Source organism: Triturus cristatus, chromosome 6, assembly GCF_964204655.1.
Source record: "Triturus cristatus chromosome 6, aTriCri1.1, whole genome shotgun sequence".
Lineage (NCBI taxonomy): Eukaryota > Metazoa > Chordata > Amphibia > Caudata > Salamandridae > Triturus > Triturus cristatus.
In genome coordinates, this window is record NC_140589.1 from 327,623,966 (window position 1) to 327,768,144 (window position 144,179).

A 144,179-nucleotide genomic window follows, 5' to 3' on the forward strand; every position below is an offset into this window, starting at 1 on the left:
TTCTTGCCCATATTTGGGATTGATACTTCTGTTATCAGGGTTTGGTGGTCTGATAGGCAGCTATCCTGTAGTTCAGAGTATATACATTGAATGTTCTCTGAGGTTAAAATAAGGTCTATTCTAGAGACTGTATTGCCATCGTCAGATATCCAAGTGTAGCCTGTAGTGTTTGGGTTGCAGAGGGTGAAAGAGTCTTGTAGGTTTAAGTTGGTTATTATCTCCAGTAGTTTCTTGGAGGACTTATCCAAGGTGTACGTTTGGGATAGGCCTACTCTATCAGCTGTGTGTAGTATACAGTTGAAATCTCCTAGTATTATTGTAGGGGTACTGCCTACTAGGAAGTGTTGTAGGTTTTCAAAAAGTTCATACCTCTCATTTTTTGTCGTTTGAGCGTATATATTACAGATGCGGGAAGTTTGTCCCTGGTAATTTACGTGGAGCATAACTGCCCTCCCATGTTCTATGTTCTCCTGTTTTATAATGGAGAAATGGTTGTTTTTAAACAGTAAAACTAAACCTGCATTTTTATTTCCGCCCCCTGACCATATGGATGGGCCCAGGTCCCATTCTTCCTGTAGGAAGGAGTAGTTGTAGTTAAATGGTAGGTGGCATTCTTGCAGACAAATGATGTCAGCCTTTATTAATTTGCAGTACTCTAGGACCGATGCTCTTTTGTTTGTTTGCTTTAGACCTCTAACATTTAGGGTGGCTATTACGATAGCCATTAGTATGTGTAGGGTGTGAGCCATATTCTGCCTTATTTGTTGTTTTCCTTTCTGTTTCCTTTCAAATGTGTGTTTTGCATTTCCTCCCCTTTTGGGTTGGAGTTGCTTATCTCCTCTTCACTCCCTAGAAAGGGGTCTAGTACTACTATGTCTTCAGTATCCATCTCACTACTTGGAGATGATAGGGTTTGTTTGAGTGCTTCAGTCAGGCCTGATAGGTTGATGCCTTCTGCATCATTAAGACTTGCCAGGCTGCTGAATCTATTTGATGTGCTGTCAAAAGCGATTAGGCCTTCTAGTCCCTCAAAAGGGTTGTCTTTTATTTGTGTGGAGCTTTTTCTTTTGTTCCTAATCTGTATGGCCTCCTCGGTGTGTTGTAGTGTTTTGTTGGTTTTTCTTTTTAGGATTCTCTGGTGGTGCCTGTCGTTTTGTTCGCATATCTTGGTGTATTTTTCTCTGCTGCTATTTGGTCGTTGGTAGGTGTCTCTTCTATCATTTTGTATTCCCCCTCTTCCTGTTCTTTTTGTTCTATTTCCATATCTATTTGTTTTTTGAGCCTTTGTGATTTCCTCTGTTTGACAGAGATTTTTCCCATTCCTCCTCTATGTTGCTTGTTTCTTCTGTTCCCTTTGGCGTAGGTGGTGTTATGTGTGTGCTTGCCTTGCTGTCCTGTGTGTCGTGTTGTGATGGTAGTGTTTGTGAAATGATAATCACTTCTGGCTGCTGGCTTTCTTGTGTCTCTGGTACCGTACATGTTGTGGCGCCACTTTGGGTTAGGTCAGTGTCGCTCGTATCAGTCTCTGTTTGTGTGGGTGTGGCTTCTTTGTCGTTGCTCTGTGTTGTGTGTGCCCCTTTACTCTGTGTTTGGTTGTCTACCTCTCTTTCTGTTTGTGTGTTTGAGTGTGGGCTGACCTCATCTGTTTTATTTGTGTTCTCCTTCTCTTTTTCCACTTCGTTTTTGTTTGGCTTGTCAGAGGATGTATGTGCGCTATGCTGTCTTTTTAAAGGGCATTGCTTATAGAGGTGGTCTTTGGTACCACATAGGTTGCAGTTTTTGGCGGTCTCACATTGTTGTGCTTTGTGGCCTTTTATTCCACAATTTCTACAAATGTCCCCTGTGCACATTTCTTTGGTATGTCCAAACTGGAGGCATTGCCTACAGAAGATAGGCTGCCCTGGGTAGTATAGAAAACCCCTATTTGGGCCAATAGAGAAGTTCAGGGGTGGGTGTTTTGTCCCCCCTACACCTGTACTGTCCGGAGCTAGTACCACCATATATCTCCTCTTTCCGTTCCAGGCCCCCCATTCATTTCGTAGTTCATTTCCTCCCCTGACTTTACTGCAGTATCTGTGCAAAAACATCTCTATTTCGCTTGCTGGTACGAAGGGATAATACATGTGGACCGTGAGTGGTATTTCCCTGGGCACTGTTATTTCTGTGACTATATAACCTTTCATTTCCGGGTGGTTTCTGTTGGTGTTAAGATTGTACAAAAAGCTTTGGTAATCAGTTTCTGATCCTAACGTTATGTCGAAGATCCCTTTTTTCCTAAAATCCTGAATGTACTTAGTTTGTGCGGGTTCTTTTTTAAAAATCTGTCTCAGCACTACTTCCATTAATTGTTTAATGCTGCGTCTTTTCTTTGCGCTATCATCAATTTCGAATCTGACGGTAAACCTAATGTTTGACATTGGTGTGTTACCTTTGAGTCTTGTGTCGTCTGGGTTGGCGTAGTAGATGTTGTCACTGGCCGCCGCCGCGTATGATCTTGGTGCTGCCGTCGCCATGTCGCCGTGTGCCCCCTGGCCGAGCACCAGCCGGTGCGCCTGGGGGCTCACTCTCTTGTGGATGCCAAAGGTTGTTTGTTCCCTCCGATTGCGTGCCCCCTGGCCGAGCACCGGTGTGGTGCGCCTGGGGGCTCGCTTCTTGTGGACCAATAGGTTACTCTCCCTGGTTAGCTGTGTGCCCCCTGGCCGAGCACCAGCCGGTGCGCCTGGGGGCTCACTCTTTTGTGGATGACCAAGTTTGTTTGTTCCCTCCGATCGCGTGCCCCCTGGCCTTGCACCGGTGTGGTGCGCCTGGGGGCTCGCTTCTTGTGGACCAAAAGGTTACTCTCCCTGGTTAGCTGTGTGCCCCCTGGCCGAGCACCAGCCGGTGCGCTTGGGGGCTCACTCTCTTTTGGATGACAGAGGTTTTTTTCCTTCCGATCGCGTGCCCCCTGGTCGAGCACCCGTGTGGTGCGCCTGGGGGCTCGCTGTTTCGTTGCCGTGCGGGGATTATGCAAATTTTTTCCAATCGCGGCAGCACCTCGATCTGTGCTTTTTGTGGCGTGCCCCCTGGCCGTGCACGTCCGGTGCGCCTGGGGGCTCGCGGTTGTAAAGATCGGGTCTGCCTTGTTGTCCTCTCGATATTTGTGTGGCAAGATTTCCTCCGTAGATAGAGTTTTCTTTCGTTTTGCTCGCGCCCCCCGGCCGACGGCCGTCCGGTGTGCCTGGGGGCTCCTTCTTCATGCTCAGTGTCGCGATGCGGATCTAGGGAAGCTTTGCCTTTTTCCGCCATAATGCGATGCGTAAAATAACCAAATCTGGTACTTGGAGTGTCCCCGGGCCGAGCACCTGCCTGGTGCACCCGGGGTGTCTCCAAGGTCCGAATCGAGAAAGAAAGCCGTCCGACCGCTGTTCCCTTTCTGATGGTGGCTCACCTGGGTCAGCCCGTTTGAGTGACCCTGGGTCGAGCACTATGCTAGTGCACCCGGGGTCTCTCCGTTTTTAAAATCTCCAAATGCACCACTACGAGTCCGACCGGACCTGGTGTACAAAGTCCAGAGGGCCCAGGGCGCACAACTCACGCAGATCCCCACCTCACAGAGGGAAAAGGAGAGCATTCCGAGGGCTTCCCTGTACCGGCTTTTGTTGCACTGACAGGCTTTCACTGCTGCCTGTCAGTGTTAGGGCAGTGTCTTCAGTGAGTTTTGTTCTTTTGGGCCTCCGGGCCTTCATACATTGTATTTTTGTGTATTAATTGTTAAGCATACTTTTTTTCTTCATTTAAAGGCCAGGGGCATTCTTTTCTTTTTCTACCCAGAATGCCTTTCCTACTCATTTGCATACGGTTTCTCTTGTCTTTGTGACGGCTTTTTGCGCGCCGCTTTCTCTTTTTTTCTCTGTTTCTTTTTCACCCCCCAGGGGTTGGCCAGTGTCTCTCTCCTTGTTGACCCTCCGCCCCCCCCTCTCTTTTTTTCTGTTTTTTTGCAATTTTTCTCTGGTTTTTCAGGGTGCAACCATGGCATCCTCTTCCCGCATGGGGGGAACATTTGGCAAATTTGATTATGTTCCTAATACTGTCCATGTAGCAGTTAGTGATGCTTTTAGGAAGGAAAAAAAATGTGGTCTTTTTAGTTGATACTATTATAAAGAAAGAATGTAAACTTACTGAACCTGCCATTGAATGTATTCAGGATTTCTCTAACAGGGACATTTTTGATGTGACCTTTTCCAGTACTTCTATTTGCAAAGATTTTATGCAAAGTGTCTTGTATCGTCAGGATACTCCTCCTTTTCAGGGCCTCAGTGCTACCTCACTGTCTACCCCTAAGGAAGTTATTTTAGTGGTCCATATGTATAACCCCTACACAGATCCCAGACTCATTGACGTCTTTCTCTCTCGCTATTGTGTTTCCATTAAGGGTGGTCAGAAAATTAAAAATGTGTGTGGGATCTGGAATGGTAAAAGAAAATATATTGTTACGTTTAAGGAGGATCCCGCTGGTGTAGGGGGCCTTTTCCCTCCACAAACTTTTTCACTAGGGACGAACAAAGGTTTTTTAGTGTACTCTGGCCAGCCCACTTTCTGCCGGCTCTGCCAGCACTTTGGCCATCAGTGCTCTGGCATGATTTGCCGAAATTGTGGGGGCGCCGATCACAATACGCAGGATTGCGTGGTTCCCAAAAAATGTAATCTTTGTGGCAGTGCTGACCATTTGTTTAAATCTTGTCCCAAAGGTAAATTTTCTTACGCTTCTGCTGCCAGTATGCAGGGCCCTCAGCCTCTTTCCTCTACCCCACAGGTGGCGGCACCCTCTGCTGCAGCAACGCCCAGTTGTCACTGACTCCGAGATCCTGGGAGTCATCGATGGTGTGGAGATTCGGCGCTGTGCTGTGGCTCCCGACCCGGATGAGGAGGAGAACGATGAGGCCTATGGGGTCAATCCTTCCCCCGAGGGCGATGACCTCCAGTCTCTCCAGACAGAGGATGCTGCAAAAGAGCATGCTGAGACCTTGCGCCTTAAAGAAGAGGCTTTCGCACGAAGGGCACTGCGCACAGGTTCCTCCCCGGTGGCCTCGGTGGTGCCCCCTGCTTCTGATCTTGCATCAGCTTCCTCCGCGCCGGACACCACACCTACTGAGGTACCGGAAACAATCCCTTCTGTGATTTCCCCTACCCTTCCTCCTCCCCGCAAACCACGGCGTTCAACAAAATTAAGCAAAAAACTTGTTCAGTCCCCTGTAGTGGTTGACTCTCCGTCCTCGGACATGGATCATAGCGGATGGTCCACTTAATCTTCAAATAAGCGCAAGTCCCGCTCCTCCCAACCAGCCACGGACTCTACCCCCACTGGGCGCTCTAAGCGCCGTGGTTCCTCTTTAGACCGTTTTTCCGGAGGGGGGCGATATGACCCCCTCCTCTGCCTCTCTGATTCAGAGGAGGCTTACCACGAAATTGCTCAGGTGGTGGACGTTACAACGCTTCCAGTTCTGGATTTGGAGGATACCCCGGATCTGGAGGCTCTCTTCTCGGCCTCCACCCTCCAGAGTCTTGATGGCGGTTCCCCCACTTCAGGTGATGAGTCGGAGAAGCCTGTTCCCACTTAAGTACGGTGCCATGGACATCTTTTTTCCTTTTTAGGTCTCGTGAGCCAAAGGCTCGAAGAGACATTTTATATCTGGGCTTTTTCAAAGTGCTGCCGTGGCCTAAAGCTACAGTGCACGTGAACGTGCACGCGCGCAGCGCCATGTGTCTTTTAGCGATCGTAATCACGATCACTTTCACTTTTTCTTTCTTGAGGCTATTGAAACACTTCGACTGCTATTACGCATGGTAACCACTAGATGGCATTCGTCCAGTAACATGGTCCACCGGCTGCTCACTGCAAATTGTCAACAGCTTTCAGCCAGAGTTACAGATGCTGAGGGGCTCCTTTAAGCTGTCATTCATTTCTGTAGCGGAAAATGAATGATAGATCTCGTGGCATTCCTAAAAGTGGCGGGGCACGCACCGAGCAGAGAAATTCTGTGTCCCCGTTGTTTTTTTACATTGAGTTTCAAACGTGTCATTTGTCAGCCTAAAAATCGTAAAGGCACAAACACAGGCCCTCTCTCAGTCAGATGGTGTCAAAGCCGTGAATCTGTTTTGAACAATGACAATTTCAATGCAAAATAAAGCGAACGTGTGCAAACTCGTGCACCCACTAGTATTCACAATCAGTTTGTAGGTGGCGGCTCACCCTGGAAACGAACGTACATATATTACTGCCAAATGTAAGATCAAGCGTCTTTTCAAAGTGGCAAATGATAGGAGTGGCACGTTGTGTTTAGGCCTGCAATGTTTGTAAAGTTTCGATATATCCCAAGTCTGCAGCTGGGTTTACCATCATCAGCTGTGCAAGGTTTGTTTGTGCACCACGAGAAAGTCTCACGGTCGAATCAATCCCCCCACAGTGGAAAAGGTAAAAACGTATTCTCTGCGAGTTTACATGTTACAAACTGCGTTGCACCCCCCGCACACACACACACCTCTAGTAATGACCTGAACTTTGCATCAGTGCACAGGGCTCTCACTAGACAAGAAGCAAGCTTCGCCTTCCTCCGGGTCACCCGTAGACGCTGAGAGTGAAAGCAACCGTCACGCGCCCTGTGTCTGGCCCAGAAAATGTATATTCCGTCCAGACTATCGCCCTCCTGGGATTTGGAAAGTCGCGGAAAAGCTGCACGTTTAAAAAGATCCACTCAGTGAGAAGATATGTTAATTGCAAACTGTGCTCTATGCGCCCATTGAAGCCCCGCTTCTACCTGCTACATCCTGGATGTCATGCAGTTGTATTGAGCGGTGTGTTGCTGTCCACAGTAGAGCGCTATTTCATTGCTAGTTTAACCCACGCCCTGAAACCAATGACAGAAAATGAAACACACCCGTATTCCAGGGGTGCCGGAAAGAAAAAAGTCTCTGTAAAGGGATGAAAACTATTCTGATCCACAGGTGTGCTGGAAAGTTTCTCACTCGTTTACTCGGGGAGATCTGCACCAGGGGGAAAACTGGCATGAGTAAAGTTTGCAAAGTTGGAGTAAACCTTGATATCTACAGTTTTCAATTAGCCCTCTTTACTGCTGTGATTAGGCGCCCGGTGCGGACAAAGATTATACCATTCGCGGCGTGGACTGTCAATACAAAGCTAATGACTTCACGCGCAGCCGAGAAGTGAGATATTCTGCGCAGTCTCCGTCTCGCACGTCTCTCACTGACTCCCTGCCCCAAAATGTCTTTTAATTCACCCTTCATTGCCCACCTCTCGTTCCTTCCATTTCCTCTGTCTCCCCATGTTCTCCTCATGCTTTATATTAATTCCCTTCCCTCCAGTGGCGCTCTCCCCCATACTCCTTTCCTCTCATTCACAGCATCTCTCCCTCTTCAGCCTGCCCTCCTTCCTGTCAGTGGCGTCCTGTCCCCTCCTTACCACATATCCGTCTCTTCACCTCTCTTTTGCCTTAGCCCGCTCCCTGACCTCAGTAGAATCCTTTCTTCCTCCTCATGACAACTTCTTCCCTCCTACTCTTCGTCTCTCTCCCTCTTCATCCCGCCCCTTCCCTCCAGTTACTCCTCTCTCCCCCTCTGTCACATCTTCCCTCCCAGACCAGGCTACCTCTCCCCCTCCTGATCGCACGCCCCTTCACTCCATGTCTCAGTGCACTACGATAAAAAACAAGCATTGGCATAGACAATAGGTCTCGCATTTGGGAACTTATAAGTATTTAGTTATGCATCACAATATCCTTGGTGCAACACCATGAACTGTTGCATGGTTAAACACTTATAAGGTCCCAAAGGCGAGACCTATTGGCTATGCCAATGCTTGTTTCATCATGGCACTTTCCCTGGCCTCTTGCCACGTGATGGGTTTGGGGACAGACTTACGTAGGCACATGGTGTTGGATTAATTTCGGAACACCCCTTACGATGTTATTTGCCTACAGGAATGCTATCTCCCGTATCACCCTAAGTATTTTTCTTTTCAACAACTTTGGCACGGTGGGCCCTAGGCATGGTCTGGGGGCGCCAATAAAAATGATGGGGTGGTGATTCCCTTTCAACACAAACATTAGCAGGTATTGGAGGAGAAGGTACTGTGGCCGGGGAGGGCTCTCCTGTTGTCCCTTTTAATGGATGGTCTTCCCTTACGATTATGTGTTGTCTATGCTCCTGCCACTAAGCCAGAAAGGGCACAATTATTAAACACCATCAAACCTTTTCTTACAGGTGCCACGCCAACGCTCCTTGTGGGGGATTTTAACTGTATTTTACATGTGAAAGATCGCCAGGGCACACAGAGTGCTTACACTTTGGATGTCACTTCAAAACTGTTATTGTCTTTACTTCATGATCTGGACTTTTATGATACCTATCGTAAGCACCATCCCCCCGGTACAGGCTTCACGTGGCAGGCGGACCATGGGCATGCCCGCTCCCGTTTGGATTTTGTATTTGCCTCCAAAACTCTTCATGCAGACCAATGTGGCCTTATTTTTGTACCTTTTTCCGATCATGCTATTTTGAACGTTGTGTTCACCCTACCGGGCCGCCCTCTCCGGGCTCAATAACGACCTCCTCAAAGATGAGACCATTTGTAACCAGTATGCCCACCACTACCGAGTTTGGGTGACACACCAACATACGTTTCCCAACAAGTATCAATGGTGGGTTTGGGTAAAACGTCACACTAAGCTTTTCTTTCAGGCCCAAGGCCGCTTTAAACGTCGGACAGAATGGGCCGCCTTCCAAAAACTGCACAGGCTCCTTCTCCTCCTTCAGCAGTTGGGGGAAGCTGGAAAGGACGTTAAGGAAGAACTCCGTTTGGTCTCTATAGCCATGACTGATTGGTTGGCACAGAAAAACGAGGCTACTATCTTTCATTTCCCGTGTTCAGAGTTATCAGGAAAATGAGAAATGTACCTCTTCTTCAAAAAAGCTAAATCCTCCCACCATTTACTCACTAAGTTACGAAATGTTGCAGGGGATATCGAGCATGGCGTTGATGCTTGTCACCAAATTGCCTTAGACTTTTATTCCCAGTTATATGCTGCCCCCACTAATCCTTCTCCTTTCCAGGATCTCGACGCTTACTGTTCCCACCTGGAGGGGGGTCTGGATGCCTCCCGGATTGCCCTTTTGGAACAACCTTTCGATGGGGAGGACTTCTTGTTGGCACTTCGAGCCTCTCCGAGAGGGTCTAGCCCAGGCCTGGATGGGCTCACATGGGAGTTTCATCGACAGTTTTGGCCTTTATTATGTATTGACTTCATGGCAATGATCACTGATAGTTTCTCTAATGACCTTTTTTCTTCCGATTTCTCAGCTGGGGTTCTCTCCCTCTTGTATAAAAAGGGGGATGAAACCTCTCTCACCAATTGGCGCCCCATCACTTTACTCAATGTCGATTACAAGTTGGTCCTAGCACGCCGCCTGCGTCGGTCATGCAGGTTTGTGTCCAACCGGATCAGGCTTGCGCTATCCGGAGCCGCACTATTGTGGACAGTCTGGTCACATTGCGGGACACGCTCTGGTACAATCAGGACCGGGCTCTCCCACTGGGGATTCTCAGTCTCAGTCGATTTCCACAAAGCATTTGATAGTGTTTCTCATGATTTTCTTTTTCTGGTTTTGCGCAAAATGAATGTTCCGATGTCCTTTATTGCCATGATTCAGACCCTTTATCGAAATGCTAGCAGTCAGGTCAATATTAACGTTTTTTTTCTCCTCTGCCTTTCCTATCTGTTCTGGTGTCCGACAAGGTTGTCCTATGTCTCCCATGCTGTTTGTCTGTGCTCTGGAACCCTTTCTGTGTCACATCCGTCAGGATCAGCTCATCAAAGGGGTTTTTGTCCCGGGAGGAACAGGGGTACAGCATAAAGTTATTGCCTATATGGACGATGTCACTGTCTTATGCACCTCTCCCACCTCGGTGCGCAGGGCTCTTTTGCAGGCATCTGCTTTTCAGGAGGTTTCTGGTTTAAGTTTAAATACGGACAAGTGTGTTTTCTTGACCACAGGCCCATGTGACTGGCTTGCACAATTACCATTCACACTTACCACAGCACCCATAAAAATTTTGGGAGTCTTCTTTGGGGGACAAGACGCTGGGGAGAAAAACTGGAAGGAGCTCCAGGCTCGCATGTTGAAAAAGCTTTCACTTTGGTCCTTGCGCAAACTCACCTTAAAGGGGAAGGTTCTGGTTCTAAAAACTGTGTTATTCCCATTATTGTTGTACCTTGCTATGGTGTTCCCTCTTCAGCGCCGCACTTTGCAAAAAATCCAGAAACTGCTGTTTACCTTCTTATGGACCTCTCGTATGGAGAAGCTTAGCAGGGACAAAGTGTGCAGACACTAGACTAATGGAGGCAAATGTTTACCAGACCTCACATCCTTTTTGTTTTCTAAATTATTGTGTTATGTTGTTTCCCGCACTGATGTTAAAAATCATTCTGTACCTGCTTTGTTTACCCGTTATTTTCTGGGAGCTACTCTGCGACGTTTTGGACTTTATACCCCTTCCAACCTTTCTCCTTTGGCCCATGAACCACCTTTATACTAGGGGCTTTGTTCCTTTTTTGGGACTTTAGACACTGAAACCTTTGATCGGGACATCTGCATCCATCCTACTTTATTGAAAAATGAACTCAGGAAACAAGAGCAGCCGCTTCGTTTGGGCATCCTATCCGAACCTCAATCCATGCGCGTATGGAAGATGGTCGGCCACAGAGACATTACCCACAGTCAACGGGACTTGGCCTGGATGGCTGCGCATGGATGCCTCCCTGTAAAGGTTTTTCAACATCGGAGAGGTTTGGCTCCCACAGCTGTTTGCCCACGCCCCCGCTGTGGCAATGACAAGACTATTTACCATTTGCTCTGGGGTTGCTTGTATGCCAAGGCCTTCTGGACCTTACTACAGCCTTTTCTTTCCCACGTTGCAGGCATTTCCACTTTGACCTTCCATGCCCTTCTCTTTGGACAAAGCATTTCTGCCCAACATCCACCCACGGCATGGAGACTTTTGAACTGTGCAAAAGAGGCCTTATGGGATGCCCGGAACTTGTTTCTGTTTCTCCATAAAGACATGGATGCCACCACTTGCCGCAATCTTTTTCTGGACAAAATTATGACTTATGTTCATGTCGATCGTGCCACCTTGGGACTTGAGGATGCTAACTCCTTGTGGCAAATTAAAAACTGGGAAGGTTGGGTCACTTGAACACCTTTGTATATATTGTATAGTCTGTATTTTTTTGCTTTTGCTTTGCCACCAGGCTCTCAGGATTGTCATTTATATCACAGCTGTATTTACATTTTTTATCTTTTTGTACATATTGACCTGTTCCTCATTTATGTATTTATCCCTTGCCACTTTTTGTATATTCTGTACATATCCTTGTCGTATTGATTTCTTTTTGTAAATTTGGATTTCATATTTGTACATCAGTGTACCTGTTTTGAAACTCTGTCTATATGCCTTTACCTCTTCAATAAAGGTTTTCAAAACAAAATCTGTTCTTATCAGGATCGCTTCTCGGCCTTTTGGCTCTGATCAAGTGTAGTTCACTTGGTGGTCCCTAGAGGGAGATCGGTCAGCTGGGATGTAATCATTGCACTTTGTGTGGCAATGAGACTCTCGAACACGATGAAGGAAAGGTGACGGTAACGTCAACGTTTTTTAGTAGCTGGACTGCTGGGCGGCTCACTGTGAAGTGGGTTGACTGTCAGACTGGCTGGATGGTGATTTTTTACGTAGGTCGGTGGGTTTGGCTGGACTTCTGTGCAGGTCAGTCAGGACTCACGGCCAGGCTGACTACCTCGGTGGAACGGCGGGCCCGAACGGCATGGCTGGAAGGCTAAGTCGACCCCCTGTCTGGCAAACCCCTCCTAGGTCCGACCAGCGCAAGGCTGAACGGCTAATGGCTGACTGCGGATTGGTTCCCCGCAGTTCGGCTGGGCTGGTTGGCTGCTGGAGGGAGGGCAGAGCTGGACAGACCGGGGAGGCTGAAAAGATAAGCCATGCCTAGTACCCCCTGGGCTAGTACGCCGAGTGAGTTGGACGGGAGGCTAGGCTGGCCGGTGTGGCAGACTGGCTTGACCGGCCGACTGAGGGCTAGACAGGTAGATCCGGAAAAAAAAAAAATCTGTTATCAGTTTAATATCTGATACGTCCTCTATCTGGGGACCATATATTAAATTGATTTTTGGAACAGGGAGATGGAATAGGAGCTTGCTCTGTCCACTCCACGCATCACCCTGGTATTGCAGTACCTTCAGGAATTGTGCACTTCCCCACCCGGGGAAAACAATGCTGTTGAAAGATAGATAGAAAACGAAAGTAGCGCTTCACTACCAAACCCTGTAAAGTGGCGCTACTGTGTTTGCGCGAGAATAAAACCACCCTCGTCACCGCGTCTTGCTTTATTTATTTATTTATTTCATTGATCTGCCGCAAACGCGCTTTATTTGTTTATATATTTTTCACGTTTTCTGGAACTTTTTTTGATTTTTATTTCCTTCTCCATCCAGACGCTGCACTTTGGAAGAGAAAAATGTCAGAAGGAGACTGCTTTTCCAGCAACAGTGTTTCATTCATTTTTGGATCCATTTCACTGGGGAACGAATGGAGGAAGTTTTCCAGCAAGTCAGTAGGATCGAGGTAGAGACAGAAAGAGGCGAGGAGAGCGAGGGAGAGGGGGGGAGGCAGGCAGGCAGAGAAGTGGACACTGCCCTTGGCTTCTCTGAGCAAAGAAGGAAAATACAGAGTCCTTTTCCTTCTTTGCCCTCCCCGCCCGTCCCCGAATGGCCACGAACGGCCAAGCCTTATCTACAGGCCTTTGGCTACAGGGGAGTAGTGTCCTGGGCAGGCGAGGGCGAGGCACCGGCCACTTCCTGTCGGGGAGCTGTCCAGGACATCCTGGCCTGATTCCCAGCATCCCCCGGCTGCCAGGCTTTCCGGCCAGCCAGCTGGAAGCAGTGGACAGGAAGGGGCGGGGCATGCAAATACTAGAAAGAGGACAACGAGGGTATGCTAAATGACGGCTAACGAGGCGAGAGCCGAGGAGGACTCTGGGAGCCGGGAGAAGGCCCGAGGCCAGGGCCTCCTTTCTATGGGCACATGCTGAGCTCTCGCTAGGAGTCAGAAAAAGAGGCGAAAGAGCCTCAAGCGACGGTGCAAGGGAAGACTCCGGTCCGGGTCAGCCAGGTAGATTGCTTTGGGAGGTGTGAATTCTGGCACCATTCTGGTTATCGCTTCTCGGCCTTTTGGCTAAGATCAAGTGTAAAAATACACTTGGATTTGGCTAGAGGGCGCCTGAAACTTGGAAACCTGGTAATTGCTGGGCCTTCGCACCACGGCTTGTCCGTGGCAAGGCTGCGTGGTTTAGGGTAAAAAAGTCAAGGCTGAGTGTGAGACGCTCGAGGGACACCTGGGGAAAACTAAGCCTTCGCTCCACGGCTTGTCCGTGGCAAGGCTGCGTGAATCCCGGTTTTGTTCCGAAGGGGCCCACATCTGCACCAAGAGAGATACCTGCTGCACCCAGGACGGAGGGTGCAGACTCCTGGCTTGCCCGGGACCCAGCTGATGCCCAAAACCCGGGGGGCAGTGGGAAAGCCTCTTCACACCGAAAAAAACACCCGCACATAGCTGTGCTGTTTTTTGGAGATCTTTTGACGGAGAGACCCCGAGCGCACTGGCATAGTGCGTGGCTCGGGGTCACTCATTGGAGCCCGCAAATACCCCGATCGGAATCCCTGACCACCCGGTCAGGACAGAGGTGAGCCAGTAGGCACACTTAGAAGGGGGGGGGGGAGAGGGAGCACAGAGAAGGCCAAAAGGAGGGGGAAACCTTGGGCGCACCAGCGGTGCTCGGCCCGGGGACACCCCCCCCCTTTTCTTCAAGCCCAGGAGAATCTTTGGAATTTACCGCGAGCCCCCAGGCGCACAGGACTGTGCACGGCCAGGGGGCACATCTGCCTCGCAACACCATCCCTGACGAGATTCCTGAAAAGTTACCTCGAGCCCCCGGGCGCACAGGGCTGTGCTCGGCCGGGGGGCACGCCCACCCGCAGCTCCAGCCCAGACAGGATTTTCGGCAGTATTTGGCGAGCCCCCAGGCGCACTTGCCGGTGCTCGGCCAGGGGGCACGCACCCCCCCCCCCCACACAACACAGAGATGGCCCCCACACAAGTACTACAGCAGAGGGAGACCAAAACAAGATTCGAGCCCAAAAACTTTTGATAAAGTAAAGTGAGCCCCCAGGCGCACACAGCGCTCGGCCAGAGGGCGCACACACACAAAGCAACATGGCGACGGCAGCACCCAAATCATATGCGGCAGTGGCCGGAGAACACAGAGACTACGCAAACCAAGAGGACACGAGAGCAAAAGGTAACACGCCAATGTCGACCATTAGGTTCACCGTTAGGTTTGAAATTGACGAAGGTGCTAAAGAAAAACGCAGCATAAAACACCTCATGGAAATAGTGCTGCAACAGATTTTTAAGAAAGAACCCGCACAAAACAAATGCATCCAGTATTTTAGAAAGAAAGGGATCTTTGATATAACACTAACATCTGAAACAGAATATCAAAGTTTCCTGTATAACCTAAACACTAACAGAAATCACCCAGAGATGAAAGGATACATTGCCACAGCAATAACTGTGCCCAGGGAAATCCCACTTACAGTTCACATGTACAACCCCTTCGCACCAGCAAGTGAGATAGAAATGTTTTTAAACAGATACTGCAGCAAAGTCAGGGGAGGGAATGAACTACGAAACGAATGGGGAGCATGGAATGGAAAGCGAAGATATATGGTGGTACTAGCCCCAGACAGTACAGGTGTGGGGGGGACAAGACACCCACCCCTGAACTTCTCTATTGGCCCAAATAGGGGTTTCCTGTACTACCCAGGGCAACCAATTTTCGGTAGGCAATGCCTCCAGTTTGGACACACAAAAGAAGTGTGCACTGGAGACATTTGCAGAAACTGTGGAACAAAAGGCCACAAAGCGCAACAATGCGAGACAGCAAAGAACTGCAACCTGTGTGGTACAAAGGACCACCTTTACAAGCAATGCCCTTTAAAGACACAACATAGTACACATGCACCCTCTGACAAGCAAAACGCACCAACCAAAAGAGAAGGGGAAGGAGACAAAGAGGAGACAAAAACAACAAAGCCAGACGGGGTCAGCCCAGACGCAAACACCCAAACAGAAAGCAAAGAAAAATTCTAACACAGAGCAAAGACAATGAGGTCACACACAAAACGGGACGGACTCAAACGACACTGATCTAACTCAAAGTGCCGCCACAACATACACAGTACCAGAGACACAGGAAAGCCAGCAACCAGAGCTGATTATTATCTCACAGCCACTAGAAACACAACACAGCACCACACAAGACAGCGAGGCAAGTCAAGACAAGAGAATTTGTATCGCGCACACATCACTCAGCATGAGTCTCATGGCGCTTGCAGGTTACTCGAGTGGACCCATCTGGCTAATTGACATAGAGCCAGGTTTTCAGCTCCTTACGGAATTTACCGTGTTCTCGAATGCTAAGGAGATGAAAAGGCATTTTGTTCCAGAGCGATGGTGCCAGAAAGGAAAACGAACGGCCTCCTTGTCTGACTGTGTTTATTCTCAGAAAAGTTAACAATGCCGCATCACTGGAACGTAGCGTTCTGGACGGGTGATACCACTGCAGCGTCTTACGCCAATATTTTGGACCGATTCCATGCATAGACTTATGCATAAGACACAGCACTTTAAAGCGGACTCACTTTTCAATCGGGAGCCAGTGGAGAGTATTAAGGCATGCTGCGGAAGGTGATCTGTATGGACGGTTGAAAACCAGTCTTGCAGCTGTGTTCTGTAAAACCTGGACTTTGCCTATAAGATCTTCATTTATTGACAGCAGTAGTGCGTTTCCATAGTCCATTCTGTTTGTTACCAGACCTTGTGTCAAAGGTTTACATGCCTCCATAGGGAGCCATCGAAAGACCTTTCTAAGACTGCGCATGACACCAAAACAGGTGCCGATAATGTGTTTAACATGGCTACGCATGGATAGACAGTCATCCAAGTGAAAACCCAAATTGCGGACTGTGTTTTTTGGAGCAGGACAGAGTCCAAGTCCAGGAGGCCACCAGTCATGAGACCAATGGTTGCTGGCTTTACCAAAGAGCATAATCTCCGATTTGGCCCCGTTTAGCTGGAGATGATTGAGACTCATCCATTTGTCAACATTATAAGACCGTCTTTAAAACGCTTTTTAGTATTGCTTAGGTCGGGACCTAGGGTGATCAGAATCTGCGTGTCATCAGCGTAGGATATGACATCGAAACCATGCGATCTGATCACTCCAGCCAAAGGGGTCATATATAGGTTAAAAAGCGTGGGGCTCAGAATGGAGTCTTGTGGAACTCCCATTTTTACTGGTCTCGCACAGGAAACATCATTTCCCATCTGGACAGTGGTGGTGCGTTCAGACAGGTAGCTGCTGAACCATTTCAGGGCACTTCCCCTGACACCAACCTCCCACAACCTTTGTTCAAGGATTTTATGGGAGATGGTGTCAAAGGCAGCAGACAGGTCGAACAGGACAAGAATGGCCGATTAGTGTTTATCTAGGGTCAATCTGATATTATCCGTAACCTCAACCAGTGCCGTTTCTGTGCTGTGTGCTGCCCTGAAGCCAGATTGAGAGGGGTCTAGGAGATCATGCCTCTCCAAATGGCCCACCAGTTGCTGGTTTATAATAGATTCTAGTATTTTGCCAAAATAGGGAAGCAGTGAAATTGGACGATAGTTCAAAAGCACCTTAGGATCAGCAGTTGGCTTCTTTAAAATTGGTCTAACACTGGCTACCTTCCAAGCACACACACAACGCTACCTACACCTAAAAGAACGGAAGAAACACGCACCGCAGAGGAGGAAGGGGAAAAGACCCTGTCAAACAAGCAGAGAAAATCACAAAGGCTTAAAAAACACATAGACATGGAAATAGAACACAACGATCAGGAAGAGGAAGAAAACACAATGATAGAAGAAACACCTAGTAACGACAAATTAGCAGCAGAAAAAGAATAAGCAAAAATCTGTGAGCAAAACGACAGACACCATCAGAGAATCCTAAAAAAGAAAACAAACAAAACCCTACAATACACAGAGGAAGCCTTACAGATCAGGAACAAAAGGGAAAACTCTACACAAAAAAATGACAATCCCTTTGAGGGACTAGAGGGCCTCATTTCCTTTGACAGCACAACAAATAGGTTCAGCAGCCTGGCAAGTCTCACCGATGCAGAAGGCATCAACCTATCAGGCCTGACTGAAGCGCTACAACAAACTTTATCATCTTCCACTAGTGAGATGGATACAGAGGCTATGTTAGTTCTAGACCCCTTTTTAGGAAGTGAGGAAGAGATCTGCAACTCCAACCAAAAAGGGGAAGAAATGCAAAGTGGAAACTGGAAAGGAAATGGAAAAGAAAAAACAAACTAAGACAGAATTAGGCTCACACCCTCTACGTACTCATGGCTATCGTAATAGCCACCCTAAATGTTAGAGGTCTAAAGCAAACCAACAAAAGAGCATCTGTACTAGAATATTGCAAATTACTAAACGCTGGCATTATTTCCCTACAAGAATGCCATCTACCATTTAATTATAATTACTCCTTCTTACAGGAGGAATGGGACCTGGGCCCATCCATATGGTCAGGGGGCGGAAACAAAAACGCAGGGTTATGTTTTCTGTTCAAAAGCCACCAGTTCTCCATTGTAAAGCAAGAAAACATAGAACATGGGAGGGCAGTTATGCTACACGTTAACTACCAGGGACAACATTTACATTTACATCAAACATATACCTTAGATAAGTCCTTAAAGAAACTCCTTGAGATAATCACTAACCTTAACCTGCAAGATTCATTTACACTTTGTAACCCAAACACTACAGGCTACACTTGGATCTCTGACGATGGAAACACAGTCTCTAGAATAGACCTTTTCCTAACCTCAGAAAACATCAAATGTATTACCTCTGAACTACAAGATAGCTGCCTATCAGACCACCAAACCCTGCTAACAGAAGTGTCAATCCCTAATATGGGCAGGAAAACTAGTACCTATTGGAAACTGAACACTTCCCTCCTACAAACCCAAGATATTCAGGAGGCCTTCATAGAACAATATGAAATGTGGAAAGCAAAAAAGAGAAAGTTCCCATCACTACAAGAATGGTGGGAATATGTAAAAATACAAACAAAAACCTTCTTTTCAAGAAAAGGTAAAGAAATAGCGAAGGAGAGAAGACTAGAATATAACGAACTACAAGACACCCTCACAAACCTCATAGAATTGCAGGACACAGGGATACAGGTCTCAGAGGACATTAAAAAGACTAAGGCAGATATTAGAAATTGGTTCACCAAAAAGGGAAAGGAAACCATGTTTAACTCACGCATCCTCAAGTATGAAGAGGACAAAAAGTGTAACTCCTTCTTTAAAAAAGCTAAAACAAACCACACACCCATAGAAGAGCTTCTGGATGTACAAGGCACAACGTCAAAAGGCCAAAAAGACATAGAACGGATTGTTCACGAATTCTTCTCCGGCCTCTTCTCACAGAAAAATTCAGATGAAACTGCAGGTGATGAATTACTAGAATGCTATGATAAAGGTTTATCCCTCGAAGAAAAAGAATTCCTACAAAGGCCCTTTACAGGAGAGGAATTCCTAAATATAACACAGAAAGCACCAAAAAACTCTGCCCCAGGTCAAGACGGCCTACCCTGGGAGTTTTACAAAACTTTCTGGAAGGTCATAGCAAGAGACCTTATTGAAATGATCTCTCAATGTGTGGAAAGGAAATCCTTTCTACACACATTTACACGGGGAACAGTAAGACTAATCCACAAAAAGGGAGACGTCAACAACATAAAAAATTGGAGACCAATAACTTTACTCAATGTGGATAGCAAAATATATAGCAAATGCATAACAAATAGAATAAAAAGGGTTTTAAAAACTGTGATCGAACCAGATCAGACCTGTGCCGTGCCAGGCAGGAAGATCTGGGACAGCCTCATTACCATCCGGAACGCTATCAACAGAGCTTTAGAAGAAGGTAACCCGCTAGGGGTTTTATCACTAGACCTACAAAAAGCCTTCGATAGTGTTTCACATGCCTACCTATTCAAAGTCTTACACAAAATGGGATTCCCTACAGTGTTTACTGAAATGATCCAAATGTTGTATGCAAACGCAACTAGCAACATAATTGTCAATGGGACACTTACTACAGAAGTGCACATAAAATCAGGAGTACGCCAAGGCTGCCCCCCTCTCTCCAGCTCTTTTTGTGTGTGCCTTGGAACCACTACTCTGCAGATTAAGGAAAGACAAAGAAATCAAGGGCATCTTCGTACAAGGAGCAGATGGAAAACAAGCCAAATGCATCGCATACATGGATGACGTAACTTTGCTATGCCCTGACACCCCCCCCTCGGTCAGACGTGTGCTCCTGCATACACACTTCTTTGCACAAGCATCAGGTTTGGTTCTTAACATGGAAAAAAGCACATGCCTCACGATAGGAAACTGGAACAACTTGGCAAAACTAGAGGTAAAAGTTACAAAACAACCCACAAAAATCCTGGGAATAACCTTCTCACAAGACCCAGAAGGGAAAGAAAATTGGCCCCCCGTCCAGCGCAAGATCAACCAGAAGCTGGGGTTATGGAAGACAAGAACCCTATCTATGACAGGGAAAACTATGGTCATAAAAGCTGTCATCCTGCCACTCATCCTTTTTTTTGCAGTAGTATATCCACCGGACAAAACAACGCTCAGAAAACTACAAAAATGCCTGTTTACCTTCTTTTGGAACTCCAAAATGGAGAAGATGAAAAGAACTATGGTATTCAAACACCCAAGAAACGGGGGGGAAAATATGCCAAACTTGTACCTGTACATTTTTACAAACTATTTTTGCCTCTGCCTCAAAGCAATACGAGAAAACAGAAACATAGCAGCCAATTATGTACGTTATGGTGCTGGTGACAGTTTCAATAAATTTAAAATACTACAAAGAGACAATACTATACCGGTTGCTTTTTTTCCCAACAAGCTCTACGCCTGCCTGGAACTCTTCATAAGGATGCTACAGCTTCTGTAGATTGGACAAACACTGCTTCGAGACAAGAACCCTGCTGAAGAAAGAGCTAGAGCAATTGGAGAAAATGGAGATGGTTAACAACCTACCAGAAAAACTCTCCAAACTGGTTTGGGAAAAAACAAGCCACGTAGACATTGCCAACCATGAAATGTCTTTTTGCGAGTTTGTAGTCTCCAATGCCTTACCAGTGAAAGCCTCCCAACACAGGCGGGGACTAGCAAAATCTGCGAAATGCCTGAGACCAGATTGCCCAGGAGAAGAAACAACAATGCATTTCTTATGTTACTGTCATTTTGCCAAAGATTTTTGGGACAAACTAAAAATGTTTATTAAACAAATAACCACGCTAGAAACCTTGAATTATGAACCTGTACTATATGGCATAGGAGGCCCACTGTCAAAAAATAAAGACAGAGCCCTATGGAAAATACTCAGTTGTGCAAAAGAAAGTCAATGGATAGCTAGAAACCTACTATTATTTAAACATAAAAAACTTGAAGTAAAAGACATCACTCACATGTGCCTAGACAAGATTATGCTGTTTTACTATGTTGATATAAAACGCCAGGGTAAAGAAATAGCAGAGAAAAAAATGGAAACAGGAGAAATGGGCAGAATGGGTTACGTAAACACAGCTTCTTTTCAATATAAAAGTGAGAGCCTTATGAGTCAAATCTTGATGGAAAACCGGTAGGCCGGTGCCTGCGTGCACCCCCCTACACAGGTTATACTGCAAAACCACCCTATGTGACTGGTTAAATTGTATATGTGCTCTACAAAATTTTAAATAAAGTATTTTTTCACCCAAAAAAAATCTGTTCTTATCAGTTTAATATCTGATACGTCCTCTATCTGGGGACCATATATTAAATAGATTTTTGGAGCAGGGAAATGGAATAGGAGCTTGCTCTGTCCACTCCACGCATCAACTTGGTATTGCAGTACCTCCAGGAATGGTGCACTTCCCCACCCGGGGAAAACAATGCTGTTGAAAGATAGATGAGAAAACGAAAGTAGCGCTTCACTGCCAAACCCTGTAAAGTGGCGCTACTGTTTGCGCGAGAATAAAACCACCCTGGTCACCGCATCTTGCTTTATTTATTTATTTCATTGAGCTGCCGCAAACGCGCTTTATTTGTTTATATATTTTTCACGTTTTCTGGAACTTTTTTTGATTTTTATTTCCTTCTCCATCCAGACGCTGCACTTTGGAAGAGAAAAATGTCAGAAGGAGACTGCTTTTCAAGCAACAGAGTTTCATTCGTTTTTGGATCCATTTCACTGGGGAACGAATGGAGGAAGTTTTCCAGCAAGTCAGTAGGATCGAGGTAGAGACAGAAAGAGGAGAGCGAGGGAGAGGGAGAGGAAGGGCGGCAGGCAGAGAAGTGGACACTGCCCTTGGCTTCTCTGAGCAATGAAGGAAAATACAGAGTCCTTTTCCTTCTTTGCCCGCCCCGCCCGTCCCTGAACGGCCACGAACGGCCAAGCCTTATCTATAGGCCTTTGGCTACAGGGGAGCAGTGTCCCGGGCAGGTGAGGGCGAGGCGCCGGCCACTTCCTGTCGGGGAGCTGTCCAGGGCATCCTGGCCTGATTCCCAGCATCCCCGGGCTGCCAGGCTTTCCGGCCAGCCGGCTGGAAGCAGAGGACAGGAAGGGGCGGGGCATGCAAATGCTAGAAAGAGGACAACGTGGGTATGCTAAGTGACGCCTAACGAGGCGAGAGCCGTGGAGGACTCTGGGAGCCGGGAGAAGGCCCGAGGCCAGGGCCTCCTTTCTATGGGCACATGCTGAGCTCCCACTAGGAGTCAGAAAAAGAGGCGAAAGGGCCTCAAGCGACGGTGCGAGGGAAGACCCCGGTCCGGGTCAGCCAGGGAGATTGCTCCGGGAGGTGCGAATTCTGGCACCATTCTGGTTATCGCTTCTCGGCCTTTTGGCTAAGATCAAGTGTAATACACTTGGATCTGGCTAGGGGGTGGCTGAAACTCGGAAACCTAGAGACTGCTGGGCCTTCGCTCCACGGCTTGACCGTGGCAAGGCTGCGCGGTCTTAGGGCGGAAAAGTAAAGGCTGGTGTGCGACTCTCGAGGGACACCTGGGGAGACTGGGCCTTCGCTCCACGGCTTGTCCGTGGCAAGGCTGCGTCAAACCCAGTTTTGTCCTTAAGGGGCCCACACCTACATCGGAGGAAGCACCCGCACATAGCTGCGTGGTGCATTTGGAGATTTTGAAAAACGGAGAGACCCCGGGTGCACTAGCATAGTGCTCGACCCAGGGTCACTCAAACGGACAGACCCGCTGACCCAGGTGAGCCACCTGCAGAAAGGGAACAGCGGTCGGACGATTTCCATTTTCGATCGAACCTTGGAGACACCCCGGGCGCACCAGGCAGGTGCTCGGCTCGGGGACACTCCAAGGACCAGATTCGGCTATTTTACGCATCGCACTAGAGCCACCAGCAGAAAGGGAATAGCGGGCGGACGGCTTCCTTTTTTCGACTCAGACCTTGGAGACACCCCGGGCGCACCAGGCAGGTGCCCGGCCCGGGGACACTCCAAGGACCAGATTTGGTTATTTTACGCATCGCAGAAAGGGAATAGCGGGCGGACGGCTTCCCTTTTTTTTCGACTCAGACCTTGGAGACACCCCGGGCGCACCAGGCAGGGGACACTCCAAGTACCGGAATTGTGTATTTTACGAAGCGCAATATGGCGGAAAAAGGGCACAGCTTCCCTAGACCCGCACCGAGACACTAAGCACGAAGAAGGGGCCCCCAGGCACACCGAACGGCCGTCGGCCGGGGGGGCGCGTGAAATACAAAAGAAAACCCTCCTCCTTCCACGGAGGTAATCTTGCCACACAAATATCGAGAAGACAACAAGGCAGACCCGATCCTTGCAACCGCGAGCCCCCAGGCGCACCGGACGGTGCTCGGCCAGGGGGCACGCCATTGGAAAGGGAAACGACCCCTCGGATCCGAGGAACAAGAGCTTCACGCACCACACAGGCACCCAACCAAGAACATCGGCGACCAACCAGAGGCGCGAGGGCAAAGTGAAGCTACAGCCCCGGACGGAAGAAATTTCACTAAGGAACCCCCAAGTGCACCGCGCGGTGCCCAACCAGGGGGGAGACACACCATCAAAAATGGCAGCACCCAGATCCTACGCGGTAGCAGCCGGAGCTGGATAAGCCACCCACGAGTCAGCAGACACGAAAGGTAATTTACCAATGACAAACATTAGATTCACTGTGAGAATAGAAATTTTAGAGAATGCTAGGGACAAACGTAGCATTAAGCATCTTATGGAAATAGTAATGAAGGAAGTTTTCAGAAGCGACCCCGCACATACCAAATGTATCCAAGATTTCAGGAAGAAGGGCATTTTTGATATTACCCTAGCATCAGAAACGGACTACCAGAGTTTTCTGTATAATTATAATAACAACAAGTCCCACCCAGAACTGAGCGGATATAAAGTAACCCCAATCGCTGTGCCCAGAGAGATCCCCATGACGGTGCACATGTACAATCCTTTCGCGCCAGCCAGTGAGATTGAATTGTTCCTACAAAGGTATTGTGACAAGGTTAGAGGAGGGACCGAACTTAAAAACGAATGGGGGGCATGGAACGGTAAGAGGAGGTACATGGTGACCCTAACACCAGATAAGGATAATATAGGGGGAACCAAACACCCACCCCAAAACTTTTCCATAGGCCCAAACAGGGGGTTCCTCTATTACCCGGGCCAACCAATTTTTTGCAGACAGTGCCTGCAGTTTGGCCACTCAAAAGAGAGCTGCCCAGGAGACATGTGTAGAAATTGCGGATGCAAGGGCCACAGAGCACAATACTGCACTATCGCAAAAACATGCAACCTCTGTGGTACCAAAGACCACCTGTATAAAGAATGCCACCTTAAACAGAGCAATGCCACGTGGAAAAATAAGAACACAAAGGAGACCATAGTCACCCCAGAGCAGAGCAAAGGGGAGGGAAAGGAGGAACTGGATAAGGGAGCACCACTCCCAGAATCACAGGACCTCTTTGAAACAAACCTAGAAGGGACCCAAAACCGGAACAGAGAACAAATAGGGACCCCAACTACCACAAACCAGACCAACCCAAGCAACGTTTCACAACAGGTAGTGACAGAAACACCCGAAAGTCAGAGAACGACAGAAAACCAACTACAAGAGCAGGACGATAACATCCACCCTAGCGACGCAAGCACACACATCACAGGGATAATAGGAGGGGAAGAGGTCACAAAGGATACAGAAGGGGAATGGGAGTTAGCACAATCAAAAAGACAGAAAAAAACGCACAAACTACAAGAAGAGCAGGGAATGGAACTAGGGACAAGGGAGGAAGGGGAAAACCAAGAACAGGAGCAAGACTCTGAACCAGAAGAGGAAGCCAAAACAAATGACAGCATTGCAGCAGACAAAGAATACATGAAGATACACCAGAGACTAGAGAAAGCACATATAAAATCCGCGAATACAAAACTGAACCAAACCATGAAACATACCCAAAACGCCATCCACACCCGCCAAAAAAGGAAATCAGCCAGCCAGATGGCTGATCTAAATTTAGAGGGGGTTGACCGCCTTTTTAAAGCAGAAGACAACAGCACCATTTTTTCTAAACTCCCAACTATCGCAGGGAAAAAGAAAAAGAGCACAAGCACGTCAGGGCCCACAGCAGCCACAAAGGAAGGTACCACAACACCAACACCAGAACAGGGAATTGAAAGCCACAACCAATTCAACCTCTTTCTGGGGAACGAAGAAGAGATCACAGAGACAGACATGCCAGAGCACATAGACGTAGATGTAGACACCCTATAAAACATTAATGATGATGATACACATATATATCCTCATGTCTATCACAATAGCCACACTAAACGCTAGGGGACTTAAACAAACACAGAAAAGAATGGCAATATACGAATATTGCAAACTCCTAGAAGCAGACATAATCTGCCTACAGGAATGCCATCTCCCCTTTAACTATGACTACTCATCCCTACAGGAGGAATGGGATCTAGGACCGTCAGTATGGTCAGGGGGTGGCAACAAAAATGCCGGCCTATGCTTCCTTTTTAAAAGCCACAACTTTAACATCGTGAGGCAAGAAACCATAGAACACGGGAGAGAGCTAACAGTACACGTTAATTTCCAAGGATTCCAATTCCGCATTTGCAACGTATATGCTCCCACCACAAAAAATGAGAGACACGAACTCTTTGAGAATCTCCAACACTTCCTAGTAGGGTGTACCCCCACCATACTCCTAGGAGATTTCAACTGCATCACACGTACCTCAGATAGGATAGGCCTCAGTAAAGCATATACCTTGGATAAAACATCCAAACAACTAAATGAAGTCATATCCAACTTTAACCTGCAAGACTCCTTTTTAAAATGCAACCCGAATACCACCGGATATACTTGGGCCTCCAGCGACGGGAACACAGTCTCCAGGATAGACTTAATCCTAGTCTCTGAGAACATAGTATGCAATGCCTCAGAGCTACAAGACAGTTGTCTCTCAGATCACCAAACACTGATCACTAAAATTAACATAGCCACCAGGCAGAAAAAAGGGAGCAACTATTGGAAACTAAACACCACCCTCCTAGAACAACAGGACATAAAGGATGCCTACCTAGAAAAGTATAGAGTCTGGAAGACAAAAAAAGAAAAGTTCCAATCCCTACAGGAATGGTGGGAATACATTAAAAAAGAATCCAAGTACTTCTTTTCCAAAAAAGGGAAAGAAATAGCAGCCAGGAAAAGGAAAGAGTACAACGACCTGCAAGACTCCCTCACATCCCTAACAGAACTACAGGACGCAGGAGTAAACGTGACCCAAGAATTAAACAGAGTCAAGGGAGACATTAGGAACTGGTTTACCAAAAAAGGAAAGGAAACCATTTCAACTCAAGAGTACAAAAATACGAGGAAGACGAAAAGTGCAACTCCTTCTTTTTCAAAAAAACCAAAACAACACACACCCCCATAGATGGTCTTCTGGACAACCAAAATACCCTACAAAAAGAGCAAAAAGATATGGAAAAAATAGTACAGGACTTCTTCACAAACCTTTTTTCATCCAAGAAATCGGATGAAACAGCATGCAAAGATCTCCTAGAAAACTACACCGGAGGGCTCTCCACAGAAGAAAAAGATTTTCTTAAAAACCCCTTTCAAGGACAGGATTTCCTTGACATCATTAACAGAGCTCCAAAAAAATCGGCACCAGGGCAGGACGGCCTACCCTGGGAGTTCTATACTACCTTTTGGAAGGAAATAGCACAAGACTTCATAGACATGATTGCACAATGTTTGGAAACCCAGACATTCGTGCACTCCTTTACACAAGGGTCAGTAAAGCTAATCCACAAGAAAGGAGATGAAAAGAACCTCAAAAACTGGAGACCAATAACCCTCCTTAATGTAGACAGCAAAATATTCAGTAAATGTATTACAAACAGGATGAAAAAAGTTCTAAAAACCTTGATAGAACCCGACCAGACATGCGCGGTACCAGGAAGGAAAATCTGGGATAGCCTAATAACCATCCGCGATGCAATCAGCAGAGCCCTAGAAGAGGGAAACCCCTTGGGAGTGCTATCCCTTGACTTACAAAAAGCTTTTGATAGCGTATCCCACGAATACTTGTTTAAAGTTTTAGCCAAAATGGGGTTTCCAACAACTTTCATACAAATGATTAAAATGCTATACACAAATGCAACAAGTAGAATCATGGTGAATGATGCACTCACAGCAAAAGTGCACATTAAATCAGGAGTAAGACAGGGGTGCCCTCTCTCACCCGCACTCTTCATATGTGCACTAGAACCCCTACTATGCACGCTGAGAAAGGACAAGATCATCAAAGGCATTTTCGTGCCAGGAGCAGAAGGGAAAAAAGCAAAATGCATCGCCTATATGGACGATGTCACAGTATTGTGCCCAGACCCTGTAGCGGTCAGAAGAGTGCTCCTACATACAAAATTCTTTGCACAGGCATCAGGGCTGACACTAAACACAGACAAAAGCACATGCCTCACCATCGGAAATTGGAACCACCTAGCCAAAATGGAGGTTAAAACAACAAAGCAAGCCACAAAAATTCTGGGAATAACTTTCTCACAGGACCCGGAAGGGAAAGGAAACTGGCCACCCATCCAACAAAAGATCAACCAAAAACTGGGTCTATGGAAAACTAGATCCCTGACCATGACCGGGAAAGTCATGGTGATAAAAGCTGTCATTCTGCCACTAATCCTTTTTTCTGCAGTTATCTACCCCCCAGACAAAAAAATACTCAGGATCTTGCAAAAATCTTTTTTCACATTTTTCTGGAACTCGAAAATGGAAAAACTCAAAAGGACCATCGTTTTCAAACACCCAAGGAATGGGGACAAAAGCATGCCCAACCTATACATGTACATTTTCACAAATTACCTTTGCCTATGCCTCAAAGCAATAAGAGAAGGAAGGAATGTGGCAGCAAACTTTGTGCGATATGGGGTTGGGGACATATTCCACAAATTTAAAATCCTGAAAAGGAACAACGCAATACCGGTTGCCTTTTTTCCCCACAAACTCTATGCCTGCCTAGAACCGTTCATTGCGATGCTACAACAACTGGAAGTGGAAAAAGACTGCTTTGAAACAAGAGCACTGCTCAAAGCAGAACTGGAACATTTGGAAAAAATGGAAATGGTGAACAATCTTCCTGAAAAACTCGCCAAAACAGTTTGGGAAAAAACTAACCACATGGACATAGACAACACCCAAAAAGACATTGCATGGCTGGCGGTCACGAATGCACTACCAGTCAAGACATTCCAACATCGACGAGGCCTGGCTAACTCAGCCAAATGCCCAAGACCAGACTGCCCAGCGGAAGAATCAACAAAACATTTCTTATGGAACTAATTTTGCAAAAAGCTTTTGGGGGAAACTAAATGTTTTGATTAAAGGCATAACTCAACTAGAAACACTAAATTACGAAATGGTATTGTACGGCATAGGGAGCACACTGTCAAAAAATAAAGACAGAACCCTATGGAGGATAATCTGCTGTGCCAAAGAAAGCTTATGGGGAGCCAGAAACCTGCTCCTATTTAAACACAAAGAACTAGAACCACAAGATGTCATACACATATGCCTAGACAAACTCATGACTTTCTACTATGTCGACATTAAAAGACAAGGGGAGGAAAAAGCAGAAAATAAATGGAAGCAAAGAGAATGGGCAGGATGGGTTACTTAGACACAACATCACTTCAGCATAAAAGTGAGCATATTATAAAGACTATCTCGATGGAAAACCGGTAGAGAGCTGCCTGCGTGCACCCTCTACTCAGGTTAAAATGTACACCACCCTTTGGGATTGGTTAGCTTGTATATCTGAACATTTTTACAAATAAATATATTTAAAAAAAAAAATTAAAAAAAATCTGTTCTTATCAGTTTAATATCTGAGACGTCCTCTATCTGGGGACCATATATTAAATTGATTTTTGGAACAGGGAGATGGAATAGGAGCTTGCTCTGTCCACTCCACTTATCAACCTGGTATTGCAGTACCTCCAGGAATGGTGCACTTCCCCACCCGGGGAAAACAATGCTGTTGAAAGATAGATGAGGAAACGAAAGTAGCGCTTCACTACCAAACCCTGTAAAGTGGCGCTACTGTGTTTGCGCGAGAATAAAACCACCCTGGTCACCGCGTCTTGCTTTATTTATTTATTTATGTATTTATGACATTGATCTGCCGCAAAGGCGCTTTATTTATTTATTTGTATATTTTTCACGTTTTCTGGAACTTTTTTTTAATTTTTATTTCCTTCTCCATCCAGACGCTGCACTTTGGAAGAGAAAAATGTCAGAAGGAGACTGCTTTTCCAGCATCAGAGTTTCCTTCGTTTTTGGATCCATTTCACTGGGGAACGAATTGAGGAAGTTTTCCAGCAAGTCAGTAGGATCGAGGTAGAGACGGAAAGAGACGAGGAAAGAGAGGGAGGGAGGGAGGGAGGGAGCGAGGGAGGGAGGGAGGGACGGAGGCAGAGAAGTGAACACTGCCCTTGGCTTCTCTGAGCAATGAAGGAAAATACAGAGTCCTTTTCCTTCTTTGCCCGCCCCGCCCGTCCCCGAACAGCCACGAACGGCCAAGCCTTATCTATAGGCCTTTGGCTACAGGGGAGCAGTGTCCCGGGCAGGCGAGGCGCCGGCAACTTCCTGTTGGGGAGCTGTCCAGGGCATCCTGGCCTGATTCCCAGCATCCCCCGGTATGTGCTCCCCCTACGTCATAGGGGAGCTGACAATTATAGCATCAATCTATCGAGCTGTGCTTCCCCTATCGGTATGTGCTCCCCCTACGTCTCATGCTTGTTGGTGCCTGGCCATAAGTCTATGTCTCCCCTAAAGCGTTGCAGCTATTTTACCTACCAGACCGTAAAGTGTTATGGAATGGGTAGAGTAGTCAAACCTTTATATTTTTAAGCAATACTTTTTAATATATTTTCATATGTAGCATATGCATCAGGCATTTGAACTTTTTTTTTTCCCCGAAATTTTTGTAATTTAAAGTATTTTTAGATTTTGAAAAAAGGAGTTTATTCGTGTTTGAATAATGCCATAATTTTTGCCAAAAATATGTATATATTTATACATAAATATAATAGGGCCTTTCCCCACCCCCCTGTGCTCATCCTTTAAGGTATCAATGTTAATTTTTTCCCCTTTTTCCCAACAACCGCAGTATTTGAAAGGTACGCAGGGTTTTTTTATTTCCCCTGGAAGGTACCCATACATTTTCTAAATATTTAAATTTTTTGCCTTTTTAAATAAAAAACTTCTACATTCGAAAGCGTCTGGTGTGTTTCCTTTAAATGGCATCAAAAATGTGCTTGTGGTCATAAAATCCTCATCATCTCTGATTTCTGGGGCAATTAAACTTTTGACAGTAATTTACAATTTCTTTGCAGTTTTTAAATTTTACTGTGGTAGGATTTGTTTTTCATAACAAAAATTGAGCCCCGAAAACTAGACATTTCTGAAAAGTAGACAAAATTATGAATTAAGTAATGGGGACATTTGTCTAAATCGTTTAATGATTTCATATACAAATTTACATTTGATAATAGAAAATATTGCACTAATGTCGAAAAAAAAATAGCCATTTGTGTCAATGTTTTCACCTGTAATGTAAAGTATACCAAATAATATAATATTTTAATCCGCCTAACCCTTCTTTTTTAGGGATATGTAGGACTTATAGGTTCACCAACAACCCGCGGAACACAGATCCAAAAACTGAGCTGCATCTTCTACTTGTTTCATTGTGTACAGTGTTTATCGCAATTCATTTGGTAAATATAAACACATAAATATAGGTACAAAAGAAAGCCTATTATTTCTTAAACAAAATATAGATTTTAGAAGCAGTGTGTTTTGCACATCTCCTGTAAGCAGCACCCGTCTCAAAGTCAAAGTGGCATGTCTTGCATTGCCATGCACAACTTAGCATGCACCTCTTTGTGCCTGCCACCTTGTAGTTGACAATGAGGGTGGTACCATAGGTAGCCCCCAAGTGCAGACCCCACCCCTCAAACCCCTAGACCCCCAAAGCAATTCCCGCCAGCCTTTTCATGGCGTTGAAGCCGCCGTGGATTGGTCTTCTAATTACACAATCCTAATATGCATGGTGGTGCCTTCTAGTCACCTCCACCATATTAGGGGCCAATTCTGCCCAGTTGGCATTTGGAATGATTGCCTGATGGCGCAAAAGTGGCAGACGCACTTTGCATCCGCAGGGAACCCCCGCCATTGTAATATGACGGTTGGTTTAACCCCTTGAGTGCCCATGACGAGATGGTCTCGTCATGGGCCGCGGTTGCGCTGTGCCCATGACGAGACTATCTCGTCATGAACCCCGCCCGCTTATTCAACGCCCGGCACAGGGCGGGGAAAGGGCGGGGCACACAAGGGGTTAAGTCGTTACGATGTGGTGGTGGTCGCCACTGCAGGCTCGGCGGTGTCTAACGTTACGACATACTAATGAGCCCCCAAGTGAAATCCAGTATGGGGTCACTTCTGTGTCTCTCTTCATGTTCTATGTCCCAGAATCCCTTGCAAACCATAAACTTTAAAAAAAATTAAACATATTTTCCTCTTATTACTGGAATGTAAAGTTATTGAATCTGCCTTGGCCCACAAAATTTTACCCACCCTGTATTCCACAATTCTCCTGATAAAAACGGTAGCTGACGTGCGTGTGTAGGCCTAGTGCCTGCAGCAGGAAATGTCCCAAAATGCAATGTAGACACACCACATTTTCAAAGTGAAAACTGATCCTTAGTTTTCCAAGTGCCAAGCTTTGGATTTTGAAACCTAGCTCTGTCTGCACCTAGCGAAACCTAGCAAATTTATACATTTATTAAAAGTAAACATGTCTCAAAACTAGACATCTGGGCGAATACAGGGAGGTATGGCTTGCGTGTATCCCCCAAAAATTTTTCCTGACCTTAATTCTGTGCAAACCTCAATTTTAGTTTTAAAAATCACATTTTCCACATATTTTGTGTGTGATCACCATGCTGGCACAAATGTCTTGCCACACAGCGTCCTCTCAGTCTTCCGAGTAAAATGATACCTCACTTTCTCGGGTGTCCAATACAGAATTAGCATAATTTTTTTTTTTTTACGCCTCTAAGTTAGCCTGAATGACCGTTTGAATTCCATTACGACTGCTATCATGAAAATGAGCCACTCGTAAAGTAATCTTTCAGGCATATTACGATGCATCTTTAAAGGCTCTGATGAAGGGTCGGAGTCTTTTACAGCTGCATGATAATCATCCCTTAAATTATGTTATATTTTTAAATAATATATTTTTTAATTTATATCTTGAACCTGAAATACAGTTTTATACATTATAATTTTTTTTTTCAGAAATTTTATTTTATATATATATTTTTTTAATTACTTTTGCAACATTTGGGTATAATTTTTGTTACAAATAATCAACAACCAATTAATCAAACCTTTTTGTTCTGAATCAGCATTACATGCACGGACATGGTGAAAAGTCTCCTTTGGGTAAGGGATGCAGCACAGCTTTTTTTGGTGTGGTATTTGTTTACAATGATTGTGCACTGCTCCTGTGCTTGTTTTGTTACTATGCATACATGTCGACTCAGCATGGGGCACATGCATGTCGCAGGATTCACATGAATTGATAGTCACACTTGGTGATAGTCATCTGTAATGGTACTGTGGATTTTGATGAAGGCATCAATGTGTTTCACACTGCCCTCGTAAACATACGGGATGCACCGGGTTGACATAGTGTGGGACATCCCCATTAGAGGCTCAATGGTGAATAGCAGCCTCTCCGTGAGCAGCAGGGGGTGTTTGGCTCAACCCCGTCACTTGTGTACAAGTTCAATGGATTTCCTGCATCTGAGGTGCAAAGGCGGGTGCCAGTGTAGGCCCCACATGTTCATCCACCTTACTTGTGGGTCTGTTCATATTGATGCATTTGCCTTCATGCGAGCATGAATAATAAAGGTGTCCCTCAGGCTCCAAGGTGCCACATCTCTGTCAATGCAGGTCTCTTGCCACTGTGCATGCTGCATCTCTGGCATCATTATCAGAGATTGTGCATATGAGTCTATGTGTAGAGTAGCAAGATGCAGGCTGTTTGTCAGGGATTAGAATCTGTATAGTGCATGAAGTCCATGGCTGTGTAGGTATTTTTGCATCTCTGTCCCCACAACGGTCACTCAACACCTGCTGAGTGGTTTTTTTTCTGTGCGCAGCTCGCCCTTCAATTTCCTGATCCAGTGTCCGTCATCTTTGCTGATTGTGCATCCATTGTCTCTGTGTGTGCCATGTTGAACCAGACACTCCTTCCTTAACATACACCTTTCGCAGTAGTCCTTTCTGACACCCTTGTCTTTGTGTGAAACTTGTGGCATGGTTTCAGAACATGCCGGCTGCTGCTGCAGGCCCTGCAGCAAGGGTACACAGAGTTTCTATATTTTGCCTCACACACACGCCTCTAATATGCTCCTCCCTTCCTCCCTCCACCCATTCATTTGGGTGTAATCAGCTTGTGTGTCACACAGTTGTGGCCACGCGGTGCAAAAGGCTGGACCGTCTGCACATGCTACATGCACATTGCACGAGCCTCATGTCCTTGCATTAGCCACATCACGCTACAGTATGATGTTGCAGCCACCCTCCAAGCAATGTCCATCCAAAACATCTGTCGCCTGCACTCAGGCATGCACTAAGCGCTCACACGACACCTTTGCATAATGAGTGTGCAACTCCAACTGCCTACACAGCACTGGCACGCCTTCCAGGCCCTGTCACACCAACCATGTCATGTCCCTCCTACTACCCACTGGCTATGTACCCCAACAATGCCATGGGAGTGGTACTCCAGGCCTCTGCATGTAGTATGGTGTCGTTGTCAGACACATGGCAGAGGTATCATGTCTCAGCTTGTCAGTCTACAATGTGTCCAGGATCACCCTCTACACCATCACGTGCGCACAGCACCTCATCATCATTTTGTGTGCCATTGACAGCCAGGTGCTCCTCACCCTCCCCAAAGACGCTGACCTTGCCAGTTCTTGCTCACATGTGCTATGCTGATCACCAGCATCTGTACCTCAGGCTGCAGCGCACTCTGCATTATTCACATGATCCCCAGTTTGATCCACCTCAAGGCAAGACAGACCATCCCCCAGGTCCACTACAACATCCGTGCCAAATCCTACCCTGCCCTCTACTGAGCAAGTACATTACAACTACTATTATACTTGTACACATCCAGGGTGCATCTGCATAGCTGTTCTTCAACATCCGGCGACCCAGCCACATCACCGTCCAGCAGAGATAGCTGCAATGGATCACTGTTTGCTGCAGGATGACCTTCACAATCCACACCCACACTCAGGAGGCAGGCCACGACCACGATCCCAAAACAACCTTCTGGCACTGTCATCCAAGACCCCATTGTGCCATCTCCATGCTTCCAGCCTTCGTCTGGCCACCATTCTCCACATCCACCTTACTCCAGCATGCAGGACACAGTTCTCCCACCTGGCTACCCATACCTGGGACTCCCACCCCAGGACACTCCACATGAGCCCTGACCTCTGTGCATGAGTGATGCTCTTCAAAATACATCTGTCCGCACAGTTGTGCAAGCCCCCCCTCAGCAGGTTGAGCCCATCACGGGTGAGTATAGTGCTCCATGTCTGTATTGAATTATACATTGTAACCCATGTGTGTCCTGTGCCAGACTCAGATCCCAGGGTATGGATGGTTGTAGTTACTTCAACATTCATGCATTGTTTGACATTACAACACACACATGTAATGGAATAATGCAAAATGACGGCATCATCTCATTATTGTGAGGATTTTTATTTGTGGTGTGTTACGTGTTTTGGTGGATGAAAAGAGGTGCTCGCCGGGTGTCTAGAATCCAAAGTTCACAGGGGGTGTTGGTATCCTTGGCATTGGAAGTCATCAGAGTCCATGGCACAGTCTTGGTCATCATTGGTCAGACTGTGACCAGCAAGTCCATGTGGCAGAGAATGTCATTGGATGAGGTGCTGCTGTTGCGCCAGAGGTCCAGGTAACAGGCCAGGTGACCTGGGAGATGTTGATGGTCCTCTGACTCTCACGGTCTTTTCCGTGGACGACCCACCTTCCTCTGGGGGCCCTCACATGCAGGCCGTGACTATGTTTGTGATGCTCCATCGGACAAATCCTCCTCCTCCTCATCCCTCCCTGTGGCACAGGGAGGGTTGCCCATGTTGTCGGCAATCCGACGGAGTGAACGGCTCATGTCCGTTTGCACCGCCACGAGCTAAGCCACTCTTGCCTCCATCCGTCCTTGGTGTTGTCGTTGACTGGCATGTTGCTCGGCCTGCTGGGTCTTCATCTCCTCGAGGGTCCCCTTGATCTCTGTGAGGGTCGACACAACCTGGCTGATGCCCCTGGTGTCACGCCGGTATGTGTCGAGGATGTGGCGTATGTGTGCCATACCGGTTCCCTCAGCTGGCTGGTCAGGTTCTCGCCTCTGCCGTCCTCCACTCTTACCACCCCTGCCCACACGAGCCTGGACTGCCATTGTGGGCACATCAGGTCTACGGGACCCCTGAGGGATGGCATTTGCGGGGTCGCCTGCCTCCTCCTGGGTGCCCGGAGAACCTTGTCCCTCCTGGTCAGACTGGCTGTGTTGTCCAGTGCGAGCAGGGCTCCTTGGTGTATCCTGGGGTGTGGCATGAATGGTGGTGGTGGTTGGCACAGTTGTACCCGAAGCAGGTGCCGCAGGGGCTTGGGCTCCAGAGGGGTCATCCACGGAGTGGTGAGAGTCGTCGCTGCTGGTGGGGTCTTCTTCACGCCGAGCCTGTTCCTGTGATTCTTTCCCCCCAGTGTCTGGTGGAGATCCATGACGTTGCCCTGTCTGTGAGAGAGAGACAATGTTAATGGTGTTTCATGTGACATCCATGTTTCATACATATTCATGTTGGCACAGTTCCTCTAGGTAGTTGGATATGGCTAGCATTCCTCTCAAATCACACTTGTGCATGAGTATGTTGCGGGGGACAGATTGATATGTACTCCTGAGTCTTTGGCCTGTCTAATGAGTGCTTATTTGGCTATGTATTGGTCTGGTTGTGTCACATGTCCATTGTGGTAGTGTCAAAATCCGTTGCCTGCCACGGGGGTGTGTGCTTGTGTAAGGGGTTGGGGGGGGGTGACCGGGCATGCAGTTGGGTTTGGTGTGATTTGTCATTGGGTCTACCAGGTCATGTGTCTATCCCCTCATGGTGCATGCTGGCATGACAGTGAATGTGAGTTCCTGTGGTAGGTAGGAGGCATGTGGAGTTGGTGTTTGAGTGTACAGTGGTCACATGAGTGCCTTCTGTTGTCTACAGCAGGGCCAAGTGTCATCTACTTTGTCTGTACTTGGCAAGTCCCTGTGCATTGATCATGGTGCATGGGTAGGTCCCTAGGCCACTGCTTTCCACACTTTTCCTGTTGGTGACACACTTTTTGTAGATGCATCATTTTGGGACGCAGTAAGGCAGTCTAGTCAGCGAGCGTAGCGAGCGAGGGAGTACCGCCTGACGGTTTGCACTGTAAGTGGGCAAATGGTGCATTTTCAAGTCAATTAGAGAAAGCAGGAAGGTTACTAAAGCATTTATGAATCAGTTCTAACAAACACATTGAGTGGCAAAACTGGGTGTAAGGTTAGGTTTATGCCTGAAGCAAGGATCTACTCATGCACAGATTGACACATGCCCCAGTGATTTACAACACAAGAAGGGCTGGTTCACGCACTGCCAAACCTTGTAACCATGCACACAGTCCACCTGCTGACGAGCGAGCAAGCCCAAACCACCCAAGGGGGATTTGGTATCCCTCTGTCTCCCTCTCTCCCTCCCTCTGTCACCCTCCTCCCTCTGTCTGTCTCCCTCTGTCTTCCTCGGTTTCCCTCACTCTCACTCTCTTTCCCTCTCCCTCCGTCTGTCTGTCACCCTCTGTCACCTCAGCCCAGCTTCCTGGGCACACACACTTTGCAGGTCTTTCACAGGCCATTTGCTTGTTCATGAGGCTTAGTTTTTAATCTCCTGGCCCCCATAGAGCAGAATGTCTCTGAGTCTGTGCTGCTGCTGCGGCGGTGTGTGCTGACACTCTTTCAAAGGGATGCCTCTTCATTAGCTGCCGTTATGTGCTAAATGGCCGTTCAAACCAATGTCATCCTGCGACGCGCCCACCATTTGCAGGCGACACAGTACTGTGTCGGGACACACTGTTTGGAAAGCTCTGCCCTAGGCCATATGGGCTGAGGGCATTGGTGTCTGCTTCTGAGTTGCACAATGTATTTTGTGAGGCCCACCCTCCGGGCAATGTGGACATCCAGTCTTGTGTTGGTATTTTGTGTGGCCTGTGACTTTGCATGGCCTTGCTTGGTGAATGGGGCATGGACCCGTTAGTGGCATGTGCGTGTTTTTTGAGTGTGGTTGTGTCCGGTGTGTGCTTTGGGGTAGTTGCGTGCATTATTTGGAGTTGGCTTGTGGATGCGGTTCCCCCCATGTAACTTGAGTTGGTTGTGTACTCACCAGGCTCTGCGACTCCTTCAAGTCCATGTACTCCCACCGGCGGAAGCGTGCCCATCACCTTCTCCTCCCAGGGATGGTAATGTACTGGTCTGCGGGGGGGACCGCCTCCAGTGATTTTTGTCTGGCCGTGCTCTTCATTCAGTTTTCTATTGACCACCCTCCTCAGATCGTACCACCTGGCTTGGCATTCATGCCTGGTCCTTCTGATGGGCGCAACAGCATTCACCCGATCGACGATCCTCTGCCAAATGGCTCATTTCACCACTATGCTGGTCTGTCTGACCAATGTTACAAAGAGCTGTGTCTCGACTCTGATGACTTCGTTGACAAGGATGTCCAGCTCCTCCCTTGTGAACTTTGGATTCTTGTCTGTGGGCATGGTGTGTGGTGTGGGTGTGGATGGTTGTGGGTGTGTGGGTGTGGATTTGACGGTGTGTGTGAATGTGATTAGGGGGTGTTTGTGAAGGTGGTTGTGTGAAGGTGTGCAAGTGTAAGGTGTAGTCAGGATTCAGGTATGGTGCAGTGGTTTGTATGTGGGGTCTGTCAACAGTGGGTCTGTTGCAAAGGCTCATGGTTTGTGTGTGCGGGCCCTTTTTATTGGTCCATTTGTGGGTGTGGCTGTGTTTGAACTTTGGGTCTGTGTGTTAGAAGATGTGGTTGCGGTTTGGGCCTCTGTTTACCTGTTTTGATGTTGCAGGTCAGTGTATTCCATGTATTTGGGCTTGAAGGACGTGTTTTGTGGTGTTCTGCGATTCTAACTGACCCTCCTTGTGGTGTTTAGCAGTGTCCTGGTTCAGTATGAGTGGTTTTTGGGTCTTCGGCCATGTTGTTGTACAGTGCTCACATTTGCAATGGTTTGGTACGATTCGTAAATCTGCGATGCTGGGTGAGGGTGCTGTTGTAGGGGCCTGGGGTAGGGTGTCTACAGGCACGGGGATGGGGTACGGTGTTGGTGTACAGTGCGTACAGGCACGGGCATGGTGTAGGGGCCTGGGGGTACAGGCCGTAAATACGGGGTGCTGGGGGTACGATGCGTACATACGGGGGACTGGGGGTACAGCGCGTATATACGGGGGCTGGGGGTACGGCACGTACATACAGGGGGGCTGGGGGTACGGCGCGTAAATACGGGGGTGGGCTAGGGGTACGGCGCATACACCCGGGGGGGTGTTCGGCGCGTATGCGGGCACATGTTTAGACGTCAAGATGGTTGCTATTGGAGTTCGCTCCATACGGTGTTTTTTCCATACGTTTGTACATTTGGACGGACGGGACGTATCTTACTTGCGCGCTTTGGCTTCAATTTTACGAATTGTACGTAAAAATGTACGTGGACGTGTCGTGGACTAGTTCCGATCTGACGACGTGTCGAGCAATTTTCCCAATGCGATTCGTATGTAGTTTTTCACATACAAATCGTACTTGCCAGTTTGTACGTGACTTGTACGAATTGTACTTAAAAAAATACGGATCCGATTTGTATGGGGAATATTTTTAACGGATTGGAATCGGCACCTAAATGTATTAGGTAAGTACTATTTTTTTTAAATTTAGAGGTGGCTTTTCAATTTTGTAGTGTTATCGGGGAGGTAATAAAAATAAGTACGTTTAAGTAAAAATTAATATTTTTCTTTCTTTTTTTTTGTGTCAAGCCAATTTCTTAAGTTTTTTTAATTCAATATAATATTTATATTCATGTGTTATATGCATTTATCCTTAGTATATGTTTTGCTCAATATGTAATATTAAATATATTTTAAATTGACTTTTGTATCAGATTTATATATATATATTTTTTGTGAATAAGTTTGCTGTTTTTTGATATTTTTATTCTTTTTAATTTGATACTGACTGTAGTGATAATATTAATTCTATTTATTGATTGCAGTGTTAATATTAACATTTAGCTTGCTACTATCCAACACTATCCCTACTGTTGCACTCATTGCATTTCTAATTGTAAATTTCTACCCCTCCGCTATCCAACACATTCACTACTGTTACACTCATTTTATTGTGAAGCTTAATTTTTACCCCTCTGCTTTCCAACACTTACACTACTGTTTAAATTATTGTAGTGGGAATACTAAAGGTTATCCCTCGAAAATTCATCTTTTTCTCTACTGTTGCACTTATTTTGTTGGCAACAGTACATTTTACCCCGCCACTATCCAACACTTTCACCACTGTTGCACCCACTTGGACTGGAAATATTAGTTTGTACACCTCCGATATCCAGCACTTTGCCAATTTTTGCACTCATTGTATAGTGAATATTTATTTTTTCGCCGTACGCTATCCAAGCCTTTCCTTATTGTTACACTGAAGGCCAGCTTCTGACGCTGTTATTAAAGCATTCCCAACCAGGGCCTGATTCTGATGCGGTTAGGAATGCCTCCTAATGGCATTTGCTCCTTCCAAATCGTATTGGGAACGTTTTTTCCTGACCGAGGGTCCAATTATGATGCAGTTAGGAACATATCTCCCATTTAAGTCAAGGGGAGTCCAACCATATTGTATCTGGATGCATCCGGATGCATCGTACTCTGCTGGTTGGACTCTCCCGATCCGAGTGGGTAGTAAACTATTTCCAAAACGATTTGTTTGGGAAACTTTTCCAACCCGCATAAGAATCGCGCCTTTACTGGAGTGTGAACAGTAATTTCTACCCCTCCCCTATGTAACACTTTCACATTCTGATACACTTACTCGAGTGTGAAACGTATTTTTAACACCTCCGCTATCCAACACTTTTACTATTGTTGCAGTCACTTGAGTGTGAATAGTATTTTGAACTCCATTGTTATTCAACATTTTCCTCACTGTTGCACTGACTTTAGTACTATATAAAAGTTAAAAGACTTTTATATTTATTGTTTAATGTTTTATATTATTAATATGTCTATATTACCTACTGGCGGTCGCCAGTAGGTAGTTATAGTTAGGACCACGTTTCCATAGGAAATCCGCAACATTCTATTTTGAATAACTTTGGCGCCGGTTGACGAATCCTCGTGAATTTTTCAAAATAGGTGGGGCGCTACGCTACGCTCCTACCCTGAAAGTCTCGGGGGGATTCGTCAAGCGGGGGCTGAGATAAAAGGGGGGTCCCAAAACGCGTTTTTCCCATGCATTTTTCGATAGGACCTTTAGACACAGCTACAGCCCGAACGGCTGAACAGAATTACTAGAAATTTGGCAGAGAGGTAGTCCTCAGGTCAAGGAAGTGCCTTTTGTAGGTTTGGTGTAAATCTGTTCAGTAGATTCTGAGAAAATAGCCTTTAAATCAATATATATATCTGAGCCAGCTTACGGTGCGCTTACCGTACGCGTACGGTGGCGTGCGCGAGCGCGATTCTGATTGGCTCTTAGATCTTAGTAAACATTCGAATCGGTCGAAACCAGGAAGCGGCGGCCGCCATTTCGTGTGTTTCACTCAGAAAAAAAAGAGTGATATCTTGAAAAGGGGGCAAGGAGGAGAGTTACAGACCCCCTAACATTTGTAAGGGGGTCAAAGAAGGACAGAAAAGTACAAAGAAAACATTTATTGATTTTAAAAAAAATTGCGGGGTACGCGTACGGTAAGCTCAACGTACGCGTACGGTAGAAAAAAAATAAAATAAAAGAAATGAAATGCAGATTTAAGAGTTTAGATATTAGGGGGCTCTAAAAAGAGCCGTTGTGTTTATGAAGTGATTTTTTAGTGGTACCTACAAGTAAGTACCGATGCAGAGTCTAAGGTTCAAGAGGAAGACTCTGTTCCCTTCATCATTGAAGTGCACACCATCTCCTCTATAAATGTCTAGCATGTCGTAACGCAAGTTGTTGTGGTAAATGGAACCCATACCATAGTCACGGAGGAAAGCAGAAACAGATTTGTTGACGTGCTTTCTTGCTTTGTCAATCTGCGGACAGAAATGATTGGACCAGTTCCATTTTTGCCTTTGGCATATGTTAGAAAACACAAAGGCAGTTTTAGGGAAAAGTGAAAACAGTTGTGCAAAGGTGTCCTTCATAAGCATTTCCAGACCTACCCCAGTCAAAGTGCCTAGGTCATTGCCACCACAGTGCACTATTATGAGGTCATGGTGTTGGATTTGCATGAAGGATTTCACCAATGGCATCAATTGGTGCCACTTTAACACTCTCTGACCAATCCATTTAATGTCTACATTTGGCAAAGCAAGGTCTCTCACCATATCTGTTTTCTCTGCATACTTTTCACTCCAGAAGACATAGCTGTGCCCTACAATCCACACTGTGAACATCTTCAAAGGAGAACTGGATGCACTCAGGAGGTGTAATTCAGTAGAATGGTAAAAAGAAATGAAAGACAGTTTGGAAATGGAGGCATACATATTTTTTTCATAAAAAAAGAACTGATTGGCTGTTTCATACCATTCTAGAATAAAAACTAGGCTGTATGTGTAAATAATAGAAGCATGTTTTGTATTGGTACAGAAAAATGTGTTACCAAAGAACAGTACTATGGATTTGCTGTTAGGTTTGAAAAGTCAAGCACTCTTGCTCTGTGGAATTGAAACATTGTTTGGTGAACTTCTGACCTAACTCCACACAGCAGTGTTCCATGAGCTGTTGCTATGGTAGCAGGCAGAAGTCAAGTTGGGGGAAGGGTACTAGGCAGAAGTCAAGTTGGGGGAAGGGTACTTTTGGAAAAGGGTTGGTTTTCAACCAATAGAAATGTGTGATTACATTTGAAAAAAAGGGGGAAGCACTGAGATTTGAAATTAACATGTATATGTGTGGAAAAAGAGAGGGAAAGTTTGCCATTATCTGGTTCTGCTGAGAGGAGAGAGGTGTAAAGAACAGAGATCCTGGCTCTGATAATCTGCTGTTTGAGTGCCACATTTCTTTCACAGCTAACTAATTTTAAAGGTGAGTTTAGAGTTTGAGAGGGGATGTATATGGTAAATTAAGAAATGAATAATAGAAATGGAATTCCTTTTGTTGAAGTTGTGTTTATTATTTTCTGTTTTGGGAGAAATTTAAATGTGAGGAACATGTAAAATAATATGGACTATGTTTTCACGATAAATTGAGGTGTACTGGTAAAAATAAAGAATTGAGGTTGGACTCAGTAATGCAAATACATACAGCATCAGTAAGGCTGGTTGCCCTTGCTGGAGTGTAGGCAGTCACCCAGGTTATACATGGTGCTGGTCTGAAAAAGCAGTTTGGACATGTGCTTTGTAAAAAATCTGAAAAGTGGATTCATAATGTGTCAGTCTGTAAAAGTGTTTATCACTTGCCAAAAAAAAGAGTAGTTATTGTGCTTTCAAATTGGCAAAGAAATTTCGTTTTGTGACTAATGTGAAAACATGACTCTGTGTGCAAATAGGAATTACAGGCAGAGATTTATTGCGTATTGCTCTGGTGATTTCACAGTTGCATTAGATGGAAAGGGGGAGACATTTTTTGGTGCAGAAGCAGACTCTTAGCACACACCCAGCTGCTTACCCTGTGGAATCATGCACAGTATTCACAAGCGAGTGGGGTTTGAGGTTTCAGTCAGTAATGCAAATACATTCAGCATCACTAAGGCTGGTTGCCCTTGCTGGAGTGTAGGCAGTCACCCAGGTTACACATGGTGCTGGTCTGAAAAAGCAGTTTGGACATGTGCTTTTTTAAGAATCTGAAAAGTGGATTCATAATGTGTCAGTCTGTAAAAGTGTTTATCACTCGCCAAAAAAAAGAGTAGTAAGTGTGCTTTCAAATTGGCAAAGAAATTTCGTTTTGTGACTAATGTGAAAACATGACTCTGTGTGCAAATAGGAATTACAGGCAGAGATTTATTGCGTATTGCTCTGGTGATTTCACAGTTGCATTAGATGGAAAGGGGGAGCCATTTTTTGGTGCAGAAGCAGACTCTTAGCACACACCCAGCTGCTTACCCTGTGGAATCATGCACAGTATTCACAAGCGAGTGGGGTTTGAGGTTTCAGTCAGTAATGCAAATACATTCAGCATCACTAAGGCTGGTTGCCCTTGCTGGAGTGTAGTCAGTCACCCAGGTTACACATGGTGCTGGTCTGAAAAAGCAGTTTGGACATGTGCTTTTTTAAGAATCTGAAAAGTGGATTCAAAATGTGACAGACTGTAAAAGTGTTTATCACTTGCCAAAAAAAAGAGTAGTAAGTGTGCTTTCAAAATGGCAAAGAAATTTCGTTTTGTGACTAATGTGAAAACATGACTCTGTGTGCATATAGGAATTACAGGCAGAGATTTATTGCGTATTGCTCTGGTGATTTCACAGTTGCATTAGATGGAAAGGGGGAGCCATTTTTTGGTGCAGAAGCAGACTCTTAGCACACACCCAGCTGCTTACCCTGTGGAATCATGCACAGTATTCACAAGCGAGTGGGGTTTGAGGTTTCAGTCAGTAATGCAAATACATTCAGCATCACTAAGGCTGGTTGCCCTTGCTGGAGTGTAGTCAGTTACCCAGGTTACACATGGTGCTGGTCTGAAAAAGCAGTTTGGACATGTGCTTTTTTAAGAATCTGAAAAGTGGATTCAAAATGTGACAGACTGTAAAAGTGTTTATCACTTGCCAAAAAAAAGAGTAGTAAGTGTGCTTTCAAAATGGCAAAGAAATTTCGTTTTGTGACTAATGTGAAAACATGACTCTGTGTGCATATAGGAATTACAGGCAGAGATTTATTGCGTATTGCTCTGGTGATTTCACAGTTGCATTAGATGGAAAGGGGGAGCCATTTTTTGGTGCAGAAGCAGACTCTTAGCACACACCCATCTGCTTACCCTGTGGAATCATGCACAGTATTCACAAGCGAGTGGGGTTTGAGGTTTCAGTCAGTAATGCAAATACATTCAGCATCACTAAGGCTGGTTGCCCTTGCTGGAGTGTAGTCAGTCACCCAGGTTACACATGGTGCTGGTCTGAAAAAGCAGTTTGGACATGTGCTTTTTTAAGAATCTGAAAAGTGGATTCAAAATGTGACAGACTGTAAAAGTGTTTATCACTTGCCAAAAAAAAGAGTAGTAAGTGTGCTTTCAAAATGGCAAAGAAATTTCGTTTTGTGACTAATGTGAAAACATGACTCTGTGTGCATATAGGAATAACAGGCAGAGATTTATTGCGTATTGCTCTGGTGATTTCACAGTTGCATTAGATGGAAAGGGGGAGCCATTTTTTGGTGCAGAAGCAGACTCTTAGCACACACCCAGCTGCTTACCCTGTGGAATCATGCACAGTATTCACAAGCGAGTGGGGTTTGAGGTTTCTGTCAGTAATGCAAATACATTCAGCATCACTAAGGCTGGTTGCCCTTGCTGGAGTGTAGGCAGTCACCCAGGTTACACATGGTGCTGGTCTGAAAAAGCAGTTTGGACATGTGCTTTTTTGAGAATCTGAACAGTGGATTCAAAATGTGACAGACTGTAAAAGTGTTTATCACTTGCCAAAAAAAAGAGTAGTAAGTGTGCTTTCAAAATGGCAAAGAAATTTCGTTTTGTGACTAATGTGAAAACATGACTCTGTATGCATATAGGAATTACAGGCAGAGATTTATTGCGTATTGCTCTGGTGATTTCACAGTTGCATTAGAAGGAAAGGGGGAGCCTTTTTTTGGTGCAGAAGCTGACTCTTAGCACACAGGTAGCTGCTTACCATGTGGAATCATGCACAGTATTCACAAGCGAGTGGGGTTTGAGGTTTCAGTCAGTAATGCAAATACATTCAGCATCACTAAGGCTGGTTGCCCTTGCTGGAGTGTAGGCAGACACCCAGGTTACAAATGATGCTGGTCTGAAAAAGCAGTTTGGACATGTGCTTTTTAAAAAATCTGAAAAGTGGATTCATAATGTGTCAGTCTGTAAAAGTGTTTATCACTTGCCAAAAAAAAGAGCAGTAAGTGTGCTTTCAAATTGGCAAAGAAATTTCGTTTTGTGACTAATGTGAAAACATGACTCTGTGTGCAAATAGGAATTACAGGCAGAGATTTATTGCGTATTGCTCTGGTGATTTCACAGTTGCATTAGATGGAAAGGGGGAGCCATTTTTTGGTGCAGAAGCAGACTCTTAGCACACAGGTAGCTGCTTACCATAAATGTATGTGTCTTGTAAAGCGCACTGCTGCCCTGAGGCGTCGTGGCGCTGTAGACCGCTGGGGAACCCGTCCTGGCTATCCCTGTGAGATGGTCCCTCCTGGGTATCTCCAAGGTGAAACCAGGCATCCCCGGCGAATGTGGGGGGCCGTTGTGGAGATGAGGCAAGCTAATGCCCAGAGTTGCCGAGTGTGTTCCTGGTTAGAGTAGGTACCGAGGCGAGAATTATCGAGTCCGTTTTGACCCTGGTCCACAACCCTGCCGCGTCGGGAATTGAACCCTGGTCCCTGGCCGATTCTCTGCTTGCGGATCTGCCACCTCTAACCAGTGAGCCACACCTCTCCACCATGTGGAATCATGCACAGTATTCACAAGCGAGTGGGGTTTGAGGTTTCAGTCAGTAATGCAAATACATTCAGCATCACTAAGGCTGGTTGCCCTTGCTGGAGTGTAGGCAGACACCCAGGTTACAAATGATGCTGGTCTGAAAAAGCAGTTTGGACATGTGCTTTGTAAAAAATCTGAAAAGTGGATTCATAATGTGTCAGTCTGTAAAAGTGTTTATCACTTGCCAAAAAAAAGAGCAGTAAGTGTGCTTTCAAATTGGCAAAGAAATTTCGTTTTGTGACTAATGTGAAAACATGACTCTGTGTGCAAATAGGAATTACAGGCAGAGATTTATTGCGTATTGCTCTGGTGATTTCACAGTTGCATTAGATGGAAAGGGGGAGCCTTTTTTTGGTGCAGAAGCTGACTCTTAGCACACAGGTAGCTGCTTACCATGTGGAATCATGCACAGTATTCACAAGCGAGTGGGATTTGAGATTTCAGTCAGTAATGCAAATACATTCAGCATCACTAAGGCTGGTTGCCCTTGCTGGAGTGTAGGCAGTCACCCAGGTTACAAATGGTGATGGTCTGAAAAAGCAGTTTGGACATGTGCTTTTTAAAAAATCTGAAAAGTGGATTCATAATGTGTCAGTCTGTAAAAGTGTTTATCACTTGCCAAAAAAAAGAGCAGTAAGTGTGCTTTCAAATTGGCAAAGAAATTTCGTTTTGTGACTAATGTGAAAACATGACTCTGTGTGCATATAGGAATTACAGGCAGAGATTTATTGCGTATTGCTCTGGTGATTTCACAGTTGCATTAGATGGAAAGGGGGAGCCATTTTTTGGTGCAGAAGCAGACTCTTAGCACACACCCAGCTGCTTACCCTGTGGAATCATGCACAGTATTCACAAGCGAGTGGGGTTTGAGGTTTCAGTCAGTAATGCAAATACATTCAGCATCACTAAGGCTGGTTGCCCTTGCTGGAGTGTAGTCAGTCACCCAGGTTACACATGGTGCTGGTCTGAAAAAGCAGTTTTGACATGTGCTTTTTTAAGAATCTGAAAAGTGGATTCAAAATGTGACAGACTGTAAAAGTGTTTATCACTTGCCAAAAAAAAGAGTAGTAAGTGTGCTTTCAAAATGGCAAAGAAATTTCGTTTTGTGACTAATGTGAAAACATAACTCTGTGTGCAAATAGGAATTACAGGCAGAGATTTATTGCGTATTGCTCTGGTGATTTCACAGTTGCATTAGATGGAAAGGGGGAGCCATTTTTTGGTGCAGAAGCAGACTCTTAGCACACACCCAGCTGCTTACCCTGTGGAATCATGCACAGTATTCACAAGCGAGTGGGGTTTGAGGTTTCAGTCAGTAATGCAAATACATTCAGCATCACTAAGGCTGGTTGCCCTTGCTGGAGTGTAGTCAGTCACCCAGGTTACACATGGTGCTGGTCTGAAAAAGCAGTTTGGACATGTGCTTTTTTAAGAATCTGAAAAGTGGATTCAAAATGTGACAGACTGTAAAAGTGTTTATCACTTGCCAAAAAAAAGAGTAGTAAGTGTGCTTTCAAAATGGCAAAGAAATTTCGTTTTGTGACTAATGTGAAAACATGACTCTGTGTGCATATAGGAATTACAGGCAGAGATTTATTGCGTATTGCTCTGGTGATTTCACAGTTGCATTAGATGGAAAGGGGGAGCCATTTTTTGGTGCAGAAGCAGACTCTTAGCACACACCCAGCTGCTTACCCTGTGGAATCATGCACAGTATTCACAAGCGAGTGGGGTTTGAGGTTTCAGTCAGTAATGCAAATACATTCAGCATCACTAAGGCTGGTTGCCCTTGCTGGAGTGTAGTCAGTTACCCAGGTTACACATGGTGCTGGTCTGAAAAAGCAGTTTGGACATGTGCTTTTTTAAGAATCTGAAAAGTGGATTCAAAATGTGACAGACTGTAAAAGTGTTTATCACTTGCCAAAAAAAAGAGTAGTAAGTGTGCTTTCAAAATGGCAAAGAAATTTCGTTTTGTGACTAATGTGAAAACATGACTCTGTATGCATATAGGAATTGCAGGCAGAGATTTAGTGCGTATTGCTCTGGTGATTTCACAGTTGCATTAGAAGGAAAGGGGGAGCCTTTTTTTGGTGCAGAAGCTGACTCTTAGCACACAGGTAGCTGCTTACCATGTGGAATCATGCACAGTATTCACAAGCGAGTGGGGTTTGAGGTTTCAGTCAGTAATGCAAATACATTCAGCATCACTAAGGCTGGTTGCCCTTGCTGGAGTGTAGGCAGACACCCAGGTTACAAATGATGCTGGTCTGAAAAAGCAGTTTGGACATGTGCTTTTTTAAGAATCTGAAAAGTGGATTCAAAATGTGACAGACTGTAAAAGTGTTTATCACTTGCCAAAAAAAAGAGTAGTAAGTGTGCTTTCAAAATGGCAAAGAAATTTCGTTTTGTGACTAATGTGAAAACATGACTCTGTGTGCATATAGGAATAACAGGCAGAGATTTATTGCGTATTGCTCTGGTGATTTCACAGTTGCATTAGATGGAAAGGGGGAGCCATTTTTTGGTGCAGAAGCAGACTCTTAGCACACACCCAGCTGCTTACCCTGTGGAATCATGCACAGTATTCACAAGCGAGTGGGGTTTGAGGTTTCAGTCAGTAATGCAAATACATTCAGCATCACTAAGGCTGGTTGCCCTTGCTGGAGTGTAGGCAGTCACCCAGGTTACACATGGTGCTGGTCTGAAAAAGCAGTTTGGACATGTGCTTTTTTGAGAATCTGAACAGTGGATTCAAAATGTGACAGACTGTAAAAGTGTTTATCACTTGCCAAAAAAAAGAGTAGTAAGTGTGCTTTCAAAATGGCAAAGAAATTTCGTTTTGTGACTAATGTGAAAACATGACTCTGTATGCATATAGGAATTACAGGCAGAGATTTATTGCGTATTGCTCTGGTGATTTCACAGTTGCATTAGAAGGAAAGGGGGAGCCTTTTTTTGGTGCAGAAGCTGACTCTTAGCACACAGGTAGCTGCTTACCATGTGGAATCATGCACAGTATTCACAAGCGAGTGGGGTTTGAGGTTTCAGTCAGTAATGCAAATACATTCAGCATCACTAAGGCTGGTTGCCCTTGCTGGAGTGTAGGCAGACACCCAGGTTACAAATGATGCTGGTCTGAAAAAGCAGTTTGGACATGTGCTTTGTAAAAAATCTGAAAAGTGGATTCATAATGTGTCAGTCTGTAAAAGTGTTTATTACTTGCCAAAAAAAAGAGCAGTAAGTGTGCTTTCAAATTGGCAAAGAAATTTCGTTTTGTGACTAATGTGAAAACATGACTCTGTGTCCAAATAGGAATTACAGGCAGAGATTTATTGCGTATTGCTCTGGTGATTTCACAGTTGCATTAGATGGAAAGGGGGAGCCATTTTTTGGTGCAGAAGCAGACTCTTAGCACACAGCCAGCTACTTACCATGTGGAATCATGCACAGTATTCACAAGCGAGTGGGGTTTGAGGTTTCAGTCAGTAATGCAAATACATTCAGCATCACTAAGGCTGGTTGCCCTTGCTGGAGTGTAGGCAAACACCCAGGTTACAAATGGTGCTGGTCTGAAAAAGCAGTTTGGACATGTGCTTTGTAAAAAATCTGAAAAGTGGATTCATAATGTGTCAGTCTGTAAAAGTGTTTATCACTTGGCAAAAAAAAGAGCAGTAAGTGTGCTTTCAAATTGGCAAAGAAATTTCGTTTTGTGACTAATGTGAAAACATGACTCTGTGTGCAAATAGGAATTACAGGCAGAGATTTATTGCGTATTGCTCTGGTGATTTCACAGTTGCATTAGATGGAAAGGGGGAGCCTTTTTTTGGTGCAGAAGCTGACTCTTAGCACACAGGTAGCTGCTTACCATGTGGAATCATGCACAGTATTCACAAGCGAGTGGGATTTGAGGTTTCAGTCAGTAATGCAAATACATTCAGCATCACTAAGGCTGGTTGCCCTTGCTGGAGTGTAGGCAGTCACCCAGGTTACAAATGGTGATGGTCTGAAAAAGCAGTTTGGACATGTGCTTTTTAAAAAATCTGAAAAGTGGATTCATAATGTGTCAGTCTGTAAAAGTGTTTATCACTTGCCAAAAAAAAGAGCAGTAAGTGTGCTTTCAAATTGGCAAAGAAATTTCGTTTTGTGACTAATGTGAAAACATGACTCTGTGTGCATATAGGAATTACAGGCAGAGATTTATTGCGTATTGCTCTGGTGATTTCACAGTTGCATTAGATGGAAAGGGGGAGCCATTTTTTGGTGCAGAAGCAGACTCTTAGCACACACCCAGCTGCTTACCCTGTGGAATCATGCACAGTATTCACAAGCGAGTGGGGTTTGAGGTTTCAGTCAGTAATGCAAATACATTCAGCATCACTAAGGCTGGTTGCCCTTGCTGGAGTGTAGTCAGTCACCCAGGTTACACATGGTGCTGGTCTGAAAAAGCAGTTTGGACATGTGCTTTTTTAAGAATCTGAAAAGTGGATTCAAAATGTGACAGACTGTAAAAGTGTTTATCACTTGCCAAAAAAAAGAGTAGTAAGTGTGCTTTCAAAATGGCAAAGAAATTTCGTTTTGTGACTAATGTGAAAACATGACTCTGTGTGCATATAGGAATTACAGGCAGAGATTTATTGCGTATTGCTCTGGTGATTTCACAGTTGCATTAGTAGGAAAAAGGGGGAGCCATTTTTTGGTGCAGAAGCAGACTCTTAGCACACACCCAGCTCCTTTCCATGTATAATCATGCACAGTATTTACAAGCGAGTGGGGTTTGAGGTTTCAGTCTGTAATGCAAATACATTCAGCATCACTAAGGCTGGTTGCCCTTGCTGGAGTGTAGGCAGTCACCCAGGATACACATGGTGGTGGTCTGAAAAAGCAGTCTGGACATGTGCTTTTAAAAAAATCTGAAAACTGGATTTATAATGTGTCAGTCTGTAAAAGTGATTATCACTTGCCAAAAAAAAGAGTAATAAGTGTGTTTTCAAATTGGCAAAGAAATTACGTTTTGTGACTATTGTGAAAAGAAATGTAGTAATATATTTAAATAAAATAAAGGATTTTTTTTTTAGTTTTTTTCAGGTATTGCTGAAGAGCAGTGAACAAAATTTAAGATGCCTACAAAATCCAGAGTTCAAAAAACTCACAAAAAAAACCTTTATTTGAAGACAACTGGAGGACCAAAGTTAGTAGAAGATGCTCATGTTGGGAAAAAGAAAAAATCTTCTGGTAAGCAGAAAAAACAATTTCTAAAAAATATATTCAAAAGAATGAAAAATGTACAAAATGTCTGTACTGGAAAGAATGTTTTGAAAAGAAAAGGACAGGAAAAAATTGAGAATTTAGTTAATGCAAATATACCTTCTGCAACTGAAAAGATTTACATAAATAGAAAAACAGCGTTTAAAGAGATACGTAGAAAAATGTTTCAGAGAAGAGTTATGTCCAATTTGATAAAGGATGTGAAGAAATATAAGCAAAAGACTAAGTTTTATAAAAGAAAAAAAGAAATTGAAGCCATTGCAGCAAAGGCATTAGAATTAAAAAGGAAACTATTCATTTTAATTTTGAATAGGATGCGTACATTAGACAAAATGGTTAATGTACTGAAATCACATAGCAAAAGGAAAAGAGTAGTGAACAGAACAAACTTTTGTAAAGTGTTTTGAGGAAAGTGGATGCATAGTTCAAGTAGTGAACCTTTTTTTAATGAAGAGAGCTATTTTCAAAGTAATAGTTTGCTGCATGCAGTTGACACCAGAGGTCGTGCTTACGAAGTAAAAAATGGTTGCATAATGGAGAAGGAGATAATGGTTCCAAGAGATGAGGTACAAGTGATGGCAGATGAGGCTATGGGGAGACGTCTTAAAGCCCCAGTGTACACTTGGAATTGTAGTAGTATTTGCACTGTGCGTCAGGAATCTATTGACAAATTTCGTGAGTTTCTAAGAGAATATAGTAAAAAAAAGTATAAAACAGAAGATTAAGGTGCTTCAAAGTCTGGATCCATGCAGAGTGAGAGAGAATACTGGTTTGCAGGGTCATTCTCTGGCTTGTCTATCTAGAAAAGTGTGTAATAGTGTTTTCCATCATTTTAGGATGCTGGCTGTTCATCATACTGAAATGAGAAAGTTTGTGAGACGGTTGTATTTTGCCAAAAGTCCAGCAATAAAGTTAAATGAATTGAATAGGGCTCTGTTCCGAGGAACGGTATCAGATGTAGAGAAGGTTGTTGATGAAATTCAGTTTTGTTACTTTGGTCCTGAACAAAACAGTGCAGAGAAGGACACAGTAAATGAGGAAGAAGTGGAAGAGAATGTAGAACCCTCTGTAAGTATCACATTTAATGATCACATAACAAAATTTGCAATAATCTCTAATGAAAGACCAAATTTTACTTGTATTTGTTGCCGCAGAACTCATTATAGAAAACAAACTAGGAATGTTGATCTCTACAGAAAGAGTGAAAATGAAGATAATTATAAGTGGAAGGATTTTGCCACATATATATTTCTTGAAAATTGTTTTGATTTGGGTGAAGATCAGCGTATTTGTAAATACTGTTACAACAAGTTAGAGGAAAATAGAATGCCGACCAGAGCTGTACATAATAATTTAGAATTGGATGCTATTCCTGCTGAACTTTCTGAATTAAATACATATGAGTCTATACTCATTCAATGTGTTCATCCGTTCCAGACCATAGTACGTATGGAGCCCAAAACTGGTAAATTACCTCCTTCAGACTTACTGAGAGGTTTAAAAGGTAGAGTGGTGTATTTGCCCTTGGATTTGAAAAAAAATATGGAAACTATAGATGCGGATACTTTGGAAACTGAACCATTAATTATTCTGGTTAATGGTGTACCTACAAAGAATAAGAAGATTTTGCAGGAGCTGGTAGATGTGCGGAAAGTACAAAGAGCAAATTTGTATTTGAAAAGGAATAACAAATGGTATGAATCAATTTATATAGAAGAAGAAGAAGAAGAAGAAGATTTACAAGAAGACACAGAAACACCAACTGGACAAATTGAAAAAGTGGACAAGTCAAAGGAAGAAGAAATTTATGAACATTTTAGCATACATCCTCTTCATTCAAAAGAAGTTATGGGAGACAATATTGATCTCTTTCAGATGAAGAAAGCAAAAGGAACTCCCGTGAGTGTATGGGAGGAGAGCTTGGAAGCTCGATGTTTTCCCCAGCTGTTTCCTAAAGGAAAAGGAGGACGATACGATGAACGTCCGGAACAGATTCCAGCTTCTGAGTATCGGACTACAAGACTATATGCTGAAGATCCCAGATTTCGACAAAGTATTCCTTATTTGTTCCATCTTTTATTTGAAAGCGACTTGTCTGCACTGTCTTATGCAGTAAATCACATTTTAAAAAGTGGAGTACATTTACAAAATGTGTCTGCTAAGGATTTTATGGAGAAAGTGCAGCACCGAGATGATCATTTGGAAACACAACTGATCAATCTGATGGCTTGTCAGCGTGGGACAAATGAATATTGGTACCGACGCCATGGTGAATTAAAATGCATGTTACGGAATTTAGGAACACCAACATGGTTCGTTACACTAAGCTGTGCCGAGTACGCTTGGGATGATTTACTGGATTTTCTACGAGAGGCAAATTCAAACATTAAAAACATCGAATACAAGACAGCAGGAGAACTGTGCTCATTGGATCCGGTTAATGTTTGCAGATATTTCAATCATAGATTTGAGGCTATGATGTCCTTCATCTGCAATAAAAAAAATCCACCTCTTGGAGAAGTAGTAGATTTCTTTTGGAGAAAAGAGTACCAGGCAAGAGGTGCTCCTCATATTCATATGCTGTTGTGGATCAAGGATGCCCCAAAGTTTGGAACAGATACTGATGAAGCAGTGTTATCTTACATTGAAGAATATGCAACATGATCTATACCAAAAAGCACAGAAGAGAAAAAGTTAAAGGAGCAAGTTTTACGTTTCCAAAGTCATCGGTGTGGAAAATACTGTCGACGGAAATACAAGATAAATACTACACTAAATGTCGATTTGGATTTCCTAGACCTGTTCTTTCAAATGGAAGAGTAAACAGTTTTATGTCAGCTGTGAGACATACTATCACAAGAAAATCACCTAAGAATACCTACAACCTTAAAAGAAAAGAAGAATCAAAAAATATGAATGACTACAACCCAGTGATTTTATCCATGTGGAACGCTAACATGGATATACAGTATGTAGCTGACAATTCCATTGCTGTTGCTCGATATGTAACGTCTTACATTACGAAATCAGAAAAAACAGAATTGAAGGAAATGTGGGAAGAGATTTCTCACGAGAAGACTGTCAGTAAGAAGCTGTACAGTTTCAGTTTGAAGATGTTATCGCATCGAGAAATTGGATCCTACGAATGTTCAGATAGGTTATCTTCTGCAAGTCTCTACTCGAAGTCAAGAAGAATAATTTGGGCAAGTTTAGGCCTTGCAGCAATGAGAAATCGGGTACTAAAATCTGTTGGAGAAATTGAATATTTGGCCGAGAATGACCCAGAAAGTACAGATATTTTGCAATCAAACATGTTGGACACATATTATCCCAAGAGAAGTCAACATCTGGAGAACATGTGTCTCTATGAAGTGCTGCAGAACTACATTTATTCACGGAAAGCCGCAGAAGACATCAACAATGGAAAATATAAAGTCATTGGTGAGGAAGGATGTTTGGTGAAGCAAACAAAAGGAAGTTTGATAAATCACGGAAGCTGAGTTGCGACACTACTGACAAAAAGGAATTTTACTACTTGGCTCTTTTACAGCTGTTTAAACCATGGCGTACAGAGGATGAACTACTGGGAGAATTTCAAAGCTATGAAGATTCTTTTAATGCTTGCAAAGACAGCATACAATGCAATACATTCACAACTTATCTGCAAATGTTAAATGAAGAAATTGAACAGGAAACTACAATTGCAGCAGAAATAGCTAGAGACAGTTCTCAGGACAGCCAAAGTTCAGAAACACTCAGTCAAGATCCCCTAGGACAACCAATCGTTGAAAATGAAGCATCAATAGCCATGAATGAAGTGGAAACGGCTATGAATCAAGCTCAAGAAGAATTTATAGACTTACAAAATTTGGAAAGACAACTGAACGAAGAGCAGCAACAAATTTATGAAGAGATCAGAAACAAAATTGATCACGGATTTCTACATGAAAAAAAAGAGTGCTCATGCACATCATTTCATCCAATCAGGATGTATGTAAGCGGACAAGCTGGAACTGGAAAAAGTTTCCTAATTAAAGTCATCAGAAGCTACCTACAGCAAAAAACGGATTCTACTTTGTCTTGTGTGGTTACTGCTCCAACTGGGTTAGCAGCATATAACATAAAAGGAATCACTTTACATCGTTTGCTAATGTTACCAGTGGAGCATGAGAACAAAATACAATACAACAAGCTAACTGGAGAAGCATCTTTGGAAGTTTCAAGAGTCTTGAAGAAGATGCAAGTTCTCATTATTGATGAGGTGAGCATGGTTTCAAACTTAATGCTTGCCTTTGTGCATTTAAGAATGCAGCAAATTCTGAAGACAGACTATGACATGTTATTTGGTGGAAAACACGTCATAGTTTTTGGAGATCTTTTGCAACTTACTCCAGTTAAAGGACAACCAGTGTTTAATACTGTCACACATGAAGACACGAAGAAGTCATTGGGAAGCATCGGAAATACAAATATTTGGTCCTTCTTTGAGTACAAGGAACTTACTACTAATATGAGGCAAGCAAGCGATGAAGAATATGGAAGTATTCTGAAAGATATCAGAATTGGACTACTCACAGAAGTTGGCAAAAAAGCATTACAGAGTCGGCTGCTACATAATTTATTTCCAAAGGAAGAAATAGTTGCAGAGAAGATATACAAGAACATTGCAGAAAACAAAAGTATCATCTGCTTAATGCCAACTCTACGTGAATGCTCAATATTCAATGAGGAGCTTTTGAAATTGGAAAAGGAAGAGATCAGGAAATTAGAAGCAGTGGACAAAATTGAGGATGGAAGAATTACTGTCACAGTAACAGGCACACTGAAAAATAAATTGGATTCACTAGAGAAGAACATTTCCAAAACAGCTGGATTAGAAAAAAATCTATATGTTTGCATGAACTGTAGAGTATTTTTAAGGAGAAATTTGGATGTTGAAAAAGGTTTAGTTAATGGAGCTATGGGAAGAGTTGTGGGTTTTATTAATTATCAGAAAAAAGATGGAATTGAATGTTTAAAAATAAAATTTGATCAGATAGAAGAAGTTAAAGACATTTGTCATTGTACAGTTCGTTTCATGCTTGTGAAAGACTTATATGTACGTAGGAAGCAGTTTCCGTTTTCGCTAGCATATGCTGTAACTATTCACAAGTCTCAAGGATTGACTGTAGATTGTGCATTTGTGAACATTGGTTCAACTGTGTTCAAAGAAGGTATGGCATATGTTGCTTTGTCACGAGTGAAAACATTATCAGGTTTATTCATGATAGACTTTGATGACTCAAAAGTTAGTGCTGATACAAATTGTGTAAAGGAGTATAATAGATTAAGAAGAAGCTATGCTCCTCATTTAGGTCAGTATCCTGTGTTGGAGAAACGTGTAATTTCTCGTAAAAGGAGAAATGAGAATATCTGTGATGAAGATGTACAGAGGAGGAAAAAAAAGAGGAGTGATGTAATTGCAAGCAAAAAGAGTAAGGAAAAAGAAGAACAGGTTGTAGGATGTCATTTTGAAAATAGCTCTGGTGTCAACTGCTACGCAAATGTAGTGCTGAATGTTGTATTTTATCTGGAAAGTTTGCAAGAGCAGATAATAGTAAATCAGGGAAAAAGATTCTGTTCAGAGCTGAGTCTCCTTTTTCAAAAGCTGAGTAATGATAAAACTCAAATAGAAAGTGCTACTGAAATTAGAAAACTTTTAGATGTATGTTCAGGACGAACACAGTTTTCTCAAAATGAACAGCAAGATGCACACGAATTTTTGATGTTTTTTCTTCAGGTACTGGAAGAAGAAGAAGTTGCAATTGATAATTTATTTGGTCTCTCTTATAAATGGGAACATAGTTGTGAAAACTGTTATAATATATGTGGCTCTAATGTTGATAATGAAAGGTTTATTTTTTTGACATTGCCAGAGACTAAAACAGTCACTTTTGCTAAATTAGTTAAAGATGCTAATCATAGCATGCAATGCGGTGAGTGTCAATCTGACATGTTTTCAACATTAATTTTAAAGGAATACGGACAGTATGTAATTTTAATGATGCAACGATGTAGAGCTGATGGTTCAAAATTGGATACTTTAATAAAGAAGTTTACAGGACAGCAATTATCAATTTCAGGAAAAACTTTTGTAACTGTTGCAATAATTTTCCATGAAGGACCTACTGTTACTTCTGGACATTACACAGTTTATCTTAAATGTGAAAAAGGCTGGACACTGTGTAATGATTCCCAATTGGTTTTTAAGCAACGTTTGCCTTTTGATTTAGCAAATTCCTATCTAATCTTCCTGAAACCTAAATTTTAGAGAGACTTGGCAAGATCTGGACAAAACAATTTTACCATTTTATTGGATTACCATTGGAATTTTCAAAAATAAAGATTTTTTAAATTATCATTTGGCCTAATGGAAAGATAACCAATTGTAATGTGGACTTTTTAAATTTTTAATGAAACTTTTGAAAACCAAAAATTTAGAGAAAATCGGTAACATCTGCACAATTTAAATTTTGGAATGTTATTGGAGTGCCATTGGAAATTTTTTCAAAAAATATTTTTTAAATTACTATTTGGCCATGTGGAAAGGTAAACAATTCTATTGTGGACTTAATAAATTATTAATAAATATTTAGGGAACCAATATGTTACAGAGAATCGGTGAGATCTGTACAAATAAAACTTTAGAATTTTATTGGATTACCATTGGAAATTTAATCAAAAAAGAATTTTAAAATTACTATTTGGCCTAAAGGAAATGGAACCAGATGTAATGTGGAGTTATTTGAGATATAATATTGTGATTATACTTCTGAAACAAACATATCAGACGGTATTTTAAAGAAATAAGTATTGATATTAGATGATATTTTTTTAGAATATTATGCATTTCTATAATGTTAAGTTTAAGTAAAAAGATTCTGGGCTTTTTTAATACAATCTTTGAGATTGTTATTTTTTTTTGCCCGCTGTAAAATGATGAATGCAATTGCTTTCACAATTTATAGTGAAATGCAATATATTCTGAAAACAGCAAAAATAAGGCAAAAATAATATTTGATAAATATGTAAATATGTGTACTGTATTATAAAATGTTTTAAAAATATTAATACTTTTTTCTTTTTTTTCAGATTGATATAGAAAATTTTCGAAAACTAGAACCATTTTTAAAGCAATTTTTTAAAAAAAACAAATGAATAAATATTTTTTTGAGTGGGTATGGTAAGTCAATAATAATAATTGTAGTCTCTCAAAGACCTTGTAATGTGATAATTGATTTTTAGTGTTTTTTAAAAAAAATAAATAAAATATGCGCACCGTACGCGTACGGTCAAAAAAAAAAAAAAAAAAGTTTTTAAAAACATATATAAAAAAAAGATGAAAGATAAGGTTGGCTCTTAAAAGAGCCGTTGTGTTCATGCAGGGACAGAGGAAAGAAAGATTGGGAAAATTAGTCTCTGCGACAAGTGTGCTGATCTATTTTGAGGTTCACTAGGGAAACACTGGTCTCCCTATGACAAATTAGATCATGACAAGAGGCGCATCGAATATCAACCCTCAGAAATCGAGGGTTAATTTCCAGAGGGCCAGCAAAAGGAGATGCTCCCCCCACAGATGAAGGGCTCACCTGACCTGCAGAAGAAGGACTCAGCCCTGCAGATGATGGTCCAGGCTGAGCTGCTGTGGATGTGCTTGGTTGACTTACTGAAGGGTTACCTCCAGTAAGTCGAGCATGTGTCCTTTTGTGTACATCCTTGAGGTGCCTCATCATGGTATGATTCCCAAAGGAATACTTCCTGTCAGGATTACCTCTTGAAAGTACACGCTGACACAGCTTGCAAGTCACTAAGGGTGCATTTACCTTTTGCTGGCCTTCAGGAAAAGTAAAATAATCCCATACATAAGAGGTCTTTTGTTTCCTCGCTCTCTGCCTCAAGGTAGTGCTGCTAGTGCTAGCCTCACTCTCAGAAGGGCTCTGCTGTTCTGCCATCGTATCACAAAGACAACCCAGCTCCTTCTCCTAAGGGATCACAAGCAGAAATGAGGGGAATGGGTGTGGTGTAGGAGAGTTCTAGAACTGAAAGTAGTTTCAACCAATCAAAAGTTGTGTTTCATGATCACATGACCTACCGTACGCTTACGGTACGCTTACGGTGCGCTTACGGCAAAAAGTACGCATGCGCGTAAAAAAGACACGCGCTTGCGCGCATGCGTTTAACAGTCACTCCCCGACACTTCCGCGTAACGTGCGCGTGTAGCGTACACGCGTACACGTCCCGCGCAGAGTACGCGCGGCTACGCAAATTGCGTAAATATACGCAAACAGCGTAGATAAATTACGGACGTAGCGTAAACCGTACGCTTACCGTAAGCTTACGGTACGTGTACTAAAAAAAAAAGGAAAAAATGTACTGCAAATAAATTTTAGATGATTATTTTATAAAATATATTAAAAAAAACATATTAAAGAATTTTAAAAAATTAACCATAGTCTTTATAAAAGGATAGAAAATTAAAATAAAAATATGTTTAAAAAATAGAAGAAAATAAAAAAATTAGCATTTAAAAAACCTTGCAAATTCACTGAAAAAACCATGGGTTTCACACACGTTATAGTTAGGAATTAGCATTTAAAAAACCTTGCAAATTCACTGAAAAAACCATGGGTTTCACACACGTTATAGTTAGGATTTAGCATTTAAAAAACCTTAGAAATTCAATGAAAAAACCAAAGGTTTCACACATGTTATAGTTAGCTGGACATTTCACTCGTAAAAAACCAATGAAATTCCCCCGTTATAGTTAGTTCAGCTAACTATAACTCGCGCGCCCGCAATGCTCTGCTGATGACGTCACATATTACATCACTCATGACATGGTCAGTGACATCACTCATGACATCACTGATGACATCTCAAATGACATCACTGATGACATCACTGATGACATCATCCTTGAGATAGAGTGGCAGACCACCTCTGCCCCTAATATAACCTTTGATACACACATTCAAAAATAGAAATTAAAATTTTAAAAACAATGGACATACCAATACCAGTTACAACAACCTATTCAGTAATTCTAAGATCCAAATACACATCCACTCATTCACCAACAGTCCTGTACAGTCACTCATACATGTACTCACTCATCATATGTACTCATACACGTATACATCCTGTTACACAATGCCACTCATCCATAGAGGTACTCACACACATAGTCACTCATGCTAATAAAGAATCAAACATACATTTACTTGCATATACAGTTATACACACACCGCCACACTTACTTCTACAGAAACTTACACATACTTAGTCTTTTAAACAATCACTTATAGAAACACATACTTATTCATACAGGAACTCTTCCAATCTCTCACTCTCACATATACTCGCTTATATACACCAATTGTCACATATACTAGTTTAAAACATATGTAGTTACTCATAGAGACACTATTGAGACAGTCATTCACTCACTAACACACCCATGCACACACTCATTCACCCATAGAGTCCTGCACACATGCTGTCTTCAACACATACAAAGAGTGAGTCATTCATTCATGCACCTATGCACTACGTAATACCCCCCACCGAACCATACAGACATCAGACACTGATACTCAAAAAACCAACTAATAACCTATATAGACACCCATGTAGCTACTCACCAACCCATGCAGCCACTTATACACAAAGTGAGAGACTGATACAGATATTTACATATTTAAACATTACTCACTAAGCCATGTATTCACTAAGATACACTTAATCAGTCAGTTATACAATCAATTTTTCAAAAACAATTCATCCATTTAGACACTTATATACCCATGTATTCTTCCATCGACCTTGAGATATACATATATAAAACATATGTAATTTTCTGAAAAACACACATTCTCTGAATGATGTCATCAGTGATGTCATCAGTGATGTCATTTGAGATGTCATCAGTGATGTCATGAGTGATGTCACTGACCATGTCATGAGTGATGTAATATGTGACGTCATCAGCAGTGCATTGCGGGCGCGCGAGTTATAGTTAGCTGAACTAACTATAACGGGGGAATTTCATTGGTTTTTTACGAGTGAAATGTCCAGCTAACTATAACATGTGTGAAACCTTTGGTTTTTTCATTGAATTTCTAAGGTTTTTTAAATGCTAAATCCTAACTATAACGTGTGTGAAACCCATGGTTTTTTCAGTGAATATATATATATATATATTCAAAAGATTCCAATAATTTCTTATCAAAAATTTAAATAAATTCAAACAAGATTCTCAAACAAATGATATAGCTAAAAAAAATTTGAAAACAGATTTTGGTGTTGGTCTAAATTGCCTCCAACACACACCATCTCAACGTGTGACCCAGCCATCAAAAGACCTTTGGTTATAAACAATGAAATAGGATGTGACCACACATGGTGCGTTTCCAAACTCACAAGTAGGGGGCAGATTCTGATCTCGTTGTGAACGGCTGAGAACGACGGTCGTAGTCCTTTAGACAGATTGTGTCGGGCCGATTTTTTTCCCGACCGAGCCATTCTGATGGGCTCCATCGGAAAGGAATCCCACACGGATTTTAAAATTGTGGTCAACAGCCTCTGCCTGTATGCCGTCCGGAAATCCCTCAGTAATCCCCCTGCCGCCTCTTTGCGACCAAGGCATTTCGATGGTATTTTTTCATAGACTTTTCGTGTTGGTATTTCAGGCACAAAAAAACAGTCGAGAACTGTGTTTGTGTGTCAGGCTGCCGAATGGCAGCCTGGGGGCACATAGAGTGCACCTCAGTGGATCCCTGCAACTGGTGGCATGCACCTTGGGTTGCCGTCCACATGGCGCATGGATGAACTGCGCCCCTGCTTTTAACGATGCATGCATGCATTCCATTCCGCTCGGAATGCATGCATGCATGCATTGTGTTGTATACGATTGCGACCGAACCCTGTTCTGCCGCATCCTACTAGTAGTGCCGTAATTGACAACAGCAGGTTGGTCGTTTACGGCTCATGACCGATGTCGGACGTACCTGAGTACGTCCGACATTGGAATATGCCCCTAGGTATGTGACTTTATTCTACGTGCTTAAACATTATGCAGCACAAGCACACATAGTGAAATGTGAATTTGTGTAAATTAATGCACTATGGGGAGAGAGGTGCTTGCAGCCCATCGATTGAGACAAGTGTTCGAGTCTTCACTCATCTCGAAGATTGGTTGTAGAAGATGGGATAATCCATAGCTGTCTCCAAACTTCCGACAAAGCCGTACTTCCTGCATTTTGTCTGGTTCGTTATAAACGTGCTGAAGTCCCAACTGCTTCCCTCTCAGACGCTTCCTTTCATCGTAGCAGTTCTGCACACTGTGCAGTTTAAGGCTTATCATACAAATCAGCAATTACAGGATATTTCAGCTATGATACTGATGTTTGAACATTGATCTTATATTTCAAAGATAATGATTCTCGTGCTGTTCATTCTCCTGCATCCAGCTTGTGTACAATGCTGAATGCCACAATTAGGGTCAGCAATGTGACCTTAAGTTCAAAATGGAACAGCTTCTGTGTAAAAACACCAACCTGGCTCACATCTTTGATGTTATTGCTTAAGCTGTTCAGTCTGTTAAAAAAATGCTATTTGGTCAGACGCAGAACACTTTTATTTCACAAACCATATGTCACAGTAGTTAGGGATGAATACCTTATGGGATGTGGAGGCCATGTGTGAGAGGTGGTGAGCAGAGGATGCTTATCCCCGGTGGAAGCAAACCTCCATATCACCCTGTTGGATCATCTGACAATATGGTTGTTAATAAAAGCCTTTTTGCAATTGCTCATGGTAGGCTGGTTCTTGTATTCATATACAACTTGACCGTCATGTTGTACTGCAATAATTATTTTGATTTGGGGCTGTGAACCCTGTGTGGAAAGGCCATGTGCCTTTGGATTTGGCTTCGACAACATGGCATGTCCCTGTAGACCTAACATCTGGATAGGTTCCGTAAATGCCACAGCGGACAGACATAGTTGACGGTGCCTTGAAAATAACCATTGCCTTCACCATCCGTATGTTGCACAAGGACTCTTTCAGCGTATGGCAGAGAATTAGTTAGATCATTTTGCCTCAGATCACTAATATCAATGTCATTATTTTGGAAGATTGGATATTTATTTTGAAGAACATTTGGCTGCAAAGTGTTTCGTTGGTGGTATAGTTCACGCCTCCTTTAATCATTAACGGGCATGCCACTTCTGGCAAGAGTGTTACAAATTCTCCAGAAAAAATGGCCAAAAGTCATTCTAGGGGCCCGGAAATCTTTAGATATTCTGGTACCACAAACTGATGTCAATAAACACAGATCCTGCAATCCGACTGCCACTTAGGGAGGATGTTCTGTCATAGCAGCAGATTTTGCAGGTATTTTTAACCTCTGCCAGAACCAGTACAGCCTTCGCCTCCTTGCGTGGTGATTTGTCATTGACAGATGTCAAGTTTCAAACTTATTATCAGATTTTTTGAAATTATTCTGGCAACATGAGATCCCGCAACTAAATCGGTATATGACTGCCAATGGAAAAACAATACTAAAGATTGTACACAATGGGCTGTCAATCACCTATCTTACTGTATTCCAGCAATTGTCTTATTAATTATTTCTTTGTCCATCCAGTGTTTTTATACTTAAAATCTGAATGTCTACTTTTTTTGCCCTCTCATCTTCCCTTCACAGCACGACCAGTCACCCCTTTTAAGTGTACTTTGGAAAAAATATTTTTGAATGTGTTAAGCCAGTATTTTATCTTTTCAACCTTTAGTATACCTTATTTGTACATTATTTTGGTTCTCAGTTACTTTCTTATCAACACCATATTTAAAAATGCGCAACTTTCCTCTTTGGTTTCTCACTATCAAATGATCTATTGTAATGGTAATAAACCAATGCAAGTAGGATGAGTCAGCTGTAGACACCTAGCTTTGCAGACAAGGTAGTGGTCAACAAAACGTCATCAGTGCGTTGTAAGGTCTTTAACACATTTTCAATTTGGAATTTTAAAAAATATGCACCTCTACACCCTTCCATATTATTGTGACGTCACCACTGTTTGTAACCTAAACTTGCATTGTCTGTCTCAATTTCAATAAATTATTCATGGATAATCTTCAAAATCTATATAGTGTAGCCTGTAGCAAAGAAGGGGCTAGATGTTCTAAAAGATGACCTAATCCTGCAGGCTCATCCTCTGGATCAATATCGTTTAAGACTTAGTGTAGATAAAAACTTAGGACGGTCTTACAGACAATTATGACAGGGCAAAGGCAGCCACCACAAGTATCATGCATGGTCTTCTCATTAAAGAACACTACTAAGTTGCCACTTCAACATCCTAGTACACGTCCTTTAGACATTATATTCTTGATGTTTCATGTTTGCATGGATGGCCATTTTGACAGGTCTTTTTGGCACGATTTATTGTTTTTAACTTTCCTTGGTACCACCACAGTGGAAGGTATTGCTTGTGTGTCTTTTCAAAATTTAAGTAATCTCTGAGCTATCTGTCTCAATCATGTAAGACAAGTTACCTTCACTTCGGTAATGCATGATCTGTAAGACATTATGTTGCACCAGATTCCTAACAGACCCACTTTTCACTCTCAACACTGTCGATTTGTTTAGGGTTCAAAGGCAAGACCCTTCAGGGCAATAGTTTTATTTAGTAACACTCCACGGCCATTCACTTCATTACTCTGTGCTTAATGCATGGAAAGAAGTGAAGTCATGAGAGGCGCAAATGAGTGGTGGCAACATAGACAATGCAAATGTCACAATGATGCTGGACAAAAATCCTAAGATGACACGCGTAGTAGACTGGCAACCCGGTACGTCACACAGGGGTTCCATTAACAATTATCTTAAAGATCTATCATGACGTCCGGAAAATGAAAATTAATGAATATTTTGATAGGTCATGTCTCTATCACAATATGCCTTACATAATGTAGGTAACTTAACCTTTATGTTGTTTTTTTTTAAATTTCACAATTTCATATTTCTTAATAGTTTAGATTTGGACTTTAATATATCTTTATTGATTATCATGCATTGGACATCGATGCAGTTACACCTGTAACTGCATTAACAATCTTAGTTTATGAACACATATACTCTATTTCTCCGACAAAATTTTAGATTTAAATCATGTATTTTGTTTCCAGACCACACTAACAATAATGTAACGAAAGAAGAAAGTTCACACATAATTCATAAAGTCTTTACCCCCAAAACAAATTAAAACAAAAACTGTGTCTTTATTGCTTATGATGCATTATGACAAGTATGGTTATAACACTATCTCGCCCAACAATCTTAGCATTTGTACATAGCTATTGTATCTCTCACACACAAAGTAGATTCAGGTGATGGATTACATTATCAAACTACACTGGGAATATAGTTAACAAAGAAATTTGCAACATGTGTTATATAACATTGATCTTTTGTAACTCTTATATCAGTGTCCAAATAAGCAATAATTCCACAAATGTTTTTTTAGGAATTATGTATGATTGCATATCCCATAGCTACATGTTCTCAAAAAAGATGTTTGTCATGTTATGACAAGGAAAGAGACTTTGTCCATGCCTGCTTGGAATAATGCATCAAAGACTATAAATAGTCAAACCATCAAATTTTTATTTTTCAAATGTTGTCAAAAATATTTACACTTGTTCTGCTCGATTTTCCCGGCCTTCTTGTGTTAAAAAGTGATTGAATGTGACTTCAGTCTCTTACCATTCAAGCCTAAGGGTTAGAGTAGTGAATGGAGCCTATTTACTAGGTACTTCGATATGATTCTGTGCTCTTCCCCATAGATCAGTGCTTGCACACATAGCCTAGGGGATAGATTCGTTAGTATTAGGGATAACCTGTCCTGTAGTGAGGGTATTTCATGGAGCCGTGCTGAATTCAGGCCTGGTAGGCCTCAAACGGGAGAGACTCCATCTTTCTTTCTGCTGCGGCAGCTTGGGATGCTTCTAGGTCAAATATAATGTTTTAGTTATGAGGTGTTATTCGCTTGGAGAGAACCGGTTCAGGCCGGCCCTTATCGAAGGATTGTATTTTTCTTCATGCCGAAGACACTACATCAGGCCGGCCGGCTGGGAACGTGTCCTTGGTACGGGGAGGTACAAGAATTTGGTGGGCGGCAGGTTACGGGCCGGAATTTTCCATGAGGAAACGCACCTCTATATTAGTGAAAGTCTGAGGCAGTTACATGTTCAGTCCGTAGGCGGCATCTAGCCGTTAGCAGTAAAGCTACTACTTATTCCAGGAAAGACAGACGCCATCTTGAAGGCGGAGAAAAACCGAGAGACAGATACTCTCCTAGCAGAATAGCCAGAGAGGAGAGAGTAGCCGATAAGGAAGAGGTCCCAGTGACTCGGAGAAGGGTGATCCGTGACTGCGGAGGTGTGACTTCCAGGCGAGCCGAGGCACAGACGAGAAGGGAACCTAGATGACCACTGAGTGCAGGCTACATACTACTAAGGTGATGTCGACCCTTTCTTATTAGAGTGTACAACTTAATCTTTCACTTTTCTTTGCAGGTTATGTGTTATATTGTAATGTTATGTGATTGCGTATGTAATGAGTAATAAAGTACCCAGTTTGTAGTGAACCAACATGTGCTGCGTGTTCTTGTATGAGAGGGTAGCCTATTCTTCTAGTCAGCTGCGGCTACATGAACAGATGTTAACCCTGATCAGGTAAGTGGTAACTGAATAAGGGAAAGAGGAGCCCCTCGAACCGGAGAACAGGCTATGCTCGAACTGGCAGTCCTTGTGTGATCTGATGAATAGTGAGACTGATTCCCTTTTTGTATGTTATGGTGATCATAGGATGAACTGTCGTATGAGACTGCCGTCTGGGTAGAGAGGTCTGGATTCGTATGGGATCGCGAGGCCGCCACTTGTGATACTGTCGTATGGGCAGAGAGGTCTGGATTTGTATGGGATCGCGAGGCCGCCGATTGTGCTGAGACTGCCGTCTGGGTAGAGAGGTCTGGATTCGTATGGGATCGCGAGGCCGCCACTTGTGATACTGTCGTAGGGGCAGAGAGGTCTGGATTCGTATGGGATCGCGAGGCCGCCGATTGTGCTGAGACTGCCGTCTGGGTAGAGAGGTCTGGATTCGTATGGGATCGCGAGGCCGCCACTTGTGATACTGTCGTATGGGCAGAGAGGTCTGGATTCGTATGGGATCGCAAGGCCGCCACTTGTGATACTGTCGTAGGGGCAGAGAGGTCTGGATTCGTATGGGATCGCGAGGCCGCCGATTGTGCTGAGACTGCTGTCTGGGTAGAGAGGTCTGGATTCGTATGGGATCGCGAGGCCGCCACTTGTGATACTGTCGTATGGGCAGAGAGGTCTGGATTCATATGGGATCGCGAGGCCGCCACTTGTGATACTGTCGTATGGGCAGAGAGGTCTGGATTCGTATGGGATCGCGAGGCCGCCGATTGTGCTGAGACTGCCGTCTGGGTAGAGAGGTCTGGATTCGTATGGGATCGCGAGGCCGCCACTTGTGATACTGTCGTATGGGCAGAGAGGTCTGGATTCGTATGGGATCGCGAGGCCGCCACTTGTGATACTGTCGTATGGGCAGAGAGGTCTGGATTCGTATGGGATCGCGAGGCCGCCGATTGTGCTGAGACTGCCGTATGGGTAGAGAGGTCTGGATTCGTATGGGATCGCGAGGCCGCCACTTGTGATACTGTCGTATGGGCAGAGAGGTCTGGATTCGTATGGGATCGCGAGGCCGCCACTTGTGATACTGTCGTATGGGCAGAGAGGTCTGGATCCGTATGGGATCGCGAGGCCGCCGGTTATAAGAGGTCTTGGTATGTATAGTAGGAATTCCCTGTCCTTAGGTGGTAGATATATGTGGTTGCACTATTGTAAATAGGTCCTAGGGAGGGGGTAACGTTCTGGCTGGGTTAGTGAGGCTCTGATGAGCGGGTTCTATCTGATCCGAAAACCCAAGCAGAACATTTGGCGTCACGAACCGTTTACGAAACCTGTGTGCATTGTGGTTGTATCGTGTTTGCTTTCGGCGCGTGCGTGGTTTCGTTTGTATATTATTTGTATATAATTGTGTGTAGTTTTCTTTTCTCTTTCTTCTTTTTCTTTTTCTCTTTTTCTTTCTTTTCCGAGATGTTTTCTAGAAAGTCAAAATCTACTTTTAAGTTGCCCGTTGATATTCCCGGCTGGGATTCAACGCCTTATGAAGCCTTAGCCCGTGAGTGGGCTGATTCTACTGGTTTGAGTGAGAATTGGAATTCTTTTTTGGAGCTGGCGGAGCCGGCTAATGTGATTACTTGTTTACAGAAGGCGCCGGTATCTAAGGGTGATGAGCTTCCCGTTTTGGGGCGCAGAGGTTGGATTGTTCTGTCTGCGTACAGGATTCTGCATGAGAGGTTGTTGAAGTTACAGAACTTGCATAAGGATTTGGAAGCGAACTTTGTTGAGATTCAGAATGCTCATACTTTGTTGCGGTGTCAAAATAAGTTGCTTGCTGACAAACTTGAGACGTACCAAACTATTGCCGAGAGGGCGGCTGTGCGAATTGCTCGTTATAAATACAAGAATCGGCGTGGTCGGGTTTCGACGCGAAAGGTGCGTCTGGTCGTGGCGAAAGCCGGACTGGATTGGAATCCTGATGAATGGGATGGTAATATCTGGAACTTGAGTGATTCTCCTTCCTCGGGTGAGGAGTCTGCCAAGCGCGAGTCCTCTCGCTCCGGCCGTGATTGTAAGTCTGCTTCTTGCGCCTCTGATGGTGCACCCCGTGATTGCGCTCGTCCTTCGAGCGGGGTCGATGCTTCTTACACTGATTGTTCCTCTACGTGTACTGGTCGAGCTCCTTGTGATGCTCGTCCCGCGGTCTCGGTGCATCCAGTTTTTCGGCGGAAGTTGCAGCAGGCTCCCGGTGCTCCGAATGGTATTGCTTTAGACTCTTTGGAGGATTTTACTCAACAGGAAATTAGTGATATTTTGCAGCGATTTCGGCAGCGAGCTGGTGAGACCTTACTCACATGGATGGTGCGCCTTTATGAACTGGGCGCTGCTGGCATTATGTTGGATGCTGGCGATTGTTTGAAGTTTTGTTCCTTGAGTTCGGATTCTACTGTACAGGATCATTTTCGTAACTTTAATGTTGGTGGTCAAATTTCTTTGCTTCAATTGGCGACTGAGGGTTGTAATCAAAAATATCCTACTGAGTCTGACTGGCCTGTGAATGACAAACCGTGGTATACTTTGCGCGATGCTGCACAACGTCTCAAAGAGGAGGTGATGAAAACGGCAATTTTTCTAAATACTGCTGACAGGTTGCTTGATGGTTTCTTGACATCTTCTGTGCGGAATCGTATTATTCATTCTTCCCCTGTTGCTTATAAGCAGGTCATGATGACTTTATTGATTAATCAGACTGGTAACATGTTATCTGTGGTGCTGGAATCGGTACGCCAACTCGGTGAGTTGGGTGAGTGGTTTAAACCTGAACGGCAGTCCCGGCCTGACACTCGTACTCCTGGTGACAATAAACTTACTAGACGTGATATGTTTTTTGGTCTTATGGCCGATGGTGTGCGGAAGGAGGACATTGATGGTGAGACTACTTCTCGTTTGTGGGAAATGTTTCGCAAACGTGGCTTGGATCGAAAGGAGGGTGCCCGGCGTGTTCGGACGACTGAGTGTGACCGTGGTTTTTCTGACGGTAGCGGTGATGACGACCGCCGTGGGCGCTCTGATCGTCGTGATGATCGACGTTATGTACGTGATTTGTCCCCCCGTCGTGAGAGAGACAGGGAGAGAGAGGGGGAAAGAGAGAGGGGGAGAGATGATTATGTTAACAGCATACGTAGAGATGATAGGGATCAATCCCCTGAGTTGAGAAGGAGAGAGGATCGACATAGATTGGCCGATCGAAACCCGCAGTACAATGCAGAGAACAGGAATCCATTTCGTAATGGAGATGGATATGAACAGGAGGTATCGATACCTGGGAAACGTGAGAGTCTTTATCCTGATTTATCCTGGTACACAGAACGCAGTAAAAATGACTAGGAAATAGGTCAAGCTCCAGTACACAGATGGGCTCACAGAGATAATAGACCCTATGTAGATATTGATATTTATTGGAGACATCGTAATGTCCAAAGGGCCCGAGCATTGGTAGATACAGGAGCGGAGGCCACTCTTATTCATGGAAAATCAAAGAAGTTTAAAGGTCAGCCTTTTACAATTACCGGATTAGGTGGAAAGGAAACTCCCGCAGTCCAAACTTTACTTGAAATGAGAATAGGTAGAATTCCTAGAAAAGAATACTCTGTATTAGTGGTGCCACTCTTAGAATTCATAATTGGAATTGATATTTTGAAAGGAATGACTTTGCACTTAGATGATGGATGTTACCAATTTGGAACTAAACATTATATATCGTCCAGGCCTGTACGGGTTGGTCGTTTAAGAATGCCCCCCATAAAAGTTCCCCAGGCGACAAAAGTGGTTTGTCAGAAGCAGTATCGTATTCCAGGTGGTCATGAAGAGATTAGTACCACTATTCAGGAGTTGGTGGATGCAGGAGTTATAACCCCAGTTACTTCTGCTTGGAATAATCCTGTTTGGCCTGTACGTAAGAGTGATAATTCTTGGCGCATGACTGTTGATTATCGAGAATTGAATAGACACACACCCTCTTTGACTGTTGCAGTACCGGATATTATTACCCTAATTGAAAGAATCCAAAAACATCCAGGTACATGGTATGCGTCCATTGATATTGCTAATGCTTTCTTTTCGATTCCGATTGCCCCTGAGTGTCAGGAACAATTCAGTTTTACGTGGAACGGGCGTCAGATGACGTTTAGAAGTCTTCCCCAGGGCTATGTGCATAGTCCTACGATATGTCACCGGCTGGTGGCAGAGCATTTGGCTGAGGTACCGGTTCATCCGCACATTCAGATATGTCACTATATTGATGATATTTTGATCCGAGGCGAAACACAAGAGGAAGTTCAGACCCAATTAGACAGAGTCATTGAGTACCTGCGTGAGAAAGGTTGGGAAATCAACCCGGATAAGTTACAAGGTCCGTCCCAGGCTGTGAAATTTTTGGGTATTAATTGGCATGAGGGGCACCGAGAAGTGATCCCTCAGGTTAAACAGAAATTCTTGATTTTGCAGTTCCGAGGAATAGGAAAGAAGCCCAAAGCTTCATTGGTTTGTTTGGTTTTTGGCGCCAGCATATTCCTCATTTGAGTCAAATATTGGCCCCTTTGTACCGTGTCACTCGTAAAAAGAATGCGTTTGAATGGGATAAACCACAGCAAGATGCGTGCAGTCTGGCAAAAGAAGCAATTCAGCATGCTCTGGATTTATGGCCTGTATGTGATGGTGATGTGGATTTGAATGTGTCTGTACAAGGCCTTTATGCGAATTGGAGTTTGTGGCAGAAACAAGGCAAGAGTAGAGTACCGTTAGGTTTCTGGACCAAAAAGTTACCTGATGCTGGTGAGCGTTATACACCTTTTGAGAAACAGTTACTTGCATGTTATTGGGCTCTGGTGGATACCGAGCAATTGACTTTGGGACATGATATAGTTTTGCGACCTGAAATTCCTATCATGCAGTGGGTTATGAGTTCGCCGAAAACTCACCGAATTGGACACGCTCAAGAGGCGAGTGTGATTAAATGGAAATGGTATATACAAGACAGGGCACGTGTGGGACAAAAAGGAGTTGCATCTTTGCATGAGCAGGTGGCGCGGGCGCCATCGACTGAGACTGAGAGTGAATGTTCCGTACCTTTAGTACAGGAGTCTCCTGTTAAGTGGGGTAGACCTTTTGATGATTTGTCGGTGGAGGACAGAAACCATGTCTGGTTTACGGATGGTTCAGCAAGGTTCATAGGGACGAAACGGCATTGGAAGGCGGTGTCCTATAATCCGATCACACAAAAATTGCTGAGCACAACTGGTGAGGGTAAGAGCAGTCAATTTGCTGAACTCTATGCTGTTTATCAAGTTCTGAAACAAGAGTTACCTGGCACATGTCATATTTTCACCGATTCTTGGTCTACTGCCAATGGACTGGCAGTTTGGTTACCGACTTGGCATTCCCATAGTTGGAAAATCCATTCAAAAGAACTGTGGGGAAAAGAATTATGGCAGGAGATTTGGGAAATGCTCCCACAGAGTACTGTTACAATCTTCCATGTGGATGCTCATACCCCGATAGACTCTCTTGACAAATTCTTTCATAATATTGCAGATGAGAAATCTAAAATTGCTGAGGCAGTGGTGGACAGGCAAGATTCTGATATTGCGGGATTGGCGAAATTGGCCCACCAGAAAGCAGGACACTTTGGAGAGAAAGCCACTAGCAGGTGGGCTGCTGATCGAGGAATTTATATTCCCCTAGAATTAATCAAAAATGTTATTCTACATTGTCCCATTTGTCAGCATATCAGGCAGCGCAAAGTGCCCCAAACTGTTAAAGGTCATTTACATCGCGGGAAATTGCCCGCTCAAATTTGGCAGATTGATTACATCGGTCCACTTCCTATGAGTAGGAATTGTTAATATGTTTGCACTATTGTTGATACATACAGTGGCCTGTTGGTGGCCCTTCCCTGTAAGCAAGCTACCCAATTGAATACTATTAAAACATTGGAATTGATTATGATGTATTATGGTGTGCCATTCCAAATTCAATCTGATAATGCATCCCATTTGCGTGGAAGATTGGTACAGGAATTCTGTGTGGAAAACAATATTGAATGGGTGTTTCATATACCATATTATCCACAGGCCTCGGGTCTTGTGGAGAGGTTGAATGGACTGCTGAAAGATCAGTTACGTAAATTAACAGATGACAAGTATAAGAATTGGTGAGACTTTTTGCCTCAAGCGCTATTGATTTTGAATAACCGTCCTTTTCTAAATGCTGAATCCCCACTTATGCGCTTGTTTCCTCCGAATGTTGATGCTAAGCCCAATTAAATCAGAGAGACTGTGATGTACTGGGAGATTACTCCCGGAGCTTTGGCTCCATGTAGAGCGACCCCAGGGTCGGCAGGTTTAGACTTGCATGCCATGGATAACACCGTTATAAAAAGTAAGGATCGAGTCATCATTGAAACTGGTGTTGGTGTTCATATACCAACTGGGAATTTCGGATTAATTGCCCCTAGATCGGGGCTGGCTGTAAAAGGCATTCAGGTGCTTGGAGGAATCATTGATAGTGATTATCAGGGAGAGATTAAGGTGCTCCTGCTGAATAGCAGTGAGGTTGACTTACTGATACATCAAACTGACCGAGTGGCTCAAATGCTAATAATGCCTGTTTTCAGTGGTGAGATCACAAAAGGCACTGCCCCAACGTTGCTAACTGTACGAGGCCAGAAAGGTTTTGGCTCCACAGATAATCCTGGGGCCAGAGTTTGGGTGCAGTCGCCTAAGAATCCCCCTGAACAAGCAGAAGTCATTGCAACCGGTCAAGACAACACCATTTTAGTTATGAGACCAGGGAAAGATAGCTGGGAAGCAGTCCCGGCTGACAAATGTTACTTACGAGAATGAATAATGCCTGTATTTGATTTTCTTTCAGATCATTCTTTGGACTGTTGCTGCAGGATGTGTCGGCGTTGGACTCCTTTTGGGCTGGTACGAATAGAGAGGAGGGATCCCATCAACCCGGGCTGAGTTGAGAACCCGAGTGTCGCGTTCCTTCGCTGCGTGGGATTCGTCGTCGAACTTTTGGACTACGTTAGCCAAACGAGTAACTAAAACCCCTCATTTCTGCTTGACACCGATGAGATCGGTGACTGACATTCTAGCGACTTGTTTAGTTGCTGTCCCTGCTTCATTGGAGACTTTGACTCATATTTTTAATATATCAAATGCTCGCCCCAATGTTCTTCTGGGCGATTTTGCTACCCACGAGTATTGCCCCTTGTGTACTGTACTGTCAGACCCGATACCCCCCATCCAGTCCCAAATAGTTACCTATAATATCACACGGGGTGATTTGTGTTTTTTCCTTACTTGTGATCTGTTCTGCTCGATTTTCCCGGCCTTCTTGTGAGGAACAATGATGGAATGTGACTTCAGTCTCTTATCATTCAAGTCTAAGGGTTAGAGTAGTGAATGGAGCCTATTTACTAGGCACTTCGACATGATTCTGTGCTCTTCCCCATAGATCAGGGCTTGCACACATAGCCTAGGGGATAGATTCGTTAGTATTAGGGATAATCTGTCCTGTAGTGAGGGTATTTCATGGAGCTGTGCTGAATTCAGGCCTGGTAGGCCTCAAACGGGAGAGACTCCATCTTTCTTTCTGCTCCGGCAGCTTGGGATGCTTCTAGGTCAAATGTAATGTTTTAGTTATGAGGTGTTATTCGCTTGGAGAGAACCGGTTCAGGCCGGCCCTTATCGAAGGATTGTATTTTTCTTCATGCCGAAGACACTACATCAGGCCGGCCGGCTGGGAACGTGTCCTTGGTACGGGGAGGTACAAGAATTTGGTGGGCGGCAGGTTACGGGCCGGAATTTTCCATGAAGAAACGCACCTCTATATTAGTGAAAGTCTGAGGCAGTTACATGTTCAGTCCGTAGGCGGCATCTAGCCGTTAGCAGTAAAGCTACTACTTATTCCAGGGAAGACAGACGCCATCTTGAAGGCGGAGAAGAACCGAGAGACAGATGCTCTCCTAGCAGAATAGCCAGAGAGGAGAGAGTAGCCGATAAGGAAGAGGTCCCAGTGACTCGGAGAAGGGTGATTCCAGGCGAGCCGAGGCACAGACGAGAAGGGAACCTAGATGACCACTGAGTGCAGGCTACATACTACTAAGGTGATGTCGACCCTTTCTTATTAGAGTGTACAACTTAATCTTTCACTTTTCTTTGCAGGTTATGTGTTATATCGTAATGTTATGTGATTGTGTATGTAATGAGTAATAAAGTACCCAGTTTGTAGTGAACCAACATGTGCTGCGTGTTCTTGTATGAGAGGGTAGCCTATTCTTCTAGTCAGCTGCGGCTACATGAACAGATGTTAACCCTGATCAGGTAAGTGGTAACTGAATAAGGGAAAGAGGAGCCCCTCGAACCTGAGAACAGGCTATGCTCGAACTGGCAATCCTTGTGTGATCTGATGAATAGTGAGACTGATTCCCTTTTTGTATGTTATGGTGATCATAGGATGAACTGTCGTATGAGACTGCCGTCTAGGTAGAGAGGTCTGGATTCGTATAGGATCGCGAGGCCGCCACTTGTGATACTGTCGTATGGGCAGAGAGGTCTGGATTCGTAGGGGATCGCGAGGCCGCCGATTGTGCTGAGACTGCCGTCTGGGTAGAGAGGTCTGGATTCGTATGGGATCGCGAGGCCGCCACCTGTGATACTGTCGTATGGGCAGAGAGGTCTGGATTCGTATGGGATCGCGAGGCCGCCACTTGTGATACTGTCGTATGGGCAGAGAGGTCTGGATTCGTATGGGATCGCGAGGCCGCCGATTGTGCTGAGACTGCCGTCTGGGTAGAGAGGTCTGGATTCGTATGGGATCGCGAGGCCGCCACTTGTGATACTGTCGTATGGGCAGAGAGGTCTGGATTCGTGTGGGATCGCGAGGCTGCCGATTGTGCTGAGACTGCCGTCTAGGTAGAGAGGTCTGGATTCGTATGGGATCGCGAGGCCGCCACTTGTGATACTGTCGTATGGGCAGAGAGGTCTGGATTCGTATGGGATCGCAAGGCCGCCGATTGTGCTGAGATTGCCGTCTGGGTAGAGAGGTCTGGATTCGTATGGGATCGCGAGGCCGCCACTTGTGATACTGCCGTCTGGGTAGAGAGGTCTGGATCCGTATGGGATCGCGAGGCCGCCGATTGTAAGAGGTCTTGGTATGTATAGTAGGAAGTCCCTGTCCTTAGGTGGTAAGATATATGTGGTTACCTATTGTAGATAGGCCCTAGGGAGAGGGCGGGGGTAACGTTCTGACTGGGTTAGTGAGGCTCTGATGAGCGGGTTCTATCTGATCCGAAAACCCAAGCAGAACATGATCCTAGTGCGATTTCTGAATGTATGCGTTTAAGATTGAAAGGTGCCACTTCATTCACCGCTCATGAACGAACTTTGTGCCTTCAAAGGACACCGAAAACATGTACTTCTGTTCAGAATGACATGACTTGCAAGAGTATGGTAGTTACCCCCAGTCACTATCGCACGATGTTACTACCTGCCGGATGGCTTTTCTCATGTGGTAATACTTCCTGGCCATATATCCCCGCAAATATTTCTGGAGGCCCTTGTGCCATTACTAGACTGAGCTTGTTAATGTTTTCATCACATCCGAATGCCAACTCTCGTGTGATTCGAGATACAGTGAGGTTACAGGAGGATTGTGACTCATCTTTGCATTTATATTCCAAGTCTGAATACCTTTGCCTAGCTGTTTCAATTGTTGGTGTTCCTGCTTTGGCAGTTTATAATGCCAAATCTATTGGGAAAATGGCCTGCTGGATGGTAAAATCCATTAATCATACTTCTACAGTCCTGTCTGACATGCTATTAGACGCCCAGGGTGAACGTAGAGCTATCTTGCAAAATCGAGTGGCCATTGATTATCTTTTGCTTAAACATGGACACGATTGTTCTGATTTTGAGGGTCTTTGTTGTTTTAACTTGTCTGATCATACAAAATCCATTCAAGCTCACATTGATAAACTACATGACTTGACAGAAGAAGTTAGAAAACACATTGACCAGGGCTGGTTTGACTGGCTCTTTAATTGGTTACCTGATTTGCATATGTTGCGTCAGATATTAGAAGGTATTCTGATTACTATCGGCATTTTGATTTCTATCTGTTGCTTTATTCAGTGTATTCCTTCACTACTTCAATTCTGCACACCTGGTACTAGACATAGATCAGTTAGTCTTGTTTCATATTATTCTTCCACAGATATTAGTTCTGTTTAATGAATGTATAATAGACTGAAGTCAAGGGTGAAATGTTCTGCTCGATTTTCCCGGCCTTCTTGTGTTAAAAAGTGATTGAATGTGACTTCAGTCTCTTACCATTCAAGCCTAAGGGTTAGAGTAGTGAATGGAGCCTGTTTACTAGGCACTTCGATATGATTCTGTGCTCTTCCCCATAGATCAGGGCTTGCACACATAGCCTAGGGGATAGATTCGTTAGTATTAGGGATAACCTGTCCTGTAGTGAGGGTATTTCATGGAGCCGTGCTGAATTCAGGCCTGGTAGGCCTCAAACGGGAGAGACTCCATCTTTCTTTCTGCTCCGGCAGCTTGGGATGCTTCTAGGTCAAATCTAATGTTTTAGTTATGAGGTGTTATTCGCTTGGAGAGAACCGGTTCAGGCCGGCCCTTATCGAAGGATTGTATTTTTCTTCATGCCGAAGACACTACATCAGGCCGGCCGGCTGGGAACGTGTCCTTGGTACGGGGAGGTACAAGAATTTGGTGGGCGGCAGGTTGCGGGCCGGAATTTTCCATGAGGAAACGCACCTCTATATTAGTGAAAGTCTGAGGCAGTTACATGTTCAGTCCGTAGGCGGCATCTAGCCGTTAGCAGTAAAGCTACTACTTATTCCAGGGAAGACAGACGCCATCTTGAAGGCGGAGAAAAACCGAGAGACAGATACTCTCCTAGCAGAATAGCCAGAGAGGAGAGAGTAGCCGATAAGGAAGAGGTCCCAGTGACTCGGAGAAGGGTGATCCGTGACTGCGGAGGTGTGACTTCCAGGCGAGCCGAGGCACAGACGAGAAGGGAACCTAGATGACCACTGAGTGCAGGCTACATACTACTAAGGTGATGTCGACCCTTTCTTATTAGAGTGTACAACTTAATCTTTCACTTTTCTTTGCAGGTTATGTGTTATATTGTAATGTTATGTGATTGCGTATGTAATGAGTAATAAAGTACCCAGTTTGTAGTGAACCAACATGTGCTGCGTGTTCTTGTATGAGAGGGTAGCCTATTCTTCTAGTCAGCTGCGGCTACATGAACAGATGTTAACCCTGATCAGGTAAGTGGTAACTGAATAAGGGAAAGAGGAGCCCCTCGAACCGGAGAACAGGCTATGCTCGAACTGGCAGTCCTTGTGTGATCTGATGAATAGTGAGACTGATTCCCTTTTTGTATGTTATGGTGATCATAGGATGAACTGTCGTATGAGACTGCCGTCTGGGTAGAGAGGTCTGGATTCGTATGGGATCGCGAGGCCGCCACTTGTGATACTGTCGTATGGGCAGAGAGGTCTGGATTCGTATGGGATCGCGAGGCCGCCGATTGTGCTGAGACTGCCGTCTGGGTAGAGAGGTCTCGATTCGTATGGGATCGCGAGGCCGCCACTTGTGATACTGTCGTAGGGGCAGAGAGGTCTGGATTCGTATGGGATCGCGAGGCCGCCGATTGTGCTGAGACTGCCGTCTGGGTAGAGAGGTCTGGATTCGTATGGGATCGCGAGGCCGCCACTTGTGATACTGTCGTATGGGCAGAGAGGTCTGGATTCGTATGGGATCGCGAGGCCGCCACTTGTGATACTGTCGTAGGGGCAGAGAGATCTGGATTCGTATGGGATCGCGAGGCCGCCGATTGTGCTGAGACTGCCGTCTGGGTAGAGAGGTCTGGATTCGTATGGGATCGCGAGGCCGCCACTTGTGATACTGTCGTATGGGCAGAGAGGTCTGGATTCATATGGGATCGCGAGGCCGCCACTTGTGATACTGTCGTATGGGCAGAGAGGTCTGGATTCGTATGGGATCGCGAGGCCGCCGATTGTGCTGAGACTGCCGTCTGGGTAGAGAGGTCTGGATTCGTATGGGATCGCGAGGCCGCCACTTGTGATACTGTCGTATGGGCAGAGAGGTCTGGATTCGTATGGGATCGCGAGGCCGCCGATTGTGCTGAGACTGCCGTATGGGTAGAGAGGTCTGGATTCGTATGGGATCGCGAGGCCGCCACTTGTGATACTGTCGTATGGGCAGAGAGGTCTGGATTCGTATGGGATCGCGAGGCCGCCACTTGTGATACTGTCGTATGGGCAGAGAGGTCTGGATCCGTATGGGATCGCGAGGCCGCCGGTTATAAGAGGTCTTGGTATGTATAGTAGGAATTCCCTGTCCTTAGGTGGTAGATATATGTGGTTGCACTATTGTAAATAGGTCCTAGGGAGGGGGTAACATTCTGGCTGGGTTAGTGAGGCTCTGATGAGCGGGTTCTATCTGATCCGAAAACCCAAGCAGAACAACACTCAAGTACAAAACATTGTTATGCGTATGAAAAATAAATATTAAATATAATTTAACAGAATACATTATGTGAACAACTTAAACGCCTATATTACTGTTAAAAAAAAATTTGAAAATTGATTCAATGCATCTAAAAATCTCACATCACAGAGGTAGTATTTGTAATACTCTGACAGCACTGCTCAAATGAATAGCATTATAAGCATTTGCGGCATCTAAAACCTTCAATCGCCAATAAGGATGATGCATCTGTTTCAATGCATTCAAGATGAATCCAACGACCGCATTCATCACAAAACGGCTGTTGGAATCGGAAATAAATAAATAAATGTTATTCACCTTTAAATTGTATGCTGGTCAATATGTTATAGCTTTGCTAACCTTTTTTTTAAAAAATTGAGTTTGTAAACAATATGCATAGGAACCGGGCCAAATTTTAAAAGGAAAACAATTCCTTTTTAATGGATACGTGATGCAACTTTTCCAGATAATCACTATGTTCATCAAAACAAGTTCCATAGTGCTATTGTGGTTTTCAAAAAACATGGCCAATGCATGCTTTTTTTCACATTGGTGCTGCACCTCTCCAAGTTTCCATTAATTATAAAACCTGGTTGTGAGAGCATTGGTATTAAGAAGGGTCCCTTTTAACTACAGCTTGCATTGTGCAACCATAATGGTAGTCTGGAATCAACTCACACAAACTCCCAATAGAGGAGGCATTAAATATTGCAAACAAAATTAAAGATTTTAAAAGCATCAGGAAAAATACCTTGTTTACTCTTTGCATAAAAAGCAAACGGAAATATTGTTAAAACAGCCGTACCACATGCCTTATATCACATACGGCAGGTATCATTACAGTCCAGGGCATAGCATATTAAAATTCGCACATCTGACAATGCACTGTACAGTTGAATTAAGGACAGTACAAGTGAACATTGAAATTGTACTGCCACTATTAACTTTCCCAGGGTCATGATGCTTTCACAGAAACCGATGATGTTTGCTCTTAAAGAACAAGTTACTTACATTCTGTAACGATGTATCAGCAAGAAACATTATTTAGTTATATTCCTCACCTTACATATAGCCCCAGGCATCAGACTGGAGCCGGAAATATTTTTGTAGCAATACCCCTTGCGCGTCGATAGGCGTCTTCTGCGGCTCCTTGTCCGTTGTTGGCGTCCTGCGCCGGAATGACGTCGTCAGAGTACTTAGACGGCGCCCTCGCGCTCTGATGGACGTTCTTGTACATAGATTTCCATGCCAGGAACACATAGCCATTCAAGAGCCCGACACTGGTGCAAAAGAAGTCTAGGGGCCTGAAAAGGATAACCTTAACCCTATGTGTCAGTTCCCAGACGGGGAGGCCGGATGGGTCGGTGAGGAATCTAAATAACTAATGTTTCTTACAGATACATCGTTACCAAAGGTAAGTAACTTGTTCATCTGAAAGAAACACGTTAGGTATATTCCTCACCTTAGAATAGATACCCCAGCAATACCAACCCCGGTGGTGGGTCTGCGAACAAAGATCAGACCAGAAAGTCCAGGAGAACAGAGCGGCCAAAGAAGCCATCTCTCCTTACTTCGCTATCTAGGCAATAATGCCTGGCAAACGTGTGCAGTGAAGCCCACGTCGCCCCAGGACAGATGTCCTTCAAGGGGATTCCCAGTCCCAGGGCAGTAGTAGCCGCTGTGGCCCGGGTGGAATGGGCTCTCAGCCCAAAAGGAGGGTCCTTTTTAGCCAAATAGTAACAGATCTTTATACACCAAACAACCCACCGTGACATGGTCCGCTTGTGTACAGCTTTCCCCTTCTTAGCACCTACGTATCCAACGAAAAGTTAGTCCTCCACCCGGAACTGTTTGGTACGGTCCAAATAAAAGGAGAGCGCACATTTTGGGTCCAGACGGTGGAGCCTCTCTTCCTCTTTGGAAGGATGCGGAGCCGGAAAGAAGGTGGGCAAGGTGGCAGATTGCCCGATGTTAAAGGGGGTCACCACTTTACGGAGAAAAGAAGGACGAGTCCGGAGGACAACCTTGTCCGTATGAACAGACAGAAAAGGAGGCTTAGATGAAAGAGACTGGAGCTCACTCACCCGTCTAGGCCAGGTGACATCTACCAGGAAAGCAGTCTTAAGAGACAGAAGACGAAGGGGACAATTGTGAAGAGGCTCAAAGGGAGCGCACATCAGAAATGTCAGGACAAGATTCAAATCCCACTGAGGCATTACGAAAGGGACAGGAGTGAACATGTGGGTAATGCTTTTAAGAAAACCTGAAACTACAGGGGACTTGAAAAGAGAAGGCTGATCAGGAAGCTTCAAGAATGCAGAGATTCCAGAAAGATAACCTTTCAAGGTCCACAGAGCAGAGCGCTGCTGGGTCAAAGAGAGAAGAAAGAGGAGAACCTGAAAAACAGGGGCGTAAAGGGGATCCACAGCCTTTGCTGTGCACCATGCCACAAATTTGTTCCACCTGCAGGCGTATAACGTTTATGTGGAGGGACGCCTTGCGGCCAGAATGACATCACAGACTTCAGGAGGCAAGTCAAATGGCATCAACTGCCGTCGCTCAATCTCCACGCATGGAGGTGGAGGCTTGACAGGTTCGGGTGAAGGACCGCCCCCTGTTGCTGCGACATAAGGTCCTCCTGAAGAGGCATACGTATAGGAGGATCGGTTAACATATTGAGTATCTCTGGATACCAGTACCTTTGTGCCCAATCCGGAGACACTAAGATGACTTGGGCCCGGGCGTGCCTTATCTTCTTCAACACTCTGGGCAGAAGTGGTATAGGCGGAAAGGCGTACAACAGACCGCAACTCCGCTCGCGACGAAAAGCGTCTCCGAGCGAGTGCCTTTTTGGAAATTCCAACGCGCAGAACTGCTGACATTGCGCCTTCTCTTTGTTGGCGAATAGATCTAAACAAGGGTCTCCCCACTGTAGAATGAGACCTTGCGCCAAGTCCGGTTTCTGACGTTATTCGTGATCCATCATGCACCGGCGGCTGAGTTCGTCTGCTCTGGCGTTCAGAGAGCCCGCCAGATGTTGAACCACCAGGGTGATGCCCTTGTGTTCCAGCCATGTCCAGAGGCGCAGAACCTCCTGACAAAGGGTCCACGACTCCACCCCGCCCTGTTTGTTGCAATACCACATGGCGGTGGTGTTGTCCGTGAACACCTGTTAGACACTTCCGCGGAAAGAGGGAAGGAAGGCTTTCAGTGCTAGTTGGATCGCTCTCAGCTACAACAAGTTGATATGGAGTCGAGACTCCGCCGGAGACCATAGGCCACTGATCTCCGCCTCTCCCATATGGCCCCCCCATAACAGGAGGGACGCATCCGTCACTACTACATGCTCCGGTTGGGGTAGGGAGAGGCATCTGCCCTTGACCCAATCGCTGTCCGTGAGCCACCACTGCAACTGTTTCGCAGTGCCATCTGAGATCAAGACATGGTCGGACAGGTTGCCTCGATGCTGGGCCCACTGAAAATTCAGGTCCCACTGCAGAGCCCGCATGCGCCGCCTGGCGTAATTCACTAACAGGATGCAGGAGGCCATCAGCCACAGAAGCCGCAGCACCAATCTGACCGAAACCCAGGATAGAGGCCGAAGGATGGGAATCAGAGCCTGAATAGCCCGGACCCGCTGCTCCGTGGATAGACCCGGAAATGTGCCGAATCGAGAACTGCTCCGATGAAAAGGAGCTTCTGGGAGGGACTCTGGTGCGACTTCGGCACATTGATGGAGAACCCCAGCGAATGCAGGAGGTCGGCCGTAGTCTGGAGGTGGGAGACGACTTGCTGGGGCGAGCCCGCCTTCAACAACCAGTTGTCTAGATAGGGGAAGACTGGCACCCCTGATCTGTGCAGATGAGCAGCAAACACCGCCATCACTTTCGTGAACACCAGAGTGGCACTGGTGAGGCCGAAGGCCAGCACGGTGAACTCAAAGCGCTCCTGACCCACAGTGAACCGCAGGTAACGCCGATGGGACGGCAGGATGGGGATGTGAAAGTAAGCGTCCTCCAAGTCTAACGCTACCATCCAGTCTCCAGGATTGAGGGCAGCCAGAACCTGAGCTAGCGTGAGCATCTTGAACCGCTCCTTCATAAGCAAGGCGTTGACGCTCCTGAGGTCCAAGATAGGGCGTAGGCCCCCTTTGCCCTTCTTGGGAACCAGAAAGTAGTGGGAATAGCAACCACGACCTACTTCAGGCTCAGGAACGCGCTCGACGGCCTCTTTGGCCAAGAGGGCCGTAAATTCCTAACGCAGCAGATTCAAGTGATCCTCCGACATTTGGTGGTACTGCGGTGGCATGGCTGGAGGGGTCGTCTCGAAGAGGAGGGAGTAGCCCCTTTGGACTATTTGCAGCACCCACCTGTCCGAAGTAATGGACCACCAGTGGAGCAGGTGATGGCGAACCCTGCCGCCCACTGTGGTGGGATGGTCCAGAAATCTCGTACTGGGAGGGCTTTGATGCGGATGCTGCCGGGGTGGATGTGGACTGACCGGCACGTTGTCCTCCCATACCGCCACGGCCAAAACCACGTCCCTCACCGCATGCAGGTTGGTTTGGCGGCCGGTGGCTCAGCGGACGTGAGGAGGCGCCCCTTCCTTGGCCACAAAAGGGGCGAAAGGCGGAACTTTGCGGCCGTGGGTCCGAGAGACCTAAGGACTTGGCCGTAGCCCGGGAGTCCATAAAACGAGCCAGCAATAACATGTTATTAACTTTATAAAAATGACGATTTTTTTTATGGTATCTATAGAAGCAAGGAAATTATGAATATTACAGTTTAAAAAAAATTGCATCTTTAAACACATATTAAGGAATTCTATGATGGCAGATAATGTGCATGTTGAAATGCATACCAAGTAATACATGTAAAGAGATAAGCATGCCTGTTGTTACATTAAAGGATTCATTGCTACAAGTCTATTTAACCTTTGATTAAAAAAGTGGCTCATTATGATGGCAGCTGAATCACCACCCCCGTGCCGGCGGTGTCGATCCTCCCACCATCACAATGTGATTCACCCACCGCAAAATTTGGATGGCGATGGGAATCACATTGTTTACGCGGTGGGTCTTGCAAGTCGGTCCTTTTCTGACTGACTTGTGTAACCCGGAAAAAGGTCTTCATTGCTACGGTGCTGTACACGCACCGCCCTAGTGATTAGGATGAGCCCGTCCATATGTCTTTTTGCGGCGGATATCCAGCCTCAAAAGAGACAGACTGATAATCTCTTTTGGTGCACGTTTATTAAGCACTCTTTGTGGGCGCACTGTGCCTTTGGGGTGTACGGGTACACTCAAAAATTTTCCATGCACAAGGTGGCATGCACCACCTTGTGCCTGCCACGTTGTACGTTTAAAATGCACATAAGGGCCTTTTAACATTGCGGAATGTGCTGTAGCCAGCAGCACCGTCCTCAATGTTAAATGGCCAGTATTCACCCGCCATAATGGCTTGCGCATCCTAATTGGGCTGTTGGGACTGCCGAACATCTGGCTGGCGGTCCCATCACCATTATGATGGCGGGTTGACTGATGTCCGACTGCCATCTAAATCAGCCCCTATGTACGGATCATATAGGTAATATTCAATAATTAAAATAAAAATATATATTATAAATTCGAAAAATGACTGCAAACAATACATACTTCTTTGACGGTGTAAGAATTTTTCATAAATCTTTTCAATGGCAAGACAAATGACATTTTTTAACATACTCAAACATCATTTCCATTAAATTTTAATTTTCAATACTATTCACACTATTTATATTTTTTATAAAAAAAATAATAATAATTAGCAATGGAATCAAAACATTCAGTTGCCACAAAGGCATTACCTATAACCAAAAAAGAAACATAAAATTTTAAACTCAAACCTGATGACTCCATTAGATCAAGCGCAATCTTGAATCTTAACTCATCTATAATTTTAGGATTTTGTGGAATGTCTGTTAGCGACTGCTGTCTGAGGTAGTGATCTGCAAACTAAGAAAACATTGGAAATTCTTACTTTCCTTAATTAATTGTAGAGTAAACTGTCTATGTTATTAAAATGATCACGTTTAAGATTATTGTGCATAAAAACAAATATTGTGTTAATAGGATGTCATTTGGAAAGCCATACAACATCTCATTTCCGTTATTCGGGACCACATCATATGTGTCCATCCAACAGCATTATTACACAACTATTGGTTTGGTTGATACCCAAGCTGGAATCCCAACCTGCTTCCACTGGGCAATTTGACATAGTCTGTGCCGCGCTCAGCAATGTAATCCCTGAAAGGCAGCCGATACAGCCTCGCATCCACTTTTAAGGCACATTTTTGCTTTTGGCCAGCCCTTTCACAATGGCCAGACACCAATTAAAAGGCTGGTGAAAAATGACTTTGGTAACCACTAACAGGGCCGCATACTCCCCTTGTCCTCCACATTGTGTAGTTGCGGGCACATGTAGTGCCCCATCAAATACAAGCCACATGTGGCTGCCACCTCAAGAAGCCTGCAAGACTGTGCAGTGATCATTAAACTATGCATTTTTTTAATGTGGCTTGTGCTGCGAAGATCAGCATAAGGTGCAATTGAAAAAATTCAGGATCAAACAGCAAACTCAGATATCAGATTGTAATTTGGAAAATATGAACTCGGACTCCTTGTTGGCAGTTCTGCTTACGAAATGATGAAGGTTGTATGCGATTCAAACAGACATCCTAATCGGGATCAATGTGTCTTTAAGTGTTTTAACATGACGCTGGCTTTTTATCATCAGTGAACTCTCCCTCTCCTGCAAATTTTTTCAGAAAAAGCCCTTGTAAACATTTTATAAAATTGTTTTCAAGAATTACAAAAATCAATGCAATACTTTATTATTGTATTTGCAATTATCCACTATTACATTTGATAACACCAATTAAGGTTCATAATATCTTGAAATTTCGTTACCATCATGCAAAAAACTCCGCAATTGAAGACGTCTTTTTGCTTTTGGGTACATTGTACCACCAATTCCCATAGATGGTAGTCTGGACTCTTCACATCCTGTAGGAATTTGCTTTTGAGACATATGAATTAAGATGTTACAAATGTACTGGTTTTTCATCTGAAATAATCTTTAAAAAACAATAATACAACATTGTCCCCAATAATGTTACAATGGAAAAACAACATTAACCCCTTCAGTGCCCGCCCCTTTCCCCGCCCTGTGCCGGCGCTTTCATTAGCGGGCGGGGTTTATGACGAGCTGGTCTCGTCATGGGCACAGCGCAACCGCGGCCCATGACGAGACCAGCTCGTCATAGGCATTGAAGAGGTTAAATCATTATTTATTATTTACCAGAAATCTTACAAATACAAAATAGATAATGCAAATATTTTTTTGGAAAGGGTACCTCCAATTAGACAATAACTTTTTGTAAGTATGAAGATTTGTTGTCAATGAGTCATAGAGTAAAATTTTCTTTGTAAGATGTTTCAATACCTGGGGAAAATTAAGTAAAACTTGTTGTAAAAACATTCTCAGCAAGACAAACGCAATAACTAAATGTTACTTTTACTATAAAAGATCTGTTCGTATCAATATAGGTATAGAAAATTCAAGTAAATTCAATTCTATAGAAATAATTAAATATACACTGATATGAATTGTAAAACTAACACAAGTACTAACAAAAATATTCACAATAGTCCTTATGCCTCATTATGAAATTAGAAAATAATGTTTCCTTTTAGAATATTTACTATTCCTTATTATAGTATATTTATAGGGGTGTAAGGTCGTGCCACAGGGCAAGACCCAGTACTAACGACAATAAAAAGTTTTTTGTGTGAATTATATTAAAATCCACCCTTTTATAAACTGGCTTTGTATATTGTTCTCACTTATGTAAGTGTAGCATCATGCACAAATCCAGATAACACTTTTGGTGATTCCAGTTTTCAAAATTAACCTTAAAAAGCTCTATAAGTGGTAGATTTGCAGAACAGCTTTCGTGCTTAGTCCAGAAGGACTATAAAGCACTTTTGTTCACAGTTCAAAATGGTATGGTATAGGTTAAGTGACAAAAAAAATCACACAGATGGGCCATATCATATTCCGTCCACAAAATGTACCGACTGACACTGACCCGGACCAGACACAAACCGACATGGACCTGCGCCGTATGACCCGTGCTGTACAATGCAACGCGTGTGAATTACAAACGTCATGTACGGAATACAAGCCGTACACCCGAGCCGTAGGGAAATCAATGATCTGGCTGGAAAACCAACGCAAGTTGCACCAACCGACACAATCCTGGAATGAACCTGACCTACACTTAACCGCGCTGTCCGATCCGCGCAGTACGATGCAATGTGTGTAAACCCAGATCAACTCGCACGAAGCCCAAGCAGCATATCCAACACGCACAGAAAACTGGGAACACAAGTAATGGAGATCTCCGAAACCGACACGTATGAAACACAGAATAAAGTCTGCGTGAATGAGGCGGAGAAGCCCACACGAGTGAACATCAGAGGCCAGATTGCGGGTACGTGTCATTTGTTTGTGTGGTAGGTGTCTGACTTAACGCCTGCGCCGTTGGCGTCGGTTCATGATCCGGTCATAGATGTAGAGTACTTCTTTAACCTGTGTGATGGGATTCATGATGTGTTTGTGTCGTACACGCTGCTTGTTGCTCCGTCTCGTACCCGTTGCAAGCTGGTGCGTCTCGTTCCAGTGGATTGAGTTGTGAAGAGAATCGTAGCGGATATGCTTCTTTTCCGGATACTGTGACGTGCCGCTTTTAAAAAGGCATAGAACAAAAATGAATGACTTAAAAAGAGAAGACTGGATAAGACAATGAAGGAGACCGGTGGAACCCAAAGCTGATAGAAAGTTGAGAGTAACCTGCAAGCAAAGGTTACAGACTCCAATACACTCAAAAGTGAACATGAGACACTGAAGACGAATGTCCACCAATGTCAGAATGCAGGAGATGTTGATGGTGTCCTTTAGGTAGCAGCTGTGTGGACCAGGAGACGCCTTAGACGACCAGGAGCCGGATACGAGTTGTCCCAATCTCTGATGTTGAGCACAAAGGGGTCACTGTGCGACAGGAACACAAACATGCCCTTACAGTTGAAAACAATGAGGTTAACAAAAACGAAGGAAGCAGTGTCAAGAACAGCAAGGTCAAAGGGAGTCAGCGCATGCATGTGAGTCGGAGGAGGCAACATGGAAGTGTTGGAGCCCACAGGTGCGAAACCTGACCCTTGATACAAGTCACGGACCGAATGAACTCGAGTAGCACGAGGACCTCTCGCCAAGAGATGCAGGCACACCTATTGCAGATAATGTGATGGAGTTGGAGATCTTGGCACAAGAGAATGCTGAAGGTAGGAACTCATTTGAGCCTGAAGATCTATGGAGGAGAGAGCCAAGAAGCCTATGCAAGTCCACTCATTGAACAGGGGTTCTGTTAAAGGCTTTCCAATGGGTGAAACTGGCCGCAAAGTTATTGTCAAGACTGCGCACCCCTCGATAGTGATGCTGAACTATAAACTGTGTTACTCAGCATGTCGGAGTGCATGGGAGCCCACAATTGGCAAAATTTGCAGCAGCGTTAATGTTTTGGGAGATGCAGTGAAGTGACTCCTTCACTCCAAGGGATATTCCTTCTGGTGTCTTTGATAACCACAGGCATGTTGAATAACCTGTATAGAGCACAGACACAGACTTTGTAGAAAAAAGACAAGCAAGATGACGATACCAGGAGCAGCAGGAATCTCCCCTCTTCTATTTTGTATTCCTTAAGTGATGTCCAACGAAGTTCAGAGTGTACAGATGGTTGAACTTGAAATAGTATGTGATTTGAATCTTTCCCATGAAGATTCTAGGGACCCACCGACCAAAAAGTCTTTAAGTACCGCCGATAAATGGTTGTGATGAAGACAGTGTCCCTCAAAAAACAAGCATTTGCAATGCAACAGGTTTTGCCTTTGGGACCTTTAACGTTTTTAGAAATGCATCATATCATCTTGGGTGCTAAAAAAGAAAGAGCTGTGTATGTATCCGATGTGGTGGAATGGTTATGGGCGGCCAATTTGCATGTTGTTGGGAAAGAGGTCACATGCCACAGAAGTGCACAAGTCTTGTGACGATGATGCGACGTTGCTGTAAGTTTGGTTACTGACCACCAGGCCTGTCACAAGGGGAGAGCCCACCCTCACAAAGCAACATGTTTCAATTTTGAAAACGAAGATTGAATGCTTTCTTCTTAACGGAGCTAACGCAGCAACACTATGCAGACCTTTCAATGTGGATAAATACCTGTTGACACAAAATGATTTGTGCCGCTACTGGTTCGAGCGTGAAAACGTAGGGTATCTCTATGTCACAACAGAGGTGAGTTGCAAATGCCAGGGCAGAATGTGCCCCGGCAATGTTAGGAGGTCTTTTGGCTCAATATATCTGTGCCCCGAGCGCTGCATTTGTTTTTACAAGAACTCACATACTATTGTGTATTTCACAGAATTTTTTCATTTTCAAAATGATTTAATTTGAGAAAGGTTGTGCTGTGCAGAGTAATATCTGCATTGGTGTGCCGGGCCATCTTTGTTCTCTGCAGGAAACGGCTTTTGTGCCTTATGTTGTGTGTGTGAAGCTGCTCTGGGAAAAGAAGAAGCTCAAAATGTGAGGAGTATTAGGGGAAGGAGACAGCCGCTCCAGCCGCATGTCTCCTCTAACTTTTGCTGCGCAGCTAAAACCGCAGAGCACGCGTAGGCAAAGCATACTACCTCCAAAGCTCACCGACCTCGTCATCCTTATCGACAAATGCACGTGCTCGCCCCATGACATAGCACCCATCCCTCAACTACAGCATACACGCGCAGTGAAAAATTCCACAAGAGATTCTCCTCACTAAAACACCCAAACAACGCACTTTAAAATATACTAAGCATGCACTCAATCCACCGGATAACACAGTAAACACAAACAACACACATACCCCAAAATACAAAGAACAACCCACCCCATAAAATGTAGTGCAAAGTCACCAACCAATCATGAGACTAACAAGGATTGAAAATGCAATAGGACTTGAATTTTCCATGAGTCCTATTGCATTTTCAATGGAAGTGCCAGCATGAAAGAAGGCACAGACTTGAGGTTGTGGGGGGGAAGGTGGGGGGGGGTAGTTGTGCTACAAAAAATTTCAGATTGCGGAAGTGACCAAGGAGAGACAGAGAAGCAAAATGGTTTTAGTAGTAAAGGAGCTGATTTCCTTTGTAGAGGGCAAATGACGCCATGGCAGTCGGGAGGCGGTCCTAAGACACCAATTGGAAAACAGAAAGCATGAATTTTCATTACAGGCAATCAAATTTATGGCTGGAAAGTGGGCGGAGCTTCACCCGGTACACTGTATAAAGCATCTCTCGCAGAGCCAGTGCATGAGGTGCCTAGGCAAAACATAAAAATATGGGGTAGACAGTCGGGAAGAAAACTCCCATGTCCTGTGTACAGTTTTACGGCAGAGTGGGAGGCAAGGTCACCATGAAGTAGTTGCAAATTGGAGTATGCTGGAAAGGCAACAATTGTGTTGTTTAATTAGTCTCAGTGTTTTTGCCATGCGCACCCACCCTAACGCATTACAATAAATAATATCTGGTGGTGTTCATACCTCACTGTGACAGGATATGTTCGGTTCTGCCCTACCCTTAAGAAAGCTAGGCTCTACAGCAGGTGGGCAGAAACATGTGTTTGGGCGGGAGATGTTCTAGCTTGCTGTACACATCTAGAACAAAGATCCTGGGAGGAGCTTTAACGTGCATGTAAAGATACATCACACAATGTTTACATGTGTTGATTTATGATTCCGACATGTTTGGTAGCAAAAAATTACATGGATTGTTAAATACTGTTTTGAGTTGTTCAACCCTTATTGAGTCATGGTCACTCTATATGTCGTAATGACTGATTCACTTGCCACACGGGTGAATAGACTAGATAGGCTGTAGGGGAGTCCGGTTCATACAATGGCACCCTCCAATTTCTAATGGAGAACGACTTTAGGATTTGAAGAGCCAGCACTATGGGTAACTTACATTTTTAAAGTGTATTGACTTTATAAATATGGGACCTTAATTAGGTTGTAAGTGGTGCTAACACCAACTTACACATGCTACAATGGCAGGCTTTAAAAAAAAAAATTATTAGTTTTTTTCTTGTGTGGCATATTACATGCTTCAGCCCTTTGGAGACTGCTGGTGTACCTATGCCCTGGGTATCTTCTTGTTACAGTATAGTTTGGAATTTCAATGCTAACCCAGTAGCCAATTATGAGTGTACCTAAGTGCTCACTATGTCAAATGTGTTTAGGGAGCACAGAGACTGTGCTTCTGAATTGCTGTAACCTAATAAGAATTGTCATAAATACATAATAACAACTGCAAACAGTAGGGGAGACCATGAAGTCAGATACTACTTTCCTACATGGACTCTATAACGACTGCAAGCCCTCTCATATTATTCATCTATAATGTTCAAATCTATGTCTTAGAAGTAAAAGAAAACAAAGGTGCACTTACTAAAAGAATCCAATGAGCACCAGTATTTGTAGGACACACAACGGTTTCCATAGTCTCAAAAGGTACCTGCACATAATCAAATGTGGTCATAAATAAATTTACGTGTCTCCTGAACAAAAAACTTGAACACTAACATTATTACTAAGGTATAAATGCCTTTTCTATAATCTTTCCAAAATTACATTCTTTTCTTTGAACACAAGCAAATAGTGTTACAGCCTTTAGACATGTGAAATGTTTACTATTGTGTAAATTTTGTAATTTTGTAATTTCGTATTTGTATGCCGCTTGGACACTTTGCAGTAATTCATAGTTATATTGCTAAATCATTACAGCCTCACAGTGTGACAAGTAACATAAGAAATACAAATAGTTACCTGAAAAACAGATAATCGATATTTGCCCATGAAGATTGAGGACGAGACTGTCGCCGAAAGTGCTAAACACTAAGGTCAAAAGAAAAAGACATCAATAAACATATTCTGAAAAATGATTTTTGCTTTGTGTTCTTTTTCAAAGTAGATGTAACTATACGTACATTGTGACTTGACAAGCATAACTTCGCAAGGTATGCATCTATTACCTAATAAAAAAAGATTAAAAAATTAGACATAGTATTTCACTACTGCTTGATTACAACTCCGGCGGAGTGAAGAACACCAGTATGACTAAAGGTTACCAGTGGTGGCTCAGACACCGCAACACCAGCAGTACAGCAAGCACACTCAGAGGATGCAATATGGTTTGCGGACTCACCGCAGTACATCAAAGCATGTTATGAGTTCCCTTAAAAACAACGGGTACATGGAGGTTTCAACTTCATGTACACTGTGTTGGAGAGGAAACCAAGGGCTACCTACAGGGCCACTTGTACTTACTCCACATGTGGATGCACAAAGGGTGTCAAAACTTGTGCACTTTTGTGTGCATGCACAGTAACTGTTGAACGATTTTGAATTTTCAGTCAATGTTTTGCCGGAACATTGTGAGGCATTTCCAAATGTTGTGCATTTTGGAAAATTAATGCTACCTTTTGAAAAGTAACCTCCCTGGAATTACACGATGTTCAACTGACTACAAATAAACTATAATCTGGCAGGCGTGCATGATCATTGGTGGCTATGGGCAGGGGCGTGCATTAGAGCAACACACCTGACCTTGCATGGATAAAATTCTTAATCAAGCCCTTAGTGTACAAAAACATCTTTTTAATATTCCTATTTTATGTTTTTCAATTTGTAAAATAGTTTGTATATAGAACATAAAAAAATTGTAGTTAAAATTGAAATTACACCAAAAACTAAAATTAACTTTTTGATTACAAAATCTAATAGATGTAATTTTTTACAGCTTACAGTACCTATTATTTGGAGGGTTTTTACTTTTAAAAAACTTATTCTCGAGGAATTCAATGTGTTTTTCGGTATGCTGAAGATTAAAGAAAAGACGTATTAGTTTTTAAGATGTACTTTTTTTTTTAGATAAGTCATCATTGAAAAAAATTTCGGGGAATTTTTTTTTTTTTTTTTTTTTTATAAAACCTATATTTCTTCAAGAATCTGGACACAGCTATTCAGCCGACAACCCGGAGGTTCGGCAGCTTCGGTAGGAGAGGACAAAGAAGCGTCCACAGTGCATTGAAGGAGCAGTGAAAAGGTTCCATTTTTAAATAATTACAAACACACAACAAACCCCAGCAAGGCAACAACACTGAATACCCACGGTGTTAGCCCCCCAGGGGGGAGCCGGACCCCAATCGTCTAACAGTTACAGTACTGTGAAAAGAGGAAAACGGGGGGAACGCAGAGGCCCAAGAAGTCAATTAACCATCACATCTGCATACTAAGCTGGAAAGAAGATCAAGAAGAAAGCTGTTCCTCGGGGGGATCCAGATCAGGGGCTAGACATATTCCCCCCCTGTATTGATTCCACCTCCCCCAGATGGCATGCCACTTCCGAGGGCGGCCTCTAGCGCAATAGACTGTCTTCTCCCTGAGCATGCTCCAGTCCATATTTTCTTTCCACGCGGTTAACGTGGGGGGCCCCGCGGAACCCCACAAGCGCGCGATGTCCCTCTTAGCGACCATGTTACCCAGAGTCACCCACTGGGTTTGCGCCTCATCATGATCAGTGGGCCCCCAGACATTCAGGAGACAACACCGCGCTTCCGGCTGCATAGCAATGCCCGTCACCTCCCCCATCACCGCATGGACTCGCCTCCAGAATTCCGTGATGACACCACATTCCCAAATGATATGGAGGAAAGTACCCACCATACCGCATCCCCTCCTGCATAGGCCTTCCTCAGAGAACCCCATATGAACCAGTCGCGGCCCCGTCACATACACTCGATGCAATATCTTGAGCTGCACCAGCCTCAAACGCGACGGGATCGCAACCTCCTTAGGAGAGGAAACAGCAGACTGCCAGTCCTCATCATCCAACTCGAGTCCGTCCCTGGTCCACTGGTCCCGCAGCCCCAGAAGCATATCAGCCCGAACATTTATCAGTTTCTTGTAGATGAGCGAGATCGTGCTCTCTGGCATATGGCCATCAAGGATCCGGTCCTCCAAAGGAGAGGACTCAGGCACCCTCTCACCCTCCACAAGGACTGACCGCAGGGCATGACGCACCTGAGCATATCTGAAAAACTCGGATGCCCCCAACTCATACTCTGTCTGCAACTCTTCAAAGGACTTCACCTTTCCCTTAATCAGCACATCTCCAACCCTGGAGATGCCGATCAAGTCCCATTTATCAAACCCTTTCGTATGCCAAAGCCTACCCAACCTTTCAGATTCAAACAACGGGGTAGCTAGGGTGAGCCTATCCTTCCAGCCCAGAGAGTCAGTCGCCATCTTCCATACACGCACCGCCACCCCAGTGGGCCCCGTGAGGGACGAGTCGAGGGACCGCGAATACAATGCCCTAAGATAGTTCCCACCACGCAGCAACCATCTGTCCATGGCATAACCAGGGCTGATAGCCGGGCCATAAAGACCATGGTTAATCGCGGACAACTGGGTGGCCCAGTAATAGCGTCGGATGTCTGGAAGAGCGATACCCCCGTCATACCATGGAAGCGTCAATTTAGCAATCGCTATTCGCGGCCGCCCATCCCACAACAACGTTCGTTGGAGGCTTTCGACCTCCCGAAAGTACCTGGCCGGCACCCAATCCAGAGTATTCTGCAATGCATAGAGGAACCGAGGAAGGGACATCATTTTGAACAAGGCAGCGCGTCCGACGAGGGAGAACGGCAACCTCTGCCAGCCCTCAACATCCCGCCGCAGGCGCGCCAGGGGGGGGAGCAGGTTTCTCTCATACCGCAAGGCGGGGTCCATGGAGATAAAGATCCCCAGATACATGAAGCCCTGCTGAGCAATCTGGATCGAACAAGTTCGCGGGACCGGTGGAACCTCACCACTAAGAACATATAAATACGATTTACTCCAGTTGATGACAAGTCCCGAGTTCCTACCGAAAGATGTAAGAACGTCACAAACCACTATGAATGAATTCTTGGGCGAGGCAAGATACAACAGGATGTCGTCAGCATATAGCGAAATGCGATCCTCGTGTTCGGGCGACCAGCGAAGGCCACGTATGTCCGGATGCCATCGTATCCACGCCGCCAGTGGTTCAAGGGCAAGGGCGAACAGCAGAGGCGACAGAGGGCAGCCCTGCCGAGTCCCCCTCCCAAGCCGGAACGGAGTCGATGCTCGGCCATTTACCACCACACTCGCAAGGGGTCCCTCATACAGCAACTTCACCCAACTCACAAAACCAGGGCCAAAGCCGAACTTGGCCAGCACAGCCCACAAATACTCCCACTCCACCGTATCAAAGGCCATCGTGGCATCAAGAGACGCCACAATAGCCGGTTCTCGCAGCGTGCCCGCCCTGGCGATCACACCATGAAGGCGCCGAAGGTTTAACGCGGTGTTGCGATGCGGAATAAAACCAGATTGATCCGAGTGAATCAAGTCTCCAAGTACCCTGACCAATCGGCCCGCCAGGATTTTAGCCAGAATCTTCGGCTCGGCGTTTAGGAGTGAGATGGGCCTATAGGAGGCACACTTATCTCGGGGTTTACCATCTTTGTATATCACAACAATTGTCGCCAGCCTCTGGTCCAACGGGAGGGTCCCACTCCCCCGCGCCTCCACGAACATGGCGCGCAGGTGGGGGGCTACCCTATCCGGGAACAGCCTATACAGGTCAATCGGCAAGCCATTCGGGCCCGAGGCCTTGCCCGGGTTCAGCGCGCGAATAGCTCCCGCCACCTCATCGACCGTTATGTCTCCATCAAGATCCTCTCTATCTACATCAGAGAGACAGGGCAGAGCGATATCCCTCAAAAGGTCACGCGAGTCCTCGGGCGGCCTATCCGACACTGAGGCATAAACCTTACAGAAATAATCCGAGAAAGCCTGTACAATCCCCTCAGGTTCCACAATCACCTCTCCCCCCTCTCCCGTCAATTCCGGCACTACTCTATTAACCCTTTCTTTTTTATCCAGCCAAGCTAGGAGCTTCCCGGCCTTGTCACCAACATCATACAGGCGGCCCTGCTGTTCCCTACTGAGGGTCTTAGCGGCATTTGTCACAAGGTCCTTATACTCGGCTTGCTTCAAGCTCAGCTCATGCAGTGAGGCCGCTGTTACCTCCTCCTCTAACGCTCCCTCCAAAGCCCCGATCTCCTCCTCCACTTGCATAACCTCGCCATCTCTCCGCCTCTTGGCCGCCACTACTAGTGAGAGGGCCTCCCCTCGCAGCACGGTCTTAAATGCTTCCCACAACGACACAGCCGAGTCCACGGACCCATGATTGTCCTTGAAGACATTATCCACTGTCTTCACCAATGCGCTGCGCATCTTAGAATCTCGAAAGTACCAGGGGTTAATAGGAGCCACCCTTCCCCCTCCCTCGCGGCTTATGTCCAGCCTGACCCACACTGGCGAATGGTCCGATATGCCACGCGCCATGTGCCTGACCTCAGACACCAGTGGGGCGTGCGCAGCCAGAGTGAGCAGGTAGTCAATCCTAGAGAGGCTACCATGCGCCCCGGAGTGGAAGGTGTATTGACGTTGTGTGGGGTGCCGGAGCCTCCAGCAATCTATCAGGCCGAGTGTGTCTAGTAAGTCTGGGAGCCACTTCTGAGCCCCCCCGGTGTCTCTGGGCGGGTACCTATCCAGCAGCCCAGAGCCGACAGCATTGAAATCCCCCCCCCACCACTAGCATACCTCCCGGGAGATCCAGCAAGGCCCTACCCAGATCTGTAAACGTGGAGGCCTGCAGGGCTGGAGGGACATAAACCGAAACCAAAACCAAAGTTCTACCTTCCCACCTCCCCGCCACCGCCACAAACCTCCCCCTATCGTCAACAATTGTGGAGTCCACCTCAAATGGTAGCGAGGCCCTGACTAGGATGCCCACACCCCTGGACCCGGAGGAAAATCCCGAATGAGCTATGAATTTATAACCCTTCCTATTGAGAGCATAACACGTATTACCTATGAGGTGTGTCTCCTGCAGTAGGGCAACATCTGGCATTGACCGTTTCAAGTGTTGCAAAACTATCCCGCGCTTAATGCGATCTCCCAAACCATTAACATTCCAGCTAATAACACTTAAACCTCTACCCCCATCCCCAAACACAAAGAGGCCCACCCCCCACCCGAAGAGCCACCATGGAACAATCCCGAGAATAATCGTTACGCCTTGCAGAAACAAACCCCCCAACAACAAACCCAAAGTCCCAACCATCCCCCCCACCCTGCACCCCTGCTGCAGCTTACAAAGCCCCCCCAACTTACAGTGTGCCTGTCGCCCTACCAAACCCAAATCTACAAAAAGTACCCTAAGGGAGGAAAGAGCTCCCCTCGTCCTCCCGCAACCCTCCGCATTTACTGCACTCTGTTCAGGTCATTAGATAAAGTCAAATCGAGTCAGACCAGGTCCGAAAACATCACCCTTGCCCATCCCGGCCACTGTCCCCATCTGCGGCAGTGTCCTGTCCCGTCCGTCATCGGGGCAAAGCGTCCAGCCATTCATCTGCCATGGTGGGAGACTCAAAAAAGAATGTCCGGTCTTCGTACACCACACGTAGTCTGGCAGGGAAGAGCATGGCAGACTTCAGGTCCCTCTCCCGAAGGCGCCTCTTCACCCCCAGAAAGCCCTGTCTCTGCCTCTGCACCTGCTGGGTGAAATCAGGATAGAAATTCACCGACGCGTTCTGGAAGGGGACCGGGCCCGTTACCCTCGATGCTTGCAGGATAGCGTCCCGATCTCGAAAATGAAAGAGCCGAGCGACGATCGGCCTCGGCGGGGCTCCAACCCTGGGCTTCCCGCCCGGCACTCTGTGGGCCCTTTCAACCGCGAAGAACTTCCCAAGACCCTTAGGCTGCAAGTGGTTAAGGACCAAATCCTCCACTAGCAGGTCAACCGAAGCCTCATCCGAGGACTCCGGGACCCCGATAACGCGCACGTTATTGCGCCTGGCCCGGCTCTCAAAGTCCTCCAGCCGACGGGCGGCGAGATCACTCTCGGTCCTCAGCTTACGAACCTCGGTCTGCAGTTCCGAAACCTTATCGGCGAGGCCCGTGGTCTTGAGGTCCAGGGTTTTAACCCGTTCGTTGGTTTTGCCCAAATCTGCACGGATCAGGTTGACATCCACCAAGATGGTATCCACTTTTTGCGCCAGGGCATCAAATTGTCTCCCAATCGAGGTCTGCATCCCCTCGAGCGCCCCCATGACATCCTGCAGCGAGAGCTCCGGGGCCAGGGGCGAGGCCTCCTTCTGGGTATCCGGCGACTGGCTCGACCCACTCGGTGACCCCTTCTGCAGAGCATAGCGGTCCATATTATTAGCTTGAGAATAGGCTCCCCGCCTGGTTGACTTAGGCTTCAGCCGATCCACCTCCGCTTTGCCCGACATGGTTGGCACCAAGCAGTTCGGTTCCGATAAGACGGCCCTCTCTCAGCAAGAGGAATCAGGAGTGATCAGGTCTGCAGTGGGCCGCCAGAGTAACATGTAGAGCGTCCAAAGGAAAATAAAGCCACCAAGGGCTCTCCAGGGGCAGGGCAGACAAAGGGAGAGAAAGTGAAAGTGAAAGGACGGGGACCTCCATCCGACAGTTCACACCTCGCCTGGCCGCTGTTGTTCAACTAGAGGTCGGGCATCCTGCCAACTCCAGCCCCTGGCATCCCTCGGAGATAGGCCGCACTCTTCCGCCATGCATAACTCCGGTTCCCGGTGGGCGATCCGACCTCGGGTAGCATCAATCGCCTCCCTGACAAGTCATCTACACGATGCCGTGCATGCAGACAGGATTAGAGACAGGATAGTCGACAGAGGGCGCGAGGGTCTCGGGAGCTCAGAGCTCACGCGGCCATCTTGGTCAAGCGCTAGGCTCCTCCCCCCATTTCGGGGAAAATTAAATGAAAAACATGCTTACTTTTGAAAATTGTAGAGAAAATCTCAAATCATTTATTGCAACATTTAACCAAAACAACCATTTTTAAACATTTTTTTTTAAAGAACACAATCTATCCTCTTACTTAGGGTCAATTACTATTATTTTATTGCCAAAACAGATTCTTAAACACTTGTTGATTTGTGATTAATTTTGTTTAACAGGAGGATAGCTCTTTATTAATAATTTTATGACATGTGCTGTGTAAAAATGATATAAAAACAAACCTCATCAACTATCCATTGTGGGGATTTTAGAGAATGGAAGGAGGAATAGTACAATTTTATGTTTGAAACTATTGCTTCCAAACGTCCAATTGCAGGTTTATTCCATACAGCCAAAAGTTTTTCAACGTCAATAGATACTTTTTGTTTCAAATCTGTGGATACATAAGTGATCAACATAATTATAAAATACTTTACAAGACTCCTGCTTGGAATTCGATTTTTTTTAAAACTACGTATAAAGTATTTCACTACATATTAATTTTTTATTTTTTTTTTAAATGTAGTTATCAAGAGTAAAACTATTTTTAAACATAAAATACATATATATTATTCTGGCAATATTGATATTTCGTTTTGAAATCCACCAACCCCTGGTTGGAGACTTTTTTTTTTTTTTTTTTTTAAACCTTTATTTTCAAAAGTCAGGACACAGCTATTCAGCCGACAACCCGGAGGTTCGGCAGCATCGATATATAGAAACAGAGATGCGTCCCCAGTACCGTGAAAGGAGAAGTGCAAAGGTTCAATTTTAAGTAAACACAAAAACACACAACAAACCCCAGCAAGGCAAGAACACTGAAAGCCCATGGTGAAGCCCCCCAGGGGAGGCCGGACCCCACTCATCTACCAGTTACAGTACAGTGTAAAGAGGAAGAAGGGGGACAGCAGAGGCCAAAAAAGTCCATAAACCATACTGAGCTGGAAAGAAGGTTAGGAGGAAAGCTGTTCCTCGGGAGGATCCAGATCCGGGGCAAGACATATTCCCCCCCTGTATTGATTCCACCGCCCCCAGATGGCGTGCCACTTCCGGGGGCGGCCTCTAGCGCAATAGACCGTCTTCTCCCTTAACATACTCCAGTCCATATTTTCTTTCCACGCGGTCAATGTGGGGGGCCCCGCGGAGCCCCACAATCGCGCGATATCTCTCTTAGCGACCATGTTGCCCAGAGTCACCCATTGGGTCTGCGCCGCATTATGATCAGTGGGCCCCCAGACATTCAGGAGACAACACCGCGCTTCCGGCTGCATAGCAATGCCCGTCACCTCCCCCATCACTGCATGGACTCTCCTCCAGAATTCCGTGATGACACCACATTCCCAAATGATATGCAGGAAAGTACCCACCATACCACATCCCCTCCTGCATAGGCCGTCTTCCGAGAATCCCATGTGAACCAGCCTTGGCCCCATCACATACACTCGATGCAGTATTTTAAGCTGCACCAGCCTCAGCCGCGACGGGATCGCAACCTCCTTAGGAGAGGAAACAGCAGACTGCCAATCCTCGTCATCCAACTCGAGGCCATCCCTAGACCACTGGTCCCTCAATCCCAGAAGCATATCTGCCCGGACGTTGATCAGTTTCTTATAGATGAGCGAAATCGTGCTCTCGGGCATATGGCCATCCAGGACCCGGTCCTCCAAAGGAGAGGACTCAGGCACCTTCTCACCCTCTATGAGGACTGATCGGAGGGCGTGACGCACCTGAATATAGCGGAAAAACTCAGATGGCCCCAGCTCATACTCCTTCTGCAACTCTTCAAAGGACTTCACCCTCCCCTTAATCAGGACATCTCCGACCCTGGAGATGCCGATCAAGTCCCATTTGTCAAAGCCTTTTGTGTGCCAAAGCCTACCCAGTCTCTCAGATTCAAACAGCGGGGTAGCGAGGGTAAGCCTATCCTTCCAGCCCAGCGAGTCAGTTGCCATCTTCCACACTCGCACCGCCACACCAGTGGGCCCCGTGAGGGACGAGTCCAGGGACCGCGAATACAACGCCCTGTAAGAGTTACCACCACGCAGCAACCACCTATCCATGGCATACCCAGGGCTGAGGGCAGGGCCATAAAACCCATGATTAATCGCACTCAGCTGGGTGGCCCAATAGTACCGTCGGATGTCTGGGAGCGCAATGCCCCCGTCGTACCATGGAAGCGTCAACTTTGCAATAGCTATTTGCGGCCGCCCATCCCAAAGCAACGTTCGTTGGAGGCCTTCGACCTCCCGAAAGTATTTGGCCGGAACCCAGTCCAAAGTATTCTGCAGTGCGTAGAGGAAGCGGGGAAGCGACATCATTTTGAACAGGGCCGCACGCCCAACGAGGGAGAGCGGCAGCCTCCGCCAGCCTTCAACATCCCGCCTCAGGCGTGCCAGGGGGGGAGCAGGTTCTTCTCATATCGCACAGCAGAGTCCATGGAGATAAAAATCCCCAAATACACGAAACCCTGCTGAGCGACCTGTATCGAACATGTTCTAGGGATCGGTGGAACCTCGCCACTAAGAACATACAAATACGATTTACTCCAGTTGATAACAAGACCCGAGTTCCTACCAAAAGATGTGAGTACGTCACAGACCACTATAAGTGATTTATTGGGTGAGGCAAGATACAGCAGGATATCATCGGCATAGAGCGAAATACGGTCCTCGTGTTCAGGCGACCATCTAAGGCCCCGTATATCCGGGTGCTAACGTATCCACGCAGCCAGTGGCTCAAGGGCGAGGGCGAACAACAAAGGCGACAGGGGACAACCCTGCCGAGTACCCCTCCCAAGCTGAAACGGAGTCGACGCCCGACCATTCACCACCACACTCGCAAGTGGCCCCTCATACAGCAACCTCACCCAACTCACAAAACCGTGGCCAAAGCCGAACTTGGTCAGCACGGCCCACAAATATGCCCATTCCACCGTGTCGAATGCCATCGTGGCGTCAAGAGACGCCACAATAGCTGGTTCACGCAGTGTGCCCGCCCTGGCGATTACACCATGAAGGCGCCGAAGATTTAACGCTGTGTTTCGGTGCGGGATGAAGCCGGATTGATCCGGGTGGACCAAGTCACCGAGTACCCTAATCAATCGGGTCGCCAGGATTTTAGCCAGAATTTTCGGCTCTGCGTTAAGAAGTGAGATAGGCCTATATGAGGCGCACTTATCTCGGGGTTTGCCCTCTTTGTGTATAACCACGATCGTCGCCAGTCGCTGGTCCAACGGGAGGGTCCCACTCCCCCGCGCCTCCACAAACATGGCGCGCAGGTGAGGGGCGACCCTATCCGGAAATAGCTTGTACAGGTCGACCGGCAAGCCGTTCGGTCCCGAGGCCTTGCCCGAGTTTAACGCGCGGATAGCCCCCGCCACCTCGTCAACCGTTATGTCACCATCTAGATCGTCCCTATCTATATCGGAGAGACAGGGCAACTCGATATCATGGAGGAGGTCAGACGAGTCCTCGGGCGGCCTATCCGACACTGAGGCATAAACCCTACAGAAATAGTCCGAGAAACACTGTACAATCCGCTCAGGTTCCACAATCGCCTCTCCCCTCTCTCCCGTCAACTCTGGCACAACTCTATTGACCCGTTCTTTTTTGTCCAGCCAAGCCAGGAGTTTCCCTGCCTTGTCACCAACATCATACAATCGGCCCTGCTGTTCCCTACTGAGGGTCTTAGCGGCGTTCATCACCAGGTCCTTATACTCAACTTGCTTCAAGCAAAGCTCATGCAGTGAGGACTCTGTAACCTCCTCCTCCAGCGCTCCCTCCAGAGCCGCGATCTCCTCCTCAACCTGCAGAACCTCGCCATCTCTCCGCCGCTTGGCAGCTACTACTAGGGAGAGGGCTTCCCCTCGGAGCACGGTCTTAAATGCTTCCCACAGCGACACTGCCGAGTCCACGGATCCCTGATTATCCTTGAAAAAATTATCTACTTTCTTTACCAGCGCGCTGCGCATCTTGGGGTCTCGGAAATACCACGGGTTGATAGGGGCCACCCTTCCTCCTCCCTCCCGACCTAGATCCAGCCGGATCCACACTGGCGAATGGTCAGATATACCACGCGCCATGTGCCTCGCCTCGGAGACCAATGAGGCATGCGCAGCCAGAGTGAGTAGGTAATCAATCCTGGAAAGACTACCATGTGCCCCGGAGTGGAACGTGTATTGGCTCTGTGTGGGGTGCCGGAGCCTCCAGCAGTCTATCAGGCCAAGCGTGTTTAGGAAGTCTGGGAGCCACTTCTGAGCCCCCCCTGTGTCTCTGGGCGGGTATCTATCCAGCAGGCCGGAGCCAACAGCGTTGAAATCACCTCCCACCACAAGCATACCCCCCGGGAGATCCAGCAGGGCCCTACCCAGATCTGTGAACGTGGAGGCCTGCAGGGCCGGCGGGACATAAACCGAAACTAAAACCAAAGTTCTTCCTTCCCACCGCCCCGCCACCGCCACAAACCTCCCCCTATCATCAACAATGGTGGAGTCCACCTCAAATGGTAGCGAGGCTCTGACTAGGATGCCCACACCCCTGGACCCAGAGGAGAATCCCGAATGTGCTATGAATTTATAACCCTTCCTATTCAGAGCATAGCACGTATTACCTATAAGATGCGTCTCCTGCAGCAAGGCAACATCCGGCATTGACCGTTTCAAGAATTGCAAAACAATCCCACGCTTAATGCGATCCCCCAAACCATTAACATTCCAGCTTATAACACTTAAACCCCTACCCCCCATCCTCAAACGTAAAGAGGCCCACCCCACTCCCGAAGAGCCACCATGGAACAGTCCTGGAAAGAATCACCATGCCTTGCAGAAATAAACCCCCCAACAACAAACCCAAAATCCCAGAAACCCCCCCCACCCTGCACCCCTGCGGCAGCTTACAAAGTCCCCCCAACTTGCAGTGTGCCTGTCGCCCTACAAAAACCCCAAAAATCTACAAAAAGTACCCTAAGGGAGGAAAAGAGCACCCCTCGTCCTCCCGCCGCCCTCCGCATTGACTGCACTCTATTCAAGTCTTCAAATATAGCCAAATCGAGTGAGACTGGCTCCGAAAAATCAGCCCTGCCCATCCCGGCCACTGTCCCCATCCTCGGCAATGTCCTCCCCCGTCCGTCACCGGGGCAAAGCGTCCAGCCATTCATCGGCCATAACAGGAGAGTCAAAGAAGAATGTCCGATCTTCGTGCACCACACGTAGTCTGGCAGGGAAGAGCATGGCATACTTCAGATCCCTCTCCCGGAGCCGCCTCTTCACCCCCAGAAAGCCCTGTCTCTGCCTCTGCACCTGCTGGGTGAAGTCCGGATAGAAATTCACCGACGCGTTCTGGAAGGGGACCGGGCCCGTCACCCTCGATGCTTGCAGGATAGCGTCCCGATCTCGAAAATGAAAGAGCCGAGCGACGATCGGCCTCGGTGGGGCACCCACCTTGGGCCTCCCACCCGGCACTCTATGGGCCCTTTCAACCGCAAAGAACTTTCCAAGACCCTTAGGCTGCAGATGATTAAGCACCAAGTCCTCGACAAGCAGGTCAACCGAAGCCTCATCCGAGGACTCCGGGACCCCGATGACGCGCACGTTGTTGCGCCTGGCCCGGCTCTCAAAATCCTCCAGCCGGCGGGCGGCGAGATCACTCTCGGTCCTCAGCTTACGAACCTCGATCTGCAGTTCCGTGACATCATCGGTGAGGCCCGTGGTCTTGAGGTCCAGGGTCCTAACCCGTTCATTCGTTTTGCCCAAGTCCGCACGGAGCAGGTTAACATCCACCAAGATGGCATCCACCTTATGCGCCAGGGCATCAAACTGTCTCCCAATCGAGGTCTGCATCCCTTCGAGCGCGCCCATGACATCCTGCAGTGAGAGCTCCGGGGCCAAAGGCGAGGCCGCCTTCTGGGTATCCGGCGACTGGCTCGACCCACTCGGTGATCCCTTCTGCAGAGCATAGCGGTCCATACTATTGACTTGGGTATAGGCTCCCCGCCTGGTAGACTTGGCCTTCAGCCGATCCACCTCTGCTTTGCCCGACATGGTTGATACCAAGCAGGTCGGTTCAGATAAGACGGGTCCCTCTCAATGAAAGGAATCAGGGGTGATCAGTTCTGCAGTGGGCCACCAGAGTAGCCTGCAGAGCGTCCATAGGGTAATAAAGCCACCAAGAGCTCTCCAGGGGCAGGGCTGACAAAGGGAGAGAAAGCGAAAGTGAAAGGACGGGGACCTCCGTCCGACAGTTCACACCTCGCCTGGCCGTTGTTGTTCAACTAGAAGTCGGGCATCCTGCCAACTCTAGCCCCTGGCATCCCTCGGAGATAGGCCGCAATCTTCCGCCAGGCATAAGTCCGGTTCCCGGTGGGCGATCCGACCGCGGGTAGCATCAATCGCCTCCCTGACAGGTCATCCACACGATGCCATGCATACCGACAGGATTAGAGACAGGATAGTCGACGGAGGGCGCGAGGGTCTCGGGAGCTCAGAGCTCACGCGGCCATCTTGGTCAAGCGCTAGGCTCCTCCCCCCCCCCTGGTTGGAGACTTTAACACAGAAATGGTATCCTTTGAATGTGACCGCCGAATCACAATGTACACTGTCAGGTTAATATGACTCCTTTACGATCATACACATAAACAATGCAGTCTCATCCTTCGTGTTTATGATGTTGATTTTTGAAACTAAATCCATGTTGGTCTCTCAAACATGAATTTGTTGTTGGAAAGCAAGTTTGGTGTAGGCCAGCAGGGTCAAATTCCACTGTGGCACTCCGCATTTGTCCTCAAATACCCTGTACAACGGTGCAGAGATGTTGGAAAACATTCAATTACCATTGAGAGACTAACATGCGGGCAGATTCAGCTCGCAGCACCAAATTACATTAAGAAAATGTACATTTGCAAATGCCCCATTTGCGGGCAGAATCTAATAGCAGTGTTCCATACGCTGACCTGAGGGCTGTTGGTCCAACAACTGCAGCAATGTCAATTTGAGGCAAGTAAAAAAAATTTATTAGCTTAAATAATATAAAGCACTTTTAAAAACTACATTGAAACATTGTGAAATCGATTTTATAATTGTAATTTCAATATAATTTCAATATAAGTTTAACATAAAAAGGTAAACTTGAAACAAGATGAGTGGCAAAAATAAAATTATAATGAGGTGGGGTTACTTAGGCCCTTGCCTAGGGAGTCTGATGGATCGGGTTGCATCCCCACACATACTCAATTTCCTAGGAGAGCAATGTCGGAACCTCTGCCGGTCAATTCAAACGCACCTTTGACACTGTACCCTACACAGAGGGCGAATAGCGGCGCAGAGGCCACTCAGGGAGACAGAGACCTGGACAACCTGACACTGTAGCTATGTGTGTTGTGTGATGTAACCGGGTTTGCCTGGTATAAACAGGTGCCCCCGTGGTTGGAGTACGTGCTCAACAGAACGAATGTGAGATAGCCGTCAAGGTCCAGCAGTGACTCTTTGGAGGAGGTCGCAGGCTGAATCACTGTAGTAAGGAGTGTCCTGATAGGCACCGTATGGAATTTGAGGGGAAGAACCTCTCCTACGCAACAACATAAAATGAACCACCTACTCCCGTAGGCAAAGATGTAGGGGACAGCGTCCAATGGTTTTGGAGATAATTTCAGCTGTACTGGACGCCCAAGAATAATAAACCAGGGCGGTTACATCATCACACTGAGCTGTGAGAGGGTATTCAGACTCCTAAAAAGTATTACCCATCGTCTACTGGTCAGTATAGAGGCAGAGCTCGATATAGACCAGTCCTGGAGCGAACTACACCGTGTGACGCCAAGGCCGGGGCTGAGGACGGAGCTAGCGGCGTAGCCGTGGTATGACCCAAAGACGATGCAGTGTCCGTAGCCAAAGGAGATTTTGATTCCAAGCCATTGAACTAATGCCGGAGTCGTCAAGATCGAAGCCAACGGCTGCACCAAGGCCGGATCCGTACTGTTGCCGAGGCGGGATCCAACAGCAGTGCCAAGGCCGGCTCCATATTGTCGCCAAGACGGGATCGAACGGAGGCTACGAGGACGGATCTGCGGGGGGACAGAGTCCTGATCCATAGCGGCGCAGAGGCAGGATCCACTGCGGCGCAGAGGCCGGATCCACGGTGGCAAAGCCACATTGCCGAGGTTGGAGCCATCGGCCGTGCCTAGGCCGACGACAACGGCGGTGGAGCCGAGGACGGAGCAAACAGCTGTGCTGAGGCCATAGCCAATGGACCAGATGGGGCAAGTAAACGGACAATGGCTGAGTGAAGTACCTGTACTTTGCCGGATTTGCGTACAGTCCAGAAAAATGCGGGTAGGTCGCAGGCAACAACGGAGGCCCCAAAGGAGCCGTGGGGGAGGGACCCCCCGCCCCATCCACCGAGACTCGCGAGCAGTGAGGGTAGACGAAGAGCCACGCAGCTTCTTCGAATTTAAATGACTTACCTGTCCCAAATTCTAATGAACGATAGTGTGGTCGGAGCCAGCGATACCTCGAACACCTACAGGAGCGGGATCTTGAGTGGCGCGGTACAGAGTGCCTGGCTTCCAATAACTTCCGGAAACACTCCCGCAAGTCTTCTGCGCCATGGCCCGACAATCAGGGCACGTCTCGGGTTGATGGCGTGCCCGAAGCAGAAGAGAAACACATTGTGGGGATACGTCACCGACATGGTCCGACACCATTCCTGGCCATCCATAATGCACCAAAGTTGAAATTTCTACCAAAACTAGAAAAAAGTCTTAAAACCAAAGCCATATCGGCGCAAGTCATTTGCCGTGTGGGGACCGGCCAGCGTGTATTCTATATCGCCGTGACGGGAACGCCTTGGCCCTTACCTCCAAGTGCCATGAGGAGAACAGCCCAACGACTCCATCCAATGCAGTGAGGTGAACGGCCTACAAAGTCCAGAAGCCCCTGCTCGGCCCCGAGTGGCAGCAGCATACAAGCACAACAAGTCCCATCATAATGACGCGCACGGGCAAAGTCCGGGCCAAGGGCGGGCCTGTCCTGCACCCGTCAAAGCAAGGAAGATGAAGAGCAGGGCCAGCTCAATTACATTGCTACTGTGCCATCGGAGGGACCCATGTGATTCAAATTAAGGTACTGTGCCGATTTGTGCTGCATACTATTTTTCTGAGTGACACTATGGTTTAAAGACATTCAAGTAGTGATACTTGGGACTGACTTTGCTGTGACACTGTTTTACTTGTCAAACATTATTTCCCATGCTCTTACTCCACCTTACAGCATTTAATTAGCTTATTGCTAGAGTAAGCATGGGCAAAAGTAAAGCTATGGAAGGTTTGGGGGGGCAAATGGAGCATCGAGTAGGATGGGTAAGGTTAAAAAGGCAAGGAAAACTTCCAAGCACAGCGCTAATAATTGTGTGATCGACAGAATCGAGACCCTAATAACAGAATGTGAAGGGATTCTCGTAGGTGAGTTACCTGTGGCCGCTAGCGTTGAGAGAAACCCATTATGAAGTGACCATGAGCAACCCTGTTGCACCACAATACCGCCTATGTTTCTGAAATCTTTTCTAAGACGTACTTAGTACTAGTAGCGAGACCAAACATACTGTGTTAGCACAGGTGGGAATTGCCTCCACACAGTGCAAGAATAATCAACTGGTCAGAGATCCTGTAATCGATTTAGAGACTACTGCTATTTTCAGCTTGAACCGGTTTGCGTTGTTGCCCGAGGCCCCTGATCTGCGGGAGTAGCTAGTGCAAAAATCCAAAATCATAAGCCCTACCACCATCGCAGCTTTGTCTAAGCCAGTAGGGACTGTTGCCACAGTACTTGAAGCTCTTCTGCAGATTGTTAATGAGCTTAGGCTAGAAATAGGTGCGATGAGGGTGATGATTGTGGAGTTAGTGGCAGTAGTTAAAATAATAGCTCCAAGTGGCATGTCACACCAGCTGGCTGGTAGTAACACACCTATCCCACACCTCCATAGGGCACACATGAATGCACAAAAAGAACAATCTATTGTACATCATGGCTCTCTCTCCTCTATCAAACCACTTGCTACTCAGGCCATTAATACACCTCATTGTCAACAGACAGCTCCCTCCCAAATCTCTTTGGTCACTGACCAGGAAGCACATCTGCCTCTACAATGTATTACAAAAAACGCTAGACCTTTTAAAACACCAGTAGATCCTTGTCAGCACTCTAAAGATTATTATTATTTGGAAAAACTTTTGTATGATCCCCTTGTAGAGACGCGAACAGTCTATATGGTCAGTTTTAAAAAGCTTAAATCGCGTGGTGACCACGAAAACGAAGGCTCCTTTAAAAATAAGACCATACATTTGATTCGCCATGTCAGGGGCTGTTGGTCGTTGGTACGGGATGACATAGCCAGGGCTCGGCGATGTACAATTCATAAACGTTCTCTTGACGACATTGAACTTACCTTTACAAAGCCAGATCAGGCTGCAAATTTTTGTGCACTAGAATTTCGAAGTTGCCATCCAGGCTCTTTAGACATTCTAAACAGAAGTTAACCAATACTTACTGATATTGGGGCCCAGGGCAAAGTAATTGAGCAGAGTGTCGAGGGTGGGTCTACATTAGATGGCAAAGACTGACTGAGAGCAGCCGACAGGGCTTACAGAGACCGGTCATAATAGGAAAACTGGACCTCAACACCACCCACGCTACATCCCAGTGTCACTCCACGCACTCGACAAAGGACGAAACAACTACTGCGGTCCAGCATCGCCAGCAGACACACAGGGAACCTTCAGCTGTCAGTGCTGCCGGTACTCCTTCAGCTATGCCAGGAATGCTTATCCAGCACAACACGCTCTCAAGAACACACCTTGGAAGAGCTTGCAATACTAGCTACTCAACGTCAGTGGACTGTATATACATGCCAACTAAGTATGTGACCTCCTGAACAGCAAAACCATGGATGTAGCATTCTTCACCGAAACCTGAACCAACACCACCTCGGGCCTGCAGATAGCCATCGCCATTCACAAAGGATACAAGATCTCCAGGATGGACAGCCACACCCCCACCGAGTAGTAATCGCCATCGCCCACAATTCCAACATCCACCTGAGCACACTACCCGAAGAGACGACAGACCTGATAGAACACCGGCACCTACAGATACTGGCCACCTCTACCACCCCACTCCGTGTACCTTCATTTAACAAACCCCATGTATCCACGGACCTTCCGTCAAATTAATAACGAACATCATCTCCACACACGCCATCCCATCTAACAACTACTGCCTGCTTGGAGACATAAACTTCAACCTCAAAAAAAAAGTACAACGCAAGAACACATCCCTCATGGACAACCTCCACAACATTGGACTTTGCAAGATTGTGCCTGAACCCACGCATTCACACACCCTCACCCCATCTTCATATTTAGAAACTACATTGTGTTCAGCCTCACCACCAAACTCACGTGGACAGAACAACCACCACCCACAGACACCATCACTTGCTTCCACAGAGATACTGGACCAAAAGCAACGAAGACCAGCTGACCTCCTCAAGGAGGAAATCCACAGGACCACCGTTGAAGAAGATGACCCAAACACCACCGCAAAACTATTTACAGATAGATCCCCAAAAGAGTCAACACCATAGCTCCCCTCAAGCAGAACAACAATGCACACGCCAAGAATGACAGATTGTTCAGCCCGAATTACATGAGTCGAGGCACCCTGGTTGCCGCATCGAAAAGTCATGTCTGAATTCCAAATCCACGGAGGCAGACAACTTCAAATATGACAACACCGCCCACCACCAGCTCATCATAAAAACAACAAATACTGGAATTTAAACAAAATTCCCACACACGCACCAAACAACAAAAAACGCGTCCACATCGTCACGGAATTTGACCAACACACCATCGATTTGACCGATATTGCTCCCTCACAAGATCTCTGAAACAAACCCAGCACCTTCTTACAAAACAAAACAAGAAGATCAGCAATAACTTCAACAACTTCGTCAGAAGTTGTACCAATAAACTTGTCCATAAAAATATGTGATATTTTAATCATTTTACATGTAGTGGGACCCCGGATGTGGTAGGGAGATCTCACTTCATGTTTGTAGATAATGATAAGGGAACCTAAGGAAGAAAATTCTCATTTTGGTTATCTCTGTTTTATAAAAATCTTCTATTAAGAGGTCAGTGTGAATATGACAATATGTAAACAACACAACACTGTTGCAACTATCTTCTTTTCAGTTTGAAATGACAATATTTAAGATTCAAATGCTTCTAATGTATGTGGATCCGGGGTCCGTGCTGGCGTGAATATCGCTCAGTGCCGCCAACTCCATCACACCCATGCTTCAACACACCATCAACCGCTACCTGGAGAACGCCACCTTCACTGACAAATGGAAACACGCCGAGAAAAGCCCCCTCCTGAAGAAGCCCTTGGTGGACCCCACCAAACCTTAACCACCACCGACCCATCTCCCTGATCCCGTTCCATGCAAAAGTATTTTATAAAGCAATCAAAAGCAAATTCACCACATTCATAAAAAAACACAACATTCCCGACCCGTTCAAATCCTGCTTCGGAAAAAACAACATCACAGAAATCGCCCTCCATTTAAAAAACAACAACATCTGCATCATCCGGGAATAAAGAGAAACGGTAACCCTCATCCTTCTTGGCCATCTCACAGGCCTTCGACATGTTATCCCGCAGCACCATAATACACACACTACACGACGCAAGGATAATGGACAAGTCCTATAATAGATTAATAGATCTATCCAGCAGAACACAACAAGTAAGTCTACCACCCATTCTCTCGGGCCCTACACCTACCACCTGCAGAGTCACCAACGGGTCCGAACTCAGTACAACACTCTTTAACTTATACATGTCTATACTCGCCACCATCGTCTTAGAATACGTACTCAGCATTGACTCATATGCAGACAACACCCACCTCATCCTCTCCCTATACATCAAAGCCAACGGAGCCAAACAAAAGCCAAACAAAACTTAAAATAAGGAACAAAAATGTTGCAAAATTGATGAAAAAAAGATGGCTATAAATCAACACCGACAAAACATAAGTATTCATGATAGGGCCACACCCCGAAGCATGTAACGACACATGGTGGCTCCCCACACTCACTAGCCCACCCACCCACTCTGACCGTGCATTTAAACATGGATTCATTCGACATCCCAAGATCAAACCGGACTGACACATCAACATAGTCACATGCTCCTTCTTTCCCATGCTCCGCCTCCTACTGAAGACCTTCAATTTGATCTCTATCAAGCACACAAAAACCGCAACACACACACTCGTCACCAGCAGACTAGACTACAGCAAAGCACTCTATTCCAGAATAAACAAAATCCTCACACGCAAGCTACGAAACATCCACAAAGCCGCCGCTAAACCGGTTCTCAACATACTGCAAAACAGCCACATATCACAACACCTGCACACACTCCACTGGCTCTCTATCGAGTCTATAATCACCTTGCATATCCTGACCCAAGGACACAAAGCTCTAAACAACACCAACCCAGCATACCTAAAAAGCCGTCTAAACTTTCACGCCCCACAAAGAACACTAACAGCAGAACAGCTTTCCTATGCCGTGGTTCACCGCACCAGAAAAAACAGATCAGGAGGACGCTGATTCTTCTTCATCACAGCAAGAGCATGGCACAATCTCATGCTCCATAGCACATAGGCAAACTCATTCCACATCTTTGCGAGAAACTTTAAAAACATGTCCATGATGGATTAGAACCTACACCGTCCCCTGCTTACCCACCGGCTTGAGAAGCCTTACGGGTGAGTAGTCGTGATGTAGCCAACCCCGGATTGATTGATTTCATTGTTTGGTATGCCGTCAGGAGGAGGGAGTTTAAGGAAAACAATTGATGGGAAACAGAGAGCTAACTGTATCAGCAAGGCTCCGCATCATATACATTTAATAGATAAATTGTGCATATCCTACCCAATGTAGTGGGAAACATAGCGTGCTTCTTCACGATGCCTAAATGCATGCTTTGAGAGGTGTAAAGAGTTTACTTTTATCACATGGTGTGTTCCTGCGTCATGATCTCAATATATTGTGCGTCAATTGTCGTTTAACTTAGGGAAATATTGGGCTTGCCGGACCACCTTAGTCGTCTTGACCTTGTCTTGTTGTTGAAAGTGGTGATGGATGGTTGACGTACAGATAGATTGTTTCGATATACTGTCATCTTGGTGGCCCAAAGAGACATTGCAGCAGGCGGGAAGGACTCGGCATAAAAATATATCATTAAGTCTCAAAAAAATGGTGGAGTGCTGATCCGTTAGATTGAGAATAGTATAAGAGTTAAAAGGTGAGATGATAATGATCAGAGGTTTGTGCTTGAAAGAATGAGGAAACAGAAACGACAAGGGAGAAGCTTTCGAGGGTCAATATAATTATTTAATGTTACATGGTCATAGTTGAAAAACAAGAAAAATATATTTGACTGTCTTATATGTAATAACATGAATCTGTATTAAAAGTGAATTTTTGAAAGCATGCGGCATTTTTTTTTAATTATTAAATTCTACAATGGCATTGAAACATTATTACAATAGTAAATATATTAAAACCCACATGCATGGGTGAAAACAAGTACAACATGATTTTCAAGGTTTTATAAACATTTTTAAAACTGGAAATTGCATTTTAAATAGATTAAAAGAAACCTCACCCCCGATCAGTACAGTTGTTTCTTTTTCTACAGAAACATCAATCTCCTCTGAAAGTGTTTCCATTGAATGAAATTCTTGATATTGTTGACTGGTCATGCTTGCTGGAAAACATTTTTTTTAACTTTATTAAAGGACTATAAATTAATGTTATTTATTTCCCAAAATGCACGCATTGCAAAAAAGAATGTTAAATAAGGAGTTGAAGTTTAAGTTAGTAACAACTCATTTTAGAAAAACAACCACTATTCACCAAAACAACCACAGTCCATTTTGATAACAAACATTATTCCAAAATCATTTAATTAACATACATTTTTTTCAAAAAAAATTTTGGGGAGAAAAAATGTTTCACGTTCTTTGTGTTAAATAAGTACCTTAACAACCAAGCGGGTGCACTTTATCAAGGGTGATGTTATATATTTAAAAAAATCATATCCAAATTATTCCAAATGGAGAAAAAAAAACATACCTTTCTTTGGTTCACTGCTGCCACTTGATGTATACGGCCTCAACATGTCCAGATTGTGTGTTCTACGTAGAGCAATGTTGGAAGCATTAATCAATGTAACACGCTTTCCTTTTATTTCTGAAATGGTGTATGGTCCGGTAAATTTAGGTTGTAAAACCCCTCCTTTTCTAGTACCTAGCCTGGAATTTTTCAGGAGCACTAACTGTCCTTCTGTAAAGGTGCAAGGCTTAAATTTTTGGGTTACTCTCTTTTTAAATTTTTCTTTTTGTTTTTCCTGTGCCAGCTCAATGTTCTTTTTGGTCTGGTTCTGCAACTCTGCTCTTTTTTTTTCTTTTGGTCGACAATGCCCGCATATTCAGCTTCAGTTGGTAGTATAAAGTCAATCTATTAAAAGAAATATCTAACTCAATATATAGTGCTAATCATAATCATGATGTTTAACTTTTTTTGAATAATTCTTCAATAAAATAAAAAAATGAAAATGTATAAAGAAAAACATGCATTTATAAATCGAATTAAACACTCTATTTTTAAAAAAAATGAACAAACATAATTACAAAATATGTTTGACAATCAATGTGAAATTCCACAAAAAACGGAAAGTGATAATTAATTGTTAATAGTTATCAACACTTCAACAATATCCTGCAAGTAAATCTCTGTATCACTACACAACATATTTGAAACATAAAAATTAGATATGTGTAAGAACTCAGAAAATAATAGAACATGTTAACATTTATTCTAATTCAAAACAAAAAAAAATGTCATACCAGATCATCTGCTACCTCACTCGGAAATCTGGCTCCACGGCCATACATTAGCAGAAAAGGGGACACATTTGTTGTTGAATGCGGCTTCGATCTTAACGAAAACAATGCATGGTCCAAAAACAAATCCCAATCATTTTGATGTTCGTTGACATATTTAGACAATATGCTGCAAAATTACAAAAACAATAGCGCATAGCATGATTGAAACAGACAATATATAATCAAGTGTGATATCTTTTTAGTCAAATAAATTAGTTACAATTATGTAATGTATTCTTTAATATTGAAAATCACTTTTAAAAAATGTTATTCAGCACAGTGGTCATAATTAAGATGCTGGTGGGACTATTGTTCCACTGGCACAATAGAGGAAGTGTGACGAAGTGACACTGACCCGCAGTACTGCTGCCCTCATTCTGATGCATACGACTGTGACAGAAATGGCGAAGACTGTTATCTATTGTGCTTCATGCTGAAGCACACAGCGCAATAGAAAAAATAAAACTTAAAAACATTCCTGCACCTAGTGCGAAACATGGTGCAGGGATGTTGGTGCCCCAGGCCACATTGTGGGCAGACAGGGGGTAAAGGGGCCATGCTATGGACTACCATAGCAGCGGTTTGACAGCCATTTCCTGTGGTGAGAAAATCTCTGAAAGGACAAGCAGAAAGGAATTTTGCAATTCTAATGGCGATTTTCTAGGGATTACCGACCAAGCAATGGTAGGATTGGCTTAATAACTATTATTTTGCATGCTTAATTTTAACGCACAATTATTATTTTTTTTTTAAATAAATTATTTGTCAGAAGCACCCAAATCTTGAGAATATTCACAACATTAAAATGAATTTTTAAAAAAATAAAGTTACCGGTTAAATTAATTTAAAATTAAAGATTCTTAAATAACATTACCTTTTAATGTTAGCATTAGTACGCTCATCTAAACCATTTGTCTGTGGGTGATATGCTGCACTCACAGAACGTTGTATTTCTAATAGTTTAGATAACTCAAAATTAACCTGAAAAATAAAAACATATATATTTTATTTAACGAGGTTAAAATTGACAATAGAAATTATCAAGAAAGTGAGAAGAATGTAATTATATAGTGGACAAAACTCTTAAACACATCTAAAAGCACAATACATAAAATAAGGGAAGATAAATAATACCTATCAAATAAAGAAAGCCTTTTACTATACAAGGTTCAAAATCAAACATTAAACTTCAGCATAACATGATATTGCATATTTTGAGTTGTTTATTTTAAAGTCTATTTTGTTCCTAAATATCAAAAACTAGCAAATTAGAGTTAAAATGTCACAGTTTAAAAAAGAAAAAAGGATAAAAAAAATACATGACTTTCATCACATGGAAATAAATTTGTTCCGCACTGATGAGTGTTTAGCAATTGGTAGGGACCTGATCCCTAACTGAATAAGAAATGAATATGACACAAAGGGTGCAACCATGCACTGAATTAAACTGTGCATACCAATTTTTACGTTAGAAATGTAATTAAATCACACAGACTCCCGGTTACATACGTTAGCGACTACCTTGGGATGGGCCGATTCCTGGCGTGCACTACATCCAACAACACAGGGATACACCTACATCTCCGCGGTTCACCCCACTATTTCTAGACTGGACTACATCTTCATTGCACATACCTATCTCCACAGGGTGTCCCAGGCGGCGATCCTGCCCAGAGGCCTCTCGGACCATTCGCCGACACAGGTGCATCTGCGCCTGCTGACTCGTAGGACGCCGTATAGATGGCGTATGTCGCCATGGCTCCTTAGGGACGCAGAATACAGTGACGCACTAGGCCAAGCAGTCACAGACTACATACAGCATAACGCGGGTACTGCGCCTTCACTAGCGATTCTCTGGGAAGCCATGAAGCCCGTGCTCCGGGGTGTCGATATTAGTTTTCGAACGCACGCCAAGGCGGCCTGGCGGTCAGATATAGTGGAACTAGAGGTCAGACAGACGCAGCTGCAGACGCAGCTCCTCCGGACTTCGGATCCCAACACTCAGCGGAATCTGCTACATGTCCAGCGCCAGCTAGGCACGCTGCTGACTGATAATGCTAAGGAGGCGTGGCTCGCCACCCAGCACCGGATATATCAATGGGGCGATAAGTCAAGCCAGATGCTACACCGGCTGTGCCAGTCCCGGGATGCCCAAACACAGGTCCCGTTCCTCCGCGCAGGCGATGGTCGAATCCACACCTCCCCAGAGGCAGTAGCGCAGACATTCGCTGCCTTCTACCGGGATTTATATGCGAAGCGGGAGCCCCTCGACGAGGCACTCATAGATGAGTTCCTCTGCGATATTCCCCCCACGCGTTTGACGGATGCCCAGAGGGATGCACTTGATGAGCCCATCACGCTGGACGAGCTCAGCACCGCGATGACAAACATGCGCCCGGGTCGGGCCCCCGGCCCCAACGGCTTTCCGGGAGACTTCTTTAGGCCCCATGTGGCGGCACTGGGCCCGCACCTTCTTGCGGCTCTGGAAGACGCAGTTGACCACAACATACTTCCCCTCGACTGGCGACACGCCGAGATCGTAGTTTTTCTGAAACCTGGCAGGCCTCCGGAAGACCCAGGCTCATTAAACGTTGAGCCGAAACTGCTAGGGAAGGTCCTGGCGGATCGGCTGCGGACCTGCATATCCACCTTGGTCCACCCCGATCAATCCGGGTTCATGCCTCATAGGTCGACCAGACACAATACACGCAGGCTTCATAATGTTATCGCCGAGGCCAGGCAACTGGAACGGCCCTCAGCCCTGATCCAAGCTGATATAGATAAAGCCTTCGACTCCCTCAGCTGGACCTACTTGTTCAAGCTGCTCGGGGCGGTGAACCCGGGGCCCCGCTTCCTGACGTATACGAGATTGCTATATACGGACATCTTGGCGTCGGTCCCGGTGGCAGGCGCCTGCTCCCCTTCTTTCCCGATAAAACGGGGAACGCGGCAGGGATGCCCGCTGTCCCCCTTGCTGTTCGCGTTGGCGATCGAGCCGCTGGCGGCATGGACCCGCTCAGATCCGGTCATTCGGGGTATGGACTGGCCCTCGGGCCACTCCGACCGCATCGCGTTATATGCAGACGATGCTATCTTCTTCGTAACGGACTTTTGGGCCTCCGGGCCCAGGGTGCTCCAGATACTGCGGGTGTTCAGCGAGACTTCGGGCCTATTGGCCAACCCAGCTAAGTCTTCTCTATTCCCACTGTATGGAGACCAGAGAAACCAGGCTTGGGCCTCCCAGTTGGTACTGGCCCCAGATCACATCAAATACCTGGGAGTGGAGGTCACACGTACACTGGATCTCTCTTGGACCCTAAACATTCCCTTGCTGACTCAGGTCCGCAATGAAACTACGGTGTGGTCACACCTTCCACTCTCCCTATATGGCCGATCCGCCATCTTTAAGATGGTGACACTGCCGCGTCTCTTGTACCGTCTTCAACATTACCCATTCCAGGTGCCCCAGGCGTGGTTCCGTCAGATTAATGCACTATTGAATGGATTCTTATGGCACGGCGGGCTGGTGAGGGTCGCCCTGGCGACGTGTGTGCAATCCACTTACTGCGGGGGAATAGCAGTGGCGGACGTTCAGGCGTATTACAGGGCCGCGCATCTCCTAGTTATCAACGAATGGTGGTACTCATCCCCCACGGATACGGCCTATGCGTTGGACCGGGCCGCGTTGGCAGGGACGCCCCTGTTGCATCTCCTCTACAGCGGCTCATCGTTAGGTCAGTTGCCCCAGGCATGTTCCACGGTGGTCCGGATCTGGCGGCAATCGGTCAACTCCATCGGATGGCGAGGCAGGCTTACACGGGCCACCCCACTGTGGCAGGGTACCCTGCTCAAGGAGACGGCACAATTGGAGGGTTTTCGCTATTGGGACACAATTGGGATTTCCACGCTGGGGGACGTAATGAGGGGGGTGTCGCTCAATCCTTCCAGATGTTGCAGGCTGAGTTTGAGCTGCATAAATCCCAGTTTCACAGATACCTACAATTGAGACATGCTCTTACGCCTAGCATCCAACATCTGGACACTCTGCCAGAGTTCCATCCGCTAGAAGGCAAACTCTTGATGGGGGACCTCGGGGATCACAAAATCCGTAAAATTTATCAGACATTAACAACATACACGAAAACCACCCTAGCTAACACCAAGGAGGCGTGGCAGAAAGATATCCCCACACTCACAGAGGACGACTGGGCTGAGGCTATAGCAAGTCCGCGATATGCGGCGGTGGCCACCAAATACCGTTTTATACAATTCAAGTACCTACACAGGGCATATTACACCCAGCACAGCCTCTGGCGTATGAACTTAATTGAGTCCCCCACATGTCTCTGATGCGGCGACAGCGACGGCACCTTCATACACACGGTGTGTGACTGTGGTCGGTTGCGCCCGTTCTGGGCTGAGGTCCTGTCGTGCTTGGGGGGGTGCTGGGCTGGGAGCTACCCCTCGATCCCCAGTTAACACTATTACACAGTACTGAGGAGATAGGGGGCAATATCTATAAGCGGCACCTCCTGTTTCTGGGTTTGACGCTGGCCAAGCGAGATATTGCCCAGCACTGGAAGTCATCTACCCCGCCTGGAGGAAGGCATTGGATCGCTGCATGTCCGCAGAAGAGGCAGTATTCTTGGCAAGGGGCTGTCCGCACAAGCATAGTAAAGTATGGAAGAGATGGGCACGATATCGAGGCATCGTATTATCCATACGTATGGGCGCAGAGACATTGGACCCGATAGAAAGACTGATCAGAGCCCCGGTAGTCACTCATCCGAGGCCCCAAGAACTTTGAGCTGCAGGAGGGTAAACAGAATATGGAACAGAAACTGATGGGAAATGTTAAATGTACATGCTGGGCAGTGGGTTGGTGTGATGTGGGGGAGGGGTCGTGGGTCTGATGTTCCGCAGACCAGGGGGGGGACGAACAGGGATACCAATTCTCACTCTTCCGATATCCGTTTTGGTACCATGTATGGGGACGAGTTCCCCGGTGTCCTTAAAATGCCAATAAAGCCTGTTGTCAAAAAAAAAAAAAGAAATGTAATTAAATATGACCGATTGTTAATTCCTGTAGTTAATTTTAAATTCATATCCTTTTAAAATATATTTGTAATGTAGTACGTGACAAAAAAATGAAGAAACATTGATTTTTCTTAATGAAATATTTTACATTCACCATTTTTTTCTGTTATTACATTCATAAAACATACAGCTGAATAATATTTTTTAAACCTTTATAAATCAAAATCTTTAAAAATAATTAATTATTCTTTTACATTTTTACCTAATTAAAATTTAAAAATTTGTAATAACAATAATTAGAAATGTATTAGGTTTGTATTGTACACTCACTTCATTTACAAATTCACGTCCTTGATCTGATAAAACCCTTTTTGGACTTCCGTGGCGTAGGAACATTTGAACTAGTCTGGAAGCCACCTCGGCAGCACTCTTTGTTTTGAGTGGGAATGCCTCAACCCATTTTGAAAAATAATCAGTTGCGATCAAAATGTATTTGTATCCGGAATGTGTGGTTGGTAAAGGTCCCATTAAATCGACTCCTAAAAGTTCCCAAACTTCTTGGACCTGTAAATTTACATATTTGAAAGCAAGATAATAAAAAAAAAAAAATTTTTTATTCTTTCATTAAAATTTAATATTTAAATAAAGTGTAAATCCTTTTCAATTGAAATTATAAATCATACATACAGTAAAGGTCATAAAGAAATAAATAAGACCTATAGTACCTATTTTAATTGGTTTTAATTCAGCTGAAATCTGGAGTGCAGGTTGTTCTTTTTGGCAAGTATCACACTCCTTTATCTATAAATCAATAGAAATCTATTAAATAACAATTCCCAAATCGTTTGAACAAATGACAAATTAACAAAAACTTTTTGACTTATGATCTCTAATAAGTGTACGTAGTATTTTTGAAAATATAAAACCCTCAAACTTACAGTGCCTGCCTCACTTATTTTTGAAAAATGTAATTATTTCAAGAACAACCGCAAATTCATTAAATTTAAAATAAAAATATCCTTAACATACAGCGTGTTTAAAATGGTATACACAATGGTATAGTTGTTAGATTGCTTAAAAATCACTTAATTACACTTTCAAATTAAGGCAGCACTCTTAAATAAATATGCATTAGAATTACTCAATATCCCAAAAAATTAATGTATGTGGCAAAAGAACCTTGTTTTAGATAAAAAACAGCTACTATAAATTGTGAAATTCTTTTAGACTAATAAATTATTACAAATGCCATATACGACATTAATTATTTATGAATTTTTGTTCTCCAAAAAATTATTGTTAAATCACTAGAAAATTCCTAACTCACGGGGGGCGCTAGGTGGCGCGCAAACGGAATGGCTGCTCTACAGTGAGGTTCCCGTAGCCCGGTACTTTCATCCTTAAATTATCCTGCTCGAATGCTGATGCAGCAGGTTTAGACTTTCTCAAAAGCAGCGGGAACCATTCAGGCAGCCTCGATGAAATTCAGGTGAAGTTTGGTCCGCGACATCCGAAGTTAGACGGCCGGGAGGTGAGGCAGGGACGCTGCGGGTGAATACACGGAGGACTGCGGACGGCTGCCGGGAGTACTTGAGGCCGTGGCTGCACACGAGGCATTAGGCCTCGGGGAGCGCCCTGTACGCCGGACTTTCCGGAAGCGGAGGACATCGGTGCGGGCTTGCACCCAGGCGGCGGCTATTGCGGATATTCGAGAGTGAGGGAGGAGTTGCTGGCACACCCGGGCAAGGAGTAGGGAGGACCTGAATAGCGGGGGACCCGTCACGCGATCGGTGCTGGGAAGCGGCTGAGGTGCGTAGATCAAAGGACGTGCGGGGCGGAGAAGGAGCCCCTCTCCCCCAGCTGCAGAGTCGAGTACCGGTACAGGGCAGAGCTGAGACCCAGGAGCAGTTCGGAGACGGGGCATTTGAAGACATTGAGCTGCGGACCTGTGGGGACCCCCAATAATAACAGGCTGCTTTCAACAAGGAGTCTGGGATGTATGCGCTGCTGGGGTCACTGCCTTAACTGCGGAAGGGACACGGTTTTGCAGACATTGATTGGCATCACACGCTTCAGACACCCGCGTTCACCGGTGCAGCCCGCCTGGGAGCGGGATCTGGATTGTCAAAGGCGGAGATAGTGCTGAGGTGGCAGCGTATCTGAAAGGGTGACCGTTGGGAGCAGGGTTCGTGACGCAGATTGGAGACCCGAAGAGCTGACATGCGATTATATCACCGAGGGGCGATATCAGAACGGTTTGCCAGGAGGGCTGAGATACTAGCGTGAGCGGAGAACGAAGAGCGCGGCAAGGACTGGAGAGTTTAATGAGCAGCAGGGAGAGGCTGCTGGACGGGAGACAGGAGTGTGACCTGGTGCATGGTGAGGTAGGTGTGGGTCGACACTAGGCCTATACCACCGATACAGAGACAGTATGGGGAAGACGGATGCCAGGCAACCGAAACTGAATTTTGAGACGGCGCCGCGCGGAACACAGGCCCCACAAACAGGTCCACCCCACGAGGGACGGAATGGGGCGCAGGAAGGAGCTGCCGCACCAGATACAGACGTCCAAAGTATCCTGCAGGAGATCCGCCATGGCTTCGCCACAGTTGTTGAAAAGGTAGACCGCATGTCGACCAGAATGGATGCCATAGTCCACAAACTCGAAGGGCATGAGGAAAGGCTAATAGAAGCGGAACGGCACCTATCAGACGTGGATAATGTGACCTCCAGCCATGCCACGCGGCTTGCCCGGATGGATAATCTGTTGAGGCTAATTGCTGCAAAGAATGAGGACTTGGAAGTGCGCAGTCGGCGCAACAATATACGCGTACTGGCAAATCCGGAATACACCAATGTTGGACGGATGGAGGAATATATAGAAAAGCTTCATTTATCCTCGGTTGCCACGGAAGCATTCTCCAGCCAGTTCGTTGTAGAACGTGCCCATAGAGCTCTGGCCCGCGGCCGCTGCCGGGGGGGGAGTCTGCGTCCGATTATTGCGAGACTATTAAACTACAGATACCGCGATGTGACTCTGCGTGCTGCCAGAGGCAAACAGACTCTGACGTATGATGGGAATTCCTTTTCCATATATCCTAACTTTACGCCCATGGTACAAGAGGAGAGGCATACATTTATGGAGGTCAAGGCTAAACTGCGAAAGGCACAAATTGACTGTGCGTTGCTCTTTCCGGCGAGCCTCAGGGTGACATATTAGGGAAAACAGCACTTTTTCACCGCGCCAAATCAAGTGGAAGACTTTCTCAAGCACCTGAAAAGATCGAATCGTACTGGTGGCGGAGGTCCAGCTGCGAAGCGGTTGGTGTCGGAGAGAGAGGCAGAGGACTCTCTGGAGGCTACTGCAAACGGACCCGAAGGGGTCACCCTCGAGACTTGATGTACACTGTTATCGAAGTGGCAACCGTCGAGACTGAGGCTGAGTACTATTGCTACCTGCTGATCTAAGCGAGCGAATTATCTGGAGTGCCGGGCACCCCTCTGGCCCCTGGAGCCCAAATGTTTCCTTGGGGGGGAGCTTCGGCTTGTTTTGGGGGCGAGAGGTTATTGTGCGTGTACCTAGTGGAAGCCCCCAGCGGGTATTACCCTGGGGCGGTTCGCTACGCATCGAGATGGGTGTTGTGGCATATACGATTGTCATGTTGGGATTGGGGAGGGCAGGGGGGACTACATTGATGGCAAGTTGGGGCTGCTTCAGTGGGAGGGGGTGGGAACCAATGGGGAAGTTTATGGTTACAATATGTTTACCTCCAAGAAGGATGCTAATGGACATGGTCTAGGGAGGATTTTGGATGAGTTCAAAGTTGTGCATCTCGGATTGTCAAAGAGCCTATATCATATAATAGGAGGGTTGGCACTCTACCATGCTGGAATAATACTTGGGGGCATGTATGTTGATCAGGAGTATGGCTGATTGTATGGTAGGCAGTTTGAATATTGTCACATGGAATGTTCGGGGGCTGGGGGACGCGCGGAAGAGGCGACAATTGCTTGCGTATCTAGACAGGCATCACACACACATTGCCATGTTACAGGAAACACATTTTACTCCACAGGGGGCTGGAGGCTTTGCCACCAAGTGGGCAGAACACAGGATTTTCTCCTCCTATTATTCTGATGTGCGTGGGACGGCTATACTTATAAAAAGACAGGTGCCCTTTCATCTCGTGGGTTCAGTCGGGGATGCAAAAGGGCGTTATTGTATATCGTGGGGGAGATTGTGCTCGCTGTCGGTTACACTGGCCTGTTGTTATGGGCCAAATGTGGATGACCCGTTGTTTTTCACTGCGCTTTGGGACAAGATAATTGAGACGGGCTCCCAACACATTATTTGGGGTGGGGACTTTAACGTCACCTATAATCCAGGGTGTGATAGATCTCACCCGGCCTCCCTCCATTACAACAAGGTGGCTGGGGTCCTCAGGGACACAATTGATGCATATCAATTGCTAGACGCTTGGAGGCATGTACAACCGGGCTTGCAAGAAGGCACACTTTACACGGCGAAGGCAGCCTCATGGGCGAGACTTGATTATTGGTTGGTGTCTAGGGGGCTTGGCCCCGTGATCTCGAAGGTTCAACATCTGGCCAGAACATACTCTGATCATGCCCCAGTTCTTCTCACGCTGTCCTCCACGGACCTCAGGGTGCCAAGAGGTGCCTGGCGGTTGCAGGCCACCATGCTGCTGGATGAGGTCTTCCAGTGAGGAATTCCTGGAGGAAATACAGGACTTCTTTGCCCGTAATAAAGGCTCATTCGACAATGTAGAAATTATTTGGGAAGACGTTTAAAGTAACGATGCGAGGGTTCTGCATGTCCAAGGGGTTCGGGGTGCTGAAGGATCTCACTAACACATTAAACAGGCAGGAGAGGGAGCTAAAATGGATGGAGGAGGAGATGGCTCCAAAACCATCTGCCACGATTCAAGCACGTTTCAGAGACACACTCACGGAATATATGGCTACAGCGGAAAGGGAGACACGCTTTCGAGGTAAATACTGGAGGGTCCGCTGCTATGGAGAGGGTGACAGACCGGGGAGGTTCATGGCAACCTCAGTTAGGAAACCTCGCTATTAAAATTATATCCTGGAGATTGAAGAACTTGAGGGTGAGGTGTACCGGGATACAGCTAACATTCTTAGCGCAATCACGAGGCATTACGGGCAATTGTATACCACCACCAGAAAGGATGAGTTAGATCTGGAGCGTTTATAGGGGGATGTAGCGCTGGGGTGGCTTAGTGATGTGCACAGAGAGTTTTTATGTTCACCGTTTGAGTTGGACGAGGTTCGGGAAGTTATTATGGGTATGCAATCCTGGAAAGCCACTGGAACGGATGGCATCCCTATTGAATTTTATAAGACGTATATAGATATTATGGCCCCCGTTCTGAGAGAAGTCTACTAGGAATTGCTGGAGGTGGGCACCCTTCCTGCGTCTATGAGGGAAGCACTTATAGTCTCGCTGCTGAAGCCGGGGAAATTGCCGCGGCAATGTGATTCCTATAGACCACTATCCCTCCTAAATTGCGATGCTAAAATACTAGCCAAATTAATTGCCAATCGGCTGAATTTGCTCCTGGAAAATTTGGGACTCCCGGACCAGTCTGGCTTTGTGCCGGGAATGGCAACAACTCATAACTTACGGACACTGTTTGCGATTCTTATCAATGTCTCACCTGACTTGCCTCTAGCGGCCGTTTTCCTTGGCGCCACTAAAGCGTGCAATTTGGTAGAGTGTGATTATATATTTGGAGTAATGCTACAAATGGGCTTTCACCCCCTATTTTTGTCCTGTATCAGACTACTGTATAATGTACCAGTAGCCAAGATACTTATAAATGGACATGCGTCGCCGCCACTTACCATCACAAGGGGTACCCGACAGGGGTGTCCACTCTCTCCACTTCTCTTTGCCATTACAGTCGAACCGCTAGCAGCGAAACTGCGGAACCATCATAATGTTAAGGTATTGAGATGCAATCTGCGGCAGATCCTTATATCCTTATACGCAGACAATATTACATTATATATCCGGAATCCTCACGATAAATTGAACCCGATACTGCGGGAATTTCTAGTGTTAGGGAAGCTGTCGGGGATTCATATCAACTGGAACAAATCCAGTATATTCCCAATAACGAAGGCAACGCATACATTTACGTTGGATTACCCCTTGGAGTGGTGTGATGAGGAGCTGCGCTACTTGGGGATAAGAGTGACGAGGGACAAAGACAAGCTTTTGAGATTGAATTATGGTACTGCAATAACACGAATTGCAGATTGTGTGACCCGATGGGTCGTGCTCCCCTTGTCCATGGGGGGGTGGGTCTCTTTGATTAAAATGGTGCTCCTGCCTCAATTACTCTACTTATTTCTAAATATCCCATTTTATCCAGGGAGAAATTTCTTTGCGACGCTCAGGTCGGAGGTAACGCGACTGGTCTGGGGAGGTCGGCAGCAGAGGCTGCAATAGGAGGTGCTTACTAGGCCATACTCACAAGGAGGATTTGGGGTGCCACACTTTGAACTATACTACCTCAGCGCGCAGGCCCACTACGCTTGGTACTGGGTGACACAGCCCAAGTATATGCCTCAAGTGTTGGCTGAGCATTGGCTCGCACATCCGATACCAATAGATGGAGTGCTCTTTGAACCGGTTGCACCTACGGATAAGACACCAAATACGGACACTTGCACGATCGAGGCTTGGCGTCAAATTGGGCGCATTTTACAGACACCCATGCAGTACGCGGCTTTGTTGCCACTCACGTACCACCAAAATATGCCTTTACTGCAGGAGACACTGTTCCATAAGTTCAGGGAACGAATGAATATTCAGAAATGGGGGGACTTGTATCACGAGGGAAGGTTTTGCACTGCAGGGCAGATGTTGCGGGGTCCGCACCAAACCCCACTTGATCTTTTTCTGTATATCAGGTTGAGACAGGGGATTCAAGCTATTACTCCGAACTTCCCGAGTGAACCAGTGGCATGTGCTCCGCTGCAGTTAATGTTGAAGTGCAAGACGGCCACACGATTGGTCTCATTAATTTACAGAACAGTACACAGTAAAAGGGAAATTGCTGACCCGCTCTCTCGGGCTCGATGGGATGCGGAGCTTACTGAGAAGCTTTCAGATGAGCAGTGGGAGTATTGCTGTCTGCAGACTAAAAGAGAGGTGGCCAGCAGTAGACTCCGAATGATACACTACCATTACCTGCATAGACTATAATACACACAGGTTGAAATGTATAGGTATCGGCTGAGAGAGACGGATAGCTGTGCAAGATGTGGGGACCCTGGGGCAGATTTTCTGCACCTGGTGTGGGTGTGCACAGAGGTAAATGGCTATTGGCGACAGGTCTTCGAGGAGCTGACTCATATGGTGCATACGCAGGTTGACCCCACAACTTTGATGGCGTTGCTTGGGTATGTCAGGCCGATACAGCCAGCACATAGGAAATATGTGGCAATGGGGCTCTTGATGGCAAAGAGGAGGGTGGCTTGTCGATGGAGCAGGGGCCGAGCCCCAAAATTCAAGGATTGGATTACTGATCTTGTGACATGCTGAGAGCAGCTTGATACATACTCTGCGTTATTGCCTAGTGCTTCTGGGCCGCGAAACATATGGGCCCCCTTGACCTGTTATTTGCTTGAGTATGCGCAGGTGGCATTGGGACTGAAGACAGGAGGGTTGTCACAGTAGAAGGCCGGAGGCTGCGTGTATGGGTATGGAAGAGTACTGGAGCAAAGAGATGAGGAGTTGCTGTGTTCTCTGGTGTCGGCCGCACCCCACTGTGGATAGTAGACTGGAAGGTGTACTGTGAAAAAATATTAGGAGGCTGACCTACGTGGTTCTAATTGATGATTACAGTGAGGGTGGTGTCATTTAGTACAGTTGCTACTCGGCCCTCGAAGGTCTCACTGAGTTACTGCCATATTGAGAAAGTGTATATTTTTATGGCGACTATGCTTCTGAAGACATTATGGATGTATTGTTAAAGCATTGTGTATTTATGAGACATTTCTGATGATGCAACTGTTTGTAAAAAAATAAATAAAAAATAAATAAAATTTTTAAAAAAATCCTAACTCACCCATTGTTCAATATCAACGGTCATATTTGGCCAATAAAATCTGCTGGTAATACTTTTTGAAGTTTTATTGATCCCAGTATGGCAACCAATACGGGAGGAATGAAATTCAAAAAAAATTATTTTTGCTGCTTATACACCATTGATCACGTTTGTGCTTTTTCCTCTACCATTGTACACCAAACTGCCATCTATTTGAAAAAGCAAAAGTACAAAGCATTAACAAAGTAGGCATGTGAAATAGGAAATAAATATAAAATGTATAATACTTATCTCTAAACATACTCAAACATATGTAAGTAATTAAAATATGTTTACAAAAAAGTTGATTCATGTAACCCATATTTTTTAACAGGGATTTGGTTATTATGCCATGTAATAGAAGCAATATTTACAATATATCTATGTGTTAAAAAATGTAATTTAAAAAATAAAATAAAAAATATTGACCAATTACAAATTGTCCGTAAAGGGCTATGAACAAGGGTCGGAGCCTTAATGGCCACATTGTAACAGGCTGGTGGTTTTAGTTTGTGAACTGCTTATTCCAATGGAGGCAGTCAGAAATTAAACATGAAAGTTTTTGCGGCTGGCTTTTGACGGGCTTGGAGAGTCTGTTAGTCATTTGGAATTTAGCATGCAATATCATAGGCATGCATATCCTTCCTTGCGATTAAAATGTTGTGTTTTAAACCACCTTTCCGTGACGACATTTGTGACACCAAAAGGCTTTCTGAAATGGAGTAAGGGGGGGAACCAGCATTGATTACTTGGGTTGACGGCCTCTGGTTGGAGACCAAGGGTGAACACAAATATAGGGCACCCCTGTGGATTCTTGTTCACCATCGCAGGCACCTCGATGTGGCCGCCACAGGGTGCATGGCTGAAGAACAAATGTTACTTACCTGTAAACTGTGGTTCTCCAGTATTGCTGTCTTTCATAGATTCATATGCTTGAATATTCACCGTTGTCGAAGTGGGAGTCACACGGTACATAAAAAAAGCAATAAGCCTCATCTATATAAATATATAAGAATAAAATACAAATATAAATCAACCTTATATTTTTAAAAATAACATACAAACTCAAAATTACCATAGGATAAGATTGACACATAGGAATGGATTGAAAAAGAAATCACTTTACTGATATATCCATGAAGTTTTTATAGTCCAAACTTCAGGCAATCAGGAGCAAACACCCTCTAGAACCTTCTCCTCAGAGGCTCCGGCCCTCAGATTTTAGTAGCACAAGAGTGACAAAAAAGTCTTAGGAGGAGAAGAGAGCCTCTGAGGGGAGGAGGGTGGGTCGCATGTGAATCTATGAAATACAACAATACTGGAGAACCACAGTTTACAGATAAGTAACATTTGTTCTTCTCCAGTAGTGCGGTGTCTTTCATAGATTCACATGCTTGAATAGACTAGTGAACAGTAATCCGGAACCATGAAGTTGCAGAATCAAAGTTGCATGAAATACAATGACATAGCATCATAGAATCACAAAACTGATAACAACCCAAGGAGGAGGGAAGTAACAGAGGCTCACCTTATTAGAAAAGATTACGAAGAACTGCTTGGCCCACTGCTGTATCGGTTTCGTTGATTGCCTCCAGGCAGTAGTGCCTTGTGAAAGTGTGCCTGCTGGACCACGTAGCTGCCCGGCAGATCTGATGAATGGGCACACCAGCGAATAAGGCAGTTGTGGAGGACATCGCCCTTGTAGAATGCGCCCTCACTCATGATGGAAGAGGCTTGCCAGCATTCTGATGGCATAAAAATATCGCTGAAGAAATCCAACGTGCAATTGTTTGTTTGGTAACAGAATGTCCCTTACAGGTTTGCCCATAGGCAACGAACAGTTAGTCAGATTGGGGAAAGGGTGCCGTTCTGCTAATATAAAAGTTGAGGCACCTCTTTAAGTGCAAAGAATGCAGACTCTGTTCCGCTGGATATTGTGGATGAGGAAAAAAGGTTTTTAAAATCACAGGCTCATTAAGATGAAAGTCGGACGGCACCTTCGGCATAAAAGCTGGGTTTGTTCGAAGGATAACACAGTCTGATTTAAATTGGAGGAAAGGAGGCTGGATTGTGAAATCGTGAATGTCACTCACTCGACGTGAGGAAGTCAGAGCAAGCAAGAGGGCAACCATCCAGATTAAGAATTTAAAATCTGCTGAGTGGATTGTCTCAAAGGGCGCATTCATAAGTTGCGCCAATACGATCTTAAGACGCCATGTGGGTGGAGGAGTCCGAATGGGTGGAAACATCCGGAACTATCCCTTATAGAACTGTTCATTCACTCTAGAGCAACAGAGAGAGGAAGAGTTGTGATGGCAAAAACCAGAAATTGCTGCCAAAAAGACTTTTAGAGTGGAATGAGAAAGTCAAGACTGTGCCAAATGCAAAAAGAAAGGCAGATTTTGTGCCGGAGAGGCGTGCACTGGGTGGATGTTAGCAGACGAACACCAATGGCAGAAGCGTTTCCACTTTAGTTTGTAGGTATTCACCGTTGAAGGCGCACGCGCCCTGGCAAGAACCTCTCTGCAGGCAGGCAAAATATTTAAGTGAACAAATTTAAGGCACTCAGGTTCCAGGCCGACAATTTGAGCAAACTGGGATTCGGGTGGCAGATACGAACGTTGATAATCGTGAGAAGGGACGGCCGGGGGTGAAGAAGGATGGGCTCGCATTGTGAGAGGAGCAGTAACTGAGACCATGCCTGCCGAGGCCACCAGGGAGCAATCAGGAGAATGTGACATGGCTGTCTCCGCATTTTCCACAACACTCGAGGTACCAGCGGGATTGGCGGAAAAGCGTAGGACAATATCTTGCACCAGTCCATCTAAAGTGTATTCCCGCACGACCCGCTATGGGTAAGCCAACTTGTGTAATGCTGGCATTTGCTGTTCTGTGGAGTTAAAAAGAGATCCAAGCACGGGTGACACCAGAGGATGAAGACGAAGTCCAGAGTCTGCTGATGCAACTCCCACTCGTGGGTCGATGACGTGGACCGGCTGAGAGAATCAGCCAGAATGTTGGAAAGGTCTGGTAGGTGGTCTGCTGTGAGCGTGATCTGATGGAGTATGGACCAAACCCAGGTATTCTGAAATAGCTGGGAAAGCATCAGAGATTTGGTACCGCCCTGCTTGTTTAGTGCATGCTGGTGGTGTTGTACGTTTGAATGAGCACTGATTGCTCTTGCCGCAGAAGTTGGAACAATTTGAGTGCACGGAATGTCGCCATCAGTTCTAGCCTGTTGATGTGCCAAGAACGTTGGGACAGATTCCATTTGCCTTTGATGGACAATACTAGAAGGTGACCGCCCCACCCTTCCAGGGAGGCATACGTGGTAAGGACGAGTTCTGGAGCCTTAGCCAAGAAAGAAGTGACATCTGCGAGGTTGCGTCCACCAGCGCAGAGCTTGTTCGATGAGAGAGGTTACGAATATACGGTCACTGAATTAACCGGAGACATGGCGCCACTGCTTGTCCAGTTCTTACTGAATTGGACGTCTCTTCAGTAGGCCTGGGCAAAAATTTCGTTCCGTTCGCGGAAATTGCGATAATTTGACATTTTTGCGTTCCGCGGAGAGCGCGAAAATGTCAAAAATTCCGGTTTCCGCAGCTTGGCGATAATTTGTTTCTTGCTCGCGCTGTAAAATGATACATTCTCGCGCGCGCGCGATCGCCTTACCTGAATCCCTGCGTTCGCCGACAAGTTTTCTTGATCCGGTCGCGTTCTCCATGAGATGTTGTATTGTTTTTAGCCATTTGCGCTGTCTCGCGACAGTTCGCGCCCGCAGTGACGTCATGCGTCGCGCGATCACGTCTTTCTTCTCGCGATCATGCACCGCGAGAACAACTCAAAACAAGATGGCCGCGCCCGCAAGCAACCACATGGGTAAGTTGGCGACCCGCAACCATGCAGAAAATCTCGCGAACATGCCGGAAAAAAACTTCCGCATCTTCGCGATATTTCTGCTTGTTTGCGATAATTTTAAACATTCTCGCGATAATTTGCGAAGGTTAATTCCGCAAATTCCGCCCACCCCTACTCTTCAGTCTGCAATGCGGGATCAGAGAAATGCAGGAGGACGCCATCCACAGAAAGGACTTCAAGATGCGGACTGAAAGAGACAGCTTTGATCGGATGTGAGCTGCGAGCTGCAGGATCCGTTTCTGCCGGTCGTCAGAAACAAAAGCCATGGCCATGGAGGTATTGAGAGTAGCGCCTATGAAAGCTGTGTGAAGAGCTGGCGTGAATTTATTTTGTGTGTGTTGACTGACATTCCCAGAGAGTGGAACAGAGTCCAACAAAACTGAGTGTCTAAGGATGCCTGATGGTAAGACTGAAACTTGATGAGACAATCGTCAAAATATGGGAAGATTTTAATGCACCGTAATCGTAGACAGGCCACCACCGGGGCGAGGACCTTCGTAAAGACCCGGGGGGCGTAGCGGAGACCAAAGTGCATGACTCTGAATTTAAAGTCTATTTGGCCTACACGCAAGCGCAGGTATTTTCTGTGACGTGGTAGAATCGGGAAATGGAAATAGGCATCCTGTAGATGGATTGTCGACATAAAGTCCTCGAGAGAGGAGCTGAATAATTTCCCTCAAAGTGTAAGGATGCGTAAAGTCTGATCCTTTAGAAACTTGTTCATAGCCCTCCGGTAGAGGATAGGGCGCCACTGTCCAGACTTCTTTAGCACGAGGAAAAAACGTGAATAGAAACCCAGCCACTTGTGAGTCTTTGGAACCACTTCGATGGACAATTTTTGGAGCATGAGTTTGATCTGATGGAAAAGCTCCTTGAGATGAGCGGGAGGAGGACTGATTGGGGGGCTGTTCCGCGGAAATTTGACAAATTCCAGAGCATGACCTTTTGAAACAATGTCCAACACCAAACATTCTGAAGTTATTAGTGACTAATTTGAAAATAATTTCGATATTCGTCCTCCAACTCCGATAGGGGGGGCCTTTAGTCTGTTGTCGATAAGACTGTGGACTCTGGGAGGAAAAACGCTTATTTCCTTGATTGTATGAGCGGTATTGCGTTGATCTGCCACAAAAGGAGGAGGTGGTGCTGCGTCCACGAGCACCCCGAAAAGGCTGTGTTTTAAACTGCAGCGTGCCAAAGGGAACGAGCTGTTTCTGTGTCCTTTTTTATTGTTTGGAGCGCCTCATCTACGTGCTGGCAAAACAGCAACTCCCCATCAAAGGGCATATCAAGGATTTTAGCATGGAATTCATGGCGAAAACAAGTAGTGCGAAGCCATCCCTGCATTGTTAGAACATCTGCCCTAGCTAGCAGGCGAAAAGCAGTTGAGGCAATATCCACAGAGCAATCGATGATCTCTGAAGATGCTCTTTCTCCCTCCTGACGAATCTTGAGAGCGTCCTCTCTAGAGTGCTCTGGGATGAGGTTAATGAAAGCAGCCTTGTCGTACAACATTTGGTGGTCGTATAGACCCAAGATGGCCAGGGTATTCGCTGCTCTGACAGTTGTTGAGGCCTTGGTTGAATTTTTTCTCAAATGGCATCCAAGCGACTACCATCAAGGTCAGGTGGAGAGGTAAGCAGAGAAGAGTGATTCTTTGAGCGACGTTGTGCCGCCTGGGTGATCACAAAATCCGTCTTTGCCTGGGATACCAGGCAAGCAGGAGAAGAGTCTGGAGCCTTATATTTTTTCTCAAACCACGTGAGATCAACTATGGGCACAGCCCGAACATGCTTCTGCGGCTGAGATTTAAAATCATATCGAAAGCAATCCTCCTCTCTCACTACCATTGGGACATGAAAACGCTGTGCAGCCCTTTCCATCAATTGATGGAAACCTGTAATATCAACTGGAGGAGAATTCACTGGTGACCCCGGAGGCGGAGCCGGCGAATAGATCTGGAAATAGTCCCAGTCAGCCATAGTATCATCATCATCATCACCCAGGAGTTCACCGTCTTCTGTAAGCGGAAGGACGTCAGCGTCACCCTCTGTAGGAGGTACTTGTAAAGGGACAGATTGTGTTGGTTCCGCCGGCGGCCACGTAGGAGCTGGAGTATTCGGAGGCGATTCTCGTTGAGAGCCGTGGAAAGAAAATGTGAAACGGCGGTTGTAATCCTGCAGCATAAATTTGAGATTAAAAATAAGGGATAATGGCAACTGTGCAATCGGAATCTGCGCAGGAGGTTCCTCCTCTTGCTGCTGAGACTAATGTTAATCCTGGTCGTCATCGTCAAAATCTTGACATGTTATGAAAAGGTCAGATGGACTGCGAACAGCCCGGAATGTTGTATTTATGTCATCATCCGAGGCAGAATCATCCTCATTGGCAGAAGGAAACAGTTGCGCCGGTGGTTGAGTGGCTGGTGGCACTGTAATGTAATCCAAAACAGCGTTGACGACGCCGCAGGAGCGAATCGTCAACAGCAGCAGGCGTTGTCGTAGAAACAGGCACCAATGGAAGAGATGAAAAATTTGTCGTGGACGAGAGACCTGCCGTCAACGAAAGAGACAACGCCGTCGACGAAGGCACCGTGGACGAACCCACCACCGTCAACTAAGCCACCACTGTCGACAAAGCCACCAGCTTCGACGAAGCCGCCGTCGACGAACCCTCAGTCACCGTCGACCATGAGGAGGATATATTCTTGAAGATCGTCGATGAAGATTTAGATGTTAACGGGACAGCAACAGGTTTCTTGGTTGTCGACGAAGATATAGTAATCGTCGACAAGACAGCTTTCAAGAAGACTAAAACCAACGTCGACAAAGATAGCGTCGACGAAGCCGCCGTCGACGGCATAGGGAACCTGCTGAAATCCGTCGTTGACAAAGTAGTAGAAGCTGCAGATTTACACAACGGAGGGACCGGTGACAGTCTGGCACATTTATGAGAGGAAACATGCGCTGGGAGAGCCACAGACACCTGAGAGTGTAATCTCGGGGGTGTGGGCGTAGCAGCAGAGTGTATGGGCTTTTTTGCAACCTCCAAAACTTGAAGCTTTCTCTTTTTAAGAAAGGGGGAGGGCAAGTCATGCTCACTGCTATGCTTAGAGGAGGCTCCAGTGCGTCCAGAAGCCACACTTTCGCCGTCAGAGAGAGGATTATATGAGACTTTCAACTTCTGTAGCCACAGAAGGAGGCGGCCCTCTCTATCCTTTATAGTCTTCTGAGAAAAAGTCCTGCAAATTATGGAGTTTCCTACCAGATGTTCAGGGTAGAGGCAGTATATACACTTCTCGTGAGGGTCCTCTGAATAGAGACTCTACTTGCCACAAGAAGCGCAAGGACGGAAAAGAGACTTCTTTCTTGAAGACATCAGGAAAAGTTGAAGATATACAAAACTTGGGGGAAAAAAATGAGCAGTGCTCAGGGAGACTCCCTTCACACGACGTGCGTTAGAATACCGGAGGGCCAGAGCCTCTGAGGAGAAGGTTACAGAGTGTGTTGGTGCAAGATTGTCTTGTAATTGTACTATAAAAACGACCTGGTTATGTCACTAAAGTGCTTTCTTTTTCAATCCATTCCTATGAGTCAATCTTATCCTATGGTACTTTCGAGTTTGTATGTTATTTTGAAATATATAATGTTTATTTATATATGTATTTTATTCTTATATATTTTTACATATTTAAATAGATGAGGCTTATTGCCTTTTTTATGTACCGTGGGACTCCCACTTTGACGACGGGGAAAATTAAAGCATGTGAATCTATGAAAGACACCCCAATACTGTAGCACTGGTTTCCCTTACCGCCAAAAAAGCTCACATTGAGAACAATGAAAGGCGAACAGACAGTGTTAGTTGGCATTGTAATATGCCGTTTGGGACAAACGACAAGGTGTTATTGGAAGCCTGTAACGAGTCTGTGCCAGGCGGAAGGAATTGTGCTAGATATCAAATTAATGACCATCAGATATTTATAAATAAAGATAAATAATATGCAATACGCCTTAGCAAAAAAGTAGCTATTTTAATATAAGTTAAAGGATACCAAAATAAGATTTTTTTATTAAAACAATTCCTTAAAATGCATGTCTAGCATCAAATTGTAATATCGAAACCAATATTTACAAAAATGTAAATACCGTCTATGGTGAATTTTTTAGACAGTCTACGTAAGCCCTGCTTCTGGATTTTACTGAAACCTTCCGGATACACATTACTGTGCAAATATCCAAGAAGCTCCTTATATTTGGTAGAATCAATTGCTCCCTAAATTAATTAGAAATTTTTTTTAGTTAGGAGGACATCATCGATGGCAGTACACTATTTTTCCCTGATAAAATTGGTATTAAAAACGCATAAATTTTTACACTTGTGTTACAAACTTACGCTTTAAAAAACTGGCAAAGACTTGGAGCCTGAATTTCATTTTTCCAAACACGCACCAGGAGGCCACGCAACTATCAAATAACCGTTAAACAGCACAGCAGCAGACCAGACATATTAAGAATAATTTCATGGTCTGCCGGGCAGCGTGACAGTCAAGCAGAGTGGGTATTTAAAGGCTGAAATGTGAGCCTGCAATTGCAACTCAACAGGACCAGAAGTGCACGTCATGGACTGTTAAGTGCAGTGCCACCTCTAGGGGTACAACACCCATGATTATGCGTGCTTGAGCGTGTCTTTATACCCGGGGGGGCTAGCTAGTCTCATTTCTACCTGACTCCGAAGCAGGGGACACACACATGAAAATGTACTCTGATGTTAACAGAAGGGGAAAGATTACTCGTTAAATTACTTGAGAGCTTGAAATCTTTGACAAAGGTAAGGATATTGATTTAAAAGTAAGGGAACAATCACAGCTTGGATAAAACCCTCATTAACAGTAGGTAGCAGTGGTGCAAGGGATCATGCCTACTATTGTACCCTGAGAATCTGTAATATAATAGAGGATAGACACCTACATGAACACCTTTCTGACTATAGTCCTTAATTTTTTTACACATCACTTGGAAGAATATTATTGACAAGGAGAAGGTAACTTACCTGACCACTGATGGACACTTCAGCCATGTTAAGGACAACTCCATCATCAAAGCAGTTTTCCAAGTATTAGGACCCCTCGAGAGTTTAAAAAATTCAAGTTCTGGCCCAGTGCCATCAACTCCTTGATCGGTATGAATACCTTTTTGGTACTCAGAACACCAAAACTTCAGGTCTGCCATCCAGCACTCCTGTAGACCCTAAAAGGAAGCACATTGAAGACTCTTGCGTAGATACCAACGCTGTTGTGCATTGAAAGAAAGGATTTAGTGATGCCCAGTCACCCTCAACCCATCAAACAAAATTGATGATCTGGCGGTTACCATCAGGATAAAACAATTCTTTAATTACAGGAGATCCATACGAGTCCCACAGACCGCAGACAGAGATGGTGACTCAAGCAAGGCATTGCGCCTGGCAGAGGTAGTTCAGGCTGCAGATCACTAGGCAGTGAGCGATATATTGAACCCTGATCACCTCTTACAACCCCAGGTCACCATAATTGACAAAGGACCGTAGGTTAGCAACTTTTATGGCTACCAGAATTTGTAAACGTCTTGACTAGAAGGTTAGAAGCTGGTAATGAGTGGAATTCAGGAGATGGCCAAGGAGGGGAAATTCTCCATCACGACAGAAGTGTAGCCTTATATGGCAACGTTGGTATCAAAATGTATCCGTGATCCTTAAAAGGGCATGGACCGTTACTGGAGGTTGTGACTGGAAATACTAATGGACAAGCCGGGACATCACGCGAAAAAAACTAGATATGGGGGATGTTGCCAAGTCATAGTTACCGCATATGTATGCAGAGACCCTATCGAGCTCTGCATGCTGAGGAGACATTTTTCTTATGAATGCTATTGAAGCAATTTCTACAGAATGTCGCCAAACGTAGATGAACGAAGTGAAACCATTGTTAGAGGAGCAGGCCAAGTCTGAAGCAGGCACCGTGGTTGTAGGCATTTTAAAAAAAAAAATATTAGTACAGGAATTGTTTAAATTGTTAACAAGTTCAATTATGTTGAGAAGCAAACGCTTCTCCACCCAGCGTGTTTTTGGCACACTTAGGCTTGGCAGGGGGTGCTGGAGAGTCCGTCACAACAAACAAGACTCCACCCGGTCTGCAGGATCAGGCAGAAGACAGTGTCAAGACCACAATAATTTTTGGATTGTAAACACTACCACATCGTACAACTAACAGATTGTACACATACCGCTGGGGCGGTAGAGGAACAGGAAACAGTTCCTAGAAAAACCAACAAGGTGTGAGTTCAGAGGTCACAAGATATATAAAAAGTGGCAGACTACGATTTTTTCAACACTATTGTGATTGTTTTAAACTAGTATGCATGATTATTTAAAACAAATCTAAAATGCTTTATGTTAGAGTTTAGAGATTACCCTACTGATTTGGTACGTAAAAGAAAACTTTCCTTCCTGAGGGAAGACTTTAAATTAATAGACAGAAGATTTAAGGTCTCATGCAGAAAAAGACACTGTTGACCGCTACACTCCACCCAGGGTGTTTCATCATCAACATGTACACGATGAACAAGAGGGATATGTTCTATCGCCCAGTGATGCAGTGGTTCACTTACTGCCACTTCAACATAGAAGCTATACGTGTTCTCAGGGACCTTGAACCGTGCCAGTACTGGATGGTCTGCCTGGAACTCAAGGATCCATACCTTAAAATCATGATCTTTATCCCCTTCACAGATGTTTTTTTCAGTTACAGTGGAAAGCACATCTATTTGTGTTCTCCTCGGCCCCTTTCTGTCTCTGCTCCCTTCCTTGGTGCTTCACAAAGTTGATGAAGTTGGTGGTGGAGCAGCTCCGATATAAAGGATTCAGAATGATAGCATCTCAAAAAAATATCTTTATAATGAACCCATGTCCTCAAAACTTGCACGCTTCACTGCAACAAACTGTGAACCAGCTATAGTACCTGATGTTTGCGGTCTACTAATCCAAGTAAGATCTCATCTGCTCTATGTAGATGCAATTCAAAGAAGACTCAGTCCGCGCAACTGTGAACCTTCCTTATCGCAAAATGAAAAAGAGCATAGACAAACCGCAACGTACAGTAGCAAAATCACAATATCTGTTCGTCATATGGCACAAGTGGTGGAAGTCCTAACGTTATCAATACAGGTCATATTTCTGGGTCAGATCCATTAAAGGGCCCTTCTGCGCCTCAAGTGATCACACCTACTTAGAGGCCAAACTTATTCACAATTAAATGCCCCTTTGGAGGAAGCCATGACAGAGCTGAAATGCTGATTCTCTCACATGTAGGCGTGGATCTGTTTGGTCATTTTCAGCTCCCAACCAGACATTTTGATAGAATCACACACCAGTGTTTCAGACGGGGATGCTCGGTGCTGGGCTATATCTACCAGCGGAAAATGTTGTTCAGAAGAACAGTCTGGACAAAAATTGCCTAAATTAATTACAGGATTGTTTGTGGTGAAGTGTTGGAGTTGGGTCAAGGAAAAATTCTGTGTATTACTCAAAGTAGACAACGTGACAGCTAACCGATACATAAATCATCAAGATCGTACAAGATCAAAAGCCCTATAGAATCTGGTGCAAGATCTATGTGGTTACTGTCTGTCCAACAAGATATCGCTATAGGTGGAACACCTTATGGGAACGTCAAACAAATGTGAAAACAACTGCTCCTGCCATTATAAGGCTACCAGTCTTTGTAAAGTACACCACAAGGTATTCTAAAAACTGTAATAACGTTGAGGGACTTCTTCATAGATATGTTTGCATTCTTTACTGGATGGCCAACAGGAGAGATATTACAGATGCAGTACGGAAGCAATTGGGGAAGTTGCATTGATTCAGGGCTGGCATGTGGAGCATGGTTGTTAATTTACACCATTTAGAAGGCTAATAAGAGTGTAAACACAAGTGATGACAACGCTGGCGGATCAGGAGGTGATGGCCACAATCTGTAGGATGCAAGGCTGGTTAACAGTTCTAGTGCGACCTTTTGGGATGTTTAAATGCGTGTACTTAAATTTCATAATATCCTCCGTGAACATAAAGGGAATCCCCTTCACATCCTTCTCACATGAATTCCTCACCTGCTGGCCTAGCGAGTAACATTAAACACATTAATTTTCAAGGACTTTAGACAGAGAATAACTCACTTTTAACAAATTATTGGTCAGAGAGATCTGGCAAAAAAAACCCGCTCCACCAGTTCAAGATGTGTGAGTTGGTGACTTTGAAAAAGAAAGATCTGATTGGGGACGATGTTGTCGATGTCTAAAATTCTTTGCCTCTTTTTGTTTATAAAGAAAAGTCAAGCTTATTTGTAATTCAACACGTTAGGATCGGCAAGATCATCTGGAAATGTACCTGTAGATGGTAATCCAATCATACTATCCGTGCCTCCCCGCCGTTGGTACTACACCCTATGGGATGTTACCAAAGTCTTAAAGTAGTTGTAAACATGGATAAATAATAATACTTGTACAGAAAACAGATGTCATTAAAACTGGCAACTCCTCTATGTTTGATATCCTGGTGCAGGGTTTCCAACATGAGGAACTGTAATCTCAATGTCCTAGTTTTCACGCCTGAGTTGTTACATTTCATATATTTGGAAGACATAAGTGTAATTAGAAGTCATTGTCCTAATCCGCCTTTCCAACTGACGTTAAATCATGTGTGGTAATAGGGCTCGAGGCTTATGAAGAGGCAACAGTAGATATACGTCCACAGTGAGTAAGATAACTGCTCATAGCTCACACTAAAACACACAGTGCAGTTTCATTACCTACGATTGAAAGATGAGTTTGCTGGGCTATGCAGAAGAAATGAATAAACACCTCTGAAATTTGAGCCTACTCTGTTAGTGGGGCAATGCCATCCAAAGCTTTCTGTATAGGGTGGTTGCTCGATAATATCCATAATTCGGCAGAATGGTACTCTGATTCAAAGTTTTAAAAGATTATATTTCATGTCAGTTATATCACTGGTATCTTTGGTGGGGGTCAAGCTTTGAACTAGCCTAATCCGCAGCCTCAGTCCCTAACATAGAATGCAAAATTTCCTCTTGAAAAAGGAAGGTTTCAATTCTATTATTGATGCGTAGGCAAGGATTAGACAAACTGATCATTCAAAGCCCATACCAGAATGAATACGTATGCATGTGGAATTACATATTTTTAGTTAATGTGATTGTAGTTGGTTCATTGGATTGTTATCCTGGCTTCGCTTTGATTCTTCAAATCTCTTGTTTATTAGGAGGATGAACGTGTTGTTCCACTATTCCAGATTTCAAACGTTTATTTGATTTGGTTGAAGGATGCCCGTAAACATAAAAAATCCAAATCATTGCTGGATGTGTTCCAAATAGCTGAAAGAGAAGTATAGAGAATAATTGAAGAAAAGTGATTAGATGCAATGCTGTTCAAGTGGACATTTTTGTTGTATATTGTCTGTTGCAATTTGGAGAAGAATCCTGAGAAATGTTTTGTTTTTCAATTTTATAAAATACGTAGAGGAATAATTAAATTTGAAAAAGCAAATCATAATCCTTAACTCTGCATTGGTACTAGAATTGGTCCTTTCCATTCCGAAAGATCCAAAAAGTTTGATTTTACACCAAGTATTATGTCTTAGAGACATTATTTGAACTATTAAAGAAAGGTTTCCCCAGGATGTTTAAAATAAAGAAACAGTTAAATTGTAAAAGTGACTGTTCATGATTTAAAAAAACTTTCATTTATAGCTGTTGGATAATACAGCGAATCCATTGGTTATAAAAGTAGTCTCCTGTAGTGGAAAGCTAAACATGCACAAAACATATTGTTAACATGATAATTGAGACATAACTTGAGTACTATATTAATAGGTGTAAAAAGAAGTACTACATTGGCAGTATTCTCATTCCATTTACAGACGATTCACACTGTAAGTGAACATTAAAAATGCATTCAGTATTCGCATTTGAGTGAAAGCTAATGATTAACTTTGCAAAGAATGAAAGATGCATGACCTTTAAACGTTTTGTCAAGGTTGTAGGTAATTAGACAAAGTGTGATGGAAGCCAAAAACAGGTGTTAAAAATGTCTTGTTCATAGACAAATTTGGGCTATGATCACAACAAGTATGTCAGAAGCTGTTAATTTTTTTTACTCACTTTGCCTTCCAGGATGGACGAAACAAAACATGCTTCTTGTGTTCCAGGAAATAGCATGCAAAACTTAATTCCATGTACCATGATTAATGAAAATACTACCTTTTGCTAAAGAGCTGCCACCTCCTTTCGAAGTTTTTCTAGGTGTTCTTTTTGGATTCTAAATTGGTGCTAGAGTTGGAGGAAAAGTGAAATCGAGAACGAAGGAAAACTGTGTGCTGCTTTATGAATTAGATGAAAGACACACTGTTTGAAAAATTCAAGAGTTACTTAGAGGTAAAAAAATATCACTCTCCCTCCACACAGGGTCCTTGTGGCACATGGTGATAAAGTAAGATTGACTTTGATGGATGCGTTGGTAAAGGGAGCGATTGGAGAGAGAAATGGTCTCTGCACCGTTTTGCGTAGAAGTGGAATCTGCAGTGGCTGGTGGTACAACTAATTCAGAAGAAAGGATAAACATCTCTAAAATAAATGTTTTCAACCTGTAGAAAAAAGGAACAATATACCTTTTTATAAAATGAATATTAATGTGTACAAAAAATAGTGATTTTTAAAATCAAATAGAAGCTAATGAACATAGTTACCCTTTACATTCCAATATTGAATTTACTGTCTGCTAAAACAAAGCAGACATAAAACCAGTAAAATGTTGTTACTTAACAGGTAAAGGAAACAATATTTATATAGTTTTGTGTATTCTTTTCTAAAATAATGAATACGCTTAACGCAAGCAATTAATTCAATTAAACATGATAAAATGGTAGGCGAAATATCAAACCATAAATGAATTATGTTCACCTGAGACATCACTACTAAATTATCAATAATTTACGTAGCAAAGTATAAAAATTAGACACGTCAAAATAGGCATGAAAATACTATTTTGTGTCTGAGACAGTTGTAATAGCACAGTTTGAACAAAGTATGAACATGTCACTTAACGGACACATTTATAAAAATGTAAAATAGCTCACAGTTTATAATATTTTTTTGGTGCTGTTAGATCAGCATAGCACAGCTGTCAGAAAATAGAAAGCGGGCAAGCAGAAGAGATATAAGTAAACAAAAGTAAAACTCACTGTGAAATTAATGGTTCCGGATACTAAACGTTTGTACTTACAAAGCTGGTCTAAAGTCTAAAAATTTCACGAAGAAAAATTGCAGTAAAAAAGTGAATTAATATTTGAAAAATAATATCAGAGTTTAATTGACATACGAATCAGTACTCATAATTTAACAGATATAAACTTTACCTTGAATGATACTGGGATTGGAAATACTTACACTCCTGTTACAGGTTTGGTAGTAGACTGACT

The 144,179-nt window shown here is 45.1% G+C and overlaps 1 protein-coding gene, 1 non-coding gene and 2 pseudogenes across 2 annotated transcripts; 3 read left to right on the plus strand and 1 right to left on the minus strand.

The window, feature by feature from the left end:
* The first annotated feature begins 12,150 nt into the window (after window positions 1-12,150).
* On the plus strand, window positions 12,151-12,322 carry LOC146816828 (U2 spliceosomal RNA; annotated as a pseudogene).
* An 8,694-nt stretch (window positions 12,323-21,016) lies between these two features.
* LOC146816829 (U2 spliceosomal RNA) lies at window positions 21,017-21,191 on the plus strand (annotated as a pseudogene).
* Window positions 21,192-28,673: 7,482 nt separating this feature from the next.
* Window positions 28,674-28,855, plus strand: LOC146816830 (U2 spliceosomal RNA). Its single transcript, XR_014964945.1, has one exon. It is a non-coding gene; the product is annotated as a U2 spliceosomal RNA (small nuclear RNA).
* A 1,381-nt stretch (window positions 28,856-30,236) lies between these two features.
* Window positions 30,237-117,244, minus strand: LOC146816831 (putative sentrin-specific protease 8). Its single transcript, XM_085609579.1, has 9 exons — window positions 117,190-117,244; window positions 99,781-99,932; window positions 92,614-92,658; window positions 92,453-92,521; window positions 92,076-92,141; window positions 86,897-86,985; window positions 86,451-86,559; window positions 85,385-85,493; window positions 30,237-30,301 (listed from the first exon to the last, which is right to left on the minus strand). The coding sequence occupies exons 1-9, from the start codon at window positions 117,242-117,244 to the stop codon at window positions 30,237-30,239; spliced, it is 759 nt and encodes a 252-aa protein (XP_085465705.1).
* Between the last annotated feature and the right edge of the window lie 26,935 nt (window positions 117,245-144,179).

Coding starts and splice junctions, on each gene's coding strand:
- LOC146816831 (XM_085609579.1), bottom strand. CDS start 117,244: ATGGTCCGAGAGGCCTCTGGGCAGGATCGCCGCCTGGGACACCCTGTG. Junction 99,933..117,189: donor GGGACACCCTGTGGAGATAG/GTATGTGCAATG, acceptor ATGTATCCACAG/ATTTGAAACAAAAAGTATCT. Junction 92,142..92,452: donor ATCGATTATCTGTTTTTCAG/GTAACTATTTGT, acceptor GATTATGTGCAG/GTACCTTTTGAGACTATGGA.